This window comes from Xenopus laevis, chromosome 5L (genome assembly GCF_017654675.1).
Source record: "Xenopus laevis strain J_2021 chromosome 5L, Xenopus_laevis_v10.1, whole genome shotgun sequence".
Lineage (NCBI taxonomy): Eukaryota > Metazoa > Chordata > Amphibia > Anura > Pipidae > Xenopus > Xenopus laevis.
In genome coordinates this window covers 127,349,123-127,493,301 of record NC_054379.1, presented here as the reverse complement: position 1 = coordinate 127,493,301, position 144,179 = coordinate 127,349,123, and the positions used below count along the sequence as shown (strand labels likewise).

General features: G+C 37.1%; 1 protein-coding gene across 1 annotated transcript; it reads left to right on the top strand.

Annotated features, from left to right (window-relative positions):
• The first annotated feature begins 30,740 nt into the window (after window positions 1–30,740).
• Window positions 30,741–124,472, top strand: LOC108716219 (neuronal tyrosine-phosphorylated phosphoinositide-3-kinase adapter 2). The gene is made up of 7 exons (XM_041563375.1): window positions 30,741–31,969; window positions 51,472–51,711; window positions 96,458–96,756; window positions 99,332–100,420; window positions 106,510–106,722; window positions 113,153–113,256; window positions 122,426–124,472. Exons 2-7 carry the CDS (start codon window positions 51,509–51,511, stop codon window positions 122,648–122,650), a joined length of 2,133 nt encoding a protein of 710 aa, XP_041419309.1. The 5' UTR covers window positions 30,741–31,969; window positions 51,472–51,508; the 3' UTR covers window positions 122,651–124,472.
• The last annotated feature ends 19,707 nt before the right edge of the window (window positions 124,473–144,179 follow it).

Below are 144,179 nucleotides of genomic sequence, written 5' to 3'. Positions count from 1 at the left end.
TGGATGCTGGGTTTTCATTTGGAGGGGTTGAACTTGATGGACTTTGTCTTTTTTCAACCCAATTTAACTATGTAACTATGTAGGGGTCTGGTAAATTAGCCACCCCTAATAATATTGGCAGGCAAATCCACAGTGGTATAGACACCTAAATGGGTCCTAACAGGGGAACTATTTCATTATTCTGCCTTAAGCTATGCCCCTGAGTGTTCACAATAGTGGCACTGTGCTAAAGTATACAACACTTGGTAGCCATGCACTCAAGGTCCATCTGTGATGGCTCTAGCCTGAGCAGGCAGGCAGATCTCAAGTGGAACCTAGACAGGTCCGGTCTAGTAAGGATAGGCTACTCACCTTTATACAGTAGGTCACTCTGGGAGTGGCAGTTAACAGGCTATTTAGCTGAGCAGCTTGAGGCTCCTCTGAGGATTGTAAGTGGGATTTTGATCCAGGCTACTATTTGCCCAGTAGGGACTAAGTGTACATATCTAGGAATGTGAGTTTCCCCTCAGGTTCTACTTAGGAAAAAGGCTAAAAGCTGGGTGTACCCTGAGTGGCTGTGTCCCCCATCTCTGTGGGGGACAGCTACTGACCAAAGGTGCTGTGAGTATATGCCTATCCACTGTTGATGTATGATCCTGCTTGCTCTGTATGTACACTCCATTTAGGATTGTTATTGCTAAATAAATATGTTAATTGGTTAAGTTATAAGAAGCACTGGCACCCAATTATTGCACCCTGAACAAAGTTACAGTTACACTACACCCTGCCTCCACACCATTTCCCTAAGAATTAAGGTCTCATCCGGAGCACAATATTGGGAGTTGGGCTCATAGTTACTGCACGGTGCACTCAGTTTACTATAGCGCTACACTTATATTAAATGACCATTTTCGAGATAGTTCCCCTTTAATGCTTTGCTACTGAGGGCTATGGCACACTGATAGCACTCTACATAAATGTATATCTGTTCAGGCTGAAAGTAAGTGCAGTGTTACATGTCGAATTTAAGTGAAGTTCTGACATTTCTCTTGAGGCAGAAAAAGAATATGCCACATGCACCTTCAGTCTAAAACTGTTGGATTCCAAACAGCTTTTTCTTTTATTTGCTATGTAAATGTAGGAACGTGACTGGCAGAATAATCATGGTCACATGAACTATTAGAGCTTCCGTTGTAAACACAAAGCTTTTATCAGTACACAGGATAGCAGTAGATGATATTTAAATCCCTACAAAACACATCCAATATGTGATACTGCCCCTGCAAAAGTCAAACATAATCAGAATCATAAAACCGCGCCAACAGCCTTTATTTGATTCAAATAGCTTTTTGCATGTTTCTAGATAGCAGCTTTCCCCAAAATCCTTGCATAATTAATTAGCACTTGTCCACAAACCCCTCATATGCTTTATTAAAATTCACCTCCTAAATGTTTATTAATTAATAAACATTTTCACAGGTAAAATTTGCCAGCTTTTCAAAAATGGTACCTCCCAACTGCCAGTTTTTCATGGGATAGTCCAAATTTTGACAGCTCAAACAGCATTCCCGGGTTTCTTACTGAAATGTCCCAGCTTTCTCTTTGATCTCCTGCACTGATGTAAGAAAGATACAAAGTTTCTGTAAATGCAATTAAATAAGAGGCTTTTGGCAGAGAGCCGAGAATACTTGGCACCGGCACTTAGATACATTTGTAACTATTTAGGAAAAGCAAAGACATAATTGTAACTATTTCAGATAAGCAGGTCTCTTGGGGAATCTGACTTGCAGCTTAAAGGGCAAGTTCATCTTCAATAGCAACACTGTAATAACACATAAAACCCCTAAAACCCCCAGAAATGTGTTAAAACTTTCCATAACCTGCAGAATTTTGCAAAATGGGTATTTGAGGAGTATATCTATAAAATGAGCATGGTCAAAAACCGTTCACACAAAATGTTAGCTCTTTTGGTCTCTCTTTCTATTTTTCAAATGTTGGGAGTTATGCATTTAGTTCACAGAATAGATTCATATCTGTAAAATTAGGCCATACATCAAAATATCTTTTGAACAGAACTAATTATTACCTAGAAGACAACTTCCCTTTACTTTGATCCCAAAAAGGATTATTATGATTATTATCTGATGACATAAATTTAGGGGCAGATTTATCAAGGGTCAAAGTGAAAATTCGAATTTAAAAATTCTAATTTTCTAGTTTATTTTAGTGTAATTAGACTAGGGAAAAGTTTGAATTAGAATTTTGAAATGTATGATGTACTGGCCCTTTAAGAATTAAAATTAGACTATTCACCACCCTAGACCTGCTGAATTGCTGTTTGTGGAGGACATCCTGGAATCAATCTGGAGTTGTTTGGAGAATCCTGAAAATTGCTGAGAAAACTCTAATTCGATTCAAGTTTGCGGGTCAATCCCATTCACCCAAATTTGAAAATTTCTGGGGTTTTTTGAAAAATTTTAGTTTTTCTCACGGATTTCGAGTTTTTACAAACTCCCATGAACTCGAAATTCGACCCTTGATAAATCTGCCCCATAGTCATTTTCACCATATTATGAGTAATTGTTTAATAGATAAGTGTAAACAAAACAGTGACCCAACAAAAAATACCTTGGAAGATTAGTATATTTTTTAAAAGAAAATAACACTTAAGTTTTCCTGTTTGCAGCTACCGCTTGGTGTCATTACATCACTGCGTCCTCTCTCGAAATGGGTTCTTTGCGGTGCAATATTCTTTGCGGTGCAATATTCTATGTGTTTCGCTCTCTTGTGCTTTGTCAAGAATTGGGGACAAGCGCTAACCTAATTGGTAATTGATTAGAAAAGCAAACATGTCAGCAATCGTTGTACTTTTACAATGGGTCAGATTCAAATTAATGGAAAAATACTGTATGGTTTATCACATGAATACTTATGAGTGAAATTCAATTTGAAAAAACTTTTTTTCCTAATTCAGTTCAAGTTTTTTCCCGTAGACTTCAAAAAACTGTGATAGACAGTGAGATAAGTTTTTCTCACTGAATTACACCTGGATCTATGGGGCAATCTGGCATTGAATAAGGAGACAAGCCTTTCTCATATAAATGAATATGACCCGATTTGCTATAAAATGGTAATGTAACGTTGCAGCACATGGTTCCTAGGTTTGATTCCAATTTCCACCCACACTCCATAAACTTAGAGGCAGGTAATTAGCTCATGTTAAAACTGACCATAGTGTGAATGTTATAGGGAACTTAGATTGTAAGCTCCACTGGGGCAGAGACTGGTGTATAGTTCTTTAATGCTTCTCTGAGAAATAAAAAATACATTTTAGCATTCCTAGTACACTAATGCCTAGGTAAATATATCAGTTTCAAGTTCCTAACCTTTAATCAAATTCAGGACAACAGTTTCAGAAATGCATTGTTCCAGCGCAGAACATAAATAGTTAATTCTTAAACTCACGCTAAAATTGATAAAAATTACAAAGGGTTAATAAATCTGCCTTGTAGTTTTTTACCACTAAAGAATGAGTGGCAAATGGGCTAAAGGAATGTCAGGACAGATGTTGATTTTCTGCTGCACTCATTTAATAAACATATCTCAGGGATACAGATTCTAATATAAATTTCGTATATAAGACATTATTAAACCTGAATCTGTATTTTGTGCTCCTCTGTGAGATACTCATTTGATTTCCATTTTCATTTCAAGGCTTATTACTTTGGGATGGCACTATACTGAGCTGTGTGTAAATCTGCTAACAATGCATTCAAATAAGCCTCCTGTACTGCTCTTTAATATTTACTTTGAGTGGGGAAGAAGGAAGAAGAGTTATTAATGTTTTGAGGCACAGCCACACTGGTGGGGTTACATTTACTAATACAGAGGATTAATGGAGCATTAAAACAGACAATGTGGGTTAAATATCAACATTTCTAATGACTTATCCTATTAAAGGGAACACACCCCACCTACTGTTTTTAACCATGTCTCCCTCCCTTCCCAACTGCATCATCCAGACTTCCAAAAGGTGACAGATTTCCTTTCTACCTGTGCAACAAATGCAGAGCTATGTAGCCACGATTGTACATGTCACAAGTTGTCTGAGGTTCCACTGTGCTGGAACATGAGGTCTTGGATTTCAGTTCACATTCTGCCGAGCCTCGGACATAGGCAGACTTAAAATCCCATTCCCAATGCATTTGCTGCATAGATAGGAGGAAGCTTAGGTACCTTTCACAAGTCTATATGATATGATTGGGAAGTGGGCTTTTGCGGGGAAGTAGTTTTTATTTTATTATTATTATTAACATGTATTTTTAGAGCTCCGACATATTGTGCACTGCTGTAAAATAAATGTGTTTATACAAAGAAATCGATTGAATTACATACATAGAACATACAGAGTTACATACATAATAAACTTAAAATCTAAAAGTGGAAGGGAATGAGACACAAGGTTTGGGAGTGGGCAAGATCAGAAATAAGCAAGTTGGGAGATGTAGCATATGGTATTGCATTTGGTAGCTAAACAGAGCAAATGTAGGCTTCTCAAATAAGTGTTTTTAAGAGATCTTTTGAAAGGTTGGGAGAGAGTTAGATAGGCTGTGGGAAAGAATTCCAGAGGAGGCGCGCAGCCCTTGCAAATTCTTGAATATGAGCATGTGATGAAGTAATGAGAGAAGAGTTGAGGAGCAGGTCAATGAAGGAGCATAGTAAGTAAACGGTTGGGTGAGTATCTAAAGATGAGTTCAGAGATGTAGGGTGGGGAAGAGTTATGAAGTACAGGGTCATTAGTTGAATTTTATTCTGAAAGGTAGTGGAAGCCAGTGCAAGGATTGGCAGAGTGGCATGACAAAGGAGGAGCGGTTGCTGAGGTGTATAAACCTGTATAAAAATGTTTACTGTGGACTGGAGAGGTGACAGTCTCTGTCGGGGAAGGCCAATTATTAGAGAGTTACAGTAGTCTAGATGCAATATGATGAGAGACTGAATTTTGGTGGCATCTTGGGTGATAAATGATCATATTTTGGATATGTTCCTTAGGTGAAAGTGGTATGATTTAATAAGTGACTGGATATGAGGAGTGAAGGACAGAGCAGAATCTAGGATAACCTCAAGGCACTGTGCCTGGGGAAATGGGGTGATAGTGGAATTCTTAGCTGTGATAGATACTTCTGGGATGTTAAAGGTGTTAGTTGGAGGAAGAGAATCATTTCTGTTGTAGAGAGGTTAATTTAAAGTAGCGTTGTGACATCCAAGTAGAGATAGTAGATAGTAGATAGGGTAGGAGGAAACCCGAGTTAAGAGCTCTAGGTTGAGATCAAGAGAGGAGAGGTAGATCTGAGTATCATCAGCAAAGAGGTGGTATTGGAAACCATACGAGTTAATTAGTTTGCCAAGGAAGTGTAGAGTGAAAATAATAAGGGGCCCAGGACACAGCCTTGAGGAACCCCAACAAAAAGAGGTAGGAGAGAGGATTATACATTGTAGGAGACTCTGAAGGAACAATTAGAACCAGAACAGGGCCGTGTCGCGAAAGTCAAGTGAATGGAGGGATTGGAGGAGGAGAGGTTGATCCACGGTGTCAAATACAGCCAAGAGATCAAGAAGTATTATTAGTGAGAAGTGGTTTTTGGCTTTTGCTGTTAAAAGGTCATTAGTTAGTCAGGTTAGAGCAGTGTCAGTGGAGTGTTGTGGACAAAAACCAGATTGTAGGGGGCCCAGCAGGTTTTTGTCAGAGAGGAATGGCATTAATCAGTTGTAAACTAGGCACCTAAGTAGTTTACTGATGAAAGGTAGCAGAGAGATAGGTCAGAGGTTATCAAGACTGGAGGGATAAAATGAGGGTTTTTTCAGAATGGGGGTGTCAAGAGCATGTTTGGTTGAGAAGAAAATATTCCAGTTGAGAGCAAGAGATTAAATAGATCAAGAAGAGTTAAGAAGAGAAGTTGCAGAGAAGTTAAGAAGGAAGGGGATCAAGTGGGCAGGTAGTAAGGTGAGAGGAAGCCAAATGTTTTGAGACTTCCTCATCAGTCACAGGGGAGAAGGGGCACAGAAGAGACTGGTGAGTGTGGAGGAAGGGTTGTGAATGTCTAGGGGGGTTTAATAGTGTAATATCACTTCTGATGGTCAATTGTGTTTTTGAAGCTCAGCAATACAGTATCTTGGGCGGAGACAAATGTGCATGGACGGAGTGGAGAAGGGGAAAGAAGTGTTGCAGGCACTCAAGTGCACGTGAGTATATTTGGAGAGCTTTTATGAGCAGTAAGCCAAGTTTGAAGCAGTTTTGGTGTAGTGCATTAAGTTTTGGCAGGGATGGGGTTAGGGCCAGGGTTGGGGGAAATGTCCCCAGCTGTCAGAAATAGAAACAAGATCTAACCTAAGTGACAGCGGGATTTGTAAGTTTGAAGTTTGTATGAAGAAAAGGAGTTACTTGGAGCAGCAAAACAGAGGACTTATATATATTTCATAAGTGGAGGGAGAAGGATAGGGAAGTAGAGAGGCTGAAATTTCTATACCTTCCAGACTTGTTGGAGGAGGTTGGAGAAAATGTTTTAGGAAGCATGAAAGTGCAGTATAAAACATTTTTGAAGTATGAAGTAACAAACAAATCTGTTTTCTTGTTATCCCAGCTGGTTAAATGTTTATTGATGGGAATCCAGTTCCTTGAGCCTTGTCCAACTGCCACTTCCCAGCCATGCCCCTGACAATCGTTCCATCCCCTATGCTGGGCCTGAATTTATATGCAGCTGATTGGGAAAACCCAGAGCCTAAATGATTAATTAAAAATCAATCAAAGGGCAGAGTTTTACAGACACGACAAGTGTCTGGCTATAAAAATATCTCTTGCTTACTGAGGAGTGAACACAGATGTGTGTTTGAGATATTTATCACAAGTACTAAATCAGAGTAGGCCCAACAGACAAAAGTTATTGGGGTTAGAGTGTTGTATAAACCAGTATACAGATGAGCAGTTTTTCCTGTAGGAGTGAGAGGAGATAAGAGTTAATAGCCATAGACACACAGATCCTATTGTACGAATCGAGGATTCGTACGATTTTTGGATCATGTGTGGCGTGTGCCGACATCTTTCGTCCGGCGGAGATCGGTCGTTTGGTCGATCGGTCAGGGTTGATTTTGAACCGATCAATCCCACCGGAGCCCATTGCGCATCGTAATCGGATCATTCGGCCATACGGCTGAACGTTCAGATTACCCCCGATATAGCCTTGCTCGTTAATGGCATATCCGGGAAAGATCCGCTCGTTTGGCAATGTTGCCAAACAAGCGGATCTTTGCGTCTATGGCCTCCTTTAGTTCCATGGAACTGCCTTATTTAACTGCCATTTCCTGGCACTAGGAAACCTTTTGAGGGGTTATTCTGCCTTTAACTTGGTTTAACATAGAAATATAGTAGTGAAAAGTTGTTTTTACTTGGGACTCTTGTCTACATTAGGGAACTACTTGTAAGCATGCTATTCACTGGAACGGAGAGCAAGCTGCTTACTACAAATAATAGACTGTCATCACATCTCATGATGCTGCAAAAATAAAACTGGTCTTGATCTTAAAAGAATTACAGCTATTTTTATACTTATATTTAGAAATGCATATTTAAAATGGATTAGGTTGAAATAAGACTGCTTGGCATTTGTGATGTGAAACATATTTGCATGTCAGATTATTGGAGAAGGAACAGCTTCGGCTCTTTGCATAAGTGCCACATCAACAATCTGTATGCAAAGTGAACATGGAAAGCACCAGGTGTAATTTCTCAAGTGCCACTCAAATCTGACCTCATGTAATTCACTCTCTGTAAATATTCTCAACATATGCATAAAGAATAAAGAGCAACAGCATTGTCAACCTTACAGTGCAGTGTATTTCATCTAACACAGGGCTGCATGTGGCCCTTGAAGATATTTTTTATTCAAAGTAATATATATTGATCGGGAGTATCCACAGGTAAGGCAAAAGTAGAGAAAGAGAGTTAGATGGTTGTCCAATACGTCATTTGGCTGACTCTCCCTGGATGAGGCCATGGTCTGACTATTCTTACCTACTGAATCACAGTCATTCTGGACACCACCTATACAGTCACTCAAATGTCCCTATTGGTGTGTGGGAGGTGCTTGATGTACAGGAATCAGCAGATACCTTATTTACCTGCCAGCAGTCTTTGATGTGTCAGCCCATATCATTATACTATTATATCATTGTCATTATACATGTATCCAACAAAGGAAAGAAACAGCAGGCACTCGCAGACCCCCCACAGACAGGCAAGTAAAAGACCTGCTGAACAGGCATGGTTTGGTATACTAACTATACATCCTAAATCCACCAATCGACCAATCAATCAAAAAACAAAAACAAAACAAGGGTAGGGCGTTTGGGACATTAAAACCAAAAAAAGAGTGTAAATAAACTGAAGGCATCTTATGACATATTTGGTCAATCTACATGTAAATGTGTAGACAAACTGCACACATTGGGATAATTTTGCCAGTGGCAATAGGAACATATAAAGAATCAATAACTTAAAGGGGACCCGTCACCCAAAAAAAAAATATTCCAAACCCTATTTTATCATGGTAGTCAAGCAAAATTAACCTTAGTTACAATGTATAAATTATTTGAATCTTGTTTCCATCAGTCTGGGAACTCATAATTATAGCAAGCAGGCAGGAGCCATTTTGTGGACACTTATTAAGGCTATTTCTTCATGTTCTCCCCGACCACCTTACACTGCCGACTTCCAGTTTTATAGCCTCGCCCTGTCCCTTTTGTGGCATCATCGGTGGGGCGGGTTGGTGTAGGTCTATAACCGACCTGCATCACTACTGGCTACACAATTAAATGCTTAAGAGAACTGGGGAATTTGGGGAGAGCAGTGACATCTAGGAAGTGCTGAATGGAAAGTGAAAGTAATTGCTTCCACAGGGGCAAGCAAGGGCACCAAACATATATACTCTGAGGAAGGAGCTAGACGTAGTCAGACAGGCTGGGTCAGAACCAGATAACAGGAGCAGATAAGACAAACTCTTGGTCAGGAACAAGCTGAGGACAGAACCAAAAAGTCATACAGGGGACAGGAGCAGGATTCAAGGAACAAGTGAAGGAGCATTCGGAGCAACTAGGAGCCAGCAAGCTTGACCTGTAACAGACATTGAGTCAGTGCAGAGCAGGGTGTTTTATAGCCAGACTAACACAGAACCTCTGAGGCCAGATTAATAGTAGCTGGATCAAACCATGTCTACTATGAAATACAGGAATATTCGTACTAATGATTCGTACAATCGGATCTTTGAGTCTGTGGCCAGCTTAAGGAGCCATAGCTATTAGTGCTGGGCCATGTTCTTTTTGAGCCCAAGGCTCCGTGCCCAGTCATGTTGCCCCCCAATGGTTGCTTACTCTTTCCCTTTGCCCCACTTACCAGTAGTTCATTGCCTCAGTTCCAGGCTACCTACCCCTACTTCTGGCACTAGCAGCTCCACTTTACTTCCTGATGTCCATGTCAGTTGTTGTGCTCTTTGCAACAATGATTGTAACAATAGAAAGGTGACAAAACTGTGTGTCTGGCCCCTTTTACACACGCTGCATGATTGCTCCTTGTTTGTTCGAGTTTACATCTTTTTGTGTGACCTTATTTTTCAGTCCATGGATGAGTGCAGATTTAAATACAAATGTGTTACTACTTTGTACTTAATACATTTGTGGAATATGACAAAACACACTGTTTGCCCATTCACAATACACAACAGGCATAATAATCCAATCTCTGATATTTCATGATACTAACAGTCATTTGGGAATAACTCCTGCAATCTAACACTGAGAACAATTTTTTCTCAATATAGTTCTTGCTTGATAGAGCTGTAATATACCTGTTAATGGCTGCATTTCTATCTAATTGTATGAAAGTAGCTATAGCAATGTCAATGACATATCAGAAAGGAAAACAAATAACCTCTAAATATTGCGCTGTGCAAGATAAAGCAAATGATTATGTCCTGTAAGACAGGTGATATATGGAAACTGGGGACAATAAATCCCAGTGTAGGCCTCACAGAACTCATTGCTTCTGATTACCTCATTGCTGCCATTTAACCTTTAGATAACTTAGTGTCTCGGTGCAGACAGTCACTGACAGAACAGTTAAAGTAATTGCATGAAATGGTGAGTTCCTTTAATCCTGCTGTCACAGCATTGTGCACTAAATGAACAGCAAATGTCTGTCAGGGACAGACAATGACCACATTTTATTCTTCTTATTGATAAATTATTGTTTCAGTCGTCTTTTTATGTATTTATGCTGGTGACTGACATGCTTGTACCTACATTAGTGACTTATAAAGCTGTAGTCTGAAAATAGAATTATTAACCCTTTTCCTGTTTTTTACGGTACAATGGATTAGGGATTAAATATCATATTGGGCACAATTAAAAGTGTGCAGTAGGTGGTGGGAAATTCAGTTATTTAAAGGGCACCTGTTGGGCAAAAATATTCTCCACAACCAAAGGTGCGGGTTAATAGAGTATTTTTTTAAACACCTGCCAGAAACACTAGGATCGGAGTGTGGGCTTCTGTACAACTATAACTTCAAACATCACGGGTGTCAAAACGTGGATATATAAATAAGGACTATAGCCGAAATACCTCTAGCACCACTTAAGTTACGAACTTTTACACTGGTTAAATATTAACTTCTGATGTTGGTGCATGATTTTTTATTCACATGCTGTTATATTCGAACATAGCAAGTTCACTAAAAATATCATTATTTATTTTGAAATACTGCACTATATATATATTCTATCTGTTTTATTCCCCTCTAAACCTTGTGGTTTTTTGAGGAATACAGCAATCGCTTATGGAAACTTACTCTAGAACAATGGGAAGATGTCTTAGAAGCCACCTTTGAGGGGATCATTTGTAGTAGGGAAAAATTAACCGAGCTAAAATATCTTTATCGCACATTCCTCACACCTTCTAGATTGCACACAATAAATCCGGAAATCAGACAAGAGTGTCCCAGGTGTCAATACTCCCCAGCGGACTGCTTTCACATGGTGTGGAACTGCCCCAGGGTACAACGTTTTTGGGGGAAAATAGCGAAAAATATTCAAGATAATACTGGCTTAGTCCTTCCAATGGACCCCTTGGTAATTTTGCTTAACCAGGTTGAGGACTTCTCACCTAGACGGGCTCAAAGAACTCTGATATACTATTATGTATGTATGCTAAAAAAACAATAGCAATACACTGTAAATCCGCTGCTGGTCCGAAGTTAGCAACCTGGTAGGCACTGATTGATAAAGCTATCCCTCTATATAAGCTTGCATATATGAGAAGGGGCTGCCTACAGAAATTTGACAAAATATGGGCACCCTGGGTGGATCTTGAACCCTCATAGGAGAAAATTTCCAATACTCCTCTGGCTCTACCCCCTCACATCAAACGACACAGGTAGTATACATACTTAGAAGATCAACTTTGAGAGGATACAATAAAGGTACAAACAGCATTTATATGTTAAAAAAGTGAATAATGGCACCGCAATGTTAACTATTGTTTATTCATTTCTTTATTATTTTAGTTATGACTGAAATGCCTAGTTACAAATGTTGTACAGCAAGCAACTGACAATTTGTTATATAATGTAATAATATGTACACATGTATAATCAATAAAAGAATTGTTAAAAAAAAAAAATAAGCAGTGATGGGTGAATTTATTCGGCAGGTGCGAATTCGTGGCAAATCTCTGAGTTTCGCCGCTGGCGAATAAATTTGAGAATATGCTGTTCCAACGTTTTTTGGTCACGTCAAAACTGTCACAAATTTTTTACTTGAATTTTGTGGCAAATCAAAACGGGAGAAATTCGCCCATCACTATAAATAAGCCCACAAAGTTTTTACATATTGTTTGTTAATCTTTATTGCCACTAAAAGACCTAAAATACTTAAAGGAACAGTTCAGTGTGATAATAAAAACTGTGTAAATAGATAGGCTGTGCAAAATAAAAAATGTTTCTAATATAGTTAGTTAGCCAAAAATGTAATGTATAAAGGCTGGAGTGACTGGATGTCTAACATAATAGCCAGAACACTACTTCCTGCTTTGTAGCTCTCTAACTCTGAGTTAGTCAGTGACTTGAAGGGGAGCCACATGGGACATATCTGTTCAGTGAGTTTCCAATTGATTCTCAGCATTCAGCTCAGATTCAAAAGCAACATATATGACCCATGTGCCCCCCCACCAAGTCTCTGATTGGAGCTGAAAAGCAGGAAGTAGTGTTCTGGCTATTATGTTACACATCCAGTCACTCCAGCCTTTATACATTACATTTTTGGCTAACTGACTATATTAGAAACATTAATTATCTATTTACACAGTTTTTATTTTTACACTGAACAATTCCTTTAAAGTCATTGTCATAAAGCACAGCTCCACTCTGCCCCACGCACTTGGGATTAAATAGATGTGGCATCTCTATATTGACAAGGAATATATTTTTTTTGTGCAATAAAATCCTTAAATAAAATAAAATAAAACAAGTGTCAGAGCAAACAACATGCAACATACAAATGCGCAACACTGCGGCATGCTGGGAATATACACATAATCCGAGGAAACAAACACTTTCCACAAATTAAAGGCATATATCGTGCTGACATGAAAGTATTAGACGAAAGAGCTAGCAGCTTTAGATGAGGATGGCAGGTTCCCTTTAAATGTCACTCAGCATTATCTCTCTGCAGCAAAGATTAAAAAGAAAAAAGCACTGACTTTAACCAGTTGTACAGTAAAAGCAAGAGCTGAGCATATGCTAGGAGTATGAAATGACAAGAAGCACAAGGACTATCAGACGTCTGATTCTGCTTACACCAAGGCAATAACATCCCAAAAATGAATTAATGTATTCTAAGACTTTCCCCCCAAAAATGTGCAGCAGAAGCAGCGGGTTTAAAATCAAATCACTTTGTGTTTTGCAAGGCAGAGATCAGAGGGCAACGGCAGCTGGTTTAGGGATTATTATCTTTAGGATTTTTTTTCTAACCAACTCCAGTTTGTTATTGTTCAGCATTACAGAAGTCCATTCAGCACTGTATAGTCCAACATATTCAATTAGTTTGAGGCCATTTCTTAATTCTGAATTGAAGTCATTATCAAGAATCCCTTCAGGGGCTAATCGTATACAATGTACATTTTTAATATAGAATAATTTTATAGGTTGAAAAGCAGTCCCTAGGCTTCTCTTGCATGCACCAGACAAGCTCATTCATTTGGATCATTTGGAGTGGAGAATTTGACTGACTGTATCTGCAGGACATGGGAAATGTACACTCTGTGTATGTGTATATACAAGCCTCACAACTTGGCATGTGATATTTACAAAAGAAGGAACATAAACCTTAATCAGCAATAAAAATTGGCATAAATAGACCTGTAGAATGGGGGTATGTGTACAGAGGCAGGGGAAAAGATATCTTGTTGCATTTTTTGAACTTCATTAAATTAAAATAAACCTCATTTTGTCCAATTGCATTACTAAAAAATTCACGAGTTACAGATACATAGAAAGACTACTAATATTTCTCTTTTTCTTAGTGCTGAAGTAGAAAGCATAGGGTGTTTAAACAATGACACTAATCCCTGCCAAAGATGAGTTTACAATCTAATTTACTACTGTAACCCCTTTTTGGCCACCCCTCTGTGCCAAAGGTTATACATCATACCATTTCTTACCAATTACAGGTCCTGAGTCCCCTTTGCTAGGTGAAATGGGGAATACACCTGCGGGTGGCCCCATTAGGAAAACATTCAATGCACACACTTGCTTTATAAAAATATCAACTTTATGCAAGGAAATGCAGATTAAAGGGGAAATAAACAATAAAAGTACACATATGCATTTAAAAGCATGACCCACTACCCTGATGAATCTGTGCCAGTCCTATCCTGGTAATTCCCTACCAGGCAAAGTCCCACACTCCTTTCCCAACAAGAGCACAAATGGTCCAGGTAGTGCTATTTTCCCAAGTACCTTTCCCAATGGACAAAGTACAGGCTCCCACGTGGCAGGCACACAAACAGCCTGTGACACAATAGAAACCCCACTGGATCCTTTCCTCTACTCTCCCAATGCAGACTCACCAGAGGGCTCACACACAGAGCTGGCAGGCTCACACAGAGCAATTGCAATCTCACTGAACATATATGTCCCATGTGGCCCCCATAAAGACTAACTCAGAGTTAGAGAGCTGAAAAGCAGAAAGTAGTGTTCTGTTCTGTTCTGTTAGACATCCAGTCATTCCAGACTTTATACATTACATTTTTTGGCTAACTAACTATATTAGAAACATTTTTTATTTTGCACAGCCTATCTATTTACCCAGTTATTATTTTTACACTGAACTGTGCCTTTGAGAACTTCTTTTTAAGTGATACGCAGTACATTAAAAACCAACCATATAAACCTTTTAGCCATATCCCGTAACTGGTGAACCTGCCCCTTAATTAAGCCAGTTTCTGATGACATTGATTGTAGTCTAATGATATGCTGTTATGGTTTAGTATATTGAATGGGGAGTTGAATACTCTTTCTCTTTGGACTTTCACTTCAGGAAGACTGCATTCTGCTGGAGACCCTGAAACTCGAGGCCTCCGTAATGAAGATGTACCCTTAAGGGACCCCGTGAATGAGGTACAGTATGTAGGTGTAGCTCCCGTTATAGAACACTCGCCAAGCTGATATTGCCTATTAGTGTAGGGATCATAGTGGAATGGGTCAAAGGTTTCCATGGAGGTTCAATTAGAATTGATCCAGGTCCACTAAGGGTGTCACAGAGGTGAAGTGGCATCCTGACACGTCTGTCCTCAAAGTAGTGTAAGTGTGTGATATGCACTGCAATTGAATGTTGCTGAGACCACTTTACCTCAGTTGCTAATTTAGTACTACTTGTATACTGCTTCCTCTGTCTATTTGCTAAATAATCATTTTGTTATTTGTTCAAGAACCTTTGGTGTCCGAGATCCTTCTGAGAATTGTTGCTCAGCAACACCACACTTCCTCCACACACTAATGCTGATGGAGAGGGTCCAATGTTCTACATTAGCTAGGTGCAGAGCTAGTTCTTGCCCAAAATAACGTTATGTATACAGGTTAGGTATGCACCCAATCCACTATTTTAGGATTCGTCCGAATCCCGAATCCTTTGTGAAAGATTTGGCCGAATCAGAACCCTAATTTGCATATGAAAATTATGGAAAAGAGGGGGAAAGACAACCACACGCAGTTAAACGTTTTTGACTTCCTTGTTTATGTGCCAAAAAGTCACATTGCTTTTTCAAATTCCGTTCAGCCGGGCACTTGGATTCGGCTGAATCCAAGTCCTGCTGAAAAAGGCCAAATCCTGGACAGAATCCTGGATTCGGTACATCCCTAATACAGGTATGGAACTGTTATCCAGAATGCTCAGGACCTGGGTCTATCCAGATAAGATATCTTTCTGTAATTTAAATCTCCATGCCTTAAGTACACTAAATAATAATTTAAACATTAATTCAGCCCAGCGGGAATGTTTTGGCTCCAATAAGGATTAATTATATCTTAGTTGAGATCAAGTACAGGGTACTGTTTTATTAATACAGAGAAAAAGGAAATACTTTTTAAACATTTGTAATTATTTGAGTCTATGTGATATGGCCATCCTGTACTTCGGATCCCATAACTGTACATCCAATCTCTTATGTTCGAATAGCCAGAGATTCATTATGTTCCATAATAAAGAGCATGATCAATATAATTCATTGTAAACATTTAGAACTTAGAACTCCTTGCCTGCTTGTAAAACTAAATTACAAAGGACATAACAGAGGGGTATATTTCAATAATTGACTATATTTAGGGTGATTCTCCAGAATAGGCCAAAATAATTATTCACTGTGTTAATTCTAACATAAGCCTCAGCAACACCTTCTATAAATGAAAGTATTTAATGTTATTTTAGTTATTTCATATCATTACATAATAAACTTAGTTGTCATAGAAACCATAAAATATCTAGGTGCTAAGTAATTGTGCTCAAAACGAAAGCATTTCGTGTATATTTTCTGACAAATTTCTGATAGTTATCTTTATGTACTGATAACATGTTTCCCTTCCCTGTGTAATATCTGAGATATGATAATGTTTTTATTTATTTCTCTTTTGCTTTGACCAGAAATCCTGCATTGATAATGAAAACCCTCGAGAGCTCCGAGTCTGAGGTCATGCCGTGCGCAGCGCTCTCCCAGCTCCGGTGTGACATATCCATTATAAATATGATTAAAGGCCTGGGAAGCTGCCAGAATGGCTCATTTTAATCTGGGTGTAGATGGAAATCCATTTACATTCTTAAAACATTCATATTCAATAAATACATTTCTCTTATATATTGAATAGCCATAGATGGTCTGTAGATGGTGAAGCATTTCATTCAAATGGCAAATCATTCATGAATGCTTCCCATAAGCCGTCCAGAGATATCACACAGGTTGATTCAGGACATAAGAAAATCAATAGCACTGGGTGGGGTTCATATTTGAGCACATGGAAAGCTTTCTATAAAGAACACTGCACATACTGGGAAACTCTCAGGAAATACAATTTTAATTTTGATGAAATGCCTTGTTCCAAGAACTCCATAAAGATCCAGTCAAATATATTTGTAGGAAGAGTTTTACAATAACGAGCCCCTGATGTATGTAAAGTGTATAGTTTATTACTAGCTCTTTTCAAATAGTTAGCATAAATCTATGTTTGCGTTTTTTAGAAAGTATTTTAGAAAAATGGTAAAAATATAATGCACTTAACAAAAGTCATAACTGGCGGACTTTTAAAAAAGTGAACTGAATCTGTAAAATTAAATCAGATGTTTCGCTCTGCAGAAGTGCTGAAATGGGCCTCTGAAGTTCCTACATAAATGCTCCATTTTAGGTTGGCAATCAGCCAAGGTTTTCCATCATGGATAGTCTGCTATGGCACAATCACATCAGAGAATCACCAAATTAGTCCTCTGGTGGGGGGGATACTGTACTGATGGAAATCGGCTACAAAACCTGCAGGAGACCAGCATTAGGGTTGTGCCAACTGCAAAACCAAATACATTTTTCAAAGCATTGTTTTAGGTAAGATAAGATTATTGTCACGGTCGGCACCCTATATCCAGAACTAATGCTAAGCACCCTGTTCTCAGCTCTTGCTTCTGCCTTTAACAGCCGCCTTTCACCTCGGCTAATCGGATGCCGTCAGGTCTTATTAAGAGAGGTGCCAAGCGAAGGTTTCTGGACGAGAAAAGGGGCACAACGGTAAAGCAAAAGTCTTTTGGGCAAAACATCACAGTACAAGGCGCATGCAGAAAGCGTAGTCAAATCAGGCCAGGTCGGGGCAGGCAGAGTACAAGTGGAGTCAGACAGGCAAGGGTCAAACCAGAAGATCAATCAGGAGGGATACGGATAAAGAAGAGTCGGTTACCAGGCAGAGTCAGGATTTCAGAGATCAGAATCGCCAAAACAGGCAGGAGTCACAACAGGCATCAGATAACAGACAGAATAATAGCTCAGAAACACCAGAAACTCACAAAATATGATCCTATAACGGGCAGTGAAAAAATCTAAAATGTCTCTTTAAATACATTTAACTTTCGCGCCAAAAAATACAGAGGAGGTGCGTCCCTGCCGCACTGCTGGACCACCAGGGCAGTAAGTTATTACAATTATCCTGTTATACACACAATGCATTTTTGCTATAGCATAAGCATATAAGCATATAGCATGTAGCAGATGACTGCTTGCTGCCTAAAAGTGAATATATCCAAGCCCAAACTATTCGTATCTACTCTCCCTCTATTTAACATTACAGTCAACAACATCAGCCTACATTTAGATTCCTCCCTGACCATCTTGGCCCACAGTGGATCCCTCACAAAGACATGCAGTTTCTTTCTCCAGAACATAAACATATATTCTGTTCTCTGTCCTTCAGCTGCTCTCCAAGTTAGACTACTAGAACCTAGTTACTTGTTGGTCTCATGGGAATCTCATCTTCATACACTGCAATCCATCCTTTCTGCTGCTGTTTTCACCATCTCATCTACACCTCAGCACAGCTCGGGGCAATCTGCTCTCCATACAAGAAAACATAAAATTAGTCCCCCCTATTGCCCAATGCATCTGAATTGCTGTAACCACCCGCATCATTTTAGCTACACTTAAAACCCCTTTCTCCCATTCATTACTTAAGGCTCACTCTTGATTTCTTGTTATGCAGGAATGCAAATCCAGGATTCAGTTTGGGATTTGACCGAATCCAAGTCTTTTTCAGCAGACTTTTTTCTTCTGAGCCTGGCCAAACCGAATCTGAACCCTACAAAATGGGAAAAATGTCGCTCTTGCTTTGCTGATTTCCAGTTGTGCTGGCAATTTCCTTCTGTGATGAGGGTTTGGGTTCCTTTTGGTATTTGCCCGAATCCAGTGTGAAAGATTCAGGAACTAGTCACATTCTGAGTTTGGTTCACTGATATGTTACTTAACAAGGTTACAGATGATCATCCTACCCTTTAAAGCCCTGCACTCCTCTGCTCCTCTCCCCATAGCTGCCCTCATCTCTCTTTCATGGTACTTCTGCTCATTTCAGGCAATTGGCTCTTCAGTGAAGTCATGCATAAAATATAAAATTAACCCCCCCATTGCACCATGTATCTGGAAAGCTGTAACCACCTTGTATCAAACAAGCTGCCATACTAACCCTATTTCTAACCTACTTTATAATCCCTCTCTAGAGGAAGAATTTCAGTAGTCTTCATGGAGCAACATATCTCTTACTTATGCACTTGTTCCCCTCCTCAATTGTCACTGCTTCCTCTTCCTCATAAACTGTAAGCTCTTTGATACAGAGACCTAATTTCAGCTGTGTATTTAAACTCATAGCACTTAAATATATATCCTCACTGTTTAATTCCCCCTTTTGTGTTTTTTGCCTCGTAAAAACCTGTGTGCATTTGTATTATATAGTGAATAAAGTACCCCCTCTTGTAAATTATAAGGATATTATAAGTTACCGAGGAGTTTCATGACCATATAAAAACACAAGGCCGAAGGCCGAGTGTTTTTATACAGGTCATGGAAATCCAAGGTAACTTCTAATATCCTCATAGTTTGCAACTGTTTCAGTGAGTCATGTGACAGAAATGACATCAGAACTCACTGTTTATAACTGATGAAATCAAAACTCACCATTTATAAGGATATAATTTACAAGATATTCATGGCCTTTGTGTATTATAAATAGATAAAATACAATGAGATTTATACAATTTGTTTATGTTATTATATAGTGAATAAAGTACCCCCTATTGTAAAATATAAGGATATTATAAGTTACCGAGGAGTTTCATGACCATATAAAAACATGAGGCCGAAGGCCGAGTGTTTTTATACGGGTCATGGAACTCTGAGGTAACTTCTAATAGCCTCATATTTTGCAACAGGGGGTACTTTATTTATTATAATGCACAAATTTCAGTGAGTCATGTGACAGAAATGACATCAGAACTCACCGTTTATAACTGATGAAATCAAAACTCACCGTTTATAAGGATACAGTAACAATAATACAGTACAGTTATAATAATACAGTAAATGAACTTTACAAATAAGATGAAAATTATTTGCTATAGATGTGTTCAATTAATTGCACCCCCTCTGATACAGCAACTTGTCTATGTGAATGGCCCAACTGTATACATTAAGTTTGTAATACTGTAATATTTGCAGATCTGAGAACAAAGGTTTATTTGCACAAAGTACAATAAAGCTGTTGGAAAGCCATATCACAACATATAAGAACATGAAACAGTACACACTTAAAACAAATAAACTCAGTAACTGTGGTTATTAGTCTACAGGTCTACACATTTTTGCACTGGGAAAGTGAAAGCAACCAACACAAAGCAGACTTTGCAAAGTGCAATGCAAGTCCTTGGTAACAAAAGGGAAATTAAGCTTGCTAATAATGAAGGTTCATTGTTGAGGAGAATACATCAGATCCCAAATTATTATAAATATAAAAGCATTAAAAAAACAGCAGAAGGGTGTTTTTGGTTATTCAAATCAGATAACTTGGTTGATGTGTAAGGTTGTAGTTTAAACCTCCTTGTAGCTCTGGGGTCCTTAGTTCCTTTCCAACTCAAACTCTTTCTGCAAGGAGTTTGCATGTTTGGTTTTTTTCTTTCACATATTTTCATTTTTGTATTTTGTATTGTTCTTATTTTTTTCTGGGATTTTTGTTTTCAATTTATTTAGTTTTTTATTTTACTTATTTTTGCAATAATAATTGCATACACATACTAAACTCTTAAAAACATCTTTTTTTTACTGAATGGATAATACAAGTGTGATGTAATTTATGTAACTCAATCTTATTGGTTCACTACCATGTACTGAACTTTTCTCCTATTTGATAATATATTGTGTGATGTCATGTCATGAATGTAAATCTTATTGGTCACTACCCCTTTGAAATTATTTTTGTAGAGGGGAGACCGACAGCCTATGAGTAAGTGCCCACCACGGCACGAAACGTGATAGGCTAATGTATCTCCTAATAAAGATTTATTACTTTTGAAAAATTATTTGGGCTACTTTTTCACAAAACAGTAGGTCATTCTCGATTTTTTGTTTTTGATTTACCAAATGATGTATAACACTTGGTCTGGGGGTTTTCTGGGACATAACCACTGTTTATCATTCTGGACTTAACTGAGTAATAATTTTTTGACTTAATTGGATTTATGACCATTGCCTTAAGGTAGAACTACCACCACAGTAATAATATATAGTTTGCCTGGTCTCCCCATGTTTGTGTGGGTTTCCTCCCACAGGAAACCGTAGGTCTGTTAGTTAGGCATCTGGGTAGGAAAATATTAAATACATACTGCATTGACAAATCTCAAATTATGACCAACATGGTTTTATGCACAATCAATGTATTTATCATCTAGAGCAGAAACCTGGACCTTGGCATTGCAGTGCATGTGATCTTCTTAGAATTTGACTTTATACCAAACAGGTTTCTGGCCTGAACCTTGTGAATGTTGTAATTATCTAACCAAAATTAAATATGCAACAGAAAGTAAACAAATGTACAAATTAAATTGTATTAACCCTCAATAGGAATTCAGGATTTACCAATATTTATTTCCTCATGCTGTCCTTGCTTCTTATTTCATTAACACTGCACATGGGATGGGATTGCTTCTAACTCTCTTGAAAGTGAAAAAATAGGAAGAGGTGTTCTTTTCCTGGCCAGGTGCTTTTCCATATAAGGAACCTCCAAGCCAAAGGGCAGGGGAACTTGCAGTTTAACTTTCAATACAGCAGCAATGAATAGAGGAAAGGTTTTACTGTAGCTATGTCTCAGTAGAGATTATTCAAGGACACTTTTAGCAATGATTCGTTGTATTGCATAGTTATCAAATATCATGTCAGGATTTTTAATGCCATTCTACTAACCCAACAAAGAATATAATGGGGTAAATGTGATACATTTGCATCAACCCCATGTTGCTGACATTACAACTTAAATGCCACAAAGTATAAATTTACTAACAAATCTTGTGAAAAGTTGGATACTTCTAGACAATCCTCCTAGACAATTTCTTACAAGATCTGGTAACCTTCAATTATCATAATAATAATATATGAATACTTTTAATAGCAATGGTGATATGAAAAAGTTGGTGCTTTATAAATATTACTAGCAGTATTATTATTACAGACACATGATTAGCAATTTGCATGCTAATAAAAATGGCCTGAAATGACCTTGTTCTATGCAAGCAGCAATTCCAATATTCCCTGAACCGGCCTTCCCTTACCTATACTCCCATGCAGCACGCTGGAAATAACAGGCAATTAGCTCTCTGCTTAAACATATCTATATGTTTAAAAGAATGGATGCAATATACATTTTTAGATGTAATACTAGCATTATTTTTAAACCACAAAGCCCAGGTTTATTCCAACCTGTCAATAGTATTGAACCATTTACTGTAAAAGCAAAACCATAAAACAAACCCTTGTCACCCTTGAGAATAACAATGTTTTGTAGCATGTTATAGATTAGATTAGGTAAAATTATTAACGGAGTTGTAAAGGAAATCACTCATTTTCCAAATATCCTGTACAGTGTTGGATGCATTCTCCAGGGCCGGATTTGTGGGTAGGCCACAAAATCCTGGACCTATGGTGGCAAAAATCGATGATCAGCATTTCGTCCACTGGCCGCATCTCAACTGGGGATTGAGTGGGAGATTTTGAGAGCTGTTAGAATCTCCTGTCTGCTCATTCCACAATTACAGCGGTTGGGCTGGCCTGGAAGAAATCAAGCAGGGCCATCTTTGAGCAGCAGGTTGGTGCAAGCTAGGGGTAGGCAAGCAGTGGGGATGTTTCTGAGATGGGGGGTGAAAGGGTCCTGGCATTTTCCATTTTTTAATTATGCATCGCCCCACTAGGTACCAGGGGCGGCAAAAATGCCGCTCCTGGTACTTTAAGAGACAAATTCACAGTTCAAACTGGAAATTCGGCTCATCTATCGTAGAGAGCACAATTATTCTCTCTGTGCTAGCGTCCTGGCCCTCTCTGCCGCCCCCGTGGACCCCCGGAGACAAAAAGGTGAGCGTATCGGGGGGGGGGGGGGAACGGCAGTAACACCAAGCTGCTTCAAGTGCTGGAGGGGCCAGGATCGCCCCTGCTTAAGATATGGTGAAAAACTGGCCTCAGACGGCAGTGTCAGATAGGTTACCAGAGCAACAAAAAGTCACTCCTGGTACCTTTAAGAGACGAATTTCCATTTTTTAAATGGGAAATTCAGCTCTGCTAGTGTGAGAGACTGCAATTGCCCTCTGTGCACTAGTGTTAGAGTCTCCCCTCAACAGGTAAACAGGTGAGTGGTGTGGCATTACAGGAGCAGTCTCAGAGACAGCGCTAGTTCCAAACACTTTTGGATTAGCTTTATTAAAGAGGAACTCCACAAAAACATAACTAAAGCTTTTTGAAAAGTAAATATAAGTTCAAGCAACTTTGCAATATATATGAATTGAAAAATATGCAGACTTTTCATGATTTTTAATGATGTCTGGCAGTTCCCTATGCCTAGCCCCCTGCTCTCCTGCTGATCTGTCTGACTACTTTGCTGAGCTGGCTGACTATTGTTACTTTGTATCAACAGCCATCTGTCCTTAGACTGCATCCTCCAAACCCCACAATTCCCTGCACATGTGATTTCAATAAGGAACAGACCATCACAGTGCAATGCATTGTGGGTTATGTAGTTCCTGCATGCTGTCTGTAAGCTGTGGAGAACATCGGTGTTTATGTCCCTCATTCCCTGCCAGGATTTCAAATGATGCAGAAAGAGAAGAATTGTTAAACAGCTGGATTGCAGCATAGAAAATGGCATGTATTCTTTTTGAAGAAACAGTTAACTGTGTGGGTATATTAAGGATTTCTGTGTTATGTGGGCCTCTTTATCAAATTTTGGTTTGGAACCCGGAGTTCCCCTTTAAGTCAGTAAACCTGCCTGCATGTTTTGAACTGCGGGAAGAAACCAGAATACCCATAGCAAACAGCCAAACATACACACTCCAAGGATACAGCAGATATTTTCACCCAGCAGTGTTTGCACTCACTGAGATTATTTTATTATCACAGCCATTGCTATAGGTCTCTATATAGGTACACAAGGCCCTTTGCCAAGGGCAGGAGCGTTAGGGATGGCCATTGACTGCTTATATAGAAAAAGGAGCTTTAAAAAATTGCCCTCAGCCTTCCCCCAGACACTTGTCCTGTGCATGCGGCTGAGGTCCAGTGCTTTGGTAATGGATCGATCTATATACAACTAGTAATGGGCGAATTTCTCCAGTTTCGCTTTGCCGGAAAATTCACAAATTTCCCGCAAAATTCTCAAAACTGTGAAAATTTCACGAAAAAATCGTGAAAATTGGAAAGTTTTACGAAAAAAATCGTGAAAATAGGAAAGTTTCACGAAAAAATCATGAAAATTTGAAATTTCCATGAAAAAAATCTTGAAAATTGGAAATTTCCATGAAAAAGTTGCTTGCGTGAATGGGCGTGCGAATAGTGTTTTTTTGACGCGAGTCCAGAATTTGACACAGTCAAATTTTTGCAAGAGATTCGCAAATATTTTCCCCGGGAGCAAAACGCGGAAATTCGCCACAAATTCGTGCCAGGTGAATTTATTCTCCCATCACTATATACAACCCATATTATGATACTGAAAAACAGGTATTCTGTGATACAGTAGCGTACCTCAAATACATTATAGACTATATATTTGATCATACAGGGAAATATTCCCCATGTGGCAAAATATTGGTGAATACAAAGAAAATGTTTTAATGCTGTAGTCCAAGCAAACCCATACCCCATTGGCACAAGAGGAATAGCAGGAAATAGTCCTATTATTTTCCAGATTGTTCTCCTTACCTGAACAGCTGTGATAACACTGAACACCCGTTGATTTTTAATCTGACAGGGACTAGTCTAAAATGCCCAAGTTGAAGAATCCTAGCCGCAATGAGCAGCATCAGCAACTTTTAAGGCTATGAAAAGACAGTGTATGGATTACAAAATGCCTGTATGGATTTCATTGACCCCTCTGTGTTTCTCTACTGGTCTGTGCTATTTAATTATTTCCAGGATCTTGCACCAGTGTCTATTCAGCTTGAATGGCAGCTGGTGTGGCATTATGTGTGTCCTGATATAAATCCCTCTCATCAGCTGCTTCCATATTGTTAGGTTCTACATGCTTTTAGAGTTGTACCACTTTCCCATTTTCTTGTAGGGGAAGCCTCTTGGTGTGTTAACATATTTGCTACAGTAGAAAAACTGCCTGTTTTTTATGCACTGATCTCATTACCAAAAAATTCAACAAATTCTGTGTATAAAAGATTTCTAAGACAAGGTTACGCTCTTGAAAAGAATGTAAATTCATACACACGGTCTACCTGTCCATTAGTAAAATCAGACTGCATATAATTTAATAACAATCATCATGCAGATTTCATTATTCCTATATCCAGGTGGAAATGCTTTAACTCAAACTACTGACCTCAGTTCTGCATCAAAATGCTCATACATTCTATACATGCTCATGTACAGGAATAGTCATGATGTATGTGTGGGGGTTGTTATGAAAGTATGACTTAGCGGTGCTCAGCATAAGACCCACTATAAGACATATGAGAGGTATCAGATGGCACCACTTCCTTGGGCACAAGTCTGCTACTTCTATTGGCACAACATGCTGAGAGAACCCTGGATATCTGTTATACTGATTGTATATGAATATTTTTTACCACATTCATATTGCAAAAACATTCGCCGTATCTGGTAATCTACCGCAATTCCATGCCGGGCAAATAAATCACTACTTAGCAGTATAGATGCAATTAGGAAGCAATCATTGGAACTATATGATTGGCCCTATATTGCCCACCTGTGAAAGATCTGCTCATTTGTGACCTCACCCAATGAGTGGGTCTTAATGTATGTTCATCTTTAAATGTTATGATGTAGAGAGTGATATTCTGAGACAATTTGCAACTGGCTTTCATGTTATATTATTTGTGTTTTTTGAGTTATTTAGCTTGTTATTCAGCAGCTCTCCAAATTTCTATATCAGCAATCAGGTTGCTAGAGATCAGTTAACCAAGCAACCATGCATTGATTTGAATCAGAGAGAGAGCGTGAATAGAAAGATGAGTAATAAAACTTAGCAATAACAATTAAATTATAACTTTACAGAGCATTTGTTTTTTAGATGAGCTCAGTGATCCCCTTTTGAAATCTGAAAAGAGTCAGAAGAAGAAGGCAAATAATTCAAAAACTATGAAAAAGAAAAAGAATAAGAATAAAGGATAATGCATATTTTTCCGTGTAAAACACTGCATAAAGTTGCATAGTTTTGGAACCAAAATGGTGAAATACAACTCTTGGAACTCTCAGAGAGCCAAGATTTAAAACTTAAAATATACATTTAAATTTAATTTAAGTAATTTCAAGAAGTCCACACACACATATCACTGTCACTGGTTTTTAGTCTTTTAGGATTCAAGCAATTGAATTCTTAATGAATCAGATGAAAATTAAGCGTAGGACTGGCCAGATATGGGATGACTTTGACGTAGTTGGCCAGCTTAAATATATTGCAATATATGGACAAACAATCCCTGTGTTGTTTAAAGGGTACGGCATTTTTTAGTAGCAGTATGCACAAAATGTCTCTGTCTTAAATATATTGATAATGGGTTGAGTGCAGAGGAATCTTGTAGTTGACTATATGTATTTTGTGGTCACAGCCTCATTGCACCCCCGCCTAATGGTTTTAAAAAATAGTGGTGAGCACAACTTTCCCTTGTTTGTTATAGTTATACATGAGCAGTGACCAGCTCTATGTTGTAGCTCCCACCCCTCCCAGCTATAGTCAGGTGATCCCACTGGTGTCTAATAAAAGGGCAGCCAAGTTTGGGAGTTTTACTTTGAAAGCAGCTAGTAAGTTGCAGGTAAAACTTAGTCCCTTTGTAAAATGTATAAGCAATTGAATTCTTAATGAATCAGATGAAAATTAAGCGTAGGACTGGCCAGATATGGGATGACTTTGACGTAGTTGGCCAGCTTAAATATATTGCAATATATGGACAAACAATCCCTGTGTTGTTTAAAGGGTACGGCATTTTTTAGTAGCAGTATGCACAAAATGTCTCTGTCTTAAATATATTGATAATGGGTTGAGTGCAGAGGACCTCTTGTAGTTGACTTTTAGGATTCAAGGGCCTGTTGTTAGCACACAGCAGTTTATTACAAAATAGATTGAGCAAATCAAGTTTACTATTACCTGTGTGTTTGAGTTATTAATTTTTTATACTTACTTGGCCATAACTCCTGTTTAGTTATATTACCTCTGTGTTCCAGTCCTGCAATGAACTGTCCACTGCCTGTTCCCTCCATCCACTGTGGTGCACACAAGTTGTTAGATAAAAAAGTAATAACTAAAACCAATAAAGTTGTGTAACAGGTGGATGGGTCAGGTTCTTCCTAAACCTTCCCTTGGGTTACTATGCACTGGTTTTGGTACACGGGCAAGGAGTCCAACTCCCAGCAACTCCCGGTAGACACAATATACTTAAAGACTCTTTATCCTCAAGTGGGGCCTCCACTTATGGTATGGAGGAAGGGATGACCACTTTGTATAAGCACACACAGTATTCACTCTTGGTCAAATAAACGTTGGGTGCCAGTGGTTCTTTAAAACAGCAGAACATTTATTGAACTGATGGCAGGGCCGGAACTAGGGGTAGGCAGAGCAGCCACGTGCCTAGGGTGCAAAGCTGGAGGGGCGCCAGGCACATACTTACGCCTACCCTAGTCCGTTCCCTTCTCTGCCGAGTCCCGACCGCCCACTTGTTCTGGTCTATGCACAATAGTGCGTCGCTCAGCGCACAATCGCCTATTCGCACACACGCAAGCATCTAGCTCGCGTGCATGTGTGCACCCAGGCGGTGCAGCAGCCGGGCAGGCTGCCTTGGGCGCCTGCCCAGCTTGGCCCGGCTCTGACTGATGGTACACTTCTCAATACTTAGTCACATATTCAAGATGTGTGCTGAGATGGTACACTTCACGAAGCAAGTAGTGGCAGCAGGTCATTTACACACAGTTGTCTTACTCACGGATACTGTCTGATCCTTTGTTAGTCAGCTTTTATGAATTGAGCTGCCTTTTCTGCTTCTGGTGCACACTCCCCATTGAAGGTGACCTCACAGCTGGTTTTACACTCCAAGGATCTCTCTATCCCTGAGCTTAACCACTTGAGTTCCTAACCTGATGGCAATGTCACCGCAGTGTGCTAAACCTTCACTAAACTCCTCATTGGAGCCTTAGTGGCTCACTAACTTTCCTGAACTAATCTGTCACTCCTATAGTGACCTATTACATTTTCTGACCTGACACTTGCTTTACCTATTCTGAAGCCTACCTCCACCTCAGACCCTAGCAGTCACATCCCACTTCCAATGGGTGCACTGGACAGAGGCAGAACACATGGCAACATCCATTTTTATAACCTCTGGGGAACTACTCCCCCTTCCCTTTCCCTTTGGGAAAAAAGGACCCAGCCTAGCTGGTTAAGGACCCAGCCTAGCTGGCTAACATTTTCCCTGGGGTATAGGAAAACCTTTACCCTCTATAGTGACATCTACTGGCCAGTCACTGAACTGACAACAGAATATTTTCCCATAGGAAAAAGGAAACACTTGCATAAAAGAGAAACTTCAAAAACGTATACAAATGAATTTGTTGCATTGGGTATTGGATTATTTCTTTGGAAAGAATTTTATTTTTACCTGCCACCTCTCATCTTTGGAAAAAGAACAACTCCTGCAATAATACAATATGACACGCATGTGGTCCAAACGTATACTTGTAAAAAAGGGATGGCATCTGCACTCAGAAATGCTGCCACATAAAACATATTAAGTTGAAAATAAGGAATGTGCTAAAACATTAAAAAGGGGGAAAAAAACAAACAAAAAACCATTGCTGGAGTGGAACGCCATCAGTTCTATGTGTTTGATTAAACAACTCATTCTAACAGATGGCCCTGCTAGCCTAATCATACACAAGCCAGCTATGAGACACATAATTGTGTGGTACAAGGAGCAGAAAATATCCTCATGCAAATATTTGAGTTTGTGTGCTAATGGGCAGAAAAAAGAAAAATCCTATCCAAAAAATGCAGGAGATTATTTTCCTTTGATTTCCCCCATCATATTTAAAGATATAGAACTCATTTTATGGAAGCAGAGTAGTAACAGGTATAATTGTGCTTTACATATATAGTATAATCCATAGAATTCGTTGAATCCTTGCATTGAAACAGGGAACACATAAATGCTGCAAATTCATTGTTTTCTATTGGGTTACTAACACAAGTCAAACTTCTGTCAGTGCTCCCCCTGCCGAAAAAAATATTGGAGGGGCCTTGTGAGCGTTACCTCTCCCACTCTGCTGGTCACGCCCTGTTCCCCACAACATGCTTGCGAAGGTGTGCAAGCGCATCACTTTAAAGGAGAAGAGCGGTGGGGAAAGGGGGTTTTAATACTATAGGAAGCTGACTGTGGGGTCTGCTTTCTCTATAATTATGCCACTGCATTGCTCCCATCTCTATTATTTGTTAAAGGAATAGTTCAGTGTAAAAATAAAAAACTGGATAAAAATGTAATGTATAAAGGTTGGAGTGACTGGATGTCTAACATAATAGCCAGAACACTACTTCCTCCTTTTAAGCTCTCTTGGTTTACACTTACCAGGCAGTAACCAATTAATGATTTGAATCTGAGCTGAATGCTGAGGATCAATTGCAAACTCACTGAACAGTTAAGTCCCATGTGGCCCCCCTTCAAGTTGCTGACTAACTCAGAGTTAGAGAGTTAAAAAAAAGCAGGAAGTTGTCTTCTTTTCTGTTATGTTAGATCCGCTCACTCCAACCTTTATATATTACATTTTTTGCTAACTAACTGTATTAGAAACTTTTTTTCTTTTGCACAGCCATATCTATTTACCCAGTTTTTATTTTGCACAGCTTGCATGCTTGTGACCATTTGGAAACCTTAGAAAGGGGAAAGTGTTTTAAATCACAGATCTGAGTATCATAAATCATTTGAATACAGAGGAAAAAGGATTTGCTAGCAATATATTAAATATACATGTATGGGATCCGTTATCTGGGAAGCTCTGAATTACGGAAATGCTGTCTCCCATAGACATGATTTCCTTTTTTGCTATAATAATAAAACAGAACCTTGTACTTGATCCAAACTAAGATATAATTAATCCTTATTGGAAGCAAAACCAGCCAATTGGGTTTATTTAATGATTTTCTAGGAGACTTACGAAATGAAGATCCAAATTATAGAACAGATCCATTATCCGGCAAACAACCGGTCCCGAGGCATTCTGGATAACAGGTTCTATTCCTGTACAATATATTTACACTTTGCAGTAGTGCATTCCAAATATGTTCTCTTACATTCTCTTTTGTATCTGTAATAAAATCCATTTGTCACAATTCCATACTATTCAGAGAGACCCTAAAACAAGTTAAACAATTTGTCAAATAAATGGCATGTACTTTACTTTGCCATGTTTTTGTATGTAGTGAAATGATCAACCAAAAAGGTTATAAAGTTGTCTTAATAACACATCTCTCTCTCTCTCTCTCTCTCTCTCTCTCTCTCTCTCTCTCTCCCCCTCTATCTCACCCTCACTTTGTCTCTCCTTTTTTCTCTCTCTCTCATTCCCTAACTTACTCTCTTTCTTTCTCTCACTCACCCTATATCAAATGATTAAACGTGAACTCATAATAAGGTTTCTAACTTGGAAAGGCAAGACAAATGGAAAATGTATCCTGAGTTAGAGAGGAGGTGTTATCAATGAGTAATATGAGACTGTTTGCTCCTATGTAAAACACTGTACACAGACACATGGAATGCTCTTTGCAGCCTTATTCCAGGCTGCTTCTGTATTTATGCAGTGGGAGCAGGTGGTGGTGGGGGGTTGTTTTGACGACGTTGCAATGCTCCTCCCCTCATTAACCCAGCAGCACCAGTCTGGTATACGTCAGCATGAATTGTATGCATTGCACTGCTGTACAATGAGGAAGAGAGTGCACAAGATATGCCAAGAAGGAGAATCAAACTGAGACCCAGAGATACACATTCTCCTTCAATTGTTGCTTGCTTTCTTTAGACCCCAACATGGGCTAAAGGTCATTTTGCACAGCCTTTTTTGTTTTCTCCATGCACTTATTATTTGGAAGCCTTTATTTTTAAGGGATATGTGGATTTAATTCAAAATCTGCCTTTTGCATTATTTCGGAGCCTGACCTCAGCAGGGGTCACATTCAGGAAGAGAGCCTATTTCATATAAGGGGGCCCAGTCTATGGCAGGACGATGGTGCTGTTTGCTCTCGATCATTTGCTCATGTTCTACACATTTCCTATGGCCTGACTATTAGGTGCTCTCCAAGGTGCTGGAATGCTCTCAGCCCTCTATGATGGAAGAGAACGGATTGCAAATTCAAAAGAGACAGATCCCATTTTATTTCAGAAGAAGATAGGCTGTGTCTTTGTTTCCTTATTCCTGATTAATCTACAGTACAGCGGCATCAACACACTAAAGCGGCCAGGCAGAGGGAGAGAGAGAAAGCAAGACTGCCGGCAATCACAGGGGAGGAGGGCACATACCATGAGCCAGACTGCTTGAAACCGTCTGCAGCTAAGTAGCAAGACGCACACACGTCATTTCATCAGGAATAAGCCATTTTACTAGATTGATTTTCATTTCTCATTTCCTACATGTTTTTGCCGTGCAAGGATACATTCAAATGAGGTACCACGTACAGCTGAGTGGGATTGCATTTGATGGTGCTGTAATCCTCTGTGTAGTAAAGTGGAGAGACACCATCCAGCATCTTCTCCCTTGGACCACAGTGAAGGGTGTTTTTCGTACACACCCAGCATCAAAGCAATCTTATTGCTGAATTTGGGGAATACATTGCTTTCATTTTCCGCCAACATTTTGTACTTCGCTGGAAAGGCCGCAGACTTATAAATGTGAAGATTTATTGAATATTAATGGCCAAGGTACAGGATTCATTTCCGTTGACTATTTTATCACAAAATGCACTTTAACTGAAGAAACTCAGGCTTCCTGGAAGTCTGTCTTATGGTGCTGAAATATTCTTGCTGATTGCACTGAGACCAACCCTGAGGAAGGGCTTCTACTGATGTAACAAAACATTAAAAAAAGAAGAATTACATTTGCTATTTACCCTTGGCGGCCAACCAGACATTATTCTTGGTATGTACATGAATATCAACTTCCTATTAAATAATGCTTTTAATCTTGGTAATAATCTTAAAGTGCACCTCAGAGCTTAAAATTTATGTTTTAGCATATATATTGAATGCCAGTGCTGTATCTATTAGTTTATACTATTACAGTACATCTGCCCATGCCTTGCAGCCACTTTTGCTGACATGCACACATACAAACACACTCACATGCACACATACAAACACACTCACAAGCACACACACAAAAAGTGTCACACGCATATAACCATATAAACAGCCAACACACATCCACAAACACCCGTGTATCTTGTCTCACATGCACACACAAATGCATACAGTATCACATATTCTTATCAGTAGGTGTTAAGACAGTTCTTGCTTGAAAACAAATATAGTTAATTTGCCGATGAATAGTGAGATGAGCTTTTTGGAGATCAGATTCTTTGCAAACATTTCAGGTGTTTGCAAAGAAATTTATTTATCTAGAGCTTTTTTTTATGAACTAAAACATTGCCTAAAAACAAAAACACTAATTCTTTCAGCCTCTTTTACATTAATGAAACGCTGAAGCTCTCAAAGAACAAGCTTACCCTAATCTGTTTATTATTTGTGTATTTGGACCACATATAATCACTGCTGATCCTTAATGCACTATGGCCATTTAAGCAGAATAATAACCAATTCACCAGTGCAGGCCACCTGGTAGGGAACTAGTTAATACTTTCTTGTGAAAATAAAATGCAAATCAGTTTCCAAAGAATTTACTACAGGTTTTATGTAAATAAAAGCCACTTGCCAAGGGAAAAAAACCAGAACATGTTTTCATGTTTCTATTACCTGGATATTGTACACCCTGTAAATGCAGCCCCTCCTTATTTGATGGGCCAGGGCGTAGATCAGTTCCATGGTAAAGTGTCATGACTTTTCAGCTGCATACATGCGATCTTGAGATTGTGCCAAGTAGCCCCAGTGGTTGCATTACACAGCACAACTACATGAAATAGTTTCATTGGGGATATTAAACCTAAAGAAACTAAGTTTTCATGCTGTAATCTTTTGTTATAGAGGGACAGTTTTACTTTTAGGAAATGAGTTAATTCATTTTACAACCACTTATCTGCCTTATGAGTGTCTGTCAGCATTAATAAGCGATATTACAATATAGACCATATAAAACATCCTGAGAGTAGTAGAGTATGACTTGGCGTAGTGCATTGTTATTTCTTGGAACAAAACACAGATACTTATAATACTGGGTATGGCCAACTGCAGCTATACAGTAGTTTGTTGGACTACAAGTCAGCAGCAAAGGTCAAATACTGTAATTTCTACAGATGACAAGCCTATAACCTGTAGGACAATCTGCCAATATGGATAATGTACATGTGAAGCAGAATTTATGCATACGGTGTATTTAACAAAGCAGTGGCTGCAATTTAGATTTTAACCTTGCTAGGTCTCACCAATTTCCCAGATATCAGCCAGATAGTACAGCAGTGCCCACCGCATGCTCATTTTCATCTGTGCTGCATGGGAACCTCCCTGCATTAAGTCACACACCCCTATTAATACGCATGTGTTGCTTTAGCACCTAGTACTGCCTGCTCTCGTGCCCAATGAGATGGTATGGGCCTCACAGGCTGCAGTGTCTCTGAATGACATGAAATAGTTAAACAGTTATTATATGTAAAAGCTAGGCAAAATAGATGAAAGCATAAGAGATATGGATAGATGATAGAGAGATTGACTCCAATCCAATGCCTGTTTATTTTATGCAACACTGAACAGGGGTGAGCTCAACCGCCATATAGTCCATCCCACGTGGACCTCTCTCAACTCAGTCAGGTTTTGCACAGCTTCTTCAGAGTGAATAAGAGCCATGGTTCCTGCAATTAAAAAAATGACATGTAGCTTGAAAAGCTCTCTGCACTCTATAGCGTGTGAGCGATTACAGCTTGTGATTATTATTGTAACCCCTGGAGAGGTGCAGCCTAAAGCAAGGTTCTCACCTCACTTCACTGCTGAAATGCCCAATGGTTCCTTTACTGACCAACTACTAGAATGAAAATGACAGCAATGTTAGGATGGCAGCCCTGAAGAAACCTGTAAAGGTGGCAACTCCCACTTTGCCTCTTTGCCTTAGGCTAACCATTGAATCAGTGAAAGCACTTAAGTCCTTGAAGTGTTCTTGAGTCATTTAGTAATGTATCCAGAATAGCCACTGTTACAATTAGCTCAAAGACACTGCAGTACAACTTGGAATTCATTTTTAAAAGGATTTTGTTCAGTAGAGATTGTTCACCAGAGATAAAGACTTTTTTCAATTGCTTTCCATTTTTTATTGTTTACTGTTTTACCAAAATGTAAGTTTCAATTTAAAGTTTAACATGTCTCTGGTGTTTCAGTCTGGCAGCTTCAGATCCAGGTGCAGATTCTGAATTGTTACAATTTGCTACTTTAGTTAATACATTTCTCAGCAGCATCTGTGGAGTATTAGCAACTATTGTATCAATTCTAACAGCTGCCTGTAATGAAACTCAGGGATTCTGCTCAGCAGGGACAAAGATAAGAAATGTATCAACTAATGTATGAATTTAGATTAGTTTACAGAGTCGGCGACCCCCTCCCCCCAGAGCTGCTTCAAAAACACATAAGAAGGTGAAAATTTAAACTTTCCACATAAATATTAGAAATAGAAAATAGAAAGTAATTGAAAAAAGTCTTTATTTCTGGTAAACTATCCAAAAAACAAATGAACTGGAAAGGTTGAAAGGTGAACAACCCCTTCAATATTGTTGCTGGGTACCTGGGACCCTAGCAGCCAGACAGCAACTGAAATATCAAACTGGAGTCCTACAGAACATAAAGTTTATACAATTTTAATGAACCACAAGTTCATTTCACAGTGAACTTCTTTAAGAAGAGAATGAACCTTGGGCAATGTGGGTCCCAAAAACAAGTTGTCATTTTTCAATGTACCTTTAAGAACATATGTAGAATCTTGAAATCTTAACTGCTATTTTACAATGTACAAAAGCATTACTGGACCTCATTTTGACAGATGTTATTTTGGCTGAATCTAAAGTTGGCCATACACGGGCCGATAAAAGCTGCCGACAGACCGAGTCGGCAGCTTATTGGCCCGTGTATGGGGCCCCCCGACCGGCTTCCCTGATCGAGATCTGGCCCAAAGTCGGGCAGATCTCGGTCGGATGGGACTAAAAATCCCGTCGGATTGCAGCCGCATCTGTTCATTCGATCCGACCGCCCGTTACTATACGTTAGGATCCGATCATTGGGCCCTAGGGCCCACGATCAGATCAGCCCGATATTGCCCACCTTGAGGTGGTCATATCGGGTAGAGATCTGCTCATTTGGCGACGAGCGGATCTCTGCGAAGTCGAAGTATTTTACTTTGACGGTCGAATATCGAGGGTTAATTAACCCTCAATATTCGACCCTAGGTAAATGTGTCCCTTATTGTCCATGGTAGCACGGCTTAACCATAGGCGACAAATCTTACTGTGTGCCATTATCATCCAAGAAATCCCCAGATGTGATTTATGTAAATATGATTGATTTCCTATTCTACTGTTATTTTCAATAAACACTTACTGTGGACACATTTCTAAAATAACTAAACATGCAGTTTTTTTTTTCTTGGTGTTTTTTGGTTTTTCTGTGATTTACATATCTTCTTTGACTGGGAAACTGGTAGTTAAACTAGAGACCACCAGGGATCCTTTGCATGTGCTCACATGTTAAGAAAAAGTGGGTCTCTATGCATTTTCTTTAATGAAGAGCATCTGTGCTTTCCCTTTGAATCTGAATGTCAGCACTCAAGCAATGAGAGTGAAGGGGGAGTCTGGAGTGTAGTCAAAGAATATTTCCAAATACTGTAATAATGAATGCAAAGGGTTCCAACAACAAAGGTGACTAAACCTTTAAAAATGTTGCAAATGTAGAAATATTGATGTTTTATAGTTAAAGGGTATTTGTTAAAAACTGTAGGATTATAGGACTGACATATATTTGACCGAACCCTAAATGGTATTTTAAAAAATAGGTGCTTTCCTTTAAAAGTAAATTACAGAAACAGCCCTGTACAAATGCACTATATATATATAATATTGTCCTTTCAAACTGCAGCATTTTACATCCCCTTTCTTCTAGTTTACTAGGTTATACAGTCCTTGTCCGCAGTTATTCTTGTTTATATTCAGTCCTTGCTGTGAAAATGATACTGAAAGTTTGTCCTTGTCACTAAAAGAGACACTAACAGCCTGAAGACAATTGCCCATAAAGCATACATTCTTACTGTACAGATACTGCATACATATATTGTAAATAATATTGGGTTTTATGTACAACTAGTACACAGAAACAAATGCCTGTATAGAGGGAAATAAATATAAATAAGAAATGATTGCACCCAAGGGACTACAGCCTGATTGGATACATGGTGCAACAATCACAAAGTGCCTTCTTAAAGTGGAGGTCAAGTCCTCTAGGTAATTGCAATATATGCAACATATGTGTGAATGTCATAAAACTGACTAATGGAATTGTATTTACAATGCAAACAATGTTTCCTCTTCGCATATTAAATGTGAGTCCTGCAAATCTGAAGTGTCTTAATAACAAGCATAAAAAGGGGGAAGAAGGACGGTTTATTTAATACATTACAGGAGAATCAAACCCTGAGAACAACCCTAGACCTCCTCCAGAGACCTCCCTACCCCATTCACCAGATGTGGTTCTGAAAAAAGTGGAGATTAGTGCAGCGGGGTTGGTGGGTGGCATTTCAGCTTCAGGGAAGCCTGCACAGTTATAGCCTATCATTACTTTGCTTCAACTGCTTATGCACCATGTTGGCCATCACAGAGAAGAGGATCCAAAGTGGTGCAAGATCAAGGGGTATATTTATCAAAGAGTGAAGTTAATAGTGAAGTTCCGCCACTAGAGTGAAATTCCGCCACTCTCCATTCATTTCTATGGGATTTTTATAGGCGTATTTATCAAAGGGTGAACTTTCACTTCACCCATTGATAAATACGCCTTTCAAAATCCCATGGAAATGAATTGAGAGCTGCGGAATTTCACTCTAGTGGCGGAACTTCACTCTTTGATAAATTTACCCCATAGTCTGCCAATAGACGTGAGCTGCTGTTTTTGAATTCTCAGTGGTGCAGTTTGGGATGAGGGAGGGAGACCTCTAGAGGCACCTAGGGTTGTCCTCAGGGTTTTGTTGCCCTTTAAACCATATCAGTGCTATTTAAAGGGATACTGTCATGGGAAAAACATTTTTTTTTTCCAAAATGAATCAGTTAATAGTGCTGCTCCAGCAGAATTCTGCACTGAAATCCATTTCTCAAAAGAGCAAACAAATTTTTTTGTATTCAATTTTGAAATCTGACATGGGGCTAGACATATTGTCAATTTCCCAGCTGCCCCTGGTCATGTGACTTGTGCCTGCACTTTAGGAGAGAAATGCTTTCTGGCAGGCTGCTGTTTTTCGTTCTCAATGTAACTGAATGTGTCTCAGTGGGACATGGGTTTTTACTATTGAGCGTTGTTCTTAGATCTACCAGGCAGCTGTTATCTTGTGTTAGGGAGCTGTTATCTGGTTACCTTCCCATTGTTCTTTTGTTTGGCTGCTGGGGGGAAATGGGAGGGGGGCGATATCACTCCAACTTGCAGTACAGCAATAAAGAGTGATTGAAGTTTATCAGAGCACAAGTCACATGACTTGGGGCAGCTGGGAAATTGACAATATGTCTAGCCCCATGTCAGATTTCAAAATTGAATATAAAAAAATCTGTTTGCTCTTTTGAGAAATGGATTTCAGTGTAGAATTCTGCTGGAGCAGCACTATTAACTGATTCATTTTGAAATACAATTTTTTTCCCATGACAGTATCCCTTTAACATGCAATACTCCTTACTCTTGTAAGGATATCATGGAAGCTTCCATATCTAAGGCCATGGCCATACATAGATCTTTCTTACTGTCTCTATTATAGCAGATCGAGAAATGCTGACTGTAATGTTTCCTCCCCAGCAAAGGTCTGAGCTGACACTCTCTCATTTGGCAGAACATGAGGAATTTATTAATCATATATGTGTAAAGACCAGGCTTAAATGCAGGTAGGGCAATAACTGGGGCATGGTTACAAATAATCTATTACAGGTATGCTGTTATCCAGAATGCTCAGGGCCTGGGGTTTTCTGCATAATGGATCTTTCTATAATTCATACCTTAAGTCTACTAGAAAATCATGTAAACATTAAATAAAACCAATAGGCTGGCTTTGCTTCCAATAAGGATTAATAATATCTTGGATCAAGCACAAGGTACTGTTTTATTACTACAGGGAAAAAGGAGATCATATTTAAAAAATTTGGAGTATTTGGATAAAATGGAGATGGGCATTCCATAATTCAGAGCTTTCTGGATAATGAGTTTCTGGATAACGGATCCCATACCTGTATATAACTTTTACTGGACACCTGCTATGTTTTTATCTCATGTAAATAAGTGTACAGTTGTAAAGTTGTTTCATTCAGTGTTGACCTCTTATACTTCCATGCACCCTAAATATTATGAGATATACTGGCAAAAGAACAACATGGATTGGCACTATGGTAAAGTGTTTACTATTGGCACAAATCAACTTTTATATCTTTATCTTCCGAGTGTGTTGGACTAACAAGGGGCATATGAGCAAGTATTTTGTGGGTACACCAGATACCTAGGTACAATAGGAGGTATAACTCTGAAAATGCTGTGCCATAGGCTACCCATACATTCTCTCAAGTTTCCAACAAGCACTAGGGAAAAGCTTTGAAATCATATCAGGAATAGAATTTTGAAGAAAGATTTGCGGTTGTTAGTTCTGCAGCCAATTGGTTAAGAGAATACCAGCACTCACGATAATTAGATATTGATTATACTACTTCTTGAGCCCTTTCCAGGAGACTTTGAAACCTTAAGATTATTGGAATAGTTTCCTAAAGTGTGGTAAGGAATGTGGTTGAATTCGAGCTATGAATACCTCCATGAATTTATTTGACTGTAATCAAATGCATTTCACCATAACTTTGGTGAGTAAATATTTACTATTCCTTTGGCATTGCCCACAAGAGGTAGAGAGCTCTGGAAAGGCATGAAAAAAAAAAACAAAGCAGAGATAAATTGTTCTTTTAGATGCTATACGGCTTGAAATATTACCAGCCAAGAGAATAAATGAGGTTATTAACTTTAACACAAAATCGCTACAATTTCTCAAAATGTGTTTTAACCCTTTGAGCCCTAGAGAAATATGCAGGACTGAAATATTAAGGCTCCTAGTGGTCAGATAAGCATTAATGATTCATTTCTACTAGTGGCTTTGTCACATGATGGCTGTAGGGAGCTGCAGTTGTACTGTAAATGATGAAAATGGGTCGGTATCGGTAAGCTTGTAAGCCATTACTCAATGGAATAACAATGACAGAATAGCTTGTGTAAACATTTAAACCACAAGATTCTTCCAATAATTCGGATTAAAGGTTAATTGGTTATAGGGTCAGGATAAATCTTGGTAATCTTTAATAAAGGACTGATTCTTTTGCAGTCAAATGTAATGTCTACATTGTAAACTTTGTTTAAAAAGACAATAAATACCAAATGACAAATGCTTCAGTCCACAATAAAATAAATAGGGGTGATATTGATTACATAGGCTGATGCCATGTATGTAAAAAAAAATATATATATTTCTGTCCATTCAATTAAACTAGTTTAACATACATGGCTGTTATAAACAACAGATCAACAGGTGTTATTGATGAAAAAAAAAATCTGCATATTTATCATGCAGGATACTACTTTCTGTTGAAAGGAAAGGAGTCAGTTGTTTTTCTCATGCCACTCTGCAGGGACCACTTAGCAGACCGAGCGATTAGGGTAACCTATCTGGAACACCCGTGAAACAATGCAATGGAACTGCAATGGTTTGTAGCGATAAGTCTACTGCAATCTACTTCACCTACCTGTGATTTAATATTAATATCAGAGACTGTATGTGCAACCTGGGTTAAATACTACAGGGAATTCAGTAGCAGGATGCAATTTGTATAGTCAGTGCACCATGTCCATTATATTGTAGCTCCTGTAATGCTGGTCAGTAGATACAGATAAAGGCAAACACAGCGCCATCTACTACAAGGAAAATTTTACAGACAGACACAATGGGTACCAGAACTCCTATGGATTGGAAAGTAACATGGACAATGTTTGGTCCAATCAGGAAATGTCCCTAACTGTTTGAGGCACAATTGTCAAAGACTTCCCAACCATTAGATCTGATCAGAAAGAAAGATATTTCATACTATCTTATCAAGTCAATTAAATCTATTGAAACGTCTTCTCAATTTAAAACAGTTTGTAATTTGGTTTCATAAACCCCCAAAATCATTGTGGACCAACAGGATTTAAAGGAGAACTAAATCCTAAAAAGGCTAATAATTCCATATTTTATATACTGAACTTACTGTACCAGCCTAAAGTTTCAGCTTGTCAATAGCAGCAATGATCCAGGACTTCAAACTTGTCACAGGGGGTCATCATCTTGGAAAGTGTCTGTGACACTCACATGCTCAGTGAGCTCAGAGCAGCTGTTGAGAAGCTAAGCTTAGGGGTTGTTGCAAATTATTAAGCAGACAATGAAGTTGCCCTGTAATATAAACTGATGCTACAGTGCTGATTATTACATTATGCTATACTGTTATATATATAAATTATATTCTATGTGTACTGTTTATTTTGAGTCGGCCCTAAGCTCAGTAAGTGACAGCAGCACAGAGCATGTACAGTGAATCAGCAGAAAAGAAGATGGGGAGCTACTGGGGTATCTTTGGAGACCCAGATCTTTACTGCTAAAGGACTGTGTTTGTCTTTGGCTGGTACAGAAGCCCAACACATATTGTTCAACATTTCTAGCCTACTTCTTCAGTTAGGCTTTAGTTCTCCTTTAAGTGTGGTGAGGTCTCTTCATGAAGAAATTCTGAAACTGAAAAAGTGGAATTAAAGTATGATTGATGATAATGTAACACTTTAGGAGAAGTGTGGTTAGCAAACCCAATGGCAGATTTACTAATGCTTAAATGTACGTTGTAAGTCAAATGCCAATTAGGCCATTAACTTTTAAAGCATAAGGTTCTCTATTTAATTAAAAACAATCTGCAGGGCTATACACATTAATGTGTATATTTACCTACAGTATTTATTGTCACACACTTGTGGTATTGGTGGAAGCAAATGGAGGCTTTCAATTATTTTACAATTGAATGGGTATATAAAGGCTGCAAAATTATTTATATGTGAAACTAAAATGGCAAAATGCTGTATTCGCTCCTAAAGCCCATGCACATTCAGATTTTATTTGTCTGATGATGAATTTTCATCGATTATACATTTTAATGCAACAAGCTAAAACAAACATTCAGATTTAAATTGTAGCATTGCAATCTGATTGTCCCAGAAATAGTAGTGACATATGGAAACCATACATGTTCTTGCTTAAATGTATATTACTAGTGATGGGCGAATTTATTCACCAGCCGCAAATTCGCTGCGAATTTGCGTGATTCGCCGGTGTAGAAAAAAACGGCGTAAAAAACAGGCGCCAGCGTCAAAAACTAGACTCCGGCGCCGTTTCGCAAATTTTTTGCGCAAATTCGCCCATCACTATATATTACAGGTTTGGGACCTGTTATCTGGAATGCTCGGGACCTGGGGTTTTCTGGATGATGAATGTTTCCATTATTAGGATCTTCATACCTTAAATCTGCTAGAAAATCATGTTAACATTAAATAAACCCAAACGGCTGGTTTTGCTTCCAATAAGGATTAATTATATCTTAGTTTGGATCAAGTACAAGCTACTGTTTTATTTTACAGAGAAAAAGGAAATCATTTTTAAAAATTAGGATTATTTGGATAAAATTGAGTCCATGGGAGATGGTCTTTCTGTAATTTAGAGCTTTCTTGATGACAGGTTTCTGGATAATGGGTCCCATACCTGTACCTGTTTAAAAAAAATAACCTGTTTTAAAAAAATAACATGCTAGGATTGATCATTTCCACTCAGTATTATGATTTTCTGTTTTCAATCACAGATTTTATTTTATTTTTTAAAATGAGTCCAGTATATGTATGTATACCAAATACAGAGCAGCAATTGCAATATGATTGGCACATCAGGAAAAAAAGAAGAAGGAAAAGAGTTGGATTAAGCAATGGCTTTTAAACTGAATAGACAAAAAATATAAAAAGTCCTTCTGTGGGTGTGTTCATTTTGTTTATACAGTATATCATAGGTCGTCAATGGGTATCAACAAAAAAGGCAATACATATAAAGATACAGTATTATCAGTATCAAACAGAAAACAACTGATCAGCATGGTACGAAAATTGTTGGGATGATTATTCAGAGCCTACACAAAGTCAAAAAATCGTTGTTTCATGTGATTAAATTGGAGGGTGTATGGTCAACTTAAGACACACAAAATATGTGTCTAACTGGGTTCTCGCACTATTGCCTTTTTCAGTCTCTTTAACCTTTGCCCTTCTCTTTATTTTCCTTTTATCATGGATCTCCCATTTGTTTCTCCACTTTCTCTCTTTGTTCTGCTCTACTTACCCATTCCCTCCTACTCCTTTGTGTCATTTTCTTCTCCCCAAAACTATTTTTTCTTGCATTCTTTTGTCTCCTGTAATCTCTGTACTAATTTCATCTATTCTGTCTTTTGTTTATTCTTCTTTTCATTCCCCACACTTCCCCCACTGCATTCATAATGATCCTGCTCTTGGGTGCACTTTACTGTGCCTGTGTACGTAGGGCATTCAGACTTGAAACCTATAACCAGTTGCAAAAAGCAAATACAAATAAAGCTGTGTCTTTATGCCATGCAATGACAATATCTAAATTGGTAAATGTTGCCAGGCCCATCTTTAGGGGGTTCCTTCTATGCAGCAAGACATGTGAACCTCATCTGGCCTCAGTAGGAAAGCAGCATTCATAGTGTTGCTTCAAAGTGGAGCACATAGGTACATTTTCAGCTCCAATAGAAGCAACAACCCTTGTTAATATTAAAAGCTTTAAGACATAAACAATATAAACAAGTAGGAAGGCTATAAAAGCAGAAATGTATGACCTCAATATATATACACCTAGGTTTATGGAACATGGTAGCCCAGTCATGGATTATTTCACAAATGATAATGTATATACTTATATTTCCCTTACACTTAACACATATTAAAATTCATATTCAATGGTAACAACAATGGTAACCTCATGGTTGTGATAATAGTGATAACAGCATGCAGTTTCATTGCTCATCCATTGAATTATATTACTGCAAATCTATCATTTATCTAATATGGCACCAGTAAGCTTGGCAGCATTTCCAACGCTAACACTTAGACTAGTGATACACAGAGTGGCTTAGTTGCCTGATATAGCATAACATCACAAAATTGCTTTATTTAGAAGTGTATGGACAATAAATTTCCACAATTTGCATCTCCATACTTTGTCTTCTGAAATATATTTTAAACATTAAATAAACACAGTAGGGTTGTTTTGCCTCCAATAAGGATTCGTTGTTTCTTTCTTTGGATCAAGTATATAAAATTATTACACGAAAAAGGAAATAATTCTTCCATATTTGAATTATTTCATTTAAATAGAGTCTATGGGAGATTCGTAATTTGGAGCTTTCTGGATAATGGGTTTCCGGATGACGTATCCCATACCTGCACTAGGTAGTGCTAGTCCCCCATACTAGTTAGTGCTTCCTCGAATAGGAAATACCCAATATTCTGACACCCGAAAATAAAACTGTTTCTTTTTCAGAGGACTTCCAATCAATATACTGCATGCCCTTGAGATATTTCTATATGTTGCAAAGTTTATTATGACTCCATTTGTACATTGGGGTGGAAAACATTTTTAAATGGAATGCTTCATAAGTAAAAGATAATTAGTCTGGCAGCATTTTCTAAATAGCGTGTTAACAGCTAACTGGAAAAGTTTCTGGGTGCATAATTGTGTAATAGCACATTAAAAAATCCTAATGTAATAATTATAATTAGCACAGTCTGCGGCATGTGGCTTTGTGTTTACTTTGAAATTGCTCTTTTTTTTTTCATTTTGGAAAGCACCTTTATAAAGCCTTACCACATATGTTTTTTTTAGAAACCACCTTTTGATATTGTTTAACATATGGACAGAAACAGGAAGCAGATGATTATTGGGTATTAGTTTAACTTGGGGGAGCAGCATATAATTGCAATAATAATTGTTTATACATATTGCTTCTCTTTAAATATATTATTTCAACTATTAGCAGGAAGGTGGGTGCAATAAATCCTCCTGAGCCCAATATGACTTCATTTAATGGCTCATTTTCAAATGAGAAATCACAAAATTTGTATGTGTATTATCATGTGAGTCTGAGAATATAGAGAGGTGGTTTTTCCAGGAATTTGTTTGTACATTTTTTAGCTAAACCTCATTATATATGGCGGATGCCTGATGAGATCCCATTGCATACCATGGCAGCATAGTTATTAATACTGAACAGAAAATCTGACCTGCTAATGCCTTCCCATTTGCACAGCTTAATAATCAACAGTAAACCAAAAAAGAGCAATATATACTTTAAACTTCCCTTGACATACATACATTTGCCTCCATGTGCAAGACCATATCATTCTGAATAGTCTCAGGCCAGTTGGTCAGATGCTCCAAATATCTCCACATGTGCAGTCAGCATAAGCTATTTCACAGTCATATAACAAAAGAGAGTGTTTTCAGTAAATAATTCAAAGTTATGCTAATTTTTAAACTAATAACCAAGTAGTCACATGACTGGAGGCAGCTGGGAAATTGACAATATGTCTAGCTCCATATCAGATTTCAAAATTGAATATAAAAAAATCTGTTTGTTCTTTTGAAAAAATGGATTTCAGTGCAGAAGTCTGCTGGAGCAGCACTATTAACTGATGTGTTTTGAAAAAAACATGTTTTCCCATGACAGTATCCCTTTAAGCGGGATTGCTTGCAAAAGTCCTAACTATTAAACTTTTTTGTGTTGACATTTTCCCCCAGACATTTGAGGGGCATGGAACATTCGTTTTAGGGTGAGCTCATGTGTAAGGCATTAGAGGATCGCTTTTGTCTTTATTCAGGTTCCTTGGACATTTGTAATAAAAAGTGGCCACTTGAAGCATTTTCACCAACATCTCTAATAAAGACGTCCATACTGCCCTATTCAAATTGACCTAAGCATAAAAGGACTAATGAAGTTTTGTTAGGCAGAAGAGATCGCTAGCATAATTTCTCACTGCCGAAGTAACGATAGGGTAAAGTCGCCAGCATTCAGCATCTAGGACGCAACTTCGCATTTTAGTGAATTAGCATAGTGGTAACGAATTTTCGCTTGTCGAAGTGGTGCGAAGTGTGGTGAAGCGTTTGCTGGTGACAATTCGCCGTTTAGTGAATTTGCCTCGTAGACTTGTAGAGAATGTAATAAGTCATAATATAAAAGGACTTTGCACTGAGTGACCTGTGTATGTGATGATGGTTCTTTTGCAAATAATGAAAAGAACTAGGCCAATGCAATTTAGTTGTAACCATTACATCTATCTCTTTTGCAAGAGATAGTGATTAAAATATTGAGAAAACAAGGGAGTGTAAATGTTCTGTTTTCTGTCCATGTACCTTCTACATTTTCTAGTGGTGCTTCACAAAAATGAACTTCATAAAAATACAGTGTGAAAAAAGAACCATACACTATACTGACATATAACCCAACTCATACAAATGGTCATTTAGTACTGGAGAATGCCCTGACATTTCACAGTCAGCAGCTCCTGGACTCCATGTTAAATACAAGATTGCCTTGACTTTTCATAAAAAATAAGACATGTAGTGAAGTTTATGGACTACTCATGGAAATTCAATCAAAATAACCCTTAGTCATTTAGGAAACAGGTGCAATATGCAAAGAGCAGGTTTCACAAGACATTCAACATGTTTGCCCCCAATGGTACAGCATTTTCCCCAGCATTCTATAATCATTGCATGTGTCTGCAGCAATTGGCCACAAGCGAAGCTAACTATCATTTTTGACAAATCACACATTGTCTAGTTGTGAGGATTTCATCTTTTCCAGTGTGCGGCATTATTATGGAATATTAGAATCCTATTCCCGAGGTGCTTTGCAGTTTCACTTGTGGATGAAAACAAGCCATAAGATGTTATAATGCACTAGATGGGCCCATCATTCCAGTATGTGTATGTTATCCTGAGAAATTATCTGGAAGCATTTAGCCTAATCTACATGATCTATCTTATCATTGCATCTCAATTAAGATACTCCACTTCTGTTGCCTCTTGGAAAAAGCAAGAGGAAGAAATTGTCTCCTTTCATTTCTGGATCTGATTTATTATCATATATAGTAACTTTGGCTGAGAAGCAGCATCAGCAGATCAGGTTTTCTGTCTGGGCTGAGTGAAATCCAAACGACTGTCCAAATTGGCCTGTAGATGAGCCAGTACTCATGCAGTACTCAGCTGGAATCTGGATTTGGATATAATACACCAATGGTGAAATGCAATACAAGTTGAAAAATTGCCCAAATTAAAAAAAAATGTTCTTCATTGCACTGTTATTATTATATTGTGAATTTTCAAAGACTTGGAAATTAGAGGTAAAAATAGAGGTGAACTTTGAGAAAATTAATTTGATAAATAATTTCCATATGCCATGAATTAATATTTGAAACAAGCACACTTTAATTCATATATTAGTGACACTTAAATGTGCAATACAATATGTGATTTTATTTTAAATGAGATTGGTGTTATATATATGAATTTATTGTGATGTGTATTTTGGGTTTTTGACGAAATTGGGATATTTCAGACTATTACAGTAAATTTACAGAGTGCGATAAAAGAGATACTAGTTAAATTCTGCATATTTTTATCTCCCGCACCACCCAACATAAATGAGGGTAGTGTAACCTTCAAACAAAATAGCAGTGTGCACCGCCATTTGTAAGGGCAAAAATAGGAAAAATATAGGCTTTTTCAGTAAAAGCTTTTACCGGTATGGGACCTGTTATCCAGAATGCTCGAGCCATGGGGGCAAATTTACTAAAGAGCGAAGTGACTAAAGCTGGTGATGTCATTTCAGTACTTCACTGATTTACCAACGGGCGCTGGCGTAACTTCGCTAGCGAAAGAGATAGACTATAGCGGTACTTCGCTCCCTAATGCCTGGTGAATTTGCGCTCTGGCGAATGGACGTAACTACGCAAATTTACTAAGATGCAGATTTTACTGAACGTTACCTCTTGCGCCAGACTTGCCTTTGCCACCTCAGACCAGGCGAAGTGCAATAGAGTAGATAGGAGTTCCTCAAAAGTCCCAAAAAACGCCGGCGTCTTTTCCTTTTCTCAGGGTGAAAGGCTGCAAAAGAGTGCAACATTTTTTGGGGTAACCAGCATCCCCCCTACATTTCCTAACATATGGCACATAAACTATACACTGGGCTCATGTGTAGGGCATTATAATAACTCTATTTTCTTTTATTAAGGTTTCCCGGGCTTGTGTAGTGTAATGTATTTGCTGCAACATATACGTCCATTGAACTTTAACTTCCTGCTGTATGTAAATTACACAACGCTAGCGCTATGCTTTGCTTGGTGCAGTAACGCTAGCGCAACTTCGCCAGGACGCAACATAAGGATTTTAGTGAATTAGCATTATCCAGGCAAATCTACGCCTGGTGAAATGTTGCGCTGTGAGCGTATCCGTCACTGGCGAATTTTCGGAGGTTAGTGAATTTGCCCCATGGTGCTTTCCTCATATGGGGTCTTTTCATAAATCGATCTCTATACCATATGTCCTGCTAAAAAAATCATTTAAACATCAAATAAATCCAATAGGATTGTTTGGCTCATATTATGGTTAATTACATCTTAGTTTGGATCAAGTACAAGGTACTGTTTTATTATTACATAGAACAAGGAAATCATTTTTAAACATTTGAATTATTTGATTAAAATGGAGTCTATGGGAAAAGGCCATTCCATAAGTCAGAGCTTTCTGGATAATGGGTTTCTGGATAAGCAATCCTACGATAGGCTTGTCTATTGGACGCTAAATACAAGTTTGCAAAAACTACAGGTTTATTAAATATGCACAAAGGAAATTTGTTCCCATGAAAGAAAAAGTATGTACATCATTGCTTCATTTTACTATTTTTTTACATTCCACCACTATGAAGCAACAGATTTAGGCCATTGTATGTCAATTTAACGCTGCAGACGTCTCTATTTTAGTGTGATTAAAATACAGCAATAAATCCATAGTGTGGAAATGTTCATTAAGATAAGTGATATTTACAGCAGACAAGGGGAATGTGTGCTGGTCTCTGTGCTTGATACATACAGGCATTTGTTATATTGAAGTTGGTATAAATGAGACTTTTATTTAAGCTTCAGTAATGTCCATGTTAGTCATTCTGATAAGCAGGAGCAATGGCTTGTGAGGACACCAAATCATGACCATCCCCTTACATGAATAATCTAAAGTGACAGTGTCCTCATTTGTACATCTCTGCCTCAAATCCTTGTAACTGCAGTAAAGGCTGCTGGTAATTGACACAGGCTCTGCAGAAATGTGAATAAAGTAATTGAATTCTAGTTGCCATGCCCTGGATGAACAATTACAAGGAAATATTACTCCCCCTGATGTGTTCTATTGTAAAAAGAAAACCTGGACCTGGGCCAGAATGCTTGGGAACTGGGGTTTTCTGGATAATGGATTTTTCTGTAATCTGGATCTCCATACCTTAAGGGGCAGATTTATCAAGGGTCGAAGTGAAAATTAAAATTTTTAAATTCAAATTTCCAGGTAATTTTAGTGTACGTCGACAAGGGAATAGTCCAAATTTGAGTTGAATTTGAAAAAAAATTAGAAAATTCAAATATCGAAATTTACTGTGTCTTTAAAAATTCAACTTCGACCGCTTGCCATCTAAAACCTGCCAAATTGCTGTTTTAGCCTATGGGTGACCTCCTAGAACCTATTTGGAGTCATTTGGTGGACTCTGAAAAATCAAAGTGTATGTGTAACATTAGTGTGCCCATTTACTTAGCTCGAGTGAAGGAATGAATAAAAAAAACGTTGAATTTCAAATGTTTTTTTTGGCTACTTCGAGCATCAAATGGGCTACTTCGACCTTCGGCTACGACTTCGACTTCTAATTGAACGATTCGAACTAAAAATCGTTTGACTATTCAACCATTCGATAGTCGAAGTACTGTCACTTTAAGAAAAAACTTCGACCCCCTAGTTCGCCACCTAAAAGCTGTTAGCCTATGGGGAAGGTCGCCGTAGGCTTCCTAAGCATTTTTTGGTCAAAGAAAAATAGTTCAATCGATGGATTAAAATCCTTCGAATCGAACGATTCGAAGGATTTAATCTTTCTATCGAACGTTTTTTCGTTCGATCGTTCGATCGAACGAATAGCGCTAAATCCTTCGACTTCGATATACGAAGTCGAAGGACTACATGAAGGACTACATGAATGAGGTATATGCTGTTATAACTGGCTTGACCAATTAGGCCTTGTATCCCATCTGTTATCTATCTGAGTGAGACCTCAGACTTACTAACCACTGTAGTTAATAGTAGTGTTTATTAAACCTATATTCATATAGGAAGCAGGTTTAAAAAAAATAAACCAAAACAGAAGTGGCAACAGCTGAGTTGCACAGCTGGATTTTCATTGTCTTCATTGTAAAATAGAAAAGGGAATGTATGTATGTATGTATGTATGTATGTATGTATGTATGATGGTTGTCTGGAAGCACAACGTAATGTAATTATTCAGACGCTGACTTATTGTTCTGTGGATCTTTATGTGTTTTAGTTATTTGTTCAGATGTGCTCTCTCAAACAACTGCTTCTAAATATCTAATGAATAGGATGTTCCTATAAACAACCTGCTTGCCATATGGTGCCACAAAGACTTTATCTGGCACAACACTACAAGATAAAACAGCAGCTGCAGCTGAAATAAAAACAACAGGGCTCATTCACAAGGACAATTTCAAGTCATCACGTTCTTTACCCACAATGCAGGATTTTCTTCCAGTAATTCCAGCCTAATAGCAACCTAGAGATGGTGTTGTGTCTGACGTAATTGCACTGATGCATTAAATGTGTGCACTTACATGTATACTTCAACATGAAACACATGCAATTGCACTGATATTTAAAATGGTATGTGGGTCCCAGTCTTTGTGTACATCTGCCATGTAAAGGTAATATGTTAACAGATAACATATCAGTAGGATTTGCAACAGGAATGGGGGTTTGTATAGTTGATCTTTTGATTATTTCTAGTATATTCCATTGTATGGATTGACAGAGGGAATACAGAAAACACTGACAAAATTGTCTTGGGAAATCCCTTAAATAAATGTACATTAAAGCTCTCTCTGCTGGAGGTGAACTACTACAAGAGCTTTGAATTGGGCATCCTTGATCTTAACCCTTACTTCCCCAACAATGTTACTGATAATAGCATTATCCAGCCTTTAATCTTTTCCTGAAACATATATAATGTTTTGACAACCTGAAGTATTTTCTAAAACTGAATGATTATTTCTTGCCCCTGTACAGATTTATGCAAGGAAATAACATAAAATTCAAATTGCTGCTTTTGTTTATTATTTTTACTCCAATTTGTAAGACTTATCGATTGAAAAAAATCTAACAATTTTAAAGAAAAAAATTGTGCAAAAAAAAAACCTGCCAACATTCAAGCTTTTATCATTTGTATGTTTTAAAAAATAAATAAACAAAATAGTTTTTAAAAAAAAACAATGGTGAGTGTAAGGGTGATTGAGTTATAATTCTTCATGAATTAATGCAATTGAGTTTTTCTGAGCTTTGGAAAAGCTTCAACTAAAAAATTAGTCAGTTGCGCACCCCCTGTAGAATTCCAGTGATAGATACTTGATTTTATTTTCATTACAACCCCATTATATTTCATATGGGGCTGGCGCACAAATATTTTCATGAAAATGCAGAAGCACTACTCAATCTCCAATCTGCAGCTCTCCTACATATTCACATTCCACATACTGTGGATGATGGAAGTTGCAGTTGTGCATGTGTTATCATACAGTACAGACACACCAACTCTAAATTCATGAAATATATTTGTGTAGTGTCTTTTTCTTGGGTTACAATATAAAGCCATTTGGTGGGCCTAGACCTTGGCTGAATGCAGGAGCATGTTTCTGGAGATCAATCAAATTGTTTATATATTAAGTATAATATTTTCAAAAATAGTCTAATGTTAAAGAATGGCAAGAGATAAAAAATAAAGTAACAAATATACATTTTCGGTTGTTTTTTGTTATTTTCAACAGAAGAACTGTGGCCATTTTTCCAATTATCTTCTACAAGATGATGAATTCCAATGCAGAGGAAGATAAATTGAGCGCATTTCTCCAGTACATTGAAGATATGGGGCTAAAGGCCTATGATGGTTTGGTGATTCAGAATGCTTCAGATATCGCCAGAGAGAATGATCGCCTGAGAAATGAAACTAATCTCGCTTACATGAAAGAAAAACACGAAAAGCGCCGGAAACAAGATGTCATTAAACGGTAATATGAATATTGCTTTCTCTCTACCAAAACACCATTTGCAGCAATATAAATAATTATGAATAACAGAATCAGATAATAGACATGTTTTTTTTTTTATATTTGACTTGCATCGTGTTGACTTCATAATACAAATGGAATATAAAATCAAAACATTATTTGGGAAAAAGGAGTCACAAGTCTGTGAACAGTTTTTGCCAATTTTGCACCATGCTTCAGATGCGTCTGCAATGTGCTGATACAGATATGGGATCTGTTGACCAGAAAGCTCTGATTTACGGAAAAGCCACCTCCCATAGACTTCATTTTATTTAAATAATTAAAATTTTTAAAAATAATTCCCTTTTTCTGTGTAATAATAAAACAGTACCTTGTACTTGATCCCAGCAAGGCTATAATTAATCCTTATTGTGGGCAAAACAATCCTACTGGGTTTATTTAATGTTCAAATTATTTATCTAGTAGACTTAAAGGAGAAGCAAACCCTAAAGTTAAAAAATCCTGACCCCCCTCCCTCATCCCCCCAGCCTTGCTGCTTCCCTGGGCAAATGCCCCTCAGTGCAGATTCTGTCCAGCAGAGTTCACGGGTGCCATCTTCTTCTTCTCTTCAGCAATCTTCGGGAAGTGAGTACTGCAGGGTCGGACTGGGGGGTCCGGGGCCCACCGGGACTGGTGTCCAGGGCCCCCCTCTGGCCCCCCCTACCTACTTGGCGAATCCCTGCTCGGCGCCCAGGCGGCGCATCGCGCATGCGCAAATGGAAACGGCGCTCGGCGCGCATGCGCAAATGGCGCTGCGATGCACCGAAATTATTTTTATTATTTTTTTTAAAACTGTTTGGGGCAGGGGGACTGGCCCGGCGGGGGCCCACTAGGGTCGGGGCCCACCGGGTATTTTCCCGGTATCCCGCCGGGCCAGTCCGACACTGGAGTACTGTATTGGCGCATGCGCATTTGGAGCTATTTTCTGTTTCGCAACAACTGTGCATGCGCCGAAACTCACTGAAATTGCGAGGAGAAGACCTGAAGATTACTGAAGCGGCTAAAGATGGTGCCTGTGAACTCCGCTGCACACAATCTACACCGAGGGGTAAGTAAAGACTTAGGGGCATTTGCCCGGAGTAGCAACTAAGTATGGGGAGGGGGGTCTATGTAGGGTAGGGGGTAGGGTTTTTTAACATTAGTGTTTGCTTCTCCTTTAAGATATGGAGATCCAAATTACAGAGAAGATCCCTTCTCTCGAAAACCCCAGGTCCTGAGCATTCTGGACAATAGGTCCCATACCTGTACTACATTTTTTACATTTCCCCTATAATTTCTCTACACAGTTAGGATGTGCTTTGTGAACACATAGTGACTCAATTTGGGTTTTTTTGCAAATTATTATTCTGTTTACGGATTTTATCATATGCTGCCAATTGTGTTTTAGCATAGTGTATATAGAAACAGGACAGTGGCAAGGGGCAATGCACTAATACAATACAAGGAGCATAATTCTGTCAGCCATAATACCTCAGGAAGTCAATGCTATGTGTGTGCTGCTGTAATTAGTGCCAGGGACTGAACCAATAGTTCTTGAATGGGGGTATTGTCTCTCCCTATGTTGGTAAAGCTTGAAGATCACCTTTAAAATGTATGTCCTAGTTTAGATATAAAACCCCTGTATATAAGAGAACTCAGAACTGCCACCCCTAATTGATTTACTGTGAAGATATGTGCTGTCCAGTGTATGCAATACATTTGGCTATGATCAACAAAGATCTGTGTTTTTCCAAAGTCATCGGAAAGTGCAGAATTCGCTGTAGTTTCTTGATAGATATATTCTGACAGTGGCTATTTTAGAATATTCTCTGAGGTGTACAGGTGAATCAATAAGTGTATGAGCTGTTCTAGTAGATCTACATCTCTTGCGGTTTGGTCCATCTGTGTTCCTTGGGGAATATGCAGGGAAGGTTCATCACTGGCTGCGTGGGATGAGGACAGGGTTAGGCACCTTTCATCTCTTTGTTTAGACTGCAGGGTTTACAAATACCATGGCCTTTATGTGGATCTAATGGCGTCTGACATAAAAAGTTTCAGGTATACATATAGATCAAGACCTATCCATGCAACAGTTCTACAAACTATAGACACATACATACATATTATCTATCAGTGGCACTGCTAATGGAGATCAAGATTTCTCTTATTAAAATAGGTTTTGCCTGTGAAATTAGGTGGTGTACATAGTTCATGCTTTATAGGGACAATTCTGCCCCTGTTTCATGAGTTTATTACTATAGCGTGTATATATAGGCCTTAGAACTCTTAAAGCTTTTGTTTTTTAAAAACAATTTCATAGCTAGTATGAACATTTCAGGACAAGAGCGATAACAGGGTTGTAGCAAGCGAATAAAGATATCTGTAAAAAAAAGTGACTTTTTAATAATGTATAGTATATTAGATAGGGTTTTAAATTTCAGTGATATTAATTACTTGTGATTATCATGGCATTTTGTGCAAGGACCTGTGCTTGCCCCATGAATAGAATTAGACAGCTCCGTGTTCATGAAGAGCAGGTAGAGGGAAGGGCATAAGTCATTTAGATGCCAGTTATTGCACACCAACAGGTGCAGACAGCAAAGCAGCCCTGTACCTACTTGTGCCTGAATTGGCCAAGGCTACCGTGGGCTGATCTGGCTTTGTGCAGATCATAACAAGATCCCAGAAGCAAGTGTTTCTTGAATTTTTATGCCGCTTAGTGCTCAAGTGGTTTTGTTTGGGATAAATATCAACAATGCATGCTTTTATGATTTCCACAAAGCAGGGAGACATGCAATGCAGAAGATGCATCTATTGTATGATACGAATATCTGCAGTATGCAGCCAGTGGTGCCTTTAAAGTAACAATAGGCTTCTACAAATGGAGTTGGTTTTAATGGAGCATTCAAAAATGTATGTTTAATGTTGCTTTATACTGAGCTTATTTCCCATTAAACCCTGCTTCCTCTAGCATATACATCTGAAATAGTGAAAAAATGAAGTATGCTTTGTTATTGGTTCTACACTGGAATTGAAGAATGGTTTAATTGTATGATTATTTACACTGTTTAGAATCTGTTAATGTGGAGGTTAAACATTTAATCAGACGATGATACATTCATGCTGACTTTTACTCCATACATACTACAAGACTTTTTCAATCATCTGTGCAGCTGGTATTTACTGTATCTATCCGAAATATATGAAGGAATGTATTAATATGTAGTGATGGGCGAATTTATTCGCCAGGCGCGAATTCGCGGCGAATTTGCGCGTTTCGCTGCCAGCGAATAAATTCGCGAAATGCCCGCGAAAATTTGCTGCAAAAATTCGCCAAAAACGGGCGCCGGCGCCAAAAACGGGCGCCGGCGTCGAAAAAACGGGCGCCGGTGTCAAAAACGAGACGCTGGCGCCGTTTCGCGAATTTTTCGCCGTTTCGCAAAAATTCCCGAATTTTTCGGCGAAGCGAAACAGCACAAATTCGCCCATCACTATTAATATGGTTTGGTGAAACCTCATCTTTAATGGTCAACTATGAAAAATGAATGGTGCACTTAAAGGGATACTGTCATGGGAAAAAAAAATTTTTTCAAAATGAATCAGTTAATAGTGCTGCTCCAGCAGAATTCTGCATTGAAATCCATTTCTCAAAAGAGCAAACAGATTTTTTTATATTCAATTTTGAAATCTGACATGGGGCTAGACATTTTGTCCATTTCCCAGCTGCCCCATGTCATGTGACTTGTGCCTGCACTTCAGGAGAGAAATGCTTTCTGGCAGGCTGCTGTTTTTCCTTCTCAATGTAACTGAATGTGTCCCAGTGGGACATGGGTTTTTACTATTGAGTGTTGTTCTTAGATCTACCAGGCAGTTGTTATCTTGTGTTAGGGAGCTGTTATCTGGTTACCTTCCCATTGTTCTTTTGTTTGGCTGCTGGGGGGGGGAAAGGGAGGGGGTGATATTACTCTAACTTGCAGTACAGCAGTAAAGAGTGATTGAAGTTTATCAGAGCACAAGTCACATGACATGGGGCAGCTGGGAAATTGACAAAATGTCTAGCCCCATGTCAGATTTCAAAATTGAATATAAAAAAATCTGTTTGCTCTTTTGAGAAATGGATTTCAGTGCAGAATTCTGCTGGAGCAGCACTATTAACTGATTCATTTTGGAAAAATATTTTTTTCCCATGACAGTATCCCTTTAAGTTCTATCACCAGTATTGCCCTCTCACTGGATTAACAGATGCCTTGCATTAAATGTGAGATATGGCTATGCAGGAAAATGTACCTTTGTGTGCAGCGTGACTTCAAAACAAAGTTTGCTCCATCTGTAATTTATTTCCCTTAATACTAGGCCCAGAGTCATGTTGTGCTATTGTGGATATCTCTATTCTCCATATACAGATATTAAATTGTTTTACAGTAAATATCTCTCTCTGGACATTTTTGGATTTTTAAACAAACCTATTGTTGTCTTTACTTAATAGCACACATGATCCAGAATGAGCAGAGGTGCAGATCTCCAGGGATGATTTATATTTTCTTACTCTGGGTTTTACTGGTACGCTGTTCTGAATTTGTGACATCAACAGACTATTGGCTATGCCCCACTATAGCTTTGATCACTGCGAATTTCTAATGAGAAATGACAATGTGCCCTGAATTACTGAAAGCTGATTCCTATTTTTAAATGGCATGCATGTTGCTTATAGGATAAAGAATCACTCATTGTAATATTCATGGATGCCTACATTCCCACGTGCCTCAGATTCAGCAAGTTCCTCACTGCGCTTGCAGACATAAATGCGCCCTAGTATGTGCTACCATTAATGAAAACCATCATCAGTAGGGATGTAGCGAACGGCGGAAAAAATGTTCGCGAACATATTCGCGAACTTGCGACAAAACATGCGAATAGTTCGCGAACGTCGCGAACCCCATAGACTTCAATGGGAAGGCGAATTTTAAAAGCTAGAAAAGACATTTCTGGCCAGAAAAATGATTTTAAAGTTGTTTAAAGGGTGCAACGACCTGGACAGTGGCATGCCAGAGGGGGATCAAGGGCAAAAATGTATCTGAAAAATCCATTGTTGACACAGCGCTGCGTTTTGTGCTGTAAAGGGCAGAAATCACACTACGTCACTCAGGTGATGTTTCTGGACACGGAATGTGAAAAAGCTCACACAGCTAGGTGGCACTTGGTTAAAGACTGGGCAAATAATGCCTGCAAGGGCAACGTATACACTACAGCCGTTGGATACGGAATATATTATTGCTGCTTGAAAAACGTCACTCGGGTGGTGTTTCTGGAGACGGTATTATTATTGATATTTAGACAGCTAGGTGGCAGTTGTTTGAAGAACAGATGCAGATGAGAGATCAGCAGCAGGACAGACAGCTGCCCACAGCAGCTACATACAGAGCACTGCAGTAGAAGGTAGATTACTAGCCAGCAAAGCTACCTAACCTAAAATGTCCCTCAAATCCCTGCAGAGTTCTGTCCCTACAATACAGAGCAGTATCAAGTAGATTACTAGCCAACAAAGTTACTATCAACTGTCCCTCAAATCACTAACAGCTCTCTCCCTACACTAGCTCTTCCAAGCACACACAGGCAGAATGAAAAAACGCTGCAGGGCTTCAGTTTATATATGGAAGGGGAGTGGTCCGGGGGTGTGGGGGTGGTCCAGGAGGGAGAGCTTCCTGATTGGCTGCCATGTATCTGCTGGTCTGGGGTGAGAAGGCAAAAATAAGCGCCAGCTAAGGCGAACCCAAATTGGCGAACGTCGCGCGACGTTCGCGAACATTCGCCGAACGCGAATAGTCGATGTTCGCGCGAATTAGTTCGCGGGCGAACAGTCCGCGACATCCCTAATCATCAGGTGACAATTGTTTTTATCAGATATTTATAAAGACAGAATAAGAGCAAATCATACATTTTCTCTATCGCTGTATATGCTTTTAAAAATACAGCTGTTCTCCAGGTTGGAGCCTAACCTTAATGAATGGGATGCATTGGGTCTGTGGATTGTTTTCAGCCTGAGATGGGATTAAAATTAGTGATGGGCAAATTTATTCGCCAGGTGCGAATTCGCTGCGAATTCCCAAAAAGTTGACGCCGGTGTCAAAAACGAGACGTCAATGCCGTTTTGCAAATTTTTTGCTGTTTTGCGAATTTCAAAGGAGATTCGCTATTTTTTCAGCGAAACACCCCAAATTCACCCATCACTAATTAAAATGAAGCTGTACATTATACCTGCTTTCTGCTGAAATATGCAGCTCTATTTGACCCACTTTATAAAACAGTGGATTCACTCATTTTTCCAGGGGGTTTTACCCCTGCTATGAATGAATATATGCCACAACTTGTCATTAAGTTTAGGGGGGAGCGATGTTTACACCACTCATATAGAGCGTTGTCACGACTACCTCCTCCTGGTGCACTTCATGTATCTTCTACAGTTTAGTGGCCCATCTATTAAACCTTAAATTTATCTTGTCGAGTTTCTAAATGGAAAAAAATAAATTTTTCGAGGAAAAAAAGATTTATTATATTCCCAAAGCTGCTAAAAATCCAAATATAAAAATATCTATAAACTCGAGTTTTAGTAAATTACCCCCTTAATTTTGGAAGTAACACTTTACAGGGGTGGTTCGCTTTTAAGTTATCTTTTAAGTATGTTATAGAATGGCCAATTCTAACCAATTTTCAATTGGCTTTAATCTTTTTTCTTTTTGATTAATTCTTCTTCTGACTCTTTCCAGCGTTCACATCTAAAAAAGTGCTTTGTAAAGCTACATCTTTAGGTGGTTATTTAATAAAATTCAAGTTTATCTCAGTTTTTTTAATAAAACAAACAACTAAACTCTCATCCACGAATTTAACTCATTTTTCAATAATTCTTCTCAAAAAAGTCAGAGCAAAAAAAAATTGCGACAAAACCGAGCATCAATTTAAATCATACGATTGATGCTCTGAGAACTCAACTTTATCGGATTATCAGATAAAAGACCAGACTTTATCGGATTACCCGGCGCAGACCATAATGTCAAGAAACAACTTCAGGGACATCTGCCATTGGCTTCTACATGACCTCAACAGGTTTGAAATGGTGAATTTTTGGATTTTCATTTTTAGCAGCTTTGGGTTATAATAAATCTCTAAAAATTTAAGTTTTTTTTCCCTCTAAAAGTTTGTGTTTTCCCCTTTAAAAACTCGACCAGATAAATTTGAGGTTTAGTAAATGGGCTTATTGTCATTGATATTTTTTTATTACTCATCTTTCTATTCAAGCCCTCTCCTATTCCAGTCTCTTATTTAAATCAACGCATGGTTGCTAAGGTAATTTGGACCCTAGCGACCTGAAATTGCAAATAAGAGAGTTGCTGAATAAAAAGCTAAATAACTCAAAAACAACAACAAAAAAATCAAAACCAATTGCATTGTCTCAGAATATCACTCTCTACAAAGGTGAACAATTTCTTTAAAAAGGGACCTCGACTACAATATTTGTACAGAGTACAGACAAGGCAGATTTATGATAGAGAATTGATTGATGTGAAAATTTAGGCAGCTCCAAGTAGAGTTGATTTAATAGTGTGGGCTATGAGGTGTTTGATGGCTTTCGCTCAGGGAGCAGTTCTAAATATCTGAAGAAAAGCCACTAAAAGCCACTGAAAACGGATTTTCTTTTCTGTAATGCTGATGTTCTTGATTGATATTCTGAGGGTATTTCCAATTTTGTCTGTTACCCTGTTAATAGGACATTGGGATATGGTTCTAACCTAAATTGGTATAACTAGAACTTTTTTGACAGGCACATCCTATCATGCATTACAAGGTAATTATGTATAAAGAACCTTATTCAGGGCACTTCTGTCACACATAACATGGCCATCTCCCTAGTGAAGCTAATCTAGGAAATCTCAGTTACCTCTCTGACTAACTGAGATCCACACAACAGACATACTGAAATGGCTTTACTACCCTTATGTCAGCTTTGTTAAAGGGGGGGGGCTGATTTACAAACATGATAAATTACATAGATGATAAATAACTCCCTATATCATTGTTATCCAGAATGCTAAGGACCTTGGGCTTTCCGGATATTGGATCTTTCCGTAATTTGGATCTTCATACCATAAATCTACTAAAAAATCATGTAAACATTAAATAAACCCAATAGGGTTTACGGATAATGGATACCATACCTGTACCAGATTAAAGGTATAAAGAATCCATGATTTGACCTTATTTATTAATAAAAATGCACGATTTATTCTGATCGGGGAAAACTTAATACAATCTAGCGAAAATATGAAGCGTGTTTTTGTTTTGTATTTTTTCCCCAAATCGTTTGAAAAAAGTCGGGTATTCGGGCTAATTCCAGTGCAGACCACAGAAGCTTCCAAATAGTATAGGAACCTCTCCCATAGACTTATATATTGACTTATATACAAACTCGGTATGTCTGAGATGGTGGATTTTCAGATTCTGACTTTTTGCAGCCTCGGGGGATAAAAAATCTTTTTTTTTCCACTAAAAATTCGGATTTTATAGTAAAAAAAAATCTCGAATTTCAAAAGTTTTTGCCATTTGGACTTTAATGATTAACCCCTTAGGCTTTTTTTTTCCCCACTAAAAACTCGAATTTTTCGTGTTTTGGGCATTCAGACTTAAAATAACTTTAATAAATAACCCCCTTAGTCTACTAGAAAATCATGTAAACATTAAATAAACCCAATAGGGTTTACAGATAACGGATACCATACCTGTACCAGATTAAAGGTACTGTATAAAGAATCCATGATTTGACCTTATTTATTAATAAAAAAGCACAATTTACTCTGATCGGTAAAAACTTAATAAAATCTAGCGAAAATATGAATCGTGTTTTTGTTTTGGATTTTTTACCACGAATCGATTGAAAAAATCGGATATTCAAGCTAATTTCAGCGCAGAAACTTCCAAATAGGATAGGGACCTCCCCCACTGACTTATATATTGATTTATATACAACCTCGGCAGGTCTGAGATGGTAGATTTTCGGATTCTGACATTTTGCAGCCTCGGGGTATAATAAATCTTTTTTTTTCCACTAAAAATTCGGATTTTATAGTAAAAAAAAATCTCGAATTTCAAAAGTTTTTGCCATTTGGACTTTAATGATTAACCCCTTAGTCTATTAGACAAATAATATAAACTTTAAATAAACCCTATAGGCTGGTTTAGCCTATTATTTTGATAAAATGGAGTCTGTCTTTCTGCAATTCGGAGCTTTCTGGAAAACGGGTTTCCGGATAACGGATCCCATACTTGTACTAGAATAAAGGTATTTTCCCTTCTGTCATTGAACTTTGTATAATATCACTTAAAAGGGTTCATTTACAAAAGTATGCCCTAAACTGGACCAGCCCAGCAGTCAGTAGCAACAGATAAGAACTTTGTTTTTATTTTCTAACTTGTAGTTAGACAGTAGAAAATGAATTGCTCCATATTTATCAGAGTGCAGTTAAACATTAATGTTTATAAATGAACCCCCCTGTGTCTATAATGGACAACACCCACCAGTCATGGCTCTATGTACAAGGTGCTGCATGTTCTCAATGTGTCTGGGTTTCCCTGCCACGTTCCAAAATCATACAAGCAGGTTCATTTTCTCCTGATGAATGTGACAGGGACCTTAGACTGCAAGCTCAGTGCTGAGGGATCAGTCGTATTGCCATTTATTTTCAATTTCATATTCCGTCTCCTGTAGTCAGAGTGCTCCCCTCCCCCTTGGGTTTGCAGGTTATTTGTAGGCAACAGTCGGATGCTGAGAAGAGGTGGAGTCAGGTCTGACTGTGCTGCATGAGTGCTTAGCAGAAAAACAAGGCAGACAGACAGCTGAGGTAAACTCCCAGGGAGCCTTGTGCTCAGAGCCCTTTGCCACTGTTGTCAAATGCGCTCTATTATTCCCACAACAAACAAATCAGTCCAGTAATGCATCTGCTAAAGACACTATACATCATTGTTTTTTTCTATCAAGGAAAATGGTCAATAGGAGGAAGTATAGGGACCAAATTGGATGGATATTCCTTGAGCCATTCAAAAAGTTGATCTCTGCACTGACTATTCTAGAGCAATAATCAGGAAACCTATAAACTGTAGGTATGGCATCTATTATTTGTCATCCCTGGGACCTAAAGATTTTCCAGATAAAGCATTTTTCTCTAATTTAGAGCACTATTCCTTCAGGCCACTTTAGAACACAAAAACATGAAAGAAAACAACAGTAGGCTTGCTTTTCCACCAAATAAAGCGTAGTTACCATCATGTACAGGGTACTGTTTAATCATTATAGAGAAAAGGGAATGATTTTTGTTTTGCTGAGATAGGACCAAGTAGGAAATGGTGCCCCCTCTATTTTGGAGCTTTCTGGATAACGGGTTTCCACATAATACATCCTGATCCTGTATTGTATAGGGATGACATCTATAATCTGGAATGTCTTGGACTTTCTTGGGGTTTTCTGGATAAGCGATCTTCCTATATTTTAGATCACCATAACCTTAAGTCTGCTAAAATATATATATATATATATATATATATATATATATATATATATATATATATATATATATATACTGTATATATATATAGTCAATGGAGGAGTCGGCACTCACGACACAAGGTTCACAGTTGCCTGGGTGCAGTGTCCAAAATAAGATTCAATATTGTACAAATAAGGTCCGCACTCTCAGGACTTAGGAAAAGTTAAGAATTTTTTTTTATTCACATAGGAGACTGACGTTTCGACCTCTTCAGAGGCCTTTCTCACTTTGAGAAAGGCCTCTGAAGAGGTCGAAACGTCAGTCTCCTATGTGAATAAAAAAAATTCTTAACTTTTCCTAAGTCCTGAGAGTGCGGACCTTATTTGTACTATATATCTATATATATATATATATATATATATATATATATATATATATATATATATATATATATATATATAGATATATATATATATATATAGATATGTCTATATATATATATATATATATATATATATATATATATATATATATATATATATATATATTCCACAAGAAGAGAGCACTCATGGCTTTATTTTCATAAAAGACAAAAGACCTTTATTCCATTAACCACATGTCTACACGTTTCGATCCCAGAGGATCGTCATCAGGATCTCTGGGATCGAAACGCGTAGACATGTGGTTAATGGAATAAAGGTCTTTTGTCTTTTATGAAAATTAAGCCATGAGTGCTCTCTTCTTGTGGATTGTAAATACATTGGTGAGCACCCGGCACTTGCTATCGTGATTGGTGTGTGCAGAGAGATGGAGATATATCTCTGTGTGTTTATATATATATTTATTTCTATATATCTAGATATATATATATATATATATATACAAAAACAAAAAATGCAGCTCATCCATGTGTTGCAATTAAAATCAGTCTGGTGCATGGGTGTGTGGCTTATATCATATACTGAACTAAACAAATTAACCCAGCACTATCATTATACAACTTTAAGGAACAATTGGATTAAAGAGAACTTATCTGAATTTGGCAAAAAGAGACACTTTTGGTTACATGGTTTGTACAAAGTATGCATAAGCTGATGCGCCCCGCCAAGGCAGTGTCCATGCATCAGTCCTACCTAAGTGAAAAAGGGTATTTTCTTTGGGAGGAGAAAGACCATACCTGCTTCTCTCTTTATTTGGCATGACCTCTTCCAAAGAAACATTCAGCATTATGGGCTTTTAAGTAATCTGTAGGACTGTGTTTAGAGGGGCGGGGGTTGGGAGAGCAAGCATTAAAGGGAAAGCCACTTTCCTTTATAGAATATACAAAAACAAAAAATGCAGCTCATCCATGTGTTGCAATTAAAATCAGTCTGGTGCATGGGTGTGTGGCTTATATCATATACTGAACTAAACAAATTAACCCAGCACTATCATTATACAACTTTAAGGAACAATTGGATTAAAGAGAACTTATCTGAATTTGGCAAAAAGAGACACTTTTGGTTACATGGTTTGTACAAAGTATGCATAAGCTGATGCGCCCCGCCAAGGCAGTGTCCATGCATCAGTCCTACCTAAGTGAAAAAGGGTATTTTCTTTGGGAGGATATATATATACAGTATATATATCCCCAGAGAATTTAGCAAAGATACACACTGGGTCAAATCATGAGGGAGAAGACAGAAGGGAAAGCTGATATGGCAGCAGAGTAAGGCTGAAGTCAGTTTTATACAGCTGGGGAATAGCAAAATATTGCACTAGTAAAACAAATGATTGCTAATACTGTATAGCCGCTTCTATTATTATTATTATTTTTATTAAAACACATTAGATAGACAATTATACAGTGATACTGTGATACCAGCAGCCACATAGAAAACCTGAACTTTAATTTTGACAAGGAAAAGAAGTTGTTGGGCCCTATTTATGGGACTATTATAGACTATCTAGAATCTGCCAACATTTTCATGATGCACTAATATATTGATTATTTCTCCTCTCATTTTGTCAAAAAAGGCTCCTGCCAGGTTTTAACTAGAACAACGTTGAGGTTTTAATATGTATAAATTCAAATTTGGAAATGTTTTTGAAGTTTGGGAAAACAAATCACTATTGCAATATCTATGAAGACTTTAATTCATCCAGATCATGCTATAGACCGGTGAGTCACATTCAAATGTAAGAACAGTTGGGGAGCAACACAAGCATGAAAAAAGTCCCTGGGGTGCCATATAAGGACTGTGATTGCCGATTTGGAGCCTCTATGTGGACTGACAGCCTACAGGAGGCTCTGTTTGGCAGTACACCTGCATTGAGGCCACTGCGATCAACATCCAAGGTCAGAGAGCAACATATTGCCCACGAGCCACTGGTTTGGGATTACCGATATAGGGTATTTAGTAGTGATAGGTCTAAAACAATTGGAGCAATTTTTCACTTTTTTCGACTTATCGCTACTGAATGCAGCTATTGCAATTTAATTTATTTAGGTTGATGGTACAGCAGCCTGTACCTATGATAGATGTACCCTCAAAAGAGGATTGTTCAGTGTAAATACTGCCAAAACAATGCTTCTCGAAACTGTACCTATAATACATACTTATCTGCCATTGGCATGTGGGTGTCAAGTACTGGCATGGGACCTGTTTTTCAGAATGCTCAGGACGAGTGATGGGCGAATTTCCTCATTTCAGGGCCTGCGAATGTTTTCGCGAAACGGCGGCAAAAATTCACCTTTGAAAATTCGCTGCAACAAAAAAAAAATTGTTGCATGTCAACATTGCCGCGCGCATAAAAATTGTTGCGCGTCAAAAAATTTCAGCCGCCCATTGACTTGCATTGAAATGCAGTTGGACAAAAGAGTCGCACGTGAAAATATTGTCGCTCGTGTCAAAATTATCACGAATCAAAATTATTTTGACACCTATTGGCTTCAATGTGTTTTGCAAATTTTCCACCATTTCCCCTATCACTTCTCGGGACCTGCGGTTTCCCAGATGCAGGATCTTTCCCTAATTTAGATTTTGATACCTTAGGTCTGCTAAAAAAACAAATTTGAACATTAAAGTATAAGTAAACCTTAAAAAAAAAGTGAATGTAAAATGAATGAGGGTGCTATTCTAAGCACTTTTGCAATGTACATACATTATTTTTTTTTTTTTCAATTCCAAGATATTAAAGAATACATGTACGATTAACATAGTACATAGTCCAACCAGTCTGACCACCAAGTAGTCAAGGAAGTTGTCAGGAAAAAGACAGAGGGCCGCTCTGATGTTCTTCTGCAGAAGAACATTATGGAAGGGGTTCGGGCCCACCGAGGCTGGCACCCCCGGCCCCCTGTCATAGTCATGAGGTCCTTTATGAATGCTGCGCAACACCTTTCCTCCCCCCAATGTACCTTGTAGTCTTGTAGCAGCTGCAGTCGGAGGTCAGGGGCAGATGTTTCATGTGTGTCTAGGTCAGCAGAGTCTACAGGGTTTTTCCCGGAGTCCTGCTACCCCAGTCTGACCCAGCACATCATCAACAGCCCCAGTTCAGTTTGCACCCTGGCTTACCCTGTTCCATAATTATCTGAACTATTTATCAGAATCATGTATCTTTCTCCCTTAATTACATAAATCTATGAATTGGCAGCTTTGGACTTGCTGTCTGAAATATAGCCTCTGTTGTCTTTCTTGCAAATAAAAAACAGCCTTTGTGCATCTCTTCCTCTAATTACAGCTAGTAAACAAATGATGACTGTAAGGTATTTGGAGATGATTTGAAACATAGCGGTGTTTGGAAACTAGAACTGGCTAAGAGTCAGGAAAGACAGTAACAACAGCGTAAGTCCAGAAATTCAAGTGTTGGTCACAGCCTGTAATGAGAATTAGACATGGTTTGGAAGCATGGGAGATAAGCACTACCAGAATCTAAGAGGGTGAGACTCAAGAGCCGGCACTGACACTGTGAGATAATTATTTCAGCACCAAGTATTTCCAAGTAACACAATAAACATGGGTCAAGGAATTCCACCTAAGTGGTTGTCGCTGAGTTATATGTGTCAGAACTGGGTTGAATGTTACCAGGAGGTAGTCTTGGAGTTTTAGAAGAGACTGATGGAAAATTCTCTTGGGATGAATTTAGGGATGGCTTCCAAATGTAAGGAGAAGCAAGATAAAAAGGCAATAGAGCAACCAAGCAATGTTCAGAGAGGAAAGGAGGAGGTCTCCAGGAATGCATGAAGACACAAGAGAAGAGATGTAGTGAGGTACAGAGGAATGAAGGGCTTTGAAGGTTATGAGGAGTTTATAAGTTATTCTTTGCTTTATGGGAAGTCATGATAAGGATTTCAACAGTGGGGGGGGCTGCTCTCTCTTGGATGAGAGGAGGAGGATTCTAACAGCAGAATATAATACAGACTATAGTAAGAGAGATGGAATTTGTGGGGGCAGTTAGTATTAATAACTATAATGTGTTATTTTGTTTTGTTATCCATATTTTTACTGAACTGTATACGTGAAGGCATGGTTTACAGTTTGAATAGAAAATTCCCATGTTTTTATTCATACATATTATCCAGCCTCTTGATATTTCTTGTCTGCATTGTTATATATAAAATATCCCCCAGTTTGTGTTCTGATAGAATGTATGTACCATGCCACAGCTAAGGCAAGTAGTATAGTAGTTTTCTGCTTCTATTTATAAAGCAGAAAAACCCATGTTCTTCATTCAAACGTGACCGTAGTTTTTTTTTTTTTTGTATCTTTGCAAGAGCCCCCATCAATGCTAAGTGCTCATCACCTTCTCACCCTCGAGAATCCTCACAAATACCCACCCACCCTTTGTTAATTGCTGGCACCTATGCTCACACAATACAAAGTGCTAACAGTGATGTTTACACATCAAGGCTTCACACTGAACTTCTCACTTGGATTAGTATGGCAAACACAATTTATATGGCAAAGATGTACACGTTTAATAGAGTTACTGTCATCAAGATCACAATGCAGCCAAAGCAGCTATAGAGGTATACAGTCTCTATAAATTTACTGATCCATTCTGATACATTATACCCAAAATCCAGTCCATCTGTAAAGCTTATGTAATTTGAATCTGAAATGGACAAGAACAAAGTCTGTAAATTTATAAAACCCAGAAATATTAAAAACTGCACTTAAAGTGATAGAATACACCATATTACTATTAATAAAACATTATATTTATTTTTATTATTATGTTATATACTATTTATTTCTGACATATTCAGTGCATATCAATATATTTACACAGTTTGCTATCATTCTCATTGCAGCTGTCACATCATTTATTTACAAGTCTTACCAGAGGAGGCTGAGTGGAGTAAATACTTAAATATACTCCACCACTAACGGATTTCTACCTATTGCCTCATATCTCCATGAATGCATCCGCACAACTGCAAATCCTACCAGTAAGCTCAAATCGCTGTAATAAACCAATTATTAGTTGATAATCGTCCCCATTTCTTATGCAGGTTTACTGAGAACCCTGCAGCTTTAAAAGTTAGACACCCTATTGCTTCTGAATGAGTTTGTTTTTGATTCTCTGTGTGATGGCGGTTAAACATTGCCCTGGGGACATGAGCAGATTGTGTGGTCTTGTCAAATATTTTTTTCCCTCTACCATTAACCCTGTCTTTGAGAGGCATTCTTCCATGAAACACTGAAAGGTCACTGACGTTACTTTCTGTTTTTGGTAACTGTAATAATTATGTGTCACTTCCTCTGATAACAATTAGGTGACAATTCTCCAGGTTTGTTTAAAGTAAGAAAAGTAGCAAATTTCGCACCATGCCTAATAGCCATTCTCCAGGTCTCATAACCCATAACCACAGCATAGCACTCACTGGTAATCTGTTTAAACACAAACATTTGACTGTTTACTGTGGTCTGCAAGAAGACCTATTGAAGATTTTATAATTTTTGAACATTTACCCAAAGTGAGTTTTTTTTGAGTGGTGTTGCAGTTGTTCTGATCCATAAGCATTTTTCCAGTTGTAGCTCAATTTGTTTTGCATTCCATTGAAATTACATGTATCTACCCCTGCCTTTCCTTTCCCTGAATTAAGTAAGAGAATAACATTGTAGCACCTAATGTGTGGTCTATTTTATTCTGCCCTAACCCAGTTTAGGCTGGGCTTCTTATAGTTGATTTGGTCAGATTACTAAACAGGTGGTTTACCATTAAATTAACTTTTAGTATGTTATTGAATGGCCAGTTTTAAGCAGCTTTTCCATTGGTCTTCATTATTTTATTTTTTTTATAGTTTTTAGTGATATGCCTTCTCCTTCTGACTCTTTGAAGCTTTCAAATGGAGGTCACTGACTTCATCTAAAAAAACAAATGCCCTGCAAACTACACATGTCTTGTTGTTGCAACTTTTTATTACTTATCATATTCCAGTCTCTTATTCAAATCAGTGCATAGTTGCTAGGGTAATTTGGATCCTAGCAAACACCTCGCTGAAATTGCAAACTGGAGAGCTGCTGAATATAAGGCTAAATAACTCAAAAAACACAAATAATAAAAAAAATTCAACTCAAATGCAAATTGTCTCAGAATATGACTCCCTACATCATACTAACTTAAAGGTGAACAACATATTGTGGATAGCTATGAATATTGCTACCCACAAATGACTTGCAGAGAAGTATGGGGAGAGGCTAACCCACTGGGATCGCCACTCTTTTCCCACCTGATTACAACAGCAGTTAAAATGCTGAAAGCCCTGAATGCAAAAGGGCACACAAACCTTTATAGACTGACCTACATATACATTTTAATCCAGAGTTTTTAGTTCCAGGCTAAATATCTGTGCATCTGTTGCCTGTGTTCATCACATTCTTTGGCAATATGCAAGTGTAGGCAGGCAAGTGTCTTACCAAGCATAGTAGGGCAACCAATATATTATATTCATTTTACATGTACAGTGGCTTTTTAATCAGCTATGTAAAATCTTTTTAATCAGCTCTGTAAAATAATAGCTATAAACAGCAGTTGTAACATTCTATAATATTCAAACAAAGGCACAATTCTTAGAGCAAATAAATAAACCGAAAGCTTCTTTGTAACCTCACTGCCCTTTAAGCGGGATTATCTTTTTAGTTCCAGAGATTGCTGAACGATTGGGATTCCTGGAGAATTCCGCTGGTGTTTTCTAATGCAATCACCTCTTCTCTCATACTCTTTTAAAATGGGGGCAAGTGTTTTCACCAGACATTGATTGGTTCTATAGTTCCTCTTTTTCCTGATTATCTATTTCCATTTTATAATACAGTGATTCTGTGATTGTTTAGAGGAAGAAGGATTATGATGAAATATGTTAGTGGTATTCTTATAAAAGACAGAAAATACAGTAAACACTCCAATATTAAACTAAAAATGATGCCACAAATGACTGCTGCCATTACCACTGATTATTGACCTATTAAAGGCATTGGAAATATAATTTTTGTCTATAAATAAAAACAATTATAATTAACTTACTCTATATGTTGTGTATTTGCCATTATTACTTGGTTTTCACTAAAAACATTGCACCAATGGTTTGTTTATGCTTTCCTGCACCCAATAGTGCATAAGGGTTATGAATATTTATTTTAATCTGATATCATGTGATGACCATTTGCTGTCAAAACATTTCATTAAAATATTTTACAGCTTTGTATGATTTTAGAAAAAACAGAATTACAAAATTGAGAAACTCTTTGCATCATTTCACTTTAAGGGACAGATTTATCAAGGGTCAAAGTGAATTCGAGGGAATTTTCGAAGTAAAAAAATTCGAAATTCAAAGTAATTTTTTGGATACTTCGACCATCGAATAGGATTATATGAATTCGACTTCGATTCGTAGTAAAATAGTTTGAATAGTCGACTATTCAAAAATCGAAGTACAGTATCTTTAAAAAAACTTCGATTTCAATACTTCGCCAAATTAAACCTATGGGGACCTTCTAGAGCATTTTTCTACGTTTTTTGAAGTCAAAGAAAAATCGTTCAATCGATGGATGAAATACTTTGAATTGTACGATTTTACTTTGACCGCAAATGGCCAAATTCGATGGTCGAATTACGAAGCTTTTTCTACTTAGAAATTCAACCCTTGATAAATCTGCTAATTAATAAGTAGGTTGAAATACCTTGTTATTGGGTGCATAATACATCAGCAGATGAGGAAGTTAATCTTCACTTCAGGTTAGATCCAGTCAATTAAACAATAGAATTTAGCTATATCCATATATGATCACATTGTACCATCTCCCACCAGCCAATGTATGATCATATTTAGTTTAGATTCTGTAGGACACATCAAGATAAATTTGACATGGTCATGATCAAGAGGCTTTTTTGCAAGGATGGAATTAAAAATGACAAGCAAAATGAGCAAAATAAAGACAAAGTAGACACAAATGAAAACGAACACAGAGGGGTTTCATATCATCATCTGCAAGCCTTGGAAAATGGCAGTATTTGCAGCAATGCAGTGTTTTTTTCTGACAAAACTATAGTTTCATATGCAGAGCAATCACTAGAGTCCAAATGTTTTATCATGGAAGGACTAATAAACACAAAATGCATTTGTATATTCACTCATATTCCCTCCATGCTGCTCTGCATTGGCAACCAAGACCATCGAATCTGTACCATCAAACATGTTTTGCCTGAGGCCTGGTACAGAATTACTGATAGCATCTTGCCCTACCCCACTGGAGTTCCATTTCATATGTATATTCATGCTGTAGAGCCAGCAGCCATGCTACATTTCTTTCACTAATGCATTTGTTACATGTCTATTATAAAACAGCAATTACAGTATACATAGATATCCATGCACTGTATAGTTCAAAATCTGAGGATGCAGGCCCAGATTTGTGGAAAGGCCACCTAGGCCCGGGCCTAGGGCGGCATGCTGCCCAGCCACACCCACATTGGTTCAAAAACACTGGGGATGTGCTAGAGATACAATCATTTGCGCAATTCCCCATTGAGGATGAAAATTTGCACAAATAAAGTGGAGGGGACAGGGGCGACTAACGGCAGTGGGCCTAGGGGCACCCACTATGTAAATCCGGCCCTGTGAGGATGCAAAACAAAAAGGAACCAGTTGTTTTGGTAAAAGTGTTACAAAAATACATAGAGGTCTTTATCTCACAGATTTATTAGAAAAGGATTGGTTTCTCTTTAAGAAGATGGATATCTTATGCTTCCTTCTGGCTTTGTGATGACCTTTGTTTTCTACCCCTGGGGTCTAAGCATATAAATGTCAGTTCAGGTGTACGTACAAGCCCATTGTAAATAAATAAAGAGATGCCAAGCAAAGAAGATAAAGAAAAAATGAAATCTAAGCACATTGTTCATAGGTATTTGATAGATTTGGATTAAAACAGTAACAAACAAGAACCTAAAAAGCTACAAGCTAACATGTGGGAAAAATAACATAACACACCCACAAACATCTGTCTATCTTACCCAAGTAGTGGGGTTGGATTTGTGTACAATATGACAACACTCATCACCTTGACATCATCTACCTGTGGGTATGTCAAACGTAATAAGGCCACTTAGTGATGTCATCACATCATGATGGTGGAGCTGTGGCTTGAAGAATTGAATTTACATATCCTCAAATTGCTGTATATTGTAGTCCTTCGATAGGCTATTCTCATTGTCTTTCTGGTATTTAACCTTTTGCCTGTTCCTGACTTTATATTGCCTTGTACATGTCCTGACCAATTGCCAGATTTCAGATTGGCCTCTTGTCTGATTGGATTTCATACTACTGCTACTTGGACTGTATGTTTATAGAACATAACAATACATAGCAGATCAGCTAAAAATGCCATAAATAATTTAATACAAGTTATAATCATAAGTGGATTTATTTGTTAATTCATATTTAATATTGCTGGTAGTAATGAGTTAAATAAGTAATATGCATTAACAGTAGATCTGTGTTGCACCTGTCTCTGTATACAATGCTGCTTGCTCCTGCCAGTGTTCTATATAGGAGGAGCCGTACATGTGAGCATTCCCATTCTTTGATGTCATTCAGGAGTAGGGATGTAGCGAACCGCGAGTATGTGTTCGCGAACGCCGTTCGCGAACACCGGCAAAAAATGCGAACAGTTCGCGAACTGTTCGCGAACTTCGAACATCCGAAAATCGTTCGATTCGAACGATCGAAGGATTTTAATCGTTCGATCGAACGATTTTCGTTCGAATCGAACGAAAATCGTTCGATTTTAGCGATCGAATGGTCGAATGGTCGAACGATTTTGACGCGAACGCCTATTGGCGAACGTCGCGCGACGTTCGCGAACTTGCGGCGGACGCGAACAGTCGAAGTTCGCCGGCGAACAGTTCGCTACATCCCTATTCAGGAGACACAATGTAGGAAAACCAGGTTGTTTACAAGCCAGCTTCTGAGCCTGTACAGTTTGAAGGGCTACATCAGCTACATCTTTTGTTTTTTATGCCACATCACCCAAGAATTCAAGCAGAAAGCAGATTTTCTTTTTTATGCATGTGTATACTGCATATTTACAGAACCATTCCAAAGATTTAAACAACACCAAATAACATTGGACTACTAGAGAGTGATGAGATTTATTGGGGTAGATGGCCAAATGTGTACATGGGTAGCTAAGGATCGCTTCATTCCTTCATCTCTACTGAAGGATAAGAGCACCAAACCAGAGGTGTTGCTTAGATCTGATCTTTGCACCTAATGGGAAAGGTGAACATAGATAGATAGATAGATAGATAGATAGATAGATAGATAGATAGATAATAGATAGATAGATAGATAGATAATAGATAGATAATAGATAGATAGATAGATAGATAGATAGATAGATAGATAGATAGATAGATAGATAGATAGATAGATAGATAGATAGATGATAGATAGATAGATAGATAGATAGATAGATAGATAGATAGATAGATGATAGATAGATGGCAGTTCTGTCTTCCTTTTTCCATGTTATGTCTCAGGGTAGGATGTAAAGTTACATTGGAGAGGCATTTAAACATTAGCAATTACAATTAAAAACTGCCACCTAAAGCATCAGCCTTGCAAACGACCCAATACAATGACATTTACAACACAGGAATGGCAATTTATCAATTTTCAAGATGCTTTATTTGAAAAATATAAAAATAAAAGTTCATTGCAAACATAAGACGGATTGTTCCATTCATTTTTAATGAGGTTATAAAATCACAGTTCAACCCTAGGTGTACAGTAAGGTGGTTATTTATTAAAGGTTGAATTTTAGAGTTTTTTTTGAGTTTTGTATGGCTCGCATAAACTCGAATGAACTCACAACTCGAATGGTTTCTAATTTAAAAGAAATCTTGAATCAACGAGTTTGGGGTTTCGGATTTGAGTTATTTCCAGTTTTAGAAAAAAAAATATTTTTCAAATTTTTTTATCCCGAAAATGTAAATTTTTACCAAAATCTACTTGAAAAAAGTGTGTATGCCATTATTTTCCACAATACGAGACTTGACAAAGTCAATGTAATCAAGGCGACCAAGGATGTATATGGTGACACAACTTTTTTACAAAGATTCATGAGTAAGACCCTAAGATATTCAAGTGAGAACCACTTTTATATTTATATATGCTGTATACTTCACAGAACACAAATGAACAATCGTATGCTCATCCACTTTCACCTGATTTAAGCACTGCTTTTTGATGTCCGGTTAAGTGATTCTGTAGAGTATATAGTTTGTATGGATTGTGTAGGCTCAAGTATTAACCTAGATATGGATACATACAAAATTAAGTGCATTTCGGATTCAGAACTACTACAATATACTGCACACAAAAACTCATAGAACCCTTGTTTCTGTTTACAACATATTGAAACAAAGATAGAAGAAAACAGTTCTTATCTGTCCTAGAATTTCTTAAACTTTGGGCAAATCTTTTAACCTTTAAAGAGATACTGACATCAGAAAATAACCTTTTTTATTATCTATCATAACATTGTCTTTGAATTATAATTTTGCCATAAAAGTTTTTGCCTGATGATTTTACATTACCTTTCTTACCTCCATGTTCCTCTATGAGGAGGCTGACATACAGTATTTGTGCAGCAGTGGTCCGTTAGCATTAGAAACTCTAACTGACAGGTTAAAAAGGGACAGTCAGGTTGGCAAAACAGTCAGGTTTAGGAACTTCAAGTGGCAATTACTTATTATGATTTTTTGTTTTTGTTTTTGTTTTTTCTTTTTCTTTTTCTAAGCACTCAAGTTCTAGAGGGTCTAAACAGTTGTTTGATTTTCCAGTTCTATTACAGTTATAAATATAATAATATTAATAATTACATTCATATTCATAATTTGGTTTCTCTTCCCTTTTTCATTAAGTTGTATTATTGCCTTTGCACTGACATGTACAGTATAGATTATAAACCAAAAGGAAAGGTTGTGGGAGCACTCCATGGCTTAATAAAAATATACTAAAATACAATGGAAGTTCTACTGATCTGGCCAAAATAACTAAAGACATAGATAAAAAGAAGAAAAATTGATCAATGCACATTCCCTGGTCCCCTGTCATATAAGTAATCTATGCAGACAAAGACGGGGGTTTTTTAGTTACAAAATTATGATCATAAGATTGATAAGCCACCATACCACGTCAAGGTAAAACCCATATGGCGGTCCCTAACTATTTACCTCTGGTCATAAGTTCAAATGCTAAAGGCTCCCGGCAAAAGAGCATTACCTAAAATAAAAGGTCTCCCGACCTGGGCATTGGTTTTCATCATAGGGCTTAGTCCTCCCCCGCCATTAGCTTTCAAAGTGGAGAGATAACCTAGACCCCAGCATTGGTTCCATGAGATTAATCCTCCCCCTCTTGCGGCTTTTAAGAGAGAGAAACTGCCCAGACCAACACCCATTTCCCAAGGCATTGTTCCAACATTTAAAGGGACGGGTGTGGGGGTGCTACAGATAGATTATAAACCATAGTGCATGTAAACTTTATTGGATTGCAAATTTCTGGATTGTAAATATTATTATTCAAAGCTGTAGTGACTGGTGTATGTTCCAGAACAAAATATCCTTAGAATTCCTAGAAGTCTGTCTAGATCTTACTCAAATAACAACCCCCAAATTTATTCTAAGACTAAAAGATTTTTTTGCACTCTTACATACAGTATTCCTTATGGCTTTACTTGAATTATTCAATTTGAAATGATATTCAAGGAGCCAATTGAATGGCTACGCTGTGGGTTTCTTAAGTGGATACTGCACAATTATTACAGATACTGAACCGGTAATCCCATTTTTCAAATTAATTTATTTTTAAATCATTTTCATGAAAGAGCCAGTGACACCAGGAAAAATGCCATAAAAAGCATCTAGAAAGCATGATCTTATTTTCTGGTAGGGGTATTGTGAGTAGTGTATGGATATTTATAAGTTTCACTGAGGTGGTCAGAGTTTGTCAAATAACAGATAAAAGGTATCAGAACACAGCAGAGCAAATTATAGCAAATTCACAGCTATAAATACACATACACTATAAAAGTACACATAGGGGCACATTTACTAAGGGTCGAATATCAAGGGTTAATTAACCCTCGATATTTGACCCTCAAAGTAAAATCCTTCGATTTACCGCAAATACTTCGATCAAACGATCGAAGGAAAAATCGTTCGAACAATTAAATTCTTTGAATTGAGCTTTTTGAAGGATTTTAATCCATCGATCGAAGGATTTTCCTTTGATCAGAAAAATCTTAGAAAACTTATGGGGAAGGTCCCCATAGGCTAACATTGTAGCTCGGTAGGTTTAAAGTGGCAAAGTAGGTAGTCGAAGTTTTTTTTAAAGAGGCAGTACTTCGACTATCGAATGGTTGAATAGCTGAACGATTTTTAGTTCGAATCATTCGAATCAAAGTCGAAGGTCGTAGTAGCCTATTCGATGGTCGAAGTACCCAAAAAAAACCTTTGAATTTCGAAGTTTTTTTACTTCGAATCCTTCACTCGAGCTTAGTAAATGTGCCACATAGTATGTAAGCTTTGTGTTGTACAGAAACAACACAACAAGCCATAAGGCTAACATAATTAAATAAAACATGAAAGCTTTTGGGCATAATGCAATATAAAGTTCAGGTTATATATAGGCTGAATTATCGTTCTGTGCTCAGACTGTTATGCCAGAGGCACTTGCTGTGTGGATGCCTTATGGAGTCAACACTCGGGGGATTTTTCCGTTTAGCAGTAATAGAATAAAAGGATATAGCTGAGCTGAGAAGTCTTATCTATTTTAGCTTTACAAGTCATATATATTTACCGTGTATACATACATATACTATATACATACTTTTTACACATAAAAATAAGGTTACAGACAATAAAAAATTCTCTGTATGTCTTAACTCATGCCCCCCCTGCAATCAGGGATGGGTGATCTAAGCTTCCCAGCTGTTGCCTCTCTGGCTGATGATTTGGGCAGGCGCCATTCTAAAACAGCTGGCGAACCAGAGACTGACTAATGCTGAATAATATACTGCTCCATTAAAAAGTATCAAAATTAACAAAATTATTCACAAACACTCTATCAATTCATTTCATACTGCACGTTGTGTATATACTCCAGTTCCCTCTTAATCTAATTGTGTGTTGTGTGAATATAATATTTGTTTTAGACCTGCAGCAAGGAATTGATGTGCATTATGAATAGCCTCTGTTAAGTGTGTCTGGGATTTAAAATTACTACTCCTAGAGTCATGGGATCTATTATTCGGAAGCCAGAATATCCAGAAAGCTCCAAATTATCTCCCATAGACTCCATTTTATTCAACTAATCAATATTTTAAAAATTATTTCCTTTTTCTCTGTAATAATAAAACAGTATCTTGTACTTAATCCAAACTAAGATATACTTAATCTTTATTGGAGGCAAAACAAGAATATTGGTTTTATTTAATGTTTAAGGGTATGGGTTTCCAGTAGACTTAAGATATGAAGATCCAAATTATGGAATGATCCATTATCCGGTAAACCCCAGATCCCGAGCATTCTGCATAACAGGCCCCATATCTGTACTACTAATAATAATACAGGTATAGGATCCCTTATATGGAAACCCGATATCCAGAAGTCTCCCATAGACTCCATTTTATCCAAATAATCCAAATTTTTAAAAATGATTTCCTTTTTCTCTGTAATAATAAAACAGTAGCTTGTACTTGATCCCAACTAAGATATAATTAATCCTTATTGGAAGCAAAACCAGCCTATTGGGTTTATTTAATGTTTAAATGAATTTCTAGTAGACTTAAGGCATGAAGGCCCAAATTACGGAAAGATCCGTTATCCGGAAAACCACAGGTCCCGAGCATTGTGGATAACAGGTCCAATACCTGTACTAACAACAACAGGAATTTAATAAGCAATTCTATTTTTACATTTTAGATCCACCCAACGCAGCCTCTTCCCCATTCCAAGTCATATTTACATATACATTTTATACATAAAAAAGCATTATATAATATAGAAGTATCAAATAGATGTAACAAATAGCTCTGTATTACTGCTCTCCCTACAATTAAGGTTTTATAGTCATGAAGCTGAAGGAAGTCTATAAACTCAGAATACGAAGGTTACAGTGCATACACTCGTTTTATAGTATTGCCTTAAAATACAGTAGCGAATAATTTTCTCTCTGATTCAGAGTGAGCTGGAAAACAGTGTCTTGCTTCCAAGCACAAATGTCATTTGTATATAAACTCTGCTGTGCCTGGGAGATAAAATAATATTTGTGCATTGCTGTCCAACACTATTAACTTGATGCTCACTTTGTATAAATATGTTAGTAGGTTAGATGAGGTTAGTGCAGTGCTTAAAGTAATGTCATTTTTTTCAGAAGATATACAGGGGCTGCTGTATAAGAAAACAAAATGCTCCATACCTTAGCAATTGTCTTTGGTAGAGACGAGTGTTGAATACTTTTTTTTTTATCCCACAGTCAAGAGACGGGTAATGAAAGATTAGCAAAGCTCACCCTTGCTGTATCGTGTCGGCCGCAGCTCCAGCGATAGTCAGGCAACTCCAGGCCGGAATCTGCAAACAGTCTCTGTGTATTGCCGATCATCGCTGGCCCATTCTCCACAATGGGAATTGCTACACAATATCTTTGAAAATCGGCTTTTATTTTGGCTCCATAAGTGATAACACGCAGTGGGTAAGTGGTACAAACTATCGCGTTTCGTGCCCTTCCTATTGGCACTTCATCAGAGTACCACTTACCCACTGCCTGTTATCACTTATGGAGCCAAAATAAAAGCCGCTTTTCAAAGATATTGTGTAGCGATTCCTGTTGTGGAGAATGGGCCAGCGCTGATCGGCGATACACAGAGACTGTTTACTTTTTTTTTTTTTTACTAAGTTTTAAATTTTGTGTGTTTTCATTTGCAAGTACATGTACTAATCTAACAATGTCATTAAAGGAGGCATTACAAGCATTTACCTGTGTTTTAGTGGCACAGAATGATGCAAACATTTCAGAGGTTATTGCAACATTTCTCAATGGGAACATATGGGTATATTGTTTTTAATAGTGTTTGTGAATTCTGATAAAATACACTTTAAATTACTTTAAACTGTACACAAATGACTTTAAAACTGTACATGTAACATGTAAAATGTGTTTGCTATGCAAGGTATAGTCAGGAGAAGAAATCTATTAATCCTTCAGTGACAACCTGCAGTAAATTAGCTCAAATTATATGGTATCTGAAGTCTGTTTGTTATATAAAATTAAATAATTGGTGATAAATACTCAAATATTAGTTACTTGATTGGGTTATGCACTTATTGTGCAGGATTGGCACCATGGCACATAATATGTAACCAGCATAATGGTAGTCTCCTTAAATAAACTAAAGGTGATGACTGAATGAGATTAACAGTCTTTATAAGGATGTCCTGAAAACTTTAAGCAATCAACTCACTGCCTACCACTTGGAGCTAGACTAGTTGTTGTACAAGATATAAGATGAGATGACCAACCATCCTGTGGCAGATACATGGAGCTGGCTAGGGATGTTAATGTTTTGACTGTAGGATTCATAAAGGACAATGTATGCTTCCTGAAGTCGATGGGATTGTTATCCCCATTGTCAAATAATATGATTAGATGTTGCTGCAGATGCTATTTTGATGGCCTGCCAAACTTTCAGGGGAAGTGATGAGTGAAAATGGATGCCAAGTTTTGCAGCAAAAATTATGCTCATTGATTCCAATGAGTGAAAAAAACTTGCTAATTTTCAGCAAAGTGAAACGGGTCAGATTCGTTCCATTTCTACTCAGGGGTCATTTGCAACTAGTAGTTTAGGTACAGTCATTGCATGGAAAATGACTCCTTTAACTTCAGAAGTTACTCTCCCCAGTGCTACTTCTATCCCTCCTCCTCTTACAAATCATGTGCAGTGTGCTTATTAACACAGGGGAGCTACGGCCACCCTACCCCACTTGTAAGAAATGTCAGTGAATTCCCTACCACTCAACTGAACTGAAGAAGCTTCTTGTTTTCAAGAAAACTCAGCAAGTCCAGTTTCCTTAGGCTTATCCCCACTAGAGACTGTAACTTTAATAATTTTATATTTCCAGGTGCAATGCCTATGAGCTTGTTTATAGAACAGAATAATTTCTATCACTTTAGATGTTAGAGTGAGCTGTAGAGCACTGTGAGAATTACCATAAAATAGCTCTCAGCAATAACAGTGTTTAACAGTACTGTTGAGGGCATTTGTGTATCTGAGTTACATGTTTTGTTTTCAGTCCACGAGCTGATTGCAAAGGTCATATCCCAGATTTTATATCTATCCTATGCAAGCGATACATTTTCCACATTGCTTGACACTATAGATATGAGTTCATTTTCATTTAATGGTATCACTTGCTAAATCATTGTGGAGGAATGACCAAAGACAGATAATATAATTTATTGATTACAAATAATACCCAAGGACCATTTATATCCAATTGGGTATAAATTAAAAAGAAAAACCTGGAAAGAATATTCTCATAGCCGGAAATACATGTATGAGATCCATTATCCAGAGACCCATTATCCAGAAAGCTTCAAATTACGGAAAGTCAACATAGACTCAATTTTATCGAAATAATCCAATTTTTTTTAAAAAAAATAATTCTCTGTACTGATCAAACAGTTCCTTGTTTAGGTATGGAAACTAGAAAGCTCCAAATTATAGAAATACTGTCTCCCTTTCATCCAAATAATTAAAATCTTTAGAAATGATTTCCTTTTTCTCTGTAAAAATAAAACAGTACCTTGTACTTGATCTAAACTAAAATATATTTAATTCTCATTGGAAGCAAAACCAGCCTATTGGGTTTATTTAGGGGCAGATTTACATAGGGTCGAATATCGAGGGTTAATTAACCCTCGATATTCGACTACCGAATGTAAATCTTTCGACTTCAAATATCAAAGTCGAAGGATTTACCGCAAATAGTTCGATCGAACGAAAAATTAAATCCTTCGAATTTTCTTCGACCTAAAAAACATTAGAAAGCCTATGGGGACCTTCCCCATAGGCTAACATCGCACTTCGTTAGGTTTTAGGTGGCGAAGTAGGGGGTCGAAGGTTTTTTTAAAGAGACAGTACTTCGACTATCGAATGGTCGAATAGTCGAACGATTTTTAGTCGTAGTCGAAGGTCGAAGTAGCCAATTCGATGGTCGAAGTAGCCAAAAAATCATTTGAAATTCGAAGTTTTTTTTATTCTATTCCTTCCTTCGAGCTAAGTAAATGGGCCCCTTAATGTTTACATGATTTTCTAGTAGACTTAAAGGGGTGGTTCACCTTTAAGTTAACTTTTAGTATGTTATAGAATGGCTAATTCTAAGCAACTTTTCAATTGGCCACCATTTTTTCCTTTTTAATCATTTTGAATGATTTGCCTTTTTATTCTGACTTTTTCCTAGCTTCCAAATGGGGGTTACTGACCCCATCTAAAAAAAACAAATGCATTGTAAGGCTACAAATTAATATTGTCATTGCTACTTTTATTATTCATCTTTCTCTTCGGGCCTCTACATTTCATATTCCAGTCTCTTATTCAAATCAGCACATGGTTGCTAGTGTAAGTTGGACCATATCAACCAGATTGTGGACATTGGAAACTGGAAAAAAGTTAAATAATAAAAAATTAAAACCAATAGTAAATTGTCTCAGAATATTACTTTCTACATCATACTAAAAGTGAATTTAAAGTTGAACAACCCCTTTAAGGTATGAAGATCCAAATTACAGGTCCCAAGCATTCTGGATAACAGGTCCCTTACCTGTACTTGATCCAAACTAAGATATAATTTATCCTTATTGATTAAGTCAAACCAGCCTACTGAGTTTATTTAATGTTTACATGATTTTCTAAGACTTAATGGAAAACTAAATCCCCGAACAATGTAGGTCTCTATAATAAGATATTGTATAAAACTTCTCATGTGTAAAACCCTGCTTCATGTAAATAAACCATTTTCATAATAATATACTTTTTTAGTAGTATGTGCCATTGGGTAAACCTAAATAGAAAATTGGCATTTTAAAAAACAAGAGCCGTCCCCTGCGATCGTACGATTCACGGGGCACACAAACATACCAAACAAACCATACATGTTAGGTCACATGAACCCAGTAAAAGACAGAGTTCTGTCTTTTGCTTCCACACTTCTTCCTGTTACAGTTAGGGTTGCAGTATTTCTGGTCAGGTGATCTCTGAGGCAGCACAGAGACCATCACGAAATGGAGAGATTTAAAAGGGCAATATTTACTTAAATATGCAGTATATACCAGTTTGGTAAAATAGGTCCTGAGTATTCTGTATAACAGGTCCATTATTTTTACCATGTATAAAGCTAGATTTTAACCAGACTGAATCAACTGGGCTCGATGCTTGGCAGTGTGAGCTGTTTCTGGAAAGATACATATGTGTTGTCACTACACGCCTACCTTGCAGCTCACATAAACAAACTTTAGGGAAGTGATGCTGCTTTATCTCAAGGGATCATTAAGAAAAAGGCCAGTTATTTTTTTAGATCAGACTGAAGGAAACAATTTGCATTACAACACTAGGAAGTGTTGTAAAGTGGCTATTGCTACTCTGCTTGTTTTCTGTCAGACCTCCAGTTTATAACAACATGTTGATTGAGTGAGAAATTCCCTTTAGTTGTTATTCGACAGTTGAAAATGATCTGTTCTGCTAAAATGTTTTATTTTCTATTTTGACCATAATCAATCTTTCCAACCTATCAATAATTTAATTCCTATGTCACAAAATATTTCACTTAAATTGATCCTCCGTCCAATTGGTAAATTGACCACTTTGTTAGTGAAGAGGACAGGGGAAGCCAAGAAACTTTAGTTGATGAAAAACATAGGAGGTTTAGGAAGGCTGAGATTATTGGTGTGTTAAAAAAAACAAAATAAATAGTTCATTTATTTCATGAACCTTATGACACAGGAACATGGTTGTGTGTATGTACATGTAAACTGAAATCACATTTCCCCCTAAACCTTCACCCATCTGCTGTGTAAGGAGAAAATAGGTGAATTCCAGGGTTTCTACCACCACATTTCGGAAGAAGAAGAATTACGCAGGTGCAATTCATATTAGCTCTATCATGTTCCCTAATGAATCAGCTTTAGTTTCAATAGAGAACTGCCATGCAAATAATCAAGTGTACTGTGTAGCTGAAGTATTCCTGCAAAGTGCTTTCAGATTCATACGACTGGGGGAGCTCATTGCTGAAGCAGGTGAGTTATACAGCACTGAGAATCCATGTTGCGGTTTGATGTGATTTTGAAATCGCTTTTGGCCATCGTTTCTAAGCTTTAAGAGTTCCATGACATTTGGGAAACCTCAGAAGTATAAATCAGTGTCACAAGGCTTTAGGGCATAGAAAACGTGGGCCACAACCAAGGTGAGGATCTGTAGGGTTGCAAAGTAGGCATTTAATAGTCAATTTATTTTAGGGGAATTAGAGATTCTGTCCTACTAATTTGTCCCATACAAGAATAGTGGCAATGGAAAAAATAGGTATTTATTTATTTATTTCCACCCCTACATACAAAAAGCAAAAGGAATGATAATCGTCCTATATGCCAGTTGTAAACGGTGAGGTGACTACCCTACGAGGGGCAATGCAATATTACAACATATCTAGTCTGTTGTTCATCAAGTACAAAAAGCGGATAAACACATCCATGGATATTAAAATCTGATTAAAGGGGACCTGTCCCCCCAAAAAATGATTCCAAATCCTATTTTATCATGTTATTTAAGCAAAATGAATCAGTCTGGGAATTCATAATTATAGCAAGCAGGCAGGAGCCATTTTGTGGACACTGTTATTAAGGCAAGCCTTGCATCAGCTCAGAATCTTGTTTGTGCACCAGAATGGGGGACCTGATGTCCATCCCCATGCCCTGGCTACACAATTAAATGGTTAAGAGAACTGGGAGACTGTGGGGAGAGAAGCGACAAATAGGAAGTGCAGAATGGAAAGTAAAAGTATTTGCTTGCCCCGCCTCTATGACCAAGGCAGAGAGTAGGGCCAGACAATATTTGATTAACAGCTAAGATTTTTAAATGAGTTTACAACAGCTATGAACACTTTAATAAAAATAAGAATTAGATTTCATGTTTAATTTGAAGAGGACTTTTATTATACAGCTTTTTATGTTGGGGTGACAGGTCCACTCTAATGAATACGGTTAACCTTTTATAAATAAAATACTTTACAGCTTCAGGGTGGGACATTTCCAGTTTATATATTTCCTAGCCTATTAAACCCAGTTATTACAATGCTGGCAGGCCCTTCTGTAATCCTAGCAATGCCAAGGGCACTGCTAGGCCTCACACTTACTGGAAACAGGCCATGTCCCCTGTTTGAATTAATTATGAAGGAGAGCATAATATCATCCATAACGAATCACAGTGTGGAACTGTTGACCAGTTTAAGGGCTGCATAAAGTACATTTTTAGGATGACACTTAAAATTCATATTAAATATTCAATACCTTAGAAGGAAAATAAGTTGGCAGCAGTGTAGAAAGTGGAAATTCCCAGTTTGCATGAGAACAAAAGAGAAATGTCTTACTAAAATGTATAATAACCATAGCTACAAGTTCTTTTTACTTAATTTTACCACACTATTATTTTAGTGAACATAAATGGCTTTATGTGTATTGAAAACATACAGATATCATCCTGAAATGTTACTGTTACTCGCATTTTGGACAATGGCTCATTTGTTTACACTACATGGGTCAGGGTGAATAGCAATAAACATCATTTATTAAAGGAGTGCTTCTGGGGCTGCCTCCTGAGCCAATAAAGATCACAGGTAACACCACACCATTTTTACATTTCCATTATTTATACAACAATATTGTTATGTGTTATGTATTTCTCAGCTACTGATTGCTTAAGGGAAAGATAGCAACAAATGGCTGTTACTGCTAAACAGAATTTAATTATTAAAACAACAAATTCTCCTAAAGGGGACATAACCCTGACGTAAAACTCTCCCATTCCCTGGCTCAGACTAAATTACAGATGTGATTATGTTCAGTATTATGTTTTAAATATTAAGAATGTGGACATAATTCTGTTTATGCATGTAGTGTTCCATTCTAGAGTACAAGACCTTGTTCATTGCCTATTTTCTGGGAGGGAGCAAGGGCCTAGGAAATGAGCACTAAGGGGCCCCTATGGTGCATTATACTGTTTTTTTGCACTTTGCGCTCTTGCAGACTGAGGCCCTTTCTGTCCCTATTTCAATGTCCTGAATTTGACTCTTTCATTGATAGTTACACACTCATATTTACAGTAGTCGCTTGCCCTTCCACTTAACACACATCACACAGCAATACAGTATTTTTAAAACCTTTTAAACCCCCGAGAACAGAAACAGTGACTCATAACACAATTCAATCAATATGTGCAGTAGGGAATCATATGAGAACGACAACACATATTACATGAGATCAAAAACTCTTTGGCCACAGGTTTTTTTAAAGGTCACTGAATCTGAAGACATTAACGTGTGTATTACAGTTTCTGACCTCAAATAACTGTTATGCTTAGCATAAAGCAAGAAACCATCATTCTCAGGCAGTAACTGTGTTTGCCTATTAAATTTTTCAGCAATATAAGCCATAAACCGAAATCAAATTTGGATTTAGTACTGCTTAGCCACAAAGGGCTCTAACACATCAAGAAATGCATCTCAAACGGACAAAAAAACACATATAGCATTTATACTGTAAGTAGTGATAGTCGAATAAATTCACCAGTCGCAAATTTGCAGCGAATTTCTGTGTTTAGCCGCCAGTGAATGCATTTGTGAAACTGCTGGGAAATTTTGCAGACGAAAATTCTGCCGCGTCCAAAAAAATTTGGGCGCGTGTCAGAATAGAATAAAAATTAAAAATTGTCACGGTCATCGAAATCATTTTGACGACCATTGACTTCAATGCGTTTCACAAATTTCTCAACGTTTCGCGAATTTTGCGGGAAATTTGCCAATTTTTCAGCGACGGGACAAATTAGCCCATCACTATTTATAAAATTCAAATAAATGCAATACATTGAGCATGTATTTGATGATAATTGTAACCATCATCATATTACAGGTATGGGGTCCGTTATCTGGAAACCAGTTATGCAGAAAGGCCATCTCCCATAGACTCCATTTTTTCCAAATAATCCAAATTGTTGAAAATGGTTTCCTTTTTCTCCATACTAATAAAACAGCACCTGGTACTTGATCCAAAGTAATATATAATTAATCCTTATTGAAAACAATATACGCCTATTGGGTTTATTAAATGTTTACATGATTTTCTAGTAGACTTAAGGTATGAGGTTTTTTTTGAAAAACCCCAGGTCCAGAGGATTCTGAATAACAGGTCCTATACCTGTATTCATAATCATAATGTTGTTCATAGCTCCAACATTGTTGCTGCCCTCTTCAGGCATTTAGTACAATTACTTGTGAGTAGACAAACCAAAGGCTAGTTTTTTGTATAGCATGTGTTACAATACCAAATATTGCTAAACAGTGTAGTATTCTTAGTTTATTCATATTTATATTATATTAATAAATATATTTTTTTGTATTTATGTGAATTATAACATATACTTATATAACATATGCACATGGAAACAGGCTAATAGATGGTGAATTATGCCCAATATGAATTCTCTTGCAGTAACTTGAGCAAGAATGATGTCTTGTCTGCTTTCATTGAATAAGCTCTTCCGTGCAGAGTGTACAGTCTTAGCCGTACACTTACGAGAGAGGAACTATTAATAATACTACATTGGACAAGTGCCCTTGTGAAAATTGATGTAAGCAAAATAAGGCTCAGAAACAGAGCATGAATTTCATGTTGCTAGGCAATTTGAAATTGACAGCAGAAGTTTATTTATAAGCATTCTAGAGAGACTAATTTTGCCAAATGAATTTGGAGTTTGGCCAGGTTTCTTCAGAAGTATTTGAGATATATACCGGGAACAGCTTTTTGTTTCTTCCAATTGCTGTTTCTTGCAGAGTGAAATTAGAAGACGCAACCTAGTTTAGAAACAGAGAGAGTGCGATAAGGAAAGAAATATGAAATGAGTGGCAGTGTGGCATACAAGAAATATATAAATATAGCAATATACATTTTCACATAAATCAATATTTAAGTAATATTTTCCATGGAACAGAATGCTGACAATGTTTTTATGGATATAGATCATAATGGGACAACATTACTAAAAGTAGACCTTGCTTTATTAAAGTATGGGCACTCCTGCTATAGAAGGTAGTTTTCCCATGATTCAGAGCTTTTTGAATAACCTGCTTCTGGATAAGGGATCCCATACCTGTACTAGCAGCAAATAAGATATGTGTTCCTGTAGCCTAAAACGACTTCTGTTGTACCAAAATGTCAAAATGTATCATTCTATTTCTATTTATGTGTACTTATGTGCATACAAATAAATTGTGACATCAGTGCAATAGGAGAATTGTTTGGCTATATGAAGACATATATATGTGTGTATATATTCTCTATTGGACAGCATTATCAAAAAATTAAAATGAAAATCCTGAAATCATTTAGCACAATAAATTAGTTGTGGGGTAAATGATATGTATATTTCATTTTGACATTTGTTTATGTTTACATAGGCGGGAGGGGGGAGCGGGTAGCCGGCCATGTGTCTTAGATCCTTTCTGAAAGTCATTGCATCACTACAAGATTCTGAGCCATTAACAGAATTAATTAAGAGTATAGTGGGGCTCATTTATCAACACTGGGCAAATTTGACCATGGATAGTAACCCATTCTGCCTATGACTAAGTGCTGGGTAAGCATGAAACGTGTTAGGCGTTAGAGGGGATACTTTCCATGTCTTTTAACTATTGATGTGAATAACGTATATTTTTTTACCTATTAGCATGCCTTGGAGAAATTATTGAGTTTATGGTTTTACCTCTGTTTGGTCACTAGAGGTCTCCGGCATGCATACCAGTAGTATTTACTGATTCTGCTCCCAATTTGACTCTAATAGTAGTAACCCATGGCAACCAATGAGATTGCTGAATTCATTGTTCTACTTGCAGCTGGTTTCAAAAAGTTAATCACTGATTGGTTGCTATAGGTAACTGCCCATGGGCAAATTTGCCCAGTGCTGATAAATGAGCCACTGAGATAAAAACAAAAATGTTAAGAAGGCAAATATAACAATGCCAAAGTAGTGTATTGAGAAGTTTATTTGCCCAACCATCATGCAGTGAACTACACTTATATTATTTATTTGCATGTTTTAAGAATTTCACTGTATAACATTTGGAAGCGACCAATTCAGGTAATTGTATTTTCCCTAAACCACTGTAAAATCAAAATGTCACTTATTGATCTGGAAATAATACCTTGTGCCCTTTCACAAAACAGTATCCAGTAAGTCATTTGTATGATTTAAGATACTGTACCCTGTTTATTTAAAATAAGAAGCATAATAATAGTTCACTGGAGCCAAGTAACATTCTCTTTACTGTTTTCACAACGGACGATAATGATATCATTACCAACAGAAAGTCATGGACTTTAATTATATCATGGTTGTATTATACTTTTAAAATGCTTTAACACGAGAATCAGTTTTTCTCTCTTACCAACCTTTTTAATAGTGGCTTTTGCAGCTATTAATGGGATAGTGCTATGAAAAATGCCATTTGTCTGTATTAAGTGTGACCTTTTGTGATAACGATCAACAAATGTTAAGCGGCATTACCATCCTTTAATTCCTTCTGATGACCTCTTGCTACAGAGATTGGAATGCAATACTCATACTCTGGCATTGGCATGCATTGCAAATAGAAAATACATTCAATAGGAACATGATGAGCCAAAATAGTCATTAATATAGAAAAAGGAGCAGATAGGGCATAGAAAAGGATTAGGACTCATTTACAAATGGAAGTGCCATCTTTTAAATTCACAACGCAATGTTTTCCCACTGAATTCTATGAATCATTTACTAAGTAGCAGTTTGCATCAGCTTTAAAGAAATCACATGAAAGTTGTTGGTTAATTTTGCTGGCATTAATGGGGATGTGAATCTCATCATTTGTAGCTTTACGTGTCACTGGCATACACTTCTTTAGAGGGTGTCAGTTGCATGTAGGTGAAAGATGCAAAGGGAGACCTGGAAATGACCTATTGGGAGCTGTACACTGGACCTTACATACAAAGAAATTTAAGTAATGGTATTTTTGCACAAGAGCGTACCTTTGTGGGTAGCACTTGCATGTATGCATTTTTAAGCATTTTGGGCTTTGCACTTTAGTAATAAAAGACCTAATGGGTGCAGATACAATCTATATGCCAGTGTATGTTACTATTAAAACACAATTCACTATAAAATGGACAATAAAATTTACCATGATTGTTGAGGGTGCAATAACTAAAAGAATGGTAAGACACCACAACCTTAAGATAAACAATAAAATGAAATAATACTAACAAAAGTGTGCTTTTGCCTGGGCAAAGCAGTAAAACAGAAAACACGGACCTTATTGATAGTGATCATTAAATGTTTCCCTGTGTATCTTGGTCCCTATAGATCTTACTGAGCTCCCATCATGCTCATGAATTAGGTCTAAACAACAACTGCTGGGAGCCCACTGTTTGCATCATTTATGTGGATTTTTTTCTTTTCTCCTCACTGGCATATAAATGTAGGTCATTGCATTCTGAGTCATAGACTTTCACTGTATAATCCCTGCTTTATGAATATGGAGCCATGGGCATTGATAAACCGCATTTAATAAAAAGGGAATGTTCCACAGAAGCATTTCAATAAAATATTATTATATTTTGTTTATAAAAATGTGTATTGTATTCTATGTAGATTATGCCAGGGAATTCTCCTGCCAAGGGGGTAGGGAAATACACTTAATAAATATGCGAAAATATATTGGAACCTATTGCTCAGCATGATGATGTTAAGGTTTTTTGTTACATTTTCACACCAAATTTTAGATTTAGGTTTTTTTTTATCAAAGGTCAAATTTTAGAGCTATGTGAGCTTTTCTAAACCTCAAATTAACTCACAAATTGAATGGCTTCTTATTTAAGAAAAGGCTTGAATGCAAAATTGATCGAGTTTTCTGCAAAAAAAAAAAAATCGAATCGCTCGAATTGATCGAGTTTTTGAGTGAAACCCACTGAAAAGAACTCGAACAACATGAAGGCTATTAACATCTTCAAATGGTTCGAGGGACCTTTGCCATTGACTCCTACACGACCTTAACAGTTTTTAGATGCTAAATTTTCCTTAATAAATCTTAGGGGGTTATTTACTAAAATATTAATTTATCTCATTGTCCCTCAACCAAACTCCCATGCCCAAATTTGCCTTATTTATTAATAAATTAACCCGCTTTAATCAAATCGGTGAAAAAAATCAAGAGAAAACCTAAATCATACATTTTAATATGGCTTTTTTTCCCGAAATGCTGAAATTGTTCGAGTTTTTTTCCTGAAAACCCAGAAAAAGTTGGATTTTTAGGCTAAACCCATCGAAGACCACTATAACTTCAATTTGGAATAGGTGCCTCTCCTATTGACTTATACAGGACCTTGCCAGGTCTGAGATGTCGAACCAGAGATGGCAGATTTATAGATTCAACCTTTTTGCGGCATCTGGGTATAATAATTCGTAGAAATTAGTATTTTGTCCCAAAAAGCCGAACCGGAAAAATTTGAGGTTTAATAAATAAACCCCTTTATCTTTAATGTCTAATTTATCTGTACTTGACAGCAAGTCCTTGCATATTAATTGTGTCCATATTGCTTGTTTGACCTTGTCACAATAATGGATGCTAAATTGTACCACTGCAGTTGCCCATAACAATTAGTTTGGTACTTGTTGGTGATTGAAAGCTAAAATCTGATTGGCTGCTATAGTTAGCCCCAGACAAATAAACCAATAAGTCTGATAAATATTAAATAAATAATACAATGATAATTCCTTGGATTGGATAAAAGTAGGCTTCAAAAATACATGAAAAAGTAGATGTGTAGCTGGTCCAATGCACATGCATATTCCCACCGCAACTATACAATGGTCAGTTTGTGTGGTTGGTGTTCCTAAAACTAGAAAAAAAATGTACTGCTATGCCTTTGTCTAGAGTTGACCCATACTGGCTCATAAGCTCACCTTGAAAACAAAAGCCAACTTGTAAGAGTTAATGGATTCTTAGCCATCCTTGAAAGAAACAACTGAACTGAGGAGATACAGCAGCTGCTTTTCAGAGCAGAACAAGATATATATTTTGTAATATTGCTGAGCCGTTTTGGTTCTAAGTACCTGAAATATCTATTCAGCAATATCCATTGTTGTTTTATTTTGAGAAACCTTCATTGCTAAATCAATGACATTTTATTTTCCTATCTTTTTTTATTTTTGATTTGAGCCTAGCAGCACTTTTATGTTTAAGTAGTTAAGCATTGTCATGTCATTCTCAAAAGCAAGTTTCTTTTACTTGATAATCTCACCACTCTCAGTCCAGTTTCCAATGGGTTGTGAAATGAATGAGTGTCCAGTCCATTACAAACAAGTTGATTGTTTAATGATAAAAAGTGGACCTTCTACTGTCAAAGAATTATTGGCATTTGAATATCCAGCAATAGTATCTGCTTTGTTGGAATAAGGTTTACACCAAAGCACTTATTATATCTTAGGCAATTAAAAGCACTGGGAGAAGCTTTTATCAACACCGCGCCACTTCCTTTTGTATCTCCGCTGCTTCCTTAATTCCAACTCTCACACAAAGTTGGTCAGTGCTGCAAAATATCTAAATGAGAAAAGAGAAGGAAGTCCACATAGGGCAATACTGTTTTGTGTTGTCTGATAAGGGCAATTCAGTCACAGTAGGGTTAAAGGTGTTCAGAAAAAAGTTAATTGGATCACCCTCCCTGGGGAAGCGGACTGGAGAATCTGTACAACGCATAGGAAAATACAGTGTGGCACTAATTTCTACTCCCTGAACACCACCATATTATATATTTTAACCCTATTGTGTCTGGATTGCCCTTATCAGGCAACTTATTATATCTCACTTGGGTTCATTTAGGGGCAAATTCATCAAGGGTCGAATATTGAGGGTTAATTAACCCTCGATATTCGACTGGGAATGAAAATTCTTCGACTTCGAATATCGAAGTCGAAGGATTTTGCGCAAATACTTCTATCAAACGATTAAATCCTTTGAATCGAACGATTCGAAGGATTTCAATCCAACGATCGAAGGATTATCCTTCGACCAAAAAACTTAGCCAAGCCTATGGGGACATTCCCCATAGGCTAACATTGGGTTCGGTAGCTTTTAGGTGGCGAACTAGGGGGTCGAAGTTTTTTCTTAAATAGACAGTACTTCGACTATCGAATGGTCGAATGGTCGAATAGTCGAACGATTTTTAGTTCGAATCATTCGATTCAAAGTCGTAGTCGAAGGTCGAAGTAGCCCATTCGATGGTCGAAGTAGCCAAAAAAACACTTAGAAATTCGAAGTTTTTTTACTTCGAATCCTTCACTCGAAGTTAATGAATTGGCCCCATCATATATCCTAAAGATAATGTATAATTGCAGTGTATAAAGAAAGTCACACACAGCTTTTTCTAACAATTCAATCAAATTCTGACCACACAATGTTGGTCTAGGCTTGAGTGATCAATAAATCATCCAAGTCACAAGTAAAGGAAAAGTGATCGCTATGATAAAACTATCTCTACTTCTGTACAAAGTGGAAAAAAACTCTTTGTACATATCTGACCTAAATAAAGCCGGAATAAACAAAAAAAAAGTGGAAAGAACTCGTTTGAATATCTGGAAAGATCACATCATCAAATATACAGAGAGATTTTGATATAAACTTTTATGTTAACTGTGCATTGCAAAATCCATGAATTAACACTTTGACAGTTGTATAAACTGATCTAATGCAGCCTCAAAGCATAAGGTTATTACACATGCAAGTTTCTGATCTGTCATATGTAATAAAATGAGATCAAGACCTACAATCATTTCAAGAAAACTGCCGGCAGTCATTTTTATTTAAAAAAAAAGATCTTATAAATATTTATTTTTCATAATGTTTTCCCAGTACAAATGAGCTTTATGCAGGAGAAAGCAATCATCCATGCTCAGTAATAACTCTGTAATTTGTACAGGGACTAACATTATTTTAAAACGAACTGAATAGTAGACTACTTTTTTGGCTACATTAAGTTAAATGTAACAATGAGGTAATGTAATGGATTTTACATCCTAAAATAAAACAGGGTTTTTTTCGGCCCATATATATATATATATATATATATATATATATATATATATATATATATATATATATATATAATACAGTATATATATATATATATATATATATATATATTATATATAATTTGTGTGTAAAAGACAATAGACCAATAGAAATTGAATGTCTGGGTGCTGCTTAAGAATTGTGACCATTAAAGGGACGCTGTCATGGAAAAACATGTTTTTTCCAAAACGCATCAGTTAATAGTGCTGCTCCAGCAAAATTCTGCACTGAAATCCATTTTTCAAAAGAGCAAACAGATTTTTTTATATTCATATTTTGAAATCTGACATGGGGCTAGACATTTTGTCAGTTTCCCAGCTGCCCCAGTCATGTGACTTGTGCCTGCACTTTAGAATGGAACTACTTTGTGGCAGGCTGTTATTTCTACTTAATGTAACTGAATCAGTCTCAGTGGGACTTGGCTTTTACTATTAAGTGCTGTTCTTAGATCTTCCAGGGAGCTGTTATCTTGTGTTAGGGAGCTGCTTTCTCGTTACCTTCCCATTGTTCTGTTGTTAGGCTGCAGGAGGAGGGAAAGGGAGGGGGTGATATCAGTCGAACTTGCAGTACAGCAGTAAAGAGTGATTGAAGTTTATCAGAGCACAAGTCACATGACTGGGGCAGCTGGGAAACTGACAATATGCCTAGCCCCATGTCAGATTTCAAAATTGAATGTTTGCTCTTTTGAAAAATGGATTCCAGTGCAGAATTCTGCTGGAGCAGCACTGTTAACTGATTCATTTTGAAAAAAAACATGTTTTCCCATGACAGTATCCCTTTAACAAAGAATGCCACACTCACAGGTCTTAGCAACAAAACAAAAGTAAATGTCCCTGAGGAAGGTCACTTTATGTGATCGAAATGTTGATTTTTACTGTTATAGAGGATGTAGTAATTTCTAGGTTGACCACATGTCCATATAGTGGATTTTTTTCTATTTTTGATTAAGTGTATCCTGACTTTAGTGGTTAATTTTTTGCTACTGATTTAGCATAATTACTCCAAGGTTAGAATTTAGAATAACAGTACTAGCAGATATATTACAGATTCAAAAAAGGGTCGGATGCCTTTTTTAGCCAAGGGAAATACTGAAATTAATGCTTGGTACAAATTTGATAACTGCTTGGATTGCCCTTTTGGAGTCAAAAAGACAAACTGGGGAGGCTCCCGATGGGGATTTTTACCTTTTCCTATATCAAGGTTGAACTTATGGGACATTTTTTTTTTCAACCTAAATCACTATGCTTCACTGTGCCCCAAAATCCCAAATAAATGCTTTTGGTGTAGCCTCTCAGCTCTCTGGGCTCACTAGCAGCTCTCTGGCCTCTTCCTCTATTCACCATGCGGTTCTCTATGCCAGGCTTTCTTGCAGTCTCTGTGCTTGTGCCCTTACAGGGATAAGAGCAAGCGGTTTGCACTAATTCCCTACATATTATATATATATATATATATATATATATATATATATATATATTAGTAAATGGACCCTAACTCCAATGTTTTGTGAAAAAAAGTGATGAATTTTATTCACAGATGCATATCCAACGTTTCGGTCCACAATGGGACCTTTCTTTCTTGAGATATGCATCTGTGAATAAAATTCATCACTTTTTTTCACAAAACATTGGAGTTAGGGTCCATTTACTAAAAAACGTCAGCACTCCGAGGATTTTAAACAAAGTTCAAAGGTGAAGAAAGAGCAGGTTTATTAGAATCCGATGTTTCAGTTCCTATCTGGAACTTTCCCTGATGAACTTTGTTTAAAATCCTTGGTGGTGCCGTTTTTTGCCTATATATATATATATATATATATATATATATATATATATATATATATATATATATATATATATATATATATATATATATATATATATATATATATATATATAGACACTATCAAGGGAGATATGTTTTAGCTGATCCTTATTGCTTATCGCTGAGAGCAGGGAAAAGCTGCAGGGAAATAGAGTGCTAGTTAGTGGATTCATAATCATTCTGCCTACATTTAAAGGATGTGTGGCAGATTACATAATCATTTTCCATTTACTTGATACTATTAAAATTGACAAGGTTTTGGGGAAAATGTTTTCATGGAAAATGAAAAGGCCCATAATGTCAATGAAATTGGGAAAAGCAGTTTTTACCTGTATTTGTCCAATGCTAACTACTGCAATTCTAGTCATAAGAACTACCCCAAAGTTAAAAAGTGTAATGTAATGTAATGTTTTTGTTAATAAACCTTTGATATGGTGCATTACATGGCAAAAGGAGGACAAACAATATGTCAGAGGTACCAGAAATGTATTTGTTGTCCATTACTCTGCTTTTCATCAAGTATATATTTAGGTTTTCACAAGCAATCCCTATATTGCTTGTGAAAACAGTAATAAAATAAATAAGACCCATTTTTAAAGTAGTCAACTCATTGCCCACATGTAAATTCTCATCTTTGATGTAAATTTTTCATAATTTTTTGAAGCACTTTGCATCATTTCACCCTATTTATACTATATAGAATTTCGCAATCCGCTTTCACCAAAATATTGTTGGATTTGTTTGACAGCTCAGACCTGGTGACATTCTATTTTTACCTGTGGCAGAATGAATAATGTCTGTGGGGACATGAGAAAAAAGCTATCTGCATTTTACTACCTGAAACTATTCATTTTATTTTATTTTATTTTATAAGCAATATCACCATCAACTGAAACTGTATGTCAGAATAGTAAATGTTACTATGTAGCTGCTTTATAAATAGGGCCTGACAATGGCCATGGAAATAATGAATTAGAAATTGTGGACTGTCATATTGAAGTCTTTAAACTATTTCTGCAAATGCAGGTGATTATCTACCAGTAAGAGATTGTGTGCTATTCTTGGAGATCTCTTCTGCTTAGGTCTATCACAATGACTCTAGCTAGACTAGTCTTAAACTATAGCAACAAAAGCAAACACTATATTATGAGCAAAGTAAACAGAAATTCTCTTCAAACTTAGCAGATAGAAAAAAAAACATTTTTATACACAAATTTCATGATTAAAGGCTGGGAAAAAAAATCACAAAACTGCTTTATTTATAAGAAAGTACACTTGTTATTTAGACAGTTTGTTCCTGTTTATATTCTGTCTACCAAGCATATATCAACATTTGAATGCCCTTGGCTTTACTTTGTAGGGTATTGTGTGCCACTCCACTTGCTTATGCATTTCTGTCTTTTTTGACCCTACAGCATCGGTGGAGAAGTAGTAAGAGGAACAGAAGGGAGCTATGTGAATAAACACTTTCGTATGGGATTTATGACAATGCCTGCTCCACAAGACAGGTTACCACACCCATGCTCCAGTGGATTTTCAGTACGTTCTCAGTCACTTCATTCTGTGGGTGGAACTGAGGATGACAACAGTTGCTCTCGTAAACAGCCACCACCAAAGCCAAAACGAGATCCAAACACAAAGCTGAGCATTTCATCTGAAACTGTAAACTTTGGAACACTAGGCAAGAGCCCAAAATTCACAGACAGAACAGATGGTGAGTAGCCCATATGGAGAACTATTTGATTTGAATTGTAGGCCAGTATGTCAAGGCTGCACCCATGTTGATATTCATAACAAGTACAAATCTCAAGACAGTTATACAAATGCCAATCAAAGCATAGAACCTCTGTGATGGTTCAATAAGAAGTGGGTGAATACCGTGATGATAAAAAATATTAATACACATTGACAACAAATACCATATTCTTGTCTTGAGTAACATGACCAGTATAATGGCATAACTTGTAAACAAATTGATTACACCAATTCTAAACTGTTTTATTTACTATAATCCCTTTGGTATATTCCCTTACCTTAAAACTAGTGATGGGCGAATTTGCGAAAAATTAGCGAAACGACGCCGGCGTCTTGTTTTTGACGCCGGCGCCAGTTTTTTTTATGCTGGCGGGCGTTTTTGACCCCGGCGTCAGTTTTTTTCCGACGCAGCAAATTTTTCGGGCAAATTTGTCGCGGGTGTTTCGCAAATTTATTCGCTGGCGGCGAATCGCGCAAATTGGCCTCGAATTCACGCCTGCCGAATAAATTCGCCCATCGCTACTTAAAACTTACCTTACCATTAAAACATTTTTTTCCAGTAATGTGCTACCCTTTGTATTATGTTTATAGTCATAGTCGCAGACCAACAGTCAAGTAAACTATTAAAAATGAACTATAAATTAATTTGCACCGTGTCAGAAACGAACAAAAAAAGAGCACAAAGATAATAAAGCACAGAGCACATTATTTATTAAATGTGTCTTTGTGAAATGGGTGTGATGGGGTACAAATATTCATCACTTATGAGTAGGAAAGTGGGTAAAAGTATCAGTAATAACCAGAGAAATAGAAAAGATATTGGAAACATTGAACAAACAGATTACTCACTAAAGAGTTGGTCAGCCCTCAAGATAACACAAATGTACAGAGTCAATATCTTAAAGTAGTTGACATGCCAACTGTATCATGTTCATATAACCTTTCAGCTTGATAGAGTCTTCAGTCAGTTCATGGATTACATTATGTGAAGACTACTATACAGTATATGAGCTACTTTTGAAATGAATTTAAGACAGCAGATTTTCAGTACTAATTAGTGAGGAAATGCTGTGCTTGCCCTGGGAAAATACGGTACTGTGCCAGCTAGTCTACCACATGCTATTTAACATTGTTTTGCAGATTAGTTCTTTGTATATTAAACTCCTAAGACCTTTATAATTATGCAGAACAAACTGTTATGCCAGCAGGCAACCGAAACAAACAATAACAAAAACACTTCATAGATGATTTTGAGGAGTTTAAGCATTTCACAAAACCAAGGAACAACACTTCAATCAAAATGTATGCTCAGGAACCAGTTAAGCAACCCAGTGGCATAATAATTTCTGAGGTTTCTGTGCCTGATGGTTAAGATAGTTTATTAACATGACTATTTGTATTTGATATTAAAAAATACAGGAATGCTATTCAAAAATATACAAGGATAAGGCCATTGAGTAAATAGTTTTTTAAAAAGCTATGCAAGTGTAGTACATTTGTATAAAGACCAGCATAGTTAGTAAAATTGCTAGCTTTTCCAATACATATAATTACATTCGTACATAATTACATTTATGTAAAAAGAAATGCAGGAAATTGTTTTTTTGTTGTTCTTTTTTTACACAATTTTATTCATATGCCTCTTTATAGTGTATTTGGTTTGCAGCTGGGGTTTAGCTGAAAAGAGGTGCCAAAACAATCCAGCTAAAAAAGTATTTAAAAAGACTTTAAAGCCACTAGTACACAAGTGTAAACTTGTGTAGAAACTGCCATAGTAAAATGTTGAAAGATGTCAGAAGAGTCTATGTTCTTAACATTTTTAAGAAATCTTTTTCCTGCAGCCAAGTATTTCGAGAAATGGTATTTACACATCATCATTGCTTTTAGCAGTATACACCACATCTTTGGTTTCTATTGGGATATCAATGTTTACTAAATTCCAGAATACCATGGAGGGTTCAGAAACTAAAGATATTTATAGTAGGTGAGCTTGAAAACAGATAAAACATGTCTAACTTATAAGAAGATTAAGAAGGAAGAGTTGACACATTACCTTAATTCATATAGTGTTTATGATAAAATTGATTTAAACTCATAACAAGTGGTCTATGAGACCATTTATTGAAATACTGGAGAATAGTGATCATCTAGGAGGGTTTCAAACTTCTTTATACAGATAATATATTGTTGAACATTTCTTAGCTTACGTGCCATTAGCTTCATTGGAACATTTTTAGTGACGCAATGTTTTATAGTGCAAGAAATTTAAAAAAGAAACCCAGGTCCCAAACATACCAATTCATAGATCCCATACCTGTATATGTTAAGAATTTGCTGATTTTTTTATAATAAAAATAATGTTTAAAAACACATTATCTTGAGAAGTGATGAGAACTCTCAAACTTTGCCCAGTTTCTCAAAAAACTGGTAGATGTATACACACAAAATAACCACAAAGAACTAAATATAACAATAATTTTTTTTTTATAATTTTTGATAATTTATAATTTTATCATTTATAATTTTTCTGTTAGTTTCAGCAAAGCAAAGACCACATAGTGATGAATATACTAAGAAAATCCCACCACCCAAGCCGAAGAGGAACCCAAACACTCACCTTAGTACATCATTTGATGAAACATACATAAGAAAACATGGCTCATTGAAGAGTACATTATTCAGAGAATCATCTTCATCTCATATTAGCACCACTGCACTTGATAGAGAGGATGAAGAACCTGTTTATATTGAAATGGTTGGAAACATACTAAGAGACTTTAAAAGAGATGACGAAGACCAAAGTGAAGCTGTATATGAAGAAATGAAATATCCCATCTTTGATGATTTAGTTCAAGATTCTAGATATCTTTATGAAGTAGATCATATTAGTTGCTCTTCTCAATGTGCTACTCCCACAGTGCCTGACTTAGAATTCACAAAGTCCTCAGTGCCATCAACCCCAAAAGGCCAAGTTTGTGATATTCCACCACCATTCCCAAACCTACTTTCTCAAAGGCCACCATTATTGGTGTTTCCACCAGCACCAGCTCAGTGTTCCCCAAATTCTGATGAGTCACCTTTAACTCCACTTGAGGTTGCAAAACTACCTGTACTAGAAAATGTGTCTTACATCAAACAACAAGGTAGTGCTTCACCCTCATCACACATTCCAGGACATCAAAAGGCAGAGAAGGACCCAACTATTGTATCACATGGAACAAGTTCATCTGGACACTCTCAGTCTTCTCCTCCACATCCTTCTACAATGTACCGAACTCAGTCTCCACATGGTTATCCTAAATGTCATTCAGCTTCACCTTCTCCTGTGAGCATGGGTAGGTCATTAACTCCTTTAAGCCTCAAAAGACCACCACCTTATGAATCTGTGCATACAGGAAGTCTCTCAAGAAGTTCTCCATCAGTGCCTCATTCTACAGTCAGAAATAGCCCTCAAGAAGGGAAGTCAGTTAATGCATCTACCAGTACTTATAATTCATCTCAAAGCAGCTTACGTTCCAGGACACCTACAAGTCCCCTTGAAGAATTATCCAACCTCTTTACCTCAGGAAGAAGCTTGCTGAGGAAACCCTCCAGTGGAAGACGTTCTAAAGAACCTTCAGAAAGTAAGTTTTTGTACAATAAACGCTGATATATATATATGTATATATATATATATATATATATATATATATATATATATATATATATATATATATATATATATATATATATATATATATATATATATATATATATAAAGAATATATTAAATAGTAATTGTCAAATAACTATTATATTTGTTAAAAGTTTGAATTAAAAATTACTTTTGATAACTAAGCGTGCATGCACACATTTTTACTTTTGTATTGCCAAGTACTGTATTTAGTAGTTTAGATAAGGTGCAATACTCATACCCTATAGTAAAAACATTAATATATACATTTTTTTCTAAAATGTAAAAAAAAAGCCCAATAATGAACTGTAAGGTAAACACTGATTCCAGATCAATTTGCAAAAGATTTATCGAGTATGCAGTATGCACTAAAGGGTCAATTTATCAAAGGTAAAGATAAAAAATGATGGTTGATCTAGAAGAAAAATCATGTTTCTTAAGAGTTGTCAATAGCTTTTCCATTACTATACTTTCAAAGTCTATAAAAAACAACAAATCATATATACCATGAAAGGATAAGTTGAGAAAAGTTCTGCAAAATTTCTCATAAAATTTGGTCAGAATAATCAAGGACAAATTTTCAAATTATGAAAAATTTGACCTATGTTTTAAATGTACTTCATTCTTTTAGGACATTTTCAGGAAAGGCATGCAGTTCTCATATATGCCTACTCTGTTTTATCTAAGAAATGCAGCAATCCTCTAACCCCTCACCTAACTGAATAATAATGATGGCATTATGACCTTGCACCTCGACCTTGATTTTTTTTAATTACTGTTACCTTAAAAGTCACACAATCTAACATTTTTCCATTGTGAATTTCATTCTAAAATATAATAAACAATTGACACTTTCTCCTTAAGTCATATCAATTTCCCTAGGTCATTCATTGCAAGGGCTCAAGTATTCAACTAATAAAAACTCATGCATGTTTTCCTCATTCAAATACCCCAGCTTTCCACCTATCATTTTTTCAACCTCAAGTAGGTTTTTCAATAAAGGTGGCCATAGATGAAAAGATCCGCTCGTTTGGCGACATTGCCAAACGAGCCAATCTTTCCCCGATATGCCACTAACGGGCATGGCTATATCGGGGGTAATCTGAACGTTCGGCCGAGCGATCAGATTATGAAGAGAGCGCAATGGGCTCCGGCGGAAAATGTCGGGACTCTCCCCACACGGTCTGGAAATCGTACAAATCCTCGATTTGTATGATAGGATCTTTGCGTCTATGGCCACCTTTAAATAAACCTTCCAAGCCTTTTATTTTTTGTCAGAAGAAAAATAAAGATTGTACGGAAGCCAAAGTATTCGAATGTGGAAACTACACAAGAGTTTAAGAACTGTGTTTTTTCTAGCCAAATGTTTTAGTTCAAAGTGTTTTTAAATGTGGCCCTCTGACTATAGGCTTAGTGAGACTGGTACAGTACCTCCTTCCTCGTGTCTCTTAAAACAATGCTTATTCTTGAATGTTGTATTTTTTATTTAATTCTGTTCTATTATTGCATAGGCTGTTCTATTAATATTTAGAAAAAGCTTTACCTTCAGCAGAAAAAGGTTTTATTTTCCATGGCAGAGTTATATCAATGTGGCTATAAAGTTCTGTTCACAGATTTAGGTTATTTTAAATTGTTACCTTATTTATTTTACTTTAAACAATTAGGATTTATTTATACATATTAATGTGATTGTAAATATGTTTTGATATTATGTAATTTTTAGATTTTCACAACATCAGATAGCACCCACCACCCCCCTTCCCTGGGGACCTTACTCGAGGAGTAACATGTATACATATGTTCTCATATGTTGAATTCTTCATAACTGTATTAAGCTTTCAGGGTTAACTAAAAACTTTGGACACTTTAGAGAATTCACAAATGTACAGTACATATTTGTTCTTCCTTCATCCTTAGCATTTGCTGATCAATATCATCTCCTAACCATAATCTGGAATGAGCATTGTAGTGCAGGATATTACTGTCTGATCCAATCAGCTGTTCATTTTTGCTCTTATTAGTTTTCTGATGATAGGGAGCAGACCATAAAATGAAATACATCTGCGAAATTGTTGACTATAATGAAAATCTAATGAGAAGAGAAGCTCCTGGACTTTTACTTATAAGTTCAAATTTCTCTGGTTTATATTTTGTTTCGTACTATACACGGTACATTGCATAATTTTAAAATTACTATATGATTCTTACTTACAGAATACTGCTTTACATTAATTAAAGGTCAACTATGAATGTCAAATCTCTTCATACACCTCATATGCTCAAAGCCTTCTTTTGAAATAGAATCCAATAGTGTGATCAGAGGAGCATAACTGTGTCAGGGGATAAAAAATCAACACCAGGTAAAACTACATAAAAAAAGACAGTGATATCAATAATATCACACATAATACAAAGGTCCCTTACTAGATAACAGATATTTATCCTGATGTTAAAAATATATCATGGATTCATAACAAATATAGGTGTACAAGGTAATAATGAAAATATGTCTTGGACTATTATTTATGAATTACGCCTTAAAAATAATTGCATAATAACAATATAAAAATGTCAGTCCATAAATATTTAAATTATCAATTGATAATATAAAAGTGCCTAAAAATAGGTTACATTTAGATAACTACAAAAACAAAATAACTGAATAAACAAGTTAGAAAATGGCAGGGCCAGAAGAACAGTAGTTCCACCCAATAAATGGCTCCGGCTACAATACTGACACATATCACAACATGTTAATGGGCAGATTTATCAAAGTGTGAAAATAGAACTCACCACAGTAAAATTCCACCACTCTATTCATTCCTATTGGATTTTTAGATGTGTATTCATCAATGGGTTAAAGTTTGAGATCACCATTTGATAACTACGCCTCTAAAATCCCATAGGAACGAATAAAAAGTGGTGGAATTTAATATGGTGCAGGGGCGCGCACCAATGAGGCGAGCTGAGACGCTCGCCCCAGACGGCAACGCCGGAGAGGTTTCCAGGGGCGGCAAATAGCCGCTCCTGGTACCTTTAAGTGCCGAATTTCCCGTTTTTAAACCGGAAATTCGGCTTTACTAATGCGAGAGAGCTCAATTGCATTAGTGTTCCTGCCTACCCTCCCGACAGGTAAGTTGGCGAGGGGGGGCGGCATTGCAGGAGCCGCCTCAGGTGGCCCTTAGGCAAGAATCGGCGCTGCTGTGGTGGGTTCTAATTTCACAAGTTAATAAATAGATTGTAAAGTAGACTGTTAAGGTTGTTTCCAAAGACATTATAGACAGATAGCAAGGGATCTTTTTTCCTATAAAAACAAAGCCTGAGAGGCTACCACTTTAGATCAGAGGAATAAAATTTTCATTTGAAGCAGCATAAGTGTTCACCATGGAAGTGAGGTTGTGGAATGCCCTATTGGGTTATGTTGTGATGGTTGATTCTGTCAATGCCTTTAAGAGTGGTTTGGATGTTTTTTATATATAGTTTATATATTTGAGAATATAGAAGGTCAGTACAAGTGTGTGTGTATATATATCTATATATGCAACGTTTATTTTGGGGGGTTGGTCTTGTTGGACTTTTTGTTTTCAACCCAACATTAGTATGTAACTATGAGCAATTGTTGACAAAGACATTGACAAATTTGCCTCGAATTGATTAAAGGGGTTGTTTACCTTCAAATTGACTTTCAGTATGACGTAGAGAGCGATAATCTAAAACAATTTGCAATTGGTTTTAATTTTTTATTATTTGTGGTTTCTGAGTTTTTTTAGCTTTTTATTCAGCAACTCTCCAGTTTGCAATTTCAGCAGTGTGGTTGCTAGGGTCCAAATTAACCTTTATACATATATATCAACACTTTTGTTAACAGAATAATGGTGCTGCTAATGTACACCTTTTTTATACTCAAGGGGGCACATTTACTTTGCTCGAGTGAAGGAATAGAATAAAAAAAACTTTGAATTTCGAATGTTTTTTTAGGCTACTTCGACCATCAAATTGGCTACTTCGACCTTCGACCAAGACTTCGACTTCGAATCGAACGATTAACTAAAAATGGTTCGAATATTCGATAGTCGAAGTACTGTCTCCTTAAAAAAAACTTCGACCCCCTACTTCGCCACCTAAAACCTACCGAACCTCAGTTTTAGCCTATGGGGAAGGTTCCCATAGGCATTCTAAGTTTTTTTTGGTCGTAGAAAAATCATTCGATTGATTGATTAAAATCCTTCGGATCGTTCGATTCAAAGGATTTAATCGTTCGATTGAACGATTTTTCGTTCAATCGTTCGATCAAACTAATTGCGGTAAATCCTTTGACTTCGATATTCTAAGTCAAAGGATTTACCTTCGGCAGTCGAATATTGAGGGTTAATTAACCCTCGATATTCGACCCCATGTAAATCTGCCCCAAGATGTTGATAAAAAGTCTTTCTTGACACTATTTGTTATTATCTATGTTTCAATTAATCACATGAGAACTCATTCAGTGTTTTATCCCTAGTAAGATTACATATATTTTGTTGCTGCCAACAATTTGAGGAACAAGTAATGGTTGTTCAGTGACTTATCTCTTCTTTTGCTGAAAGATTAAAACCAGCACTTTCTCTAGTATCTGAATTATTTGTACTGAATGGTAACTGTTCAAAGAGTTGCTACGAGAACCAGAGCATACACTTGTCACTAATTGCACCCTCAGAGTTCAATTTAAACAAAGCATTCCACTGCAGTAAGCTGCAAAGTAGTGCGGGTAGTGAAGGGAAGCTAAGTGCCCCATTAAAAAAAATCTAAATTGCAAAGTTTTGTGGTGTGCTTCAACAATGTAATATCATAGAATGCCTTTAATTATGTCTAATGTCCCAAAAAAATCCTGAACCCTAAGTATAAATTTCCCTAAATTTTTCTCAGAGGAAGTAGCATTTGCATTCTTTTGTTTTTGGTTTTCATTAGCCAACAGATAATAATAGTTCATTTCATAAGAAGTCAATAACATTATATTGTAGTTCTGGATTGCATGTTATATTTGTCAACAGACTTTGTCAAGCTTTGTTAAACCATTTTTAAATATGTATTATTAAAACTTGTGTTTTGTAACAAATAATATACCCACTGTTGTATAGTATGAGGATATTAGATGTCATCTCAGAGTTCCATGACCTGTATAATGGCACTCAGCCATGACTGAAGAGCAATTTCAGCATAAATTACAAAGGTAATGTTTGTGTATTTTTGTGTATAATTCTCCAGTATGGCCTATGGCCTAGCAGACCATTGTGAAACACAACATAATTTTTTTACTATTTAATAGTATTTTACTATTTAATATCTGTATTTAGAACAAATGCCCAGTGCCAGGCCTAAAGGTGAGCATGACAGAGGCAACCAGCTGCCTTCAATCACCCCAAACTCCCATCCTCTTCCTTGCTTAATAGGAAAACATCCACCCAGACACCCCCACTCTCCCTCCCCTGACTAACGCACTTTCTTCTACCACAATGAGATAGTAGCCCATAAGTGAGCTTAGGGGGTCAGAGACTTACAGATTGGAGAAGGCAGACAGAAGAGGTATATGGCCATGTAGGGTATAGGCTAAAGAGGTGTATGTACCTCTTTAGCCTACACCCAATTCGGTTTCTTAGAGGACCAGAAGATACTCTGTACAGCAACTTTTCTAGTCAGAAATGGCAACAAGATATCCTTCAGACATCTCCTCTTTTCAAGCCATTTTAATAGTTAGCTTTTAAGGTGTCTTATCAAAGGCTCAATGAGTTTTGCTGTCCATTTTTGAATAAATTGTCAATTATAGGAGAGTGTTGGTGCAAAGGGTTTTAGACAAAAAGCTAGACATCAAAATATATAGCACAATGCTTATGTTTGTATATTTATGAAGTAGGCAGATGATTCACCCTTAATTTACAGCATAGCCTACAAATCGATAACTTTCTGATGTTCTTGTTAACAATGGTATGGATCAAAATGTTTGTTTTGTCCCCTTTCTGAAATATATTTTGATGCGGATTTATTTGTACATTATATTATTAGAACCACAAGATGAAATTAAAGTCAGAAGCCACAGCACGGAACCCTTACCAAAGTTGGAAAATAAAGAGCGAGCTGTTCATCATTCATCACCTCCGTCAAGAGATTCTGTAAAATCTCAGGAATGGGATGGAACTCCTGGTCCAACACATGTCTCGAGTAGGCTTGGAAGATCATCTGTTAGCCCAACAATGCTAGCAGGAAATAACAGCTCAGGTAACAACATGGTGCTCTTTCATGACATATTTGGGTCTAAGATGTTGTATGTATAATACTTAACATTTCCAAACCATTAATTGCATATTTGATGTACTCTTACCGTGTAAACATGTGCTAAAGAACATGTGAAACATGTTGTATGGACATGTATTCCATCCTACTGTACAGTATTTTAACATTTCATTTATCAACAAATTTAATTTATCAACAAATCTTTGTTATTTCTGTCCCTCATCAAAAATAATCGATTGGGCTAAGAAGTAAAGCCATGTCCAATATGACAAAACAATGTCTGCACTGAGGGCTTACAGCCTTGATTTCTGGACAAAAGATATAGTTTTATGTTGTGAAACTGTCTTGAAATATGTTGGCTTATTTCTTGTCCATTAGGTTGGGCTATAGGCCATTCATTTTTTTAAGGTAGAAGGATACACAATATGAGTGATGTCTTATTTAATGATAAAAAGCTCACAACTGATAGGGTGATTTGCATAGAGTTGTTTTTAATTACATATTTTTCATGTGTCAATGGAATTGAAAACGCCATAACAGATTGTTTGCTCATTTAACCTATCAGTATATTTTCTACGTGACTAATTTCTTAGCAAATGCAGAAATCTCTAACAGCCCCCAGTGTCCCAAGGGGTCCTACAGGCACAATAATCCATTGCCTCGGTATACAATATTACACATAGTTATTTTATATATTCTTCCCAACTGCACTCTGTTCTACCCACAACAGAAAAATCTTGTATTCGCCATTGGACAAAATAAAAGTAGTACTGTAAAAGTAAATATTTAATTTCACTGTAAATATGTATTCCACACATAAGCTATATTCAATTTAACATGAAGGTTATAGATAGCATATGCCAGTAATTATACTATGAAATCAAGAAACTGTCAGGAAAGCTTAATGTATAAGCATCACTTCAAATAGAAAAGAGGAAGGATTATACTCACTGATAAATTCTTTTTCTCACAGTCATATACAACAGTACAGAAGGCTTGCACAGAATGCAGGAATGTTCTCTTCCTTTTAGGAAACAGTATGGCAAGTGAAAAGTAAATTGCATGAAGAGACCTACCTCTATTGAAAAGGTCATGGGGCGAAGGAGCGTCATGCAGGAAGCTTTATCAATATACTTGAGCACTGCAACCTGCCTATGAGAAACATTGCGTTGTCTGGGTTTTGTAGGATGTGATAGAGTGGAAAGGAGTTTACAGCAGTAGATCATCTAGTCTAGTGAATTTAGGCCACTAGGGTGGGTGTGAATTTAGTAGATTCCCAAGAGGCTTTAGTGAGGCCAAAGAGTAAATTTTGAAATTACTACAGATTTCCCAGGACCACAAACCTCAGGCACTCTTAATTATTTTATGGATTAGGGCATGTAGATATGCATCCTGTAAGACAGTTGATGGAAGTAAAAAAAAAAGCCTCCCTGTTTCACATTGGTATTAATGGTATTAATGGACCTGATGGACACCAGAATGAGTTAGCATGATTTGTTCTTCTTGGGCACCAGAAAGAATGTTGCATTTAGAACAGTTTTTCTTTCTGTGAAAAGAAAAATAGTTTTATTAGTTTTCATATAGTAAACAAAGAAAAAAAGGAGGGGGGTAATGTTTCCGCCTGGGGATTCCTTACATTTACCATAGGTTAGACATACAATTCCCAATATACTTTATTCACTTTAAACTAGTTAATTGCAATCATCCAATATAGTTAGTCCTTCAGCCTCAGTCCATGGCTGCCAGATTTTGTCAAACTTTTCAGGGCATCCCCTTGCTAAGTTTGTGAGTTTGATCATGGGGAGCATATTTTTAACCTGCTTTTGCCACATTTCCTGTGTGGGAGCTCTGGGCCCCATCCATCTCAAAATAACACACTTTTTTTGCATAATATAGTAGACTTCTAGCAAGGAGGCTCATGTATTTGACTGTGACAGCTCCATCCAGCTCTCCCAACAAGCAGCAGTGGGGAGACTGCAGTGTGGGGAGGGCCAGTTGTGTGTGAAGTGGTATAGGTTGTCAGTCACCTCTTCCCATTGTTCCTCTCCCAAATCCCCCAGTGTGTCCTGCAATTTCAGGTACGTGCCTGAAGCCAGTAGATTTGAGATACAAGTTTCTTAGGGGTTTCGGAGCTTTTGAGTTTCAGTAGTGGATATTCCTCAAATATTACCGTGTGGGTACGAAATTGGTTGGAGAAGGCTTCCCGTATTTGAAAATAAGTATGTAGTCTCAGATTGGATGTTGTCACCTTTTCTCTGAGAGCTGTGTAGGATATGAAAGCATCCTCCACCAACACATCTGCAAGCTTTTTAATGCCTCCTAGTGGCCTTTGTTGGAAGTTAGGAAGGTCTAGGAAGTGGATGAGGTTAGAATTCTTCCACAGTAACTTTGGGGAGAGGAGCAGAGGATCTGATCCTGTAATGCGAAGTCCTGTTGTCCAGGCCCTGTGGGTTGTTGTTATTACTGCCAAGTCTTTGGGAATGTAAAACAGGAATCTTGACTTTGGAGGTAAACACTGACCTCACTAACTGTTTGAGGGCTGCCCTCTTTGCCGTGGAAGGAGAGACATTACAAAGAGAAGTGTGTCAAAAATAGATTTGGTAGCCCAAAGTGATGATTCAGTTGACCAATTTGTCTGATGTTATGGTCAGCCCTGTCTCTCTAAAGAGTTAGAGGTGCCCCCAACCGCCAATATGACTTTGGGAGAGTCTAGACTCTCATGCATCTTGCTGTTTGTTGTTGTAGGATGTTTGTTACCTGGACCACTGTAGGAGTGCCAGTTAAAGGTAGGGGGCTAAAAGGGCTGCTAGCAAGGGCATAACTACAGAGGAAGCAAACCGTGTAGCTGCAGGGGGCCCAGGAGGTATAGGGGCCCAATGAGGGCCTAATTCATATAGAAGTTAAATTAATATTGGTAAAAATGTCAATTTCTAGACATTTTGGGGGCCTGAAAAACAATTTGCTGTGGGCACAAGTCAAATAATATCTGCCAGAAGCCAATACAGCAAGACTGATTAATAATCAGAATATACAGACTGCACTGGGCTCTGTGTTGTCATTATTATTATTATAATACACAAAAGCCATGAATATCTTGTAAATTATATCCTTATAAACGGTGAGTAGTGATGTCATCAGTTATAAACGGTGAGTAGTGATGTAATTTCTGTCACATGACTCACTAAAATGTGTGTATTATAATTAATAAAGTACCCCCAGTTGTAAAATATGAGGATATTATACGTTACCTCGGAGTTCCATGACCTGTATAAAAACACTCGGCCTTCGGCCTCGTGTTTTTATATGGTCATGAAACTCCTCGGTAACTTATAATATCCTTATATTTTACAAGAGGGGGTACTTTATTCACTATATTAACATGTATTTATATAGCGCCAACATATTGCGTAGCACTGTAAAGTAAATGTGATTATACAACTACATCACATGAATTACATACATAGAATATATGGAGTAACAAACATCACAATCAATACAGGTACAAAAAGGTGAGGAAGGCCCTATGCATAGGCATACAGTCTAAAGGGAAGGGAGTAATACACAAGGTGTGGGAGTGGGCAAGATCGAATTAAGTGGGTGAGAAATGTGGTATTGTATGTGGTGTTGCGTTTGGTAGTTAAGCAGAGTGAGGGTAGGCTTCTCGAAAGAAGTGCGTTTTCAGAAATTTCTTGAAAGCAGAAAGGTTCGGAGAAAGTCGGACAGACCGTGGGAGAGCGTTCCAGAGGAGGGGTGCAGCCCTTGCAAAGTCTTGAATGCGAGCATGTGAGGAGGTAATGAGAGAGGAGTTGAGTAGCAGGTCAGTAGAGGAGCGTAGTAAGCGAGTGGGTGAGTATATAGAGATGAGTTCAGAGATGTAGGGTGGGGCAGAGTTATGAAGTGCTTTGAAAGTCAGTGTCATTAATTTGAATTTGATTCTGAAAGGTAATGGAAGCCAGTGCAGGGATTGACAGAATGGCGAGGCAGAGGAGGAGCAGTTGCTGAGGTGTATGAGCCTTGAGTCATGTAATCTAATATGGATTTTATAGTTTTTGTATTGTTTAATACAAACTTTCTCCAACTCTGCAGAACCAGTGGCTGCAGCAAACTAATCCTACAAATAGAATCCCAGTTTATCTGTTTAAATCTGGCTCCATGATCTTTGTCCCTGCTGCTGGCATTGGAAACATTAAAGGAGATGTAAAGGCAAAAATAAAATCCAATACAAATCTCTACACAGTCACCAACTTCTCTACAAGGAAACAAAGCTGTTGGAGTTCTGAAAGGCTGGGAAGTAAGGCAGGGGCTCCCTCTACTGTTCATAAGTATGATTGTTTCCCTGCACAGCAGTTAGGGACCATCTGACAATTCCTATCCACAGCAGTAAATGAAGGAAGAATTTCACTGCATACAGTCAGGTTTCTAAAAACGGTACACATTTTTGAATCAAAGTATATTGGAGATAGATTTATTTTTCATTAAAGAAAGTAAAAGTGGGATTTTATTGTTTTGCCTTTACATGCCCTTTAAGTAAATAGTGTCTATTTACATCTCTTGTCTTGAACCACCTTTTAATGATGGTCTGTGTGCTGCTTCACAGATCACCTGACCAGAAATACTACAACTCTAACTGTAACAGGAAGAAGTGTTGAAGCAAAAGACAGAACTCTGTCTGAACTGTTAATTGGCTCATGTGACCTAACAAGTATAGTTTGTTTGGTATGTTTGTGTGTACAGTGAATCATACTATCCTAGGGGGCGGCCCTTATTTTTTAAAATGGCAATTTCCTATTTATGATCACCCAATGGCACATACTACTAGAAAAGTATATTATTATGAATATGGTTATTTACATGAAGCAGGGTTTTACATATGAGCTGTTTTATGCAATATCTTTTTATAGAGACCTACATTATTTGGGAGGTATAGCTTTCCTTTAAGACACTGGCTGCTAGGACTGGAAGTTAGCTTTTAAATCTTGTTATCCTGTGATAGGAATTTGCTATTTTCTCATGTGATCTTCTTAATGGGATTGTCCAGTTAGGGGGCAAAGAGGGAGGCCCCTGTACACAAGATGAAGTCACTGTGCTCTTAAAAGCTGGAGTGAGAGATGGAAAATATATAGTTTAAAATACTCTCAGTCTTTCTATCCATTGGGTTCCTGAAGGATTAAATTACATCCTTAAGAGGTATGTCTTTTTGTGATTGCTCAAAAGGGTAAAGGGTATCATTCCTTTTATCTTCTATCAGCATAAAACTGTGCTTTGTGTGTATACTCAAGTGAGAAGGTAAATCCCCACTCTTCGAGTCAGGGTTAGGGTGAAGGGTCTTGTGAGGGGTTAGCTTCCCATAAGGAACAGTTTTCTTCCCCTTCGCAGGGGCAGAGTTTGGAGAATCTATTTTGCAGCAGGTTTAGCAGTGGTCCAGCTGTGCTAATTGTATAGATTTAACTTTTCAACTGAAGTGGAAATGCCTAGAGTGGAGGAATGAGAAGGCTGGGACCTTATAGATGTGTAGATGTGGGGGGATTACCAACTTGCTTTGAAAGCTTTTGTTTTTCTTTGTTCTGTTCTGGGGATTTTTTATGAGTCTTGAGCAGATCACAATGCCCTTTAACTGTTTCACCTTGTCTACAGAGAGTGGACATGGTTGAACTGGTTTATATGTCATGCTGGTTACTGGTAGCTAGCTATATTTAATAGCAGTTCCCAGAGAGAAGAGAATAAGGAAAAAGGATAGCAAAGCATGTAAATGGAAAAATAGACTGCAGAGAAGACATATCAGGATGTCTCAAGATGGTTCTGTCTTTGCAGGAGTTTGTTTCGGAAGGCACAGCATGGATGGGCCAGTGTCTCAGACAATTTTCAGTGTTAGGAGGAAGCCAGCAGTGATATTCAGGGTGGTGATATTGTGGTTGCATGCCACTACAACCTGTATTGCCAACTGATATTTAGAATCCCAGACCATGGTGTGAATTTTAAATGTGGTGTTTTAGTATGACAGAGAGAGTATGGAAGCAGTGTAGCATGCCTTGCCTGGTGACTACAACATCAATTCCGTTCATGCCAATAGAAGCACCAAAGATAAGAAGCCTGCCTGTCGCCCTGGAGAATAGTAGAACAAAAAGCAACAAAAAAGAGGGGGAGAACATAGGGGGAGCTTGATAGGAAAGTCAAATACCTTTAAAGGGAAGAGTATGTCAACCTTCTGCCTTTTAGGTATGAACCAAGAAATAATAGTACTGTAGTATTGTTGGTCATTTCTTAGGAGGTATAGGGTTTGAAATTTCCTTTAAACAAATACTGTAGAACAGAAGATATGGCAAGTAATTGTAGAAAAATATGAATGACACGTATTTTAATTTCTATATAAGGTTGTCTATCATTTTAAAATCTGTGCTTTCCTTTTATCATACAGAAATGAGAATCAGCTGCAAATTAGGTCGATCTGCTTCCACTTCAGGTGTGCCTCCTCCGTCAGTTACCCCCCTCAGGCAAGCGAGTGAGCAACAACAGAGCCAGGTACCGCCGTTTCCCAGTAGTGAATGACGTCATGTGATGCAACATGCCAAATACTTTCCACGTCTCTGTCTACCATATATGTTTCAGATCCGTGTGTCTGTCTGCGTTTAATTCTGTTTTTGTGTCTGTCATTTGCAAACAAAGTCATCCACTTGTTTATGGGTGGAGATTTGTTTCTAGAAGTCATGTGTTGACTCAAAGTTGACTCATTCTGTAACTGTATTTGTAACATTTTATGATTGTACTTTTTTAATTTTTTCACATTTTGTGCACTTTTTTACCGCCTTACAAATTTATCAATATTTGATAAATTTCGTGACCTTCTGTTTAGGATTTCATGTCTTGTCTACAGCACTTGAAGTATTGTTAATGATTTGTACATATCTTTTACAATTCTCCCTACTGTACTGTAATAAGATAGTCTGCATTGTTTCTGTCTTGGTGCATGATTGTAATACACTGTGAATTATCACTGTCTGTACAAAATACTTGCACAGCCATCATTTCCATCTTATTATGGCAGCTAAACACTTTCCTGCCCATGGGTATAGCAAATAAACATGATTATTGCTGGCGTTGTTATACTGTATACTAGTAATACACATACACCTTTTCATTGCCAGACACACCTGCTGGACATTGTTTCACTTTAAAATCCCACTAGCAGGGAAGGGGTTAGTCACCCCTCATATTAATGCCAAATTTCTTAAGATGACATGTTTGTGCATGGAAATCCATATCGATATTATTATTCTGAGACAAAAGTTAAAATAAAGACATCATCAAAATACTCTCTCACAGTGGTTCCTCGGTGCATAATTGTGTGTGGCTCTCACATTCATTTAAATGGAACAGTTAAAAGATACATGATCATTCAGCGTCTTTGTTGTTCTTCACTCTCTATATGATTTCCGAAAAATCTGCAGACCATTTACCAGGACTGGTGGGTCTGAACACTTGTAACGGTTTTGATCAAAGTCCTACTTTCTACATTTGAAACACATTTTTTACTTCTTTCTTGTTTATCATATAAGTAGTCAACAACATTGCACCTCTACATTGTGGTGTAGAATAGATGCTCAGGTTTAGGAAGTGACAGTCTTCAGTACTCTCACTGGTAATGCAAATGCAACCCACAGAATCTTCCTAGGGCCTGTCTCCCTTCTATTGTATTGTTGGGGCTTGAAGACATTTGCTTAAAAGAACAGTAACGTCAAAAAAATAAAAGTGTTTTAAAGTAATGAAAATATAATGTAGTGTTGCCCTGCACTGGTAAAACTGCTGTGTTTGCTTAAGAAACACTAATATTGTTTATATAAATAAGATGCTGTGTAGCAATGGGGGCAGCCATTCAAAGGAGAAAAAGCTCAGGTTACGCAGCAGATAGCAAATAAGCTCTGTCTGTCTAATGGTGTTATCTGTTATCCATTAGTTAACCTGTGCCATATAGACATTTTTCAATTTCCGCCATTGCTCCACATCAGCTTGTTTATATGAACTATAGTTGTGTTTCTGAAGCAAACACATCAGTTTTACCAGTGCAGGGCAAAAGTACATGATATTTTCATGTACTGTTGGTGTTACTGTTCCTTTAAATAATTCTTAGACATTAAGGGGGTTATTTACTAAGATCCAAATTTTTCTCATATTTTATTCATAAAATATATATAAATACCATGACCAAACTCCCATTCTCAATTTGAGCTTATTTATTAATACAATAGCCTGAATACATCGGATTGAGGAAAAACTCTATAAAATCTAGTGAAAACCCAAATCGATCTAATTTTTCACCATTTTCCTGAATCACTTGATTTTTCGAGTATTTCGAAAACCATGATAACTTCAGTTTGGGATAGGTGCCTCTCTCATTGACTTACACAGGACTTCTACAGGTCTGAGATGGCTGATATTCAGATTCAAACTTTTTGCAGCATCGGGGTATAATAAATATCCAATAATTTGAGTTTTTACCCAAAAAGCCTGACCAGAAAAATTTGAGGTTTAATAAAAAAAATAACCCTAACAGATGTTTGCAATATATATATATATCTATATCTATATCTATATATATATATATATATATATATATATATATATATATATATATATATCTATATATATATATATATATCTATATATCTATATCTATATCTATATATATATATATATACATATATATATATATATACATATATATGCCTCCAATAATGATAAAATTGAGTCTTTAAGAGAAGGCCTTCCCATAATTCTGAGCTTTCTGGATAATGGGTTTCCAGATAACAGATGCCTTGCCATATATAATATGGCGGAGGTCCTCCATTAATGTTGTATGTGAAGACTTTTAAGATAAAAGTCTTCTGGGAAGCTGTCTCATATAGCTTGGAAAGAAAACCAACCAATCAGAAAAAGAAATCTTCATTGCACACTGTGTTCACATTTCTCTTATTACAGGTATGGGATCCATTAACCTGTTATCCAGAAAGCTCCACATTACAGGAAAGCCATCTCCCAAAGACTCCATTCTATCCCAATAAACTGAATTTTTAAAAATGATTTTCTTTTACTCTGTAGTAATAAAACAGTATATTGTACTAAATAAATGTTCATTAGTATAATAAAATTGTACTTAATCCAAACTAAGATATAATTAATTATTATTGGATGCAAAACAAGACTATTTGGGTTTTTCTAGTAGACTTATGGTATGAAGATCCAAATTACAGAAATATTGATTAACCCCAGGTCCTGATCATTCTGGATAACAGGTCCCACAACTTTATTGGCATTTACAAAGATCTCTGGAGTAGTTTACACAAAATAAACTTTAGGAATAAAATTATAACGCAGTTGCACTCACCAAGTGTTTTGATCATCATATTCTAGGTATAGGTTTGCTAAAATAAGCTAGCAATACCATAGCACAAAAGGCTTTTCAATTGAAACCAGCTTTATAACATACATAAAAGCCTTTGATCCAAAACTAGATTTGATTAAAATCTTGTGTGAAATGACAAAAATAAACCAAGCAACTAATCATGTAACACAAACGGCTACATATTTCACATTGCACACATTTGTGAACAGCTTCCTAAATATAGATTGCCATAAAATATACAGTATATGCATATATATATATATATATATATATATATAAAAACACATATACAGGGGTTTAAATATTGTTCCTAATTACTAAACTTCAGTATTATTCAGGATTTTTTTATTATATTACTGTATATATATATAATACATATCTATGTGCATTATTATAATCCTCCTTTTTGCAATTACTCTATGTATCTCCTTCCCAGTACAGGGAAAAACCTTGAGGTCCATTTAATGGGCGCCCACAGTTTCAGGCATTATAAACAAAGAGTTTTGTAATTAAGAAGTCACTGAACTTGTAATTTAGAAGTCACAATACTGTAAATCTCACATTTTTCATAATAACTCTAGGGCAATGGCATATTGTTTGTGGGGCTAGAACATCTCTTAAGGCCCCCATAAACGGGCCGATAAAAGCTGCTGACAGACGGAGTTGGCAGCTTATTGGCCCATGTGTGGGGCCATCCGACGGGCTTCCCCGATCGATATCTGGCAAAAACTTGCCAGATCTCGATTGAGCAGGTTAAAAAATCCAGTCTGCCCGTTTCGGATGAATTAGGGGCCTAGGGCCCACGATCGGATCAGCCCGATACCGCCCACTTCAATATGGGCATATCGGGGAGAAATTTGCTTGTTTGGCGACATCGCCAAATGAGCGGATCTATGGCCAACTTAAGGAAGAAAAGGGTCAATAAGGCGTTTAGTCAGGTCCTCTTTGACTTATTTGAGCAGTTTTATGAAAATATTGGTATATCAGGATTCCAGGAACATTTACGTTGATGGACGAGCAGTCTCCCCAAACTCACCCTAATCGGTCTTCATCCTGGGCAGTCTCTGATTGGGAACCACTGCTAGGACTATATATAGATAGATAGATAGATAGATAGATAGATAGATAGATATAAAGTAAAACAACAAGCAAAAGCATATTTTCAGTAAAGGCCTTTTTATTAGGAGTATGTTTCATTTAAGCATACATTGTGCACATTATTAATAAAGAACTTTAAATCAGTTGTCTTTATTATTTACTTTTGTACAATATTTTTTCCACCCTCCTCTGGCTCTTAAAGTCTCATAAAAGGGTGTGTTCAGATATACAAAAAATGTGCCTGTTTCTTCGATAACTCTGCCTCTAGATTTCTACATTTCCCAGCAGCTTATTTTATATATGGACAATGGTAGTTCTACAATATCTGAAGTGCCATAAGTTGCCTATCTTCATCCTAGACATTTTGACTCAAATCAAAAAAGCAGGGAAAAAATGTAAATTATAGGAAATTAAATACAGCAATTAATACTGTTATTTAGTATATTGTTGTATTGTTGGATATTTGGAAAATCCAGTTCATCCTTTGATAAATATGCATTTCAAAATCCCATAGAAATGAATGGAGGCGGAATTTCACTCTAGAGGACTTCACTTTTCATATTTGATAAATATACCCCATAGAGTGGTGTTTAATATGTTGGCCTGGACACAATCCTTGTGGTTACAGTGCATAATTGCAGTGCTGCGCGTAACATTTTGGTTTATTTATTGCTTTATTACTTTATGGATTTCCTATAACACCTATAGTAATAGCCAGGAAAACATGAGTAGTCTTAGAAGATGGGGAACCATCTTCAACTCTTTGTGCCCACCAAACTGAGCCCAGACAGGCCTTTCTATATGTGATATAGGTGGTGCATGGGAGTCCTGACTTGTATGTAAAAGTCCTTTGCAGTCAGAGGCAGGTGGTAAGTATAGAGCTTTCCTGCATGTATCTCCTGCTAGCACTTCTTGGGACCACCAGTGGGGGAGCTTCCTTGTGCACAGCAGTGCTGTCCTCTGCATTTGACTTTCAAAGTGCCATATAGGAGAAAGGCAAAAAGGCTACAGCAGCTTGAATTCCTGTATGTGCTGAACCACAAGTCAGCTTCATACTGATATCCTAAAGCACCTAAGCTTTTTCCTATCATGTTACCTAATCATTATATGCATATACTGCAATAGGCATATAATTATTTTTCAGAAGGAAACTTTTTAATGTTATGTAATCAATGAACAAGTGAACTCCCTGGGTTTTCTGATAAAATGTAATGTCAAAATTACATTGTTAAATAGTTAATTTGGGTTGAAAAAAGCCCAAAGCCCATCGAGCTCAACTCCTACAAATGAAACCCCAGTGCACATATACAGTGTATACACACTTATTCTGGCCTTCTTAATACACTCACATATACTCTATCAAACCTTGAATATTATGCAATTATGTTCAAGGAGTCATCCTATCTACTCTTACAACTTCAACTCAGATTTAAAGGGAAAATATAACCTCTTTTGTGTCTTGAGCTCATCTTTAAATAAATTGCATAAAAACTATAAGAACTTACAATAATAAATATGAATGTATTTTGACACAGACATACTTCCACAAATGAAGCAATGATAGTCTGCCTATTCAGCAGGGGCTGTTCTAGAAACTCTGTGCACTACACACTACAGAGAGCTTTTAAGTCCCAGAATCCAATAAAAGAAAGTAAGGTAAGGGCTGCACTGTGAGCCTAAAGGGGTAGGGAACTGGTTGATATGAGCAATATGGCTTTTGTTGAATATGCGGAATGAGGTATGTACTGTATGCATATTACATCTCATTTATTTATGGAATTTTAGATGTTTATGTACTTATTCTACATACTGTAAGCCAAACTGAATGGGCTCATGTCAAAATGGGGCTATATTTTCATGGCAATCTTTTTAGGGAAACCACAGTAATCAAAGCACCTTGAATCACTGCCTATAATTTTAGTTAAAGGAACATATCTTATAACACACAGGAAAAAGTGCCTTGTAGAGAACCATTTGTGTTCTCAAAATACTTTCTTCTGTGAATCAAAGGCACTAGCATTCCTATAACATCATCAAAGCATTAATGTTTCCCTGAAAAGATTGCAGAGACTAAAGCAATTTGTGCCACATACTTCCTAAAATAACTAAAACGAATTGACCAATTATTCTGGAGACAATGGCCCAAGTTTACCCAGAAGAGTTTTTTTATCCATATTTTATTATATTATGGGCTACATATATTGCACCATATATTATGGAGCACTTTAGAGAGATTGATCATCATTCACATCATCCCTGCTCCTAATGGAGCTTGCTAAGGTCTAAGATCCATATCCCATTTAGTGTCAGTATCATCAGAAGCCAATAAACGTATGTTTTTGTAGAGTGAGAGGAAAACACAGTACCCAGAGGAGAACCATGCAGATCCAAGGGAGAACATAAATACTTTGCAAATTAGGTCCTAGCTAGAATCAAACTCAGGACCCCTGCTTTGCAAGGCAGAAGTGGTTTATATAGCAAACACTCTCGGGTTGGATTGGGTTTATGCATAATTATTATAAGAACATGCATAATTATTATAAGAACAGAATGTTAACATTTTACAGCATTTCTCCTTATATGCCAATTTTTAAAAAAACATTCTGTATTATAATGTATATACAGATAGTGTTTCAAAGTCTAAATGTGACTTTGGATTTGAAAGTAAAGGTTTACTTGAAGAATGAGTATTTTCTATTCATCTGAAAGTTAATGTCAAAAAGTAAATGTCCTCTCAAAGTATTCTGTCTGGTCTGTGACAGCTTTTTTTATTGCTCGGTGGAGTATAAATCCAATACAGTGTTAGACTTTAGGCTGAGTGACACTGCCATTTATCAGACTAAAGATTTGAGGTTTGGGAATAGCACCGTGAGTGGAGTTCAAATCCCTGTTATTATGTGATGACAAAGCAAACATGTGATATAAATGAAAAAGTCAGATTTAGGAAGTCTAGAATCTACTTTATAACCCCCATGCAGTGAAGAAGAAAAAGCAGTGTGACTCTTCAAGGCTTTAAAATGCTTTAAATAACTCATGAGATCTTTTCATTTGTCTTGTGTCAGCCACAGCTCTCCAAATCCAAAACATAGTTAAAGGGAAAATATACCCCAAACCCTTTTTTTGGCATACAGTAAGCTCATGCAGAAACAGTAACTTTTTAGTAACACAGACATGCCTGATTCCTCAGATTGAAAGGAAGCCATGTTACTCATTAGAACCATTCTCCAACACAATGTACATACACCCCTCCCTCATTTCATTGTAAAGTGATGAATTCTGGGACTTGAATTCCCTTTGCTCTCCATAGAGGTTTTTTTTTTACCTCTGTCTGTGAAGCAGCAAATAAGTGGCATGTATTTAACATGTCAGCAGAATATGTAGGCAAACTGTACAATACAAAATTATTTATATGAGAAACAAATTGATCAGAAAAGTGTCCTAAATATACAGAATTTCAAACAGCTATTAACAATGCATTATACAGTTCTTAGCTGTTCTTAGTCAAAATAAGGTTTCTTTTAGCCTGTCACACTTATCACAAACACAATGATTTCCATATAAATGTTGTCAGTTACTGCAGCAAGGGAATTGAAGATCTGAGAAATGCACAAAGGGCCCTATTTATAAAGCAGAGAAGTAGAAATGTTTACTACTTCTTCCACTTCAAGAGCTTTTATCAGTGTATTTCCTACTACTTAAACCTCAGACTTTCTGGAATAGTTGAAGAAATGTAATTGTTAAAGCAGGGAAGCAGTGGTATAACTAAAGGTACAGACCAACTACAGGCAATACACGCATTAAAATCAATATTCCCATTTTTCCCTCTTGCCCCCCGAATGTATACATGAAAGAGAATAAAGGGTTGATAAAGGGTTTAAGGACCCGAAACATGTCATGTAGTGGCCTTGAATAAATGTAACCACAGCATATTTTTGCTACTTTTGAGTGCTCTCCTCATTTTTGAATTTGTATATATCGGGATAGTGGTGTACCCGGAAGAGGATTGGATGCATTCGACTATACGGCTAAGGCAGTGCAGAGAACGTTTTTGATTATTCTAAATGAAGGAGAAGGGGATCATGGGTTGCAGTGGTGGCCTTGAACTTTTCATTTTGCTCTGGGGCCCGGGAAATCTGCATAAAAAGTCTTCTCAAAGTACTAAAATGCCACTGAAAATCCATTGTTTCAATGACAATACAATGAATATTGATGAGTTCTCTTGCTTGACAAATTCCTCAATATCCCATAAACTTTTGGATTTAACCAGGTCCAAGTAATGGCATCATTATTCTAGCATGTACAGTAGTTAGAAAGAAAAAGATGTACATCCAGCTTGTGTAAAAATTTACTAGCTGCCAGTTCACATAACAATGAGGCCTATTTATTACAGGTTGGATTTTAGTGGTTTTAGAGGTTTTTGAAACCACAACTAAACTCGCTTTCTCTAAAACTATGAATGTCATGACATTTATTAAAAGATCAGAATAAAAAAAGTACGAACAGAAAAATAACGCTGAAAGATCCAGAAAAAAATACAAATACCTCTAAAACCAGTTTTTCTGACAATTCCTAGCAAAAAAAAAAAACCTCTTAAAAGTCCGAAATGATTTAAAATGATCCAAAAGAATCAGCACAACTCCCACTGACTTCTATAGGACTTCGATAAGTTTTACCTGGTGATGTTTTGTATTAGAGGTTTTCCTGGCATTTATACTTTATAAATCTCAATTTTTTTTAGAACTTTTAAGAAAAATAAGAAAAACATGAATTTTTAGTGATATGTGGAAAAAAAATCGAAATTCAATTGTTAGTAAATCAGCCCCATAGAGTAGGAAGTATTGCAATAAACCCCCTGTGGTCCATTTCATCCCATTGCATATAATGAAACTTGGACTTTGCATAATGGGTGATACTTTACAAGTTGCAATACAATAGTCTCACATTAATACATTTCAAATAAAGCATTTGAAATTCATTTGATTTTTTTGCAGTTTTCAAAATATACTCTCAAGCCACATGTATCCATATAAAAACACAACAAGGTTTAGTTAACATTGGTTGATGTCCATGAGTCTTTTTTTTTATACTTTACTTTTGCCATTCACCTATAGAGCACAGGAACATCTGTATTATGAAAAGAGACGTGTCTATACAGATTTTGAAATGATATTTCCGTGTAACTCTGTTTGACAGATGACATCTATGCAGTGGCTTTGTGGTGACCACACCATGATGGAAATGATTGAGAAAAAACGTACTCTGTGCAGAGAGATCAAATCAAGACAAAAAACTGAGAAGGGTCTGTGTAAACAAGAAAGCATGCCTATCCTACCAAGCTGGAAAAAGAGCAATGGAGCCAAGAAATACAGCCCTCTTAATTCCCAACAGCAAACTGTGTTTTGGGACACTGCCATATGATGCAAGCCTAGAGAATACACCTGGTACCAAGGTTTGAATTGCACAGGTAGCAGTGCTAATCTAGTAATTGGTGACTGTTTAGGGTACTAGATTTTCGTGTGCTCTGCAATTTTCTTTGCCTCCTGCAAAATCCAAGAAGATCTACCTACCCCGAGTCACAAATATTTATCATTTTTTCAGTACAAATATAAAAGAGAATATTTAATGTAAATACCGAATGTTATTTATGACTTGAAAAAGTAAATGTTATAAATAATAATTTTGATATTTTGTGTAATGTTAATAATTGTAATTATGCTTTAATAGCCAAGTTATTCTTTATTGTTTCCTTTGACAATGCTTTGGAAATTTTTTCTACTGAAGCATGCGTTCTCCTTATATTTCTGTTAGCTACTGAAACAACAAAAATGAGAGGAATTATTTATGTACTACAAAAGAAACCAGAAAGAGACAGGAAGTTATGTTTTACTGCATTGTGTTCTAGATGTTCATTTTTAAGGACTAAAGAGTATACAACCTACCTGGTGTCATAAGTATCTTTAAAATTGCTCCTCACACCTGTTTTTTGTATAACGTGGGGTAGAAGCATGGATCAGACAATGAATCAGTTATTATTCTTGCTATCAGGAGACCATAGTTCACTGTGATGAAAATTAATATTGTAGACGTTGACAAGCGGAAGAAACGCTATCTAACGAGTGCACATTGGTGACATTAGGTTCATTTAAACAGATACAGCACAAGCTGTTTTATTGGATGGGATTAATGTTAAACAGGAGACTTATTGCAAAAAGAGCTGGGGGCTGGATGCGAAATCAGTTTTTGGATCACCTACAGTACCTGGGGAATCGATCATGTCTTAGCCTCAGGCAAATTACAACAGGGCAGGATTAAAAGAGTTTATAATTTTATTATAAGAACTTCTGTACTTAAACATAAATACCTTAGTACTTCTGTTGAAGTCTTTTTTACATACAAAGCCTTTCCAATGCACACAGAGAGCAGATTATTATCATAAACCACACATTTGGGTCCATGCATTTCATAAAAAGGGGGTGTGCTGAACCTCTTCTACCATACCATACCCACAATTCACCAAGTCTTTATATTGCAGAATAGTCTGCACAGTGTTGAGGCTATCTCACACCTCTATGAAAATAAAAGCTAACCACATTTGTTGGGCCACAGAAAAGCTTTACATACTTAAAATTTAATAGCAAATTTAGATTATGTTATCTGGGTTCATTCTTTGGGGGGAAAAATTATACCCTGTACAATAGTTATTATGGTCAAAGGACAGGCAAGGCCAACCTTTCAGAGGCTACATTTTAAAGATACTTTGGACACAGGTAGCTAAATATACAGTTGCACCAAAAATGATTGTGAACTTTTAAAAGAGACAATGCAAATAGAAAGTACAATAAAATGAGGGTACAGTCACGCCACTATTATAATGGAATTGTTGGTGGATTCTGTATAGACTTTGGTTTGACATATTTATATTTGTTGCTAGAATCTTTTTGCATTTGGAAACTATCACCTGTTCCTTAATGTCTACAAAACGATGGTCATATGATGTTGACCTTGATGCAGTTCTATTAGGAAGCAATACTTGCCATGGCTGACCAGAAGGTTGTGCATTCATTATGTTTCCTTCATACTAGAGTGAATAGGAACATCACTCAGATTGTGTAAGAGGAAAAAATATGTATACAAGAAATAATCTACATATTAACCACAGTGTATGGCATTTAGATGCATTTCATGTATACATTTAAATGATCATAAACTCTTATTTTGATATTAAAAGCCACAAAGTTTGCACCAGCTTTAATAACCCATAACAGAGAATCAGGTGTTTGAAAGCAAGCATGAGATTGGTTCCTATAGGTTACTAGACTTAATGCAAATATTCCAATATTTATTAAATTGCTCAGTTAGATTCCTATGTATGTATTTTAGGCTTGAATAAATAGTTTTGCAGTATTAATATAAGCCAAGGACAAGCAAATACAAAATTTGCATTGGGTCTGTGCCACCATAACAGGGATACAGATAAGCAGGCCTCCCATGGTATATTATTCAAAATACAATCTCTTTCTCATTTCTAACTGGCAAAATCTGAATATCATTCAAAAATCCCCCTTCTATTCAATAACGTTATGGGCAATTTTCTCACCTGTTTCATCTTGTGTACTTGGGCACTATGGATTTGTTGAAGCTTCTGCTATTAAATACAAATTATTGATTAAGAGTAAACAAGAATCCAGCCTTGATATACAAAGGATAATAGGTATGTACATACTAAAATAAAATACACCATTAAGCTTAAAGTAGAGGTCATAAGAAAAACTTTTATCTTTTGTATGCATTTTTATAGTTATCAACCATAAGTTTTACAGTGAATATTCTTATGATATTAGAGGCGATTGCATTTTTTTACATTGTATCTATTTTTCTGTACATAAATTGGGTTTATAGCAAAGTGTGAGGTATGAACCATGTTTTACATGCAAATGTTTTTCAATGATTTTTCGCCAAAATGGCAAAATTTGGGGCTTTCTGAATATATTCTGAGTTGACACATATACATGGCAGTAGTGCAAAGTTCAAGCTGATTCTTCTAAAATGTGACTGCTAATATGCAGAGAGTAAATTATTTAAATTAGCATAAGTCATGTGGCACCAGTAACCTCGCTAAACATAATTTATAGCTGATCACTGAGGACCACTATTATTTTACAGGTTATTCTTGGCACACTAATCTATAAGGGCAATCCATTCTTGGTAAATTTTACCCAGCGGTAACAAGTCAAGACTTTAGAATTTGATAATTAATTTTCCAAGCTGGAACAACATAGGGAAGAACAGTCAAGCACACCCTGCTGAACTGACACAGGTATCAGTTTTAATAAAAATGTAATAATAATTAATCAATTCATTTTGTTATATTGCAAAATAGATCAAACTGCTGGAAATCTTTCTATGTAGCCCAGTTTGATCCACAATAAATTTGCCCCTTTATATTTATTAGAGCCATTTTTGGTTACATTATCCCATCTCAAGTAGTGATGGGCAGCAAATAAATTCGCGAAACGCCCGCGAAAATTTGTGGAAAAAAATCGCCGGCGTCAAAATTTTTTTTTTCGAAAAAACGGACGCCGGCGTCAAAAATGGGCGCCAGCGTCAAAAACGAGACGCTGGCGCCGTTTCGCGAATTTTCACGGTTTCGCGAAATTCGCTAATTTTTCGGCGAAGCAAAACGACGCAAATTCGCCCATCACTAATCTCAAGCTTCCCTCCCTTGATTCTAATGATATTGGTGTTTTGGATGTATAGTCAGCAAGGATCCACAGAGACGAGATATTTGTTATTCATAACAAGTAGAGGTGCAAATGACATCATCAGGATGGGCGAATTTCTCCCTTTCCACTTCACCGAAAACTTCGCAAATTTCCCGGAAAATACGAGAAACGGTGATAAGTTTGCGAAATTATATATTAATTGTTGCCGGCATTAGAATTGTTGCCGGAGTGAAAAAAATGTTGACTTCCCCCGTTGAATTTTCGCTGCAATTTTATTCACCGGTGGCAAAATTTGGAAATTCGCTGCCATCACTATTAGGGACATTTCACAGCACAAAATTTTAAAAGAAAGAAATCCCAAATTCTGCAATTGAAATCTTGTTTTTAAATAAAAAGCGGGTAGATTTAACCGTTTTAATTTAATGTTACATATAATTGGACTCTGAGGTGTGGCACTACTATAACATCTACAACAAACGAAAAAAAAGAACCCCCAAATTGTGCAAGTGAATAAAATGTGGGTAGATTTAACTACTTTTATTTACTGTTACATATGATTAGACTAGGGTGTTATAGTAATGTGGCACTACTATAACATCTACAACGAACACTTCCTTTAGGATTTTTTTTCTGCCTGCAGACCAGCAAAGGTTTGTGAAAACTCTTAAATAAGATTCTAAGATATAATGAATATACCTCCAGCACCTATTTAGAAAAATCCCAGCATCCTCAGCAGTGTTGTCTGGGTGGCAGAGGATGCATGGAAATGAATTCTGAAAAACTACTATCTTACTATGGATTTTGTATTGTTACCATGCAGAGGTATACTAATCCACCAACATGATGAGAACAATGCTTCTCCTGGTAAACTGTCTTGATACCCAATTTAAGGAAGCCAGGGCCTTTGATAATGTTATATAATCCAACTGTGCTACTCTATACCTTGAAAAAAATGGGGATCTACAGTATTCTAACCCATATTAAGGTACAAAAGACCACACACAGTTAGTGGTCTGCCATCAGCAAGCTTTGCACAAGCACAAAGAAAGAATAATTCTGATAAAGGGGTGAACTTTTTTCCCATTTCTTATTATATTCATCATGCAGTTGTCTAAAGTAAAATAGTTTTACTCACATTAATGCTGTTCTTTCAGGAAGGACACATTGGTCAGAAAAAAGTGCAATATTACTGTATGTCACAGGGCAGTTTTAAAAGGAACATGATGGTGCCTGAATTCAGACTATGCAAGAATATGGGTGCTGTTTTATTTATTTACTTGAATCATTAGTCAATGAAAATGAGGTTTTCTGGTTTAATGTTTTCTATCCAGCTGCCCCGAAAATATTAATTAACCCAGTATTTAAGATTAATCATACGATACAAAGAAGGTTACATGAAGCCTCACTTTATTACTAATTGTTTCTGTTTTTCATTGATACATCTAAATTGTTACTGTTACCAATACTACTATAAAGCAGACCCTTTCTTTGCATGCAACATTAAGAACCAACCATGTCTCCATTGCCTTCCCTGAGTTCCTGTAGATTGGAAAAATGATCTCATGACTATCGGCTAAACTGAACATGGTAGTAAGGTTATTTAAATGCAACCTTGAATACTTAATGTAGTGAATTGTGAATAATCCATTGAACTAAAGAAAGGGCCCTAACCAGAAAAAAAAAATCAATTTGCATTTCTGACGTGTACAAGGATGATGACTACAGGAGAGTGAAATTTTCCTGGCAGAGTGGTAAATAATTGATTTCACATGTCAAAACCTTTCCTCTTCAAAGCCTTCATGACTCTCCTTCTTATTGCAGATGTGTGAACAATGATGCCATTATGCCTTTTCAATTTCTCTCTATTCAATCAGACACACTGAAATGTGTTTGGAAATCTACTGATAGTCAAGGGAACTCTCCATATTTGTAAGATACCCATTGCTGGTGAAATTCTGTTGTAATTCTCCCACAAGGCATTTGTACTGTAAACATGGACGGCAATACCTAGTTCTATTTATTTGACTCTCTATGGATTTTAAAGGTATTATCCTGACAATGTCAATTAAGTTGCTTTTTAAATGATGGAAAATAGAACAGAGCCTCATTTGTATGTGTTATATGGTGCTACTTAAAGAAATGGTTAGAGGTACTGTACAGACTGCATTCAATACCAGCATTTAGATGGACATGGGAAGAACATGTGATTTATTTTTGTTTTATAAAATGCTTTTGTAGGTGCTCAAGATGTGGAAAGTACAGGGTTCCCATTGAGTATATTATATTATGTATGTATGTTATGTTATACATATATACATTTTGCCAGCAAGGGCTTATCCAAATACTGAACCTTTACATGCATACAGGATCAAAATAGATTGAGTTGCAAGTTGCGTTGAGGGCAAGTTGCATTTTTGGCAAAACAATGGCACCTTTTCTGCACCTTTCACTCCTTCGTTAATAAAATCTTTATTTTTTAGCCCTATAAAAAGTTTCCATGAGACATGCATAACTGTCAGGCTTACCAGTATAATCCAGTCGTAGAAGGAGCTGGAGCTGTAGATATTGAACCCACAAGCGCCTCACACAACCGCTACCCACCTGGAGTGGAACAGGGAGCAGGGTTGTGGAGAGTAGCCAATGAGACGATCAAGCGAAGTACAAAAGGATTAGGCATAGTCGTGGTCAGGAGGTCCGAGGTCAGAAGGCAGGCAGCGAGATTCGTAAACGATGAGACAGGCTGAAGGGTCAAGACAGGCAGCAGAAATCGTAGTCCAGGTACAGGCGAGGGTCGACAACAAGAATTCAAGAGTATAAGACGCTAGGTTTCAGTAAAATAACCTAATAACCAGGCAATGCATCTCAGTCTGGATTTGGTTTAAGTATTGTTACTTTGGCGCCAAACTGGCGTCATTGCGCTGGCGTCGCGGAACTGACGCCAGCACGTCTTCGCGCCTTCACGCCCGCGACCGTCGCCGGCGTCCCGCGTCACGCGCCGGCGCGCGACAAGACGCATGCGAAATTTCTCACACATAACATATTATATCCGCCAATGATTTGTGCATAAAATTGGAAAGCTGCAGTTAAGCTTGTTATAAAAATGGCATAATGTGTCAATTTGTGCACAATTTATACAGTAATTGTTCATGGCTTCCCAGTTTTTATTGATGGAACAACTAAGCATCAGCTACAACAGTTATTCCAAAATGCCTTTGTACAGATTCTCTCATATTTCCTATAAAAGATTTAGCCAGTACAACTTTACCATACAAATTGACCAGTGATTAATTATACAAAGTGACCAATTATACAGAGCCTTTCTGGGACATCAGTAGTGATGGGCAGTCTCCTAAAGTTTCCACAGCTCCTGAAAACAGCTGTTAAGGCACATGTTACATAAATACATATTTTAAGCGTGACAGTCAAAAAAAATCAGAAAAGGGGGTTAGATTTATGCATAGATCTATACATAAAAATTAGAATTTACATAAAATTTTCTGAATTAAAAAACGAATTCACATAAGATGTTCCACACTTACATATTGGTATGTGAGGTGGTGTTGTGATGCATGTCCAATGATTTTAATTAGCCTATAAAATGAGAACAGAGAGACCCAGTATTTGTTGGTGAAGCCTTGACAATATTAGGCAAAAATTTCAGCTAACATGAATTCTCCAACAAAGTTTCCACATTTTGTTTCCTACATACATCGATAAGTAATTGGCATCTTCATCTTAAATGCAAACTATAAAGCTTGTTGTTTTGTGCCTAGAAATTTTACATATTATCTTTAAGTAATACAGTTTATGACAAAGAGTATTGTAGTAACTGAAATGTGTTATTAGCAGTAAACACTTATTTTCTAGTTGCTTTGGGGAGGCGCATTTTGGACCATGGGGCCCATTTACTTAGTTCGAATGAAATAATAGGAAAAAAAAACTTTGAATTTTGAATTTTTTTGGCTACTTTGACCATCGAATTGGCTACTTCGACCTTCGACTTCGAATCGAACTAAAAATCGTTCTATTCGACCATTCGATAGTCGAAGTACTGTCTCTTTAAAAAAAACTTTGACCCCCTACTTCACCACCTAAAACCTACCGAGGTGCCATGTTAGCCTATGGGGAAGGTCTCCATAGGCTTTCTATCAATTTTTAGGTTGAAGAAAAATCGTTCGATCGATGGATTAAAATCGATCGAACTATTTGCGCTAAATCCTTCGATATTCGAAGTCGAGGGATTTACATTCGGCAGTCGAATATCGAGGGCTAATTATCCCTCGATATTCGACCCTATGTAAATCTTCCCCCATGTGTATTTTTTGATTTTTTTCCACTTAGCAACAATGTGGACATGAAGTTTCTCTGAATTTTAATTTCTTATCTATAGAATTCTTTGAGGAATTTGGGTATGCTTTCTAACTGCCTATTTTCTTAGGACACTTCCTGGACATAGCTGGTATGGTCTGGGACATCTGGGGTGCACAGACCACCATCCCCAGTTCCCCCAACTAATTGTTTCTCAATAGAACCTAACAATAAAACCAACAATAGCACCAACATAAAAAGCTGCTCATGTTTGTTGGCAGATGCCATGACTGGCCACATGTCACTTTTGTTTCCAAGTTGGATGGTAATGATGAGCGACCAGGAGCTTTGTCACTGGCACAGGACCATGTGTTTAATGAAGTTGGAGTTCTTGGTCTTGAGACAAGTAATAAAAATGATCATTTTATGGGTTTAGTTTCTCTTAAAAATGAAATATACATTTTATGACTTCACGTGTACTTATGACCAAATATAAGTAGCTATATAAAGATAAAATATTGTTAAAAATGAACGGTAACTTCTCTTTAACCATCTGGATTCAAGGAGTTTACTGGTGCAATCAATGTAATTTATGACTAAAATGTTTGTTGGGTTGGTAGAATAGGAATTCGTGTGCAGTGCACTGTGATGTTTAGAAAGCACAGCAAAGTCACAGCCTTGGTCTCGTTATTCTTGCACTAAAACAGGGATGGACAACCTGCAGCTCTCCATCTGCCAAGGGATGCTGGGAGACTTCATTCAACAGTTGGAAGGCCACAGGTTGGATACCTCTGCACTAAAAATGTCTTTTTGTATAGATATGTCTATACATGGCAGTAGCTATATTTATACATGTGTACACTAGCAATGGATGTTTACTACAAGATGAATATGTTTCTAGCGTGATATTACACAGCGGTTTTCAATAACAGGGTTTCAAAGAAAGAAATAGTATTTCTGTTCAATGTAACTTGTTTACGTACAATAAAAAATGAATGTCATTGATTTGTTTTCCTTTTATATTCCCATCAACTTTCTGGTACTCCTGAGTTTCAGAATTTCATGTGCAAATTTAAGGATTGTGTATAAGAAAAATACGTTTTTGCAGAAATACACAAACATGAAGAAAAGAAAAATCTGTGTACTTGAATTTTTTAAGTACCATGTATTTAATGTACTTTGATACTATGGTAGTAACATTACAAAGTTGATTTCAAATCGAATTTGGTTTCTTTTGTGCATTTCAGAGATTTTATAATAAATAATGTGCTTATTTATTTGTGTTTCGGTGAAAAATAAAAGCAATAGTTTAAAGTAGTTGTTTTTTGGAGCAAAGTCTTGTTTCAGTTCGAATTAATATTCTCTTATTAAAGGGGCTGGGTTATAAGCATTTGTAATTGTGTTATTTTTATGCAAAACCTGCTGAGATTTTATTTTTTTGAAACAAAAAATATGGGGAGAAAATGTCATCACAGAAAAAAATCACGTTCACAATTTTTTGGCATGATTTAAATTGGAGCCAAATCCCTAACTCAAAGTTAAAACTGCCCCAAGTTTTAATTAGAGTCATACCAATTCTCAATATAATCACAACTACAACCCAACAATCCTCCTAGATCCAGCCTAGACATCTTAGAAAATGTATTGCAGTTGAGGCATATCTTCACTCATGGTCCTCACAATGGAATCACATTTTCTTCCTGGGTTAAATAATTGTCCATTTTCTATGCACTGTAAGACATTTTTGAATGTAGGTGATTGTTCTCAGCACCATTATTTTGGGTGTTTTAGATGCCACTGGAACATGGATGTAAATAACCTTACAAATGCTTGGGTCAGCACTTGTCAGACAATTGTTGTTGGGCATTTTGGTGTTGCTTTTTGGTGCCACAGAGAAGATCAAAGAAGTGAAAGAAGATCCACACTATAACAGAGAGAATGCAGTTTTCAGTGAACAGGAGCATCAGCCTGAGCAGGGTCGGACTGGGGGGGTGAGGGCCCCCCCCCCGAGGGCCCCAGTTGCAAACCCCCGCCCCCAGTCGCAACCCCCCCTCTGCCCCTCTCCTGCCCTGCTCACCGACACTTACCTGCTCATCTTGATGCGATCGGGCGGAGGAGGAGAAGCGAGGAGGTCAGGCTCTGGAGAAGAGGTCAGGCACTGTGGGGCAGGTCCAACGTTGAGCCTGGGGCTCAGGTAATCAATTATATCATTGGATGATGCCTAAACTTTTTGCCCCTTCAATGATTATACATTTTCTTTTACTTTAATGTCCAAAGTAGCCCTGTGTGCCATATCCCATAATGTCAGCAAACAGGCCAACTGTAATGTATGGTATCCCAAAACTCAGAACAAACACCAAGGTCCTGGTCTCGACTTGCGCTTTTGACTAGGATCAAGAGGAGACTTCTGGGCAGACAAGGGAACCATAATGTGTAAAGGATGGACGAGAAACAGGGAGTGTAGTGAGGATCAACCAGGCAGTGCAGTACAGAATCAGGAGTCAGAGATGTAGTCAAGGTCACATGCCAGGGTCAGAACCAATCAGTAATGCAGAATAAAGTCAGGATCCAAGAGAATTATTAAGAACAGTCAAAGGTCAGGAAATACTTTAGGCAGGGAGAATTGGGTGTCGCACATGATGATGTCACATTCGGCATGGCAAATAAAATGATGAGCATGTCAAACCCAGATTTCAGGGTGCCCATCGCCTCACAGGTATTATACCAACTCAAGGGAGTCAATCTAATTTAATCTCCACTCACCTTGTCACCATCATGCCAATAACCCATTGTGTAATAAACGCAACTGGCAGGTGGTGGGGACGCCCGCCGTCTCACCTGCGAGGATGCCCGCCACCTCCTTTTCCTGGTTGCATGGTGCTTGAGTATTTCCCTCTTTATCTGCAGCACCACGTGATGTAATTGCGCAGTGGCGTGAATTTCAAATATTGTAAGGACTCTCTGCCAAATCTTGTTGCCCAATGTAAAGGTTCTTCCTAGTTCCTGGGCACATTCTAGTTTATTTCCTTGTACTGAAAATCTGTGTTTGACCCTTGCCTGTTAGACTCTGCTGTCCTGCTGCCTGAATTGACTTCTGCCTGTATTGACTATTCTTCTGGTTCCGCATTGGTGCTGTGATCGCTCTCCTTGTATGACCTTGGCTGTGACTCCGACCTGCTCTCGTTACCTGATTTGGTACCGTATTGCCTGTTTGGTTTGACCTGACCTGTTGCTGAACTTCGCTGTCTGCTCCCCTCCACCCTTTGGTGCACGTTCGGATCTGGTGCTCCGGTGTACTTTTTGAGTGTGGAGGAGTGGGGAGGATTTTTTGACCTGTCTTGGTATCTCTGTGTCTGGACAAGGTACAGGTCGAAAGGGGTTCCCAGATCAAGGATAAATGAACAGAAATCAGTTCAACAAGACAAACAAAGCAAGGAAGGTCAGAAAGATAGGTAAAAAACTGCAAAGTAACTGGAAAAAATACCACAACAGGATGGGATCAGGGTATAACAGGGCAGGAGTGATACAATAAATAAATTGCTCTGCAGCAATATCTGTTATACTCATCTATAACAGGTAGCACGTGAATGCTTTGTTTAGATTGCTAAAGAAGTGGGCTAGGGGGAGAAAAGAAGCAGTACCTGTTGCTTAATGTTCTGCAGCTGAGCAAAGAAATGGCAGCACTAGAGCCAAATTAGCATAGAATTTAGTATTGCAAACCTAGGATTCTACAGCCTGGCCTTTCTAGCACAGAGGATATAGAGAAGCAGTGAGTATTTAACAGATCTTGTGTTCAAGTCTAGATATGGACTTAATGCAATACTGCCAGAACCTGCCCTTACTCACTCTACATTGAGTCTAGGTTGATACTATGATATAATAATACATGCAGGATTACATATCAAGCATTATGGGACCCCGGTGGCAGCAGAGAACAGCTGCATGGTGAGCAATAATATATTCCAGGAAATAAATGAAGTCTGTATATCATCTGAATCATTGGGGTGTATTCATTTAGCTCTATTGCACTAATGACATAATTATGTTGGCACAGGCCTGATATAAAATTATATGCATCCAAAAGAAAATCATTGCTGGCACTGGACCCTTGCACGGATACAATGCATTAATAAAATGAATCACTCTCAAGTATTTGTAGGAAGCTGCTCCTTCCTTGCTAAAGATGATGTGCATCAGTATAGTACAGTTCATATCTCCAACATAATGGCACCTTATTTCATGCACGGAAACTAGATTCACTATAAATCAGCAATACTGGCCATTCAATTCAGATGTGAGGAGCCTACCTGTTCCATAAGTGTAGGTATGATGACATGCAAGCTAACTATGTATCTGCTTCTCCTTATTAGCAAACAGAGCAATAAGAGCAAACAGAATACAGTAAAGAGAAGTTGCACAGGATGTCGGATAGTAGGTGTGTTGGCAGATTTATTTTCTCAAAGTTTAATAATCAAATATGTTTAATATGTTTAACTATTCAACAAAATATATTTAGCATTCAGCAGACTAAAACAAGTACATTTCTGTTTTTTTACAAGCACAGGAGCAGTATACAAAGTGCAATTTTTGGCACAAGTTGGCCTGTTTTATTTACCCAAAATGCAGAATGCTTTCCCTCAATTCTAAATTCATGCATGGTTGATACATTAAAATGCACGTGACTAGGCTGAAATTAACCAGTATAAAAATTCCATACTGTAAGTGCCCAATTATTTAGTGGAGTGGAGCATCAACTGACACATGCAAAGTTATATGTAAGCAAAATAAGATGAATGTTCAAATTGCCCCTTTTTCCTCTACATTTAATTTGGAAACATTCTGAGAAAATACCCTTATTTTTACAGAAAAGAAGAACAGAACCCTTCTTTTCTGGAAAAATAAGGGTATTTTCTCAGATAACACAGATTGTAGATCTTGACACTGGAATTATAACTGAAGCTAACAAATTGAACTTCTTCTATCAAACATTTTGGTTAGAAATGTTCACAGAGAATTTTCCTATAGCCTTTAATAAGCATTGTTTATAATGCTATTATACAATTGGAGGATAATCCTGTTTTGATTAATACAAAATTAATCTCACAAACGTTCTTTAGTTCTTCCTCGTAAAACTTTTTATAATTCCAAAAGGCCACTGAAAATGGTCCATTCCTAAATACCCTCATTTCTATTTTATAGTGTTATAATAGAAGGATTTTTTTCTGAAAATTGGAGGGATCAAGAATGTAGGCTCCCAAATCTTGGTTATATTAAAATATGGTTATATATCAAATGTAAACAACACAATATTAATGTTTTTCATTATCTGTGGTCATGTCCCAAAATTCGCTTAATGTGGTCTAATCTTGTCACTAGCAAATCCAATATAAATTTATGGCCACAGTTTGTAATCCCCGATTTAAATGATTTTTCTGACTCCAAATAGTCCAAGGCAGATCCTAAAAGGAGCAAAATAAATATATTCTAATGGTCATGGCTTCAGGCTGTGAATTATTTTTTCAATAGTGGATTGGAGATAAAATCCTTTCATTCCTTTTCCTCTTCAATCCTTTTACTTCACTTCGACGGCGAATATGCGCCGGTGCCGTTTTGCAAATTTTTCACCGTTTCGCAAATTTCACTGGAAATTCGGGGATTTTTCGGCAACGCGAAACGCCCCAAATTTGCCCATCATTAGTCAGATATAGATCTGGCACCCAGAAAATGCCATGATTACTTGGGCTTTTTACCTAAACTCTGTGGACACTAAAGTTTATTTATTTATTAGTAATCTTGACTTCTTTTATGATAGTACACACTATTCACATTTCAAATTATTCACAGTTTTACTGTTCATTTAATTTACTGAGTGGAGAGAAAGTGGTTTACTTGTTTGTGATTAATTATATATACTGTATGTACTTTTGACTATGTCTGATATGACAATTGTCATTTTCTGTGAACTCTTTTTAGATTTGAAATCTGCTATGTATTTCTCTAAGAAAGCTACCTATGTATGTCTGCATTATAATGTTTGCTCGTCTTAGGTAAAACAAATAAAAAATATTGACACATGCTGCTGTGGGAACACTGGCGCTACCTCCACCTTCGAGGAGACACTAGCTCCAGAGTTCACCAGAATCAATTGATGCACTGTGTGTAATTCTGTCAAACAGACTGGAAGGTTACATTGATGCTTTGCACACAAGTCACAAAAGTGGAAGGAGTGGATTTAGATGTACAGTAAATACCTGTAATACATGGCACTTATTTACTGAAAATGCATTTGTAGTTGCACTTAATGAAAGAGCAATTATTAGTGAGCCCTAGTTGTAAGACCAAGCTACCCTTTCCTAGTCTCCACCTAATTTCCTTTTCCTTCACTGATCTCCTAATAGGTCCTTCCTAAGACCCTCTGCCTTGATTATAGAGTAGCCCAGCCCCCTGTTTCCATCAGTTACATAAACAACAATATATATATATATATATATATATATATATATATATATATATATATATATATATATATATATATATATATATATATATATATATATACACATAGAAGTAAGTTGCAGGTAAAACTTAGTCCCTGTGTAAATTGTATAGTGAAGCAATAGAGTTGGCCAGCTTAAATAAATTGCAATATATGGACAAACAATTCCTGTTTTGTTTAAAGGGTAAGGTATTTTTTCAGTAGCTTAAGGCACAAAATGTCTTAATTTCCTAAATATATTGATAATGGGTTGAGTGCAGGGGATCTCTTGTATTTGTCTGTATTTATTTTGTCTATATGTATTTTCTGTTCCCCTAGGCCTTGATGCGCTCTTTGACCTCTATATTAAACATACTGAACAGCATCATTTGAGGCAAATTTCAAGAGACATGGCTGTGCATGGATGTCTTTATTTGTGCATGTGACATGCATAATGGGAAGGATTATTTAAACTGGGTTTTAATTACACAATTTCAGAAACTACAAATGTCAGCCTTTGGCTGTTGGTGGAAATTCTACAGTTCAGTAACAATAGCTACATGTTTCCCAAACCAGCCTTACACAGAACATGATGTTGTGCTTTCTGATGATGGGAACATGGGAATTCTATTGCTATTGTACAGTCTCAGCCCTTTAATATGGAGCTGCACCGTAATTATCAGGTCCAGAGTGAAAGGCCTTTCAAAGTCAAACCAAAGGCAGTTTTAGGATAACCCTCACGCTCTGTCAAATCACAATTTTAACCAATATATTGAGCTGCAGATATATAGATATACATCAGGATCGAATGCACAGGATAACAGATAGTTGAATTCAATACTTTTCAAGCATAATGTTAGAACTAAACATTTTCAAGCAAACATAGATATAGATAACATTATACAACAGCGCCACCAAGTGGCAGCTTTTTAAGTTTCCTGAAACTGAGTAGCTTCACGCTTAAAAAATATTAGTTCACATTTAAAATATATATGGGCTCATTTAAGACTGTTACTGGGGAAAGGACAGTGCTACACTTCCTACGTCCCCCCCCACCCCTCATATATAGTATGAGTATGGCTGAATGTAGACATCACCCCCTAATTACCATGCCCATTTTACAAAATTTGACAGGTTATGAAAGTTTGAGCACATTTCTGTAGTTTTTATGTTTTATTATAGTTTTACTAATGAAGGTGAATTGCCCTTTAAGCTTTGAGTTTAACTTCTCCCAAGGGACAAAACTGTTACAAATTTATCTTAAGTATCTATTCTGGGATCTCCGCCAAGAGCCAATTAAGTTAGAAACGTTGTATATTATTTGGCTGTTCAGTGCAGAGAAATCGGGACTTTCCAGTACAAACGCAGGACTGCAGGTGTCAAAAGAGGGACTGACCCGCTCAAAACGGGACAGTTGGAAGGTATGACTTGGAACTAGACACAAGTCTATGTGCCCTGCAGCATTTCAGCTGGAGGAAGACATAGTCTGCAATTTACACACTGCTTAATGACCCCTATAGTTTTGAAATATCAAAATCCTATTTATATAAACTAGAAATATCTCTGATGTTAAACATATTACATTTCATTGACTTACTGCTTCACAGTGAACAAGTAAAACATGGTGTAAAAAGCTGTGTAAAATAAATGGTAAATTTATCAAGGTGTGTAATGCCAGATTTGCTGCTCTTATTTTACCTTGCTTTGTAAATAAGTTCCAGAAATAACTCGTAATTAATGTACTCCGTTTTACACACGCTGAAGCCTTGCAATGTGTGCTGATTGATAAATCTGCCCCTTAGTATTTCAATTGGCCCAGGGGTTTTCTTACTTTAAGAGAAAACAAAGATGCCTTGCAAAATTGATGAGAGACATTTCTAGAATAAAATTAATATGTTTGGCTGCTCCTTCAGGTTCAGAGTAAACTGGCACAATTTCTGCCTTGCCGTGGTTAATTGCAGAGCACATACTAAAGGGGGGGTTCTGTCCAACTCCAGATTATGTTGGGATATACTGCAATAATAGTGACCGAATAATAGTCCGAATTTATCTCAGCATTTTGTGCTACAAACTCTGATCAAATCCGCTCGGGTTTTTATGCTTATTTATTATTACATTTTCCAGAAATTTTCTTTGCGGCAAAAAAAAGTTTTTTCATGATTTATTTTTCGGATTTTTTCATCCAATTTTAACTAATTTTACGGATTTTCAGATTCCATCCTCGGGGTTTAATTAAATTCTGAAAAATACATGATTTTTTGAAAGTCAGATTTTATTTTAAAAAAAGCACAAATATTTCGTGATTTTTGCATTCGGAGTTTAGTAAATAACCCCCTTATAGTATAAGAAATATACTATAGTCACCTGAATGGTGTGCCAGTAATCTGGGGAGGAGGGACAGTACCGGTTGCTTTGGAAAGTCTCAGCTGTGTTTAGAATGGGAAGTCCTGTGCTGAAGGAATAAGGTAGGAGGGAATACGATATAAATTACAGGTATGGGACCTGTGATCCAAAATGCTTGGGACCTGAGGTTTTCCGGATAAAGGATCTTTCCGCAATTTGGATCTTCAGTCTGCTAGAAAATTAAATTAACCCAATAGACTTGGTTTGCCTCCAATTAGGATCAAGTATATCTTAGTTTGAATCAAGTACAACCCACTGTTTTATCATTACAGAGAAAAAGGAAATCATTTTTTAAGCTGTGGATTATTCAGATAAAATGGAGTCTATGGGAGACGGCCTTTCCGTAATTCGGAGCTTTCTGGATAACAGGTTTCCGGATAACAGATCCCATACCTGTACAGTATAATGTGTCATTGTCTAATAAGGCACAAGTGATTCTTAAACTGAATTGTTTATTGTAACAGATGTAAGTGCACCTTGTGTAGGTATTGTTTGGCAACTGCATAGATTGGAGGACAAAGCAATCATTCCAATGTATGGGTCAAATAATGAACTTTACCATGGGTGAATTAGTGTAACATCTCAATAAACTGCATCTGCATACTATGTTATGAATTTGCAGTTCAGACAGCTCATGCTGCACATTGAAGATCTTTGGATATACGATACACAAGCCAAAGATTCATATGTCATGGGAGTATAGACAGACTTCATGCTGTGACATGTTTTATGGCAAACCCATGGCATAAACCATTTCCTATTTCCTATATAAATGTAAATTAAAAACCTTTTTTATAGGAAACGTGAGTTTACAGTATACTCAGACGTGTATCGTTGGAATCCTAACAAAGAATAGTCGATACTCGTGAGATTTAACAGTTTCCAGGCAAAGTTAAAAGACATTAAAGACGGGTTATAAAAGAACAAAGAGTTGAACTTGCCATTTAAGATTAAAAGATCAAATAAGAAATGTGCAGCTAAGCGCAATAAGAATTCCAGTTTCACTTATCTTCTACTTGAATATGCATTTACTTGGATATAGCCTGGCAGGTTATCTGGGGACAGACTTCATTAAAACTTATTTAAAAACCACAACTTTTCCCTAAAACGTAATAAGTGTATTTTATTAACACTTTTAACAAATGTGAATGTGTTACTGTTATTACTGCGCATAGCAAGGTTCCTGAAGGTGCGGCTGTTAAAATATTTTCCCTCAATAAGCACTGATAGGAATCTTCGCTATTTAAAAGGGGTCCTTAGGTCTAAAAATGATTTTTATTTGCACAGTGAAAGAAATTGTCATTCTAAGAAACTTTCCAATACAGATATAGGATCCCTTATCCAGAAAGCTCTAAATTAAATGATGGCCATGGACTCCACTTTGAGCAAATAAATTCAGATTTTTCAAAAGTATTTTTCTCTTTAATAATAAAACAGTTCCTTGTACATGATCCCGAGTATAATAAAATGAATCCCTATTGGAGGCCAAATAATCCGATTTTCAATCAGAATTCCCGATGGGATTTTACAAAGAAAGTGCACAGAAACGGTTAAGCAGTTGGAGACCCAAGAGGTAAAGTATGCTGTCATGGAAAGCCACAGCTAATGTGTCAATTGTTTTATAAAATACTGTGGCCAGTCTATCATGAAATCCTAGTGCAAAACTATGTCTTTAAATGCTAGAGCTGGTGTGTAACATATTGTTGGGGCCACTGTGTCATGAAATGCCGGGGCTAACATGTTAATATTGTACAGGTATGGGATCTCTTATCCGGAAACTCTTTTTCCAGAAAGCTCCTTATTATAGAAAGATTGTCTCCCATAGACTCCATTATAATAAAATAATCCAAATTTTTAAAAATGATTTCCCTTTTCTCTGTAATAATAAAACAGTAGCTTGTACTTGATCCAAACTAAGATATAATTAATCTTTATTGGAAGCATAACCAGCGTATTGGGCTTATTTAAAGGGATACTGTCATGGGAAAAAAAATTTTTTTCAAAATGAATAGTGCTGCTCCAGGAGAATTCTGCACTGAAATCCATTTCTCAAAAGAGCAAACAGATTTTTTTAGATTCAATTTTGAAATCTGACATGGGGCTAGACATATTGTCAATTTCCCAGCTGCCCCAAGTCATGTGACTTCTGCTCTGATAAACTTCAATCACTCTTTACTGCTGTACTGCAAGTTGGAGTGTTATCATCCCCTTCCCTTTTCCCCCCAGCAGCCAAACAAAAGAACGATGGGAAGGTAACCAGATAACAGCTCCCTAACACAAGATAACAGCTGCCTGGTAGATCTAAGAACAGCACTCAATAGTAAAAACCCATGTCCCATTGAGACACAATCAGTTACATTGAGAAGGAAAAACAGCAGCCTGCCAGAAAGCATTTCTCTCCTAAAATGCAGGCACAAGTCACATGACCAGGGGCAGCTGGGAAATTGACAAAATATCTAGCCACATGTCAGATTTCAAAATTGAATATAAAAAAATCTGTTTGCTCTTTTGAGAAATGGATTTCAGTGCAGAATTCTGCTGGAGCAGCACTATTAACTGATGCATTTTGAAAAAAACATGTTTTCCGATGACAGGATCCCTTTAATGTTTACATTATTTTTTTAGTAGACTTAAGACTTGAAGATCCAAATTACAGAAAGACCCCTTATCTGGAAAGCCCCAGGTCCCGCGCATTCTGGATAACAGGTCCTATAACTGCATATATATTATATATTGTATACAATACATAGATGGTTTGAGGCCAGAGCACTGTTTCATCTTACATTCCCATTTCGGACAGCTCAGAGTAACTTAGAACACAAGGTTGCTACTTTGTCCCTTTAAAAGGGATGGTTCAACTTTAAGTTAACTTTTAGTATGTTATACAATGGCCAGTTCTAAACTACTTTTCCATTGGTTTATTTATTAATTTTTATTCGTTTTTGATTTATTTGCCTTTTTCTTCTGATGCTTTTTTCCTGACTCAATTTTGATGCCCTCGAACTGTCGCTGGTGTCAAAATTCGAGTTTTGCTAAATTTTCACTCGTTTCACGAATTTAGCAGGAAATTCACGAATTTCGTGGCAAATCGAAACAGGACAAATTCCCCCATCACTTATAAGGAATACTCACATTCACCCTGCAGAGTTATGTAGAAATCTACAGAAGAATGAGGGTTACAAGTTCATCTCATAATTACAGACACTTCTGCAAATAAGGTTAAATACCGGGTATTTTATAAGCATCCATAATTAAATTGATGATTTGGAAACTCTACCAGTAGATACATGACTGTAAATACAACTTTGCAAGATACATTTATTAAAAGTGTTCAATGCTTTTAACGTTATTTGTAAATTATGTTTTCTGTAATAATGCAAAAAACTATTTTGGGGTTGACATTCCCTTTTAAGGGATGATTCGGCAGCCCTTCACTTGGATTGCATGCAAAAGGAAGAAGGTAAAGAGGAGAAGAATAGTAATGGGCAAATTTATTCGCCAGGCGCGAATTTGCGGCGAATTTGCCGCCAGCAAATAAATTCACGAAACGCCCGCGAAAATTCGCGGCAAAGATTCGCCGGCGTCAAAAACGGGCGCCGGTGTCAAAAACGAGACGCCTGCGCAGTTTCGCAAAATTCGCCCATCACTAGAGAAGAAGGTAATGAGTGGAGTAAAAGTATCAGGACAGGGAAAGGTAAAAGGGGAAATGCAGGGGAGACTGGAAAGAGATGCAGTAAGAAGGGTATTGGATGAGGCTGAAACGTCTAGTTGAATAAAATGTACATCCTCGGTTAAAGGAAAACATGTTCACAAAAACATTCCACATTTATGTGCAGATTGTTGGAATTTGCTGTCCAAGCTTATATCGTGCCTACAATATCCTGAATCAGATGACCCACTTTGACAGGCTAGTACAAGATGTTAAGCCTAGAGCCTGGGTAATATATAAGACATATATGTCCCTGCAGAATAGGCTTTTCTTTAATGGGCAGTGTGATGCTGGATAGATGTGTAGTGACAGACTGAATAACCCACTGGCCTACAAATAAACACAAACAGGCCATGTGCATCTCTGCAAAATAAATGCATGTTGATGGGGAAGAGAAAGCTGCCATTAGACCTGGTGGAGTAAAGGCCGTCTGATCATGTGAATTCACCGAAATCCCCTTTGAGAACCTTTTTTACAAAAACACATAACTAGAGAGCAGCTACAGCTATTGCAGTGTTGTAGTCTGGTCCACTTTGCACAGAGGTCACTATATTTTATCATTTATCTTCCCTCAACCCAGAAGGGTGAGGGGCAGCTCCGAGAAGAGCAGGTCTTTGGATCTGACTCTTGCACTCAGATGGGAACTTGCTAGAATAACAGAGGTAGGATGTTTGTAGATAGACTATGACTCGCTGATAGAATTACCTCCTTTGGGATCCAGCAGTGTTAATAAATAAACAGGTTGTTTATTAAACATCCAGATTTTTATTATTTGTGGATTTTGAGTTATTTAGCTTTTTATTCAGCAGCTCTTCAGTCTGCAATTTCAGCAACCAGGTTGCTAGGGTCCTAATTGCGCTAGCATTGAATTGAATAAGAGAGTGGAATATGAATTGTAGAGGACCTGAATAGAAAGACGAGTAATATGAAATAGCAATTAGAATAAATGTGTAACCTTGCATGGTATTTGTTTTGTAGATGGGGTCAGTAACCCTTATTTGGAAACTGGAAAGATTCAGAAGAAGAAGGCAAATAACTCAAAAACCAATTTGAAAGTTACTTATAATTCACCATTCTATAACATAGTAAAAGTTAACCTGAAGCTAAACCACCCCAGTGCTGGAAAATACAAAATACAGTAGTTAATAGTCAAGCTCCTCCAGTACAGCTGCTGACCAGAGTCAAACAGCCAAACAGATTCCACTTTGGCTTCAGTCCTACTCAAAGTCAAACAACAGACTGGGTTTCCTTTCCATAAAACAAACTTGCTTGTGTTAGTAATTCTAATATATCTTCAGCACAAGAGGCTGTCCTCTTGAATTTATACAG

Bases quoted from the DNA above. Each gene is read 5' to 3' on its own strand.
- LOC108716219 (XM_041563375.1), top strand. From the start codon at position 51,509: ATGATGAATTCCAATGCAGAGGAAGATAAATTGAGCGCATTTCTCCAG. The intron at 96,757-99,331 runs GTGAGTAGCCCA...TTTTTCTGTTAG, and splicing joins ATTCACAGACAGAACAGATG to TTTCAGCAAAGCAAAGACCA. The intron at 106,723-113,152 runs GTAACAACATGG...TTTATCATACAG, and splicing joins AGCAGGAAATAACAGCTCAG to AAATGAGAATCAGCTGCAAA.